Below are 123669 nucleotides of genomic sequence, written 5' to 3'. Positions count from 1 at the left end.
CCGGTAACCGTTTCCATTGGAATTGTATTCGGAATAGGTGGGCGCACCCACACTTTACCCCACCACCACCCATTAGTCTGTGAAGCCCAGTTGTGGTTGTTGTTGGGGGGCAGGGCTCTGTGGTGAAGCCCAGTTGTGGTTGTTGGTGCTGCTGGGGGCCAGGGGTCTGTGGTGAAGCCCAGTTGTGGTTGTTGTTGTTGCTGGGGCCAGGACTCTGTGGTGAAGCCCAGTTGTGGTTCACCTGGCCTGTTGCTCTGTGTGCGGGCGAGTCTGTTCTAACCGGGGGGGGGATCCCCCCATGCGGCTCGCGGAAATGCTCGATGCGGATTTGAACATCCCCGGGTCCTCCTCGTGCGGGCTGAGTGTTGGGCACAATTGTGACGGCAGAGGGCGGCAGCTCGCTACTGGGGCCCACAGTCGGGGCCCTCTGGGGGGCCCTCTGGGGCAACGCGAGACGAAGCTCCGCTGCTGTGGCGATGGCGTCACGGGCCCACACCGGACCTGCAACACCCACTCGCTCACGGGCCCACACCGGTGGCGATTATCTGAACCGGTCCTGGGTCTCCCCTGTCCAGATTCGGCCTCAATCGAGTGCCTGGTACGGTGTGTCAACATCGCCACGAGGGAGACAAAGGCGGCCGGGCGTGGTGCTGGCCGCCCACCCCCCTCGTGTGTGCCGTGCCGGCCTTCACAGGTGCTACTCGCTCGGAGCACTTTCCACACAATCATGTGAAGGCTATACGGGGTGTATTTGTCTTGTGTTCTCTGGACAAGGCGAAGAAGCATGGGAGTTGGGATTGCACGCGGGTCGTGATCCAGGCATCGCAGCCAATGGAGGATGACCGCGCGAGGCCGCGGCGGAGAAATTGCGCCCAAGCGCCTCGTGTCCGATGCTGGACACGAGGAGCCGCAGTGGCACCACGTGACACGAGACGTCCAAGTGGCACCACGTGACACCACGTGACACGAGACGTCCAAGTGGCACCACGTGACACGAGGAGCCGCAGTGACACCACGTGACAATGTCCGAGTGACACAAGTCAACCCGTATCCATGCTCCAGTGAGCGTTGGGTGACACGAATCTCCACCACCTGCATTGAGCCAGTGGTGGAAATTCCACATTGCTTTGGTGGGGGCAGTCGTTTGCATAGAGCAAAGCGGTGTTCATTTTAATGGCCCCTGAAAAAGGATGACTATTGAACTCGAAAATTTTCAACAGGCGAGTTGATTGCTTTGTAGCCGCTGTGCCTCCTGGCTGTGTTGAGTTTTATCTCAGTCTGTCATACTCGATGCAGCAAAGTTTCACTGAGGCTTAAGGTAACATTTTCAGGAGGTCCTACTTCGTAATTTTTGGCCCAATTCCATGAACCGTGTTCAATATTGTTACACGTGAGAGGCGACTTGAATACCAACATGACAAAGAACTTAAACCCGCGCGTGTTGGTGTGGCACCTTCATGTTGTGCTGGAGCAAGCAGGTGTGACCAACACACCACTCATTCGCCTTTGCACCTCATACTTATTTTATGCTGAGTCGACCTATCGGAGGATCACGACAGGTTCGGATGCTGCTTGCCACTGATATTGTGCATCTTGGACAGGAATCGAACCCCATGTCGCTAGTAATTGTAGCGCGTCGGTGTGGTGTACAGAACCACCAGTCCATATACAAGGGGAAACGAAATGTCCCGTAGAGCCTCTTAGACTGTTGAGGCAACTGCTGTTAGCGAGCACCCATTACGGTCTGCACGACCCATAAGAAAGGTGTGGCTAGCGCCACACGTGGCCACCGTTGATTCCCCAATGCTGATGTTTACATCCTGCACCAAGCGAAGTAGTCATTTAAGGCCGAGTCGACCTAGTTGAGGCCCAGGACCGGTTAAAACATCGCTGTGCACTGATGTGAGACATGACCGTGAATCAAAGGCAGGTCACTGGATGTGAAGTGCAGCACAAAGCACATTGACAAAGATCCCCGTATAGCCTGGGACTGTTGGGGCAAGTGCTGTTAGTGCACGCACACACAACACATTGACAAAGATCCCCGTATAGCCTGGGACTGTTGGGGCAAGTGATGTTAGTGCACAAAGCACACACAACACATTGACAAAGATCCCCGTATAGCCTGGGACTGTTGGGGCAAATGCTGTTAGCGAGCACCTATGAAGGCCGGTGCGGCGCACGAGGGGTTGGGTGGCCAACTCTACGTCGGCCGCCTTTGTCTCCAATGTTTACACATCGCACCAGATACCCATTTGAGGCTGAGTTGACCTAGGGGAGATCTAGGACTGGTTCAGATAATGGGCACCGGTGTTGGTCGCGAGTGGGAACTGAACTCGGGTGGCCGGGTGTCCAGCGCAGTGCGCTAACCGCTCGACCACCGCTCCCCACAGCACGCTTTGACACACGCACACTCCCCATATCGTATTTGTAAAATCTCAAGAATGTTCCTTTCCACTGGGGACAGTTACCGCTCGCAGCGTGGCCTCCACGCGAGGGCCACACAATCGTTGTGTATCGGCAACACGCGCGACAGAAATAGGAGCTGGTGGTGGGAGCCGCGGCTTGGACGGCCTCCGAGCGCGAGTGTACGAGTCCGTGAAGCGCGCCCTATATACACTTAGCCGCCGCGCCTTGATACATGATGCACGCCGCGCTCCACTTGTATCACCGTGTCATGGTGACAGCTCGGCGCTTAATTTCCCATTGAATATTTGCCGGGGTCGCTGGTCGCCTGGAGGAGGCGCGTGGCGATTGTCGCGATAGCTCCTGGACGTGGCGTGCCGGAGCGGAGACTCACAGCGGCGAAGTGGGGCGGTCGCGTGGCGGTGCTGTCGGGTGAGCTGGGTCAGCCACCGCTGGGAATCGTTACTGACTGCCATTGTTCGAGTTCCCGTGGGGAGCGGCTGAAGATGATGGCAAGGGCCAGACTCCCCGAAGGGTTACCGCGAGAAAACAGAAGTCATTAGAACAACTCCAGAGGGATTCTGAAGTGCAGCGTCTCGTTCAGTGATTCCCCCCGCCCCATCTCGCCACAAGCAATTCGATTGTCACAATTCAAGGTTTCGATTTCATTCAATTCTCAATTATATAGTTGCATCTCGTTGGTACCGCTTACATTTGTTTCAGCTCGCGTGCATTTTGCAGTATTTTGTTGGCTCACTAACGATAGCACAATGTTTATAAATCATAATACATTATCACAAGCTGGTGTATGTCATCATCCACCATGGTCAATCCACTGCTGGATGACCGTCTCCCCAAGCCTCCACGACCTCGCACGATTGCTCCTATGAGAAGCAGACGAAATGTCGGACTTGTTTTAATGGAATCAATGCATCGATGATGCATCGTTGCATAACTTGATGCAATCCCCAAACCAAAATGTGAACTTCCAAATCCGAGCCGCATCCCCTGCCAAAGTGCCACCTGGCCTGATCGGAATGTGCGATTGTTTCTTTATTTGCGAGCAACCACAGTTAGCACAGGCAGAGCCAATTTAGAAATGTGAGACGGTGCTGCTGCCGCCGCTACTGCCATGCAATGCTGGTGGCCTGGGGAATGTGGTGGATGGATGGTGGGTCACGTGTGGTCCTTGAGAACGCGCGCGTGTTCTCTTCGTGGCTTCTCGGACGTGGTTGCCGCCGTGGCTGCGTGTATTTTTGAATTTCGAGGAACTGGTGCTCGAGAAGCTGACATTGAGACCGGTGGCTTACGTTCATATACAAAAACAACTATCCTCCGTATAGCCCTTAACGGGCTGCTGGGGCAAGTGTTGTTAGCGAGCACCTCTGAAGGCCGGCACGGCACGCGAAGAGGTGAGTGGCCAGGACATCGCCCGGCTGCCTTTGCCTCCCCAGTGGCGGTGTTTACAAACTGCACCAGGTACTCATTTGAGGATGAGTCGACCTAGGGGAGGCCCAGGACCGATTCAGATAATCGTCACTGTGAGCGGGGAACGAACTCGTGTTGCCGGGTTTGTAGCACCGCGTGCTCACCGTTACACTCAATACTTCCATTTACGTAAGTTATGTATTTTAATTTTAAAAAAGTTAATTTCCATCTTTAGGGCATTTTCAATTATTCATGCCTTCGACACTGTCACGGTGAAGATTATTTTAAATGTATTTCCCTTTTTTCCATAATACAGTCCTTTATTGAACTACTGTATTTCAATAATATTCGCAAAGAATCCTACCTTTAATCAGGCAGAAACTCATTTAGATTCGCTGTCTCTTGCAAAGGAGTCGTGAGGTCATCAATTTGGGAACCATTGTTCATTTTTACTTGACTTAGTCCATTATCCCTCTAAGGGCACCGAAACGTGTACCTCGTGGAAAGTTCGGGGTGTTTGTCCTACAGAGTTTGGCAGCGCTACCAATGACACAAGTGCCACCCTAAGAGTGTTTGAGCAGGGCCGACACTTTGACCCTGTGCTCGAACAATTGAGCCGATAGTGATTTTAAAATGCGGGGCTTGTTTTAAGACTGTGGTTTTGGGGTTTTTTTTCTCCCTATGAATGATAAATAGTATTCTCTAACATCAATTTTACATCAAACCACATTTCTTGAATAATTCTGATAAATTACCAGGCAGCTGCACAACTCCAAGTGCGAACTGCATAAAACCTGTCCCCGAGGCAGCCACTGAATACTGTCCTCGGCTTTCGAGCATCCCACTGTTTTCTCGATGACCACGAAATCGGTCTTCCCGTCTGTCAGTGCACCCGTTACGGGAAGTGGTGTTTCATGGAATAACATCGAGTCGATATGTCCTGAAGGCCCAGGGACGCTGCTGCACCGCGGTAACTGTGGCATGACACAACTCGGTACAATGCTGAAACGTGTCGTTCTCTCTCTCGGCATTGTGAGATATCCTTCATTTTCCTCCTACCGTGATGTGCCCTGTTCATCTTTGTACCCCAGAGGTGCCAACCCGGCCAGTAGCAGACGCGAGTTACAGAGAGGCGCGATGGCATCGGCGACATTGGATTGTGGTCACGCTGACTTTGGTGTAACGGCTGTGGGCTGAGTCGTGAGCAGCAGTCGCTGGCTGCGGCGCAGGCGTCAAGTCGTCGCTACGCAGACGCCTTTGCTGCTTGCCGTGAAACGCAGACGAGCATTCATGGGCAGTGATGTTGTGATCCTAAATTGGTGAGCGAGTGCGGTTTGCTTGTGTTTAATTAAAAGTAAGTAGGCAAATAAATAATTAACGGAGCCTTGCTTATCTCGCAAGAGCCTCACAGAGTCTCAAGATTCTTCCAGAGGAAGATGGTGCCATTCCTCTGTCAGGAGTGTTTCGTTAGTGAGAAGAGATTGGGAAGACCTCAAGGAAACCCACGCTTACGACAGGATAAGACCCATAGTGAGGGGTTCACAACACCACTTGCCATACAGCCACCACCACCACCCCCATCCCATTGTCTATTTCCCAATCTGCCTATAGCCTTGCTCAATCAAGACGACACGTGTCGACTCTTCAACTTCACTTTGCTGTTTGTTGCTGGCCGCTTGACGATTGGGGCCTTGGGCCGTTGGTAGTTATTTCGTGTATTAGTTAGTTCGTGTATTAGTTAGTTAGTTTATTAGTTGGTTAGTTCATTGCGTTTTTTCGCCAGCTGGTCAAGGATTAGGCAAAACGTAGCCCACTTTTTATCCAGGCAATTGGAAAGCATAGACTAAGTGTTACTAAGCTAACATTAAAACTATTACATTATTTAAGAATCGAATTTAAGCAACAGTGTTTATCCAAAAAATATTCCCGTGGCCAATTTTCAGCCCAGAGCGATCCTCCACCAGACAGTGATACGATATCCGTGATGCTCATCAGTATTTTGTACCATCCATGCAGCGTCCCAGCAGATCCAGTCGGTGGCAGCCCGCATTATTGGTACATTGTGTCTGCATTCCAGTTATACAGTAACCACCTACGGAACACTGAGCACAAAGGAGGCCCTAAATATTAACAAGATCATTAGTGTGAGCCGACTCAGAGTGGAACCTTCAATTAAGCTGAAGTCACAACGAGTTAAAGAGTATCCCTCTCAAATGAAGATTGGAGAACACTTACCCTCCATTGGCTGCCCAGAGTCAGTGGTGGAAATTCCACATTGCTGTGCCAGAGGCCAGTTAATCCATAGGACAAAGTGGTACTAATTTTATTGAGCCGCAGGCCATGATGGGTTGTGAGAATAGGTTTTCCCCTTTTTCTGGCAACAAAACAGGTGTCGAGATGTTAAAACACCAAACTGAAACCTTTTACAAGGAATCATGTCTGCAGTAGCCACAATACTTGTGGTCAGAATGCAAACAAAAAACACTGATAATAAATGCATTGTCTTTGAAACGGATTAGTCCACACCAGAGACAGTTTTCTTTTGAGCTGAGTCCCTAACGGTGTTAGACCAGAGGACACCGTTTGAGACTAAGCTCAAAAGAAAGCTGTCTCTGGTGTGGACCAATCAGTTTCAAAGACAATGCATATATTATCAGTGTTTTTTGTTTGCATTCTGACCACAAGTATTGTGGCTACTGCAGACATGATTCCTTGTAAAAGGTTTCAGTTTGGTGTTTTAACATCTTAACAGCTGTTTTGTTGCCATAAAAAAGGGGAAAACCTCTTCTCATATTGTTGTACTGGCAAAAGAGGTCCCATGATGGACATGATGATGGCTTGTTGAGTAGATCTCCGACCAGGATTTCTACTGGCAACCTTCTCTGATCGTGGGTCAAGAGCTCTGACGTCAGCGCCACCCAGCCAGTAGAGTACAGATTTAGGATGGAGCTTTCGATTAAGCTAAAATATATTGCAGTCCGCTATAAGGGCGATTCCATAGTAATGGGATTACAATAGGAATGCAGCCATATGAGACACTAAATGTATTGCACCAACCTACTGTGCATAATCATTTCTCAAATATAAACAGTCCGATCGAAGGTTAGGTTTGATATCCAGTGCTGTCATTTTGTCTCCGTGGAATTGTCCAAACACATCCAGCAGATGGTGGTAGCTGGCCATGGCTTGAAAATAAGATGATGGGATCGACTTCACTAGGAGCTGGGTGTCGCACGCCACCACCACCCCCACCACGCCTAGCCCATGCCTCCCCCACGCTGCGTCCCTGCCTACTTGATCCTGATGTGGAAATTGGATGAACGCCACCCTTGCTATTCATAGCGCAGCATGATTGCGAAGACCGTTAAATGAGAGAAGTCTCAAAGAGTATGTGTATACATCATCATGAACACCATTCTCACCATCATCATTATCCGTGCAGAGGCAGTACAATGATCTCCAGCGTGCGAGAAAACAACAGTAAATGAATCCGATGGGCAAGCTGGTCCCTGCCACAGGAACATGGAATGTCCAACACTGGTTCAGGGTGAGCATTGGGAGGTTTCACTGTCCAGTGTTCCAAAGAGCATTTGAGCACTCGGTCTTTTATTTATATAATAATAATAATAATGTGTTAACGCGTACGAAAGGTGAGGTGACATCTTAGCTGAGAATGAGGCCGTAATTAACATCTGGGCTCACCTACATTGCCTGCAGTGTAGTTTAGCCTTCACGGTAATTACACACTGTTCCATGTGTGTTTCGTGTGCGTGCTCTCTGTATGTGTATGATTATATATGTGGGTGTGCTTATACATGTGTATGATTATATATGTGTGTGCTTATACATGTGTATGATTATATATGTGTGTGCTTATACATGTGTATGATTATATATGTGTGTGCTTATACATGTGTATGATTATATATGTGTGTGCTTATACATGTGTATGATTATATATGTGTGTGCTTATACATGTGTATGATTATACATGTGTGTGCTTATACATGTGTATGATTATATATGTGTGTGCTTATACATGTGTATGATTATATATGTGTGTGCTTATACATGTGTATGATTATATATGTGTGTGCTTATACATGTGTATGATTATACATGTGTGTGCTTATACATGTGCATGATTATACATGTGTGTGCTTATACATGTGTATGATTATACATGTGTGTGCTTATACATGTGTATGATTATATATGTGTGTGCTTATACATGTGTATGATTATACATGTGTGTGCTTATATATGTGTGTGCTTGTGTGTGAGTAGTGTGTAGAATGTATGTAGTATGCAGCGCTAGCCAACTGGCGTGGCTGTGGCGGCAGGGCCGCGTGGACGCATTCCGCCGCCTGTGCTGCCGCTGCTGTCGCTGCTGCTGCTGCGATGCGGAATGTGGTGCGAGGCTGCTCCGCGCGACACCCCCCGCCCCCCCCCCAGGCGCGACACCGCTCAGCCCTGGAGGCCACAGAGCACTCGCATGCAGACCGGGTCGCGTGTTCACTCGCCACGCTCAACGTACACCGGTTCTTGATTCCGCGCTGCGTTGTGCATCATGGGAATTTGATTTTCAGAAATCTGCCCTCTCGTTGATAACTCTCTCTCTCGTGGTGGCCCTTCCGCCAGCAGTGGCTTGAGCGAGCAATTGCAGGGCTGCGCCTTTACCGTTTACTGTGGATACCAAGTTTGGACACGGCAGCAATTATATTTATCCAGTGAGACATTTTGCCGCAGCAAGGAGATCCTACTCATCGTGATCGTCAGCAGCAGCAACAGCAGCCATAATCAATCCACTGCTGGATGGAGACCTTCCTAGGTTGCCACCGTCGCATGGGTCTGCGATGTAACCATCCAGCGCCTGCACGTGGAGCTGATGGCATCGCTCCGTCTGCTGGGTGGACGACCCTCCCCTGCGCGCGCGGCTCTCCTTGGCTGCCGCTGTCGTTCGCCTCTAGCGGCAGCCACCGCCGTCCCTTCTCGCCACCGTGGGCCGCTCCAACCCCCCTAGACTTTTCTAACAGCCAATATGCCGTCTGTGTGTGTTGTTTTGTGTCTAACCTGCTCTGTTCTCCGATGCCCTCGTAGTCATCATCACCATCACTGTGAAGTTTCCCACCATCGCGATCGCCTTCAATGTGCACGACCCATAACGCAGAGGGGAGTGCTGAGTTTGAGTCTGCAACTCGAGATGCATCGTTCCTCTCGGACCAGCTCGTTCCAGATCCTGCTCTGGAGATATGCATCTGGAAGGCTCACGTGGAGGAGCCATGCAGGGTGAGACGGGACCTGAAAACTGATTCTCGAACAAAGATGAAGAATAAATGCTTTTGAAATAAACATCGCTCTCAAAAGGCCGCGGCGTGCCTGATGGGGGTGTGTAAAAAAAACTCTTTATTTCTCAAGAATGGGATTCATTGACTTTCTGAAGTTGGTGGCGTTGACATTGCCAAGACTGAGCAACTTTCAGCTGCACCAAGACTATAAGACTTAGCAGATGAAATGAATGTATCAGTAGGATTGCGGATTTAAATTAATCACGCAAACCTCAAGAATCATGTTTACACACTCGCTCTTCCGCAATTGCGTAATAAACTAGGGAGGATCACTTGTTATGTTTTCATATTTTTTTCGGGGCGCGGTGGCGTTTTGCACGCACCTGGAATCCGGCCGAGAGCAGGAGGCGTTGAATCACGCGGCGAATCTCATAAACAAATGAGACACACACACACACCGCCACAGGGCACAACCATCCACCACCACCACGGGGGGTACACACCAACAGAGCGGACGGGCTGCTCGCCTCCCCCTAGCAAGGAGGAGGAGGCGTGCGTGTTCGCTGCACCATGCGTGGGGTTTCTCCGGGCAATCCAGTTTCCTCCCATAGCCAAAATAAAAAAAATGACTTTACCAAACATCCCGACCCAAGCAAGAGCATCCTGATCCCACCTTAATATTAACTGAGGCTGTCGTGTGCAATGTATTATTATTTTACTGTGATTTTCACAAGTTTGCTGTTGTATTGCTATCACATGCACAACAACACGTTCTTGCGGAGGGAGCTGGGAGGAACGTTGGGTTGCTCGGTCAATGGCCAGGGTCAACGGCGGCGTGGTGTATTCCGCAAATATGCCCGACTGTGAGGGCGGGCACAAGCCGGCGTGAGTAAGTTAAACGTAGAGTTTTATAAGGGCACCACGGGGTGACCAGCCCCTCCCCACCCAGCCCCACCCCCCCACCCAGCCCCACCCTCCCCACCCAGCCCCTCCCTGCACGACGGACACAATAATCCCATGTGGGCTGGTGTAACCAGGAGGTTCCTACCAGTATAAGGAAAATGTAAATGATCGTTTGGAATACTGTAGTAGCTACATCAGTGGGCAGAGACGCGTGATCGCTTGGCCAGCTGGTGCAAGAGGAGGTGACACGTGTGCTGAACCATACTTTACCATGCAGCTCAGTGCGGGTTAGTGGAGGGGGGGGGGCGAGTTTACACATCACTCGCCACTGGTGTTAGCCGTAGCTGGGAATACGCCGGGCTCGCTAACCACTGATGTGTCACTGCTGCCCTCCTATGTGCCGTGTATAGCGAGTTGGACAGCTTTCATGTATTGGGTAACTACAAAGAAAAATAGAGGAATGCATACGTGTGCATAATCGTGTTATGAACCTTTTACAAGCAGAATTATTTCGCGTAGTTTAATCTCGTGCATTGGCGGTGTTTTTTTCTGGAGCTATTACGGTGACACGCATAGACTCCGCGCTGATCGCCTCTGGTTGTGGGCGCGCCAGTGAGCGATCTTGGCTTGCGCAAGTGGCCTCCGCTACGTGTCTATACCGGTATTTCCTACTGCTATAACTTCGTTAATGTTTAACGTTGTAATCAGTACAGGAAGGTTTAACACGAAGGCTTTCGCGACCAATATCATCCATAATATAGGTTGTTTTGGATTAGATCGCGTAAATATATAAATGTGTTGTTAAACCCGGCACCACCCGACACAGCCAACTAGTAAGAGTTGTCACGTTAACAGAACGTGCCAATTTGTCACTAGTATACAACACTAGTGTATAGTGTAGTGTATAGTGTAGTATATAGTGTAGCAAACTAGTACAGCACTAACCGGTGTGTTGGAGAGCAATTCCACAACATTTACAATCTGAGTACGACGTTTCGCCACTGATTACAACTAGCATCATCAGGCGGACACCCTGATCGTGAAAGCGGACAGCTACATCTGGCTGTGTCGGGTGGTGCGGGGTTTAACAACACATTTATATTTACGCAATCTAACCCCCAAAAAAACCCCTCTATTATGGCAGTACAGGAAGGTCGAGGATGTGGATATTGGAAACGTTGAAGGACGAGGCTATGCGTGGAAATGAAGATGAGGGTAAAGAGAGGATGGAGAAGAAGGTGGCAGCCCTGATGCTGCTGCTGCTCAATCAGAGCACCAGCTGAGGAATCGGTATCAGTGAAACATCTCTGCACATTCCTACAAAGATTTCTTACGTGTTTGGTTACATGGTCTCCTAAAATCATTAACCAATATTGCGTGAGTTTTTTTCTTTTCACAAAAGGTCGTACATTTTTATGGGTTTCCAGAAATTGCACAAGCTGTTAGGAGTGATAAGAGAAAAACTTGATGAATGATGTAGACATCTCAGCGTGTGCTGATGGGTGCTGGCTGAAGAACGACGCGTTTAGCATCGTGCTTCGTGTTGCAATTGTCGTCTTTGAGACTCTTGATTGTCTGCGATACATCGCCGCTGGAGGAGCTGAGACAATAGCCGGATAGATTGCTCCGTGGTTGTCTATTTACCCAGACCAGTCTGATGGTGTGCGCAGACAATACAGGAACAAACCGGTCTCATGGAGTCTTTGAACAATAGGCTAACTCACTCGTCTATGATGCAGTGTTTAGACTAAATAATGACTTAATCTCTGATAGGATCTTTAGACAATAGACTGACTGATTATCTATCTCTGAGGGGGTATTTGTGCAGTGGACTGGCCGACTGGTCTCTGATAGGGTGCTATATTTAAGCGATGACTTCATAATGTATGATCCACTTTGGCTTTTCCAATCATCTCACAGATATGCGCAATACGTGCCACCATCAGCTTTACAAAACTAGGCCACTACGTGAGCAATTTAAACACTAATTACCTACTGTAATTGCCTTTAATCGACTTTCATGACTTCCTCCTGCGGGATTGAGATGGATTATGGAATTGCAAGACCACGAGGAATGATGATGACATAAGGAGGCCTTCATCCTGCAGTAGATATAATGTGGCCAACGATAGAGGCCCTCATTGCATTACAATGCGCACTTCGAATGGGAGTTTAATTACATTGCTCGTTACACTTAAAGGCTGCCACTGATGTCAGCCACGGCTGGGAATTCAACTCAGGCGGCCCGGTTTACAGTGCAGTGCGCTAACCACTGCGCCACCACTCTCACTCCACCGTGCCCACCAAATGTTCATGGTAGATGGTAGATTGGGTTCCCAAGTGGATGCTAATGGCCGTGGGCAAATATGGAGCGGCCACATCTGAAGTGCTCAAGCTTTGAGAAGATCCCGAGATTAAGTGAATTTGATGGTTTCAACGACGCTCTCAGGTTCTAACGTGTTTGGACTGAAGGTGCTCATCGCTCCTGGAACCTCAGAGCCAGAGTTGGAAATTCTACATCCTCACAGTAGGGCCCTGTCACAGACGAATACGCTCTCCGCGGTTTCCCCCCGGATTTTATTTCAACAGTGCCATCGGCATCCCCTCTTGGAAACGAAGAACTCCTCCAGAATTCTCACAAAGCAGTGTCTCATCGCCCCGTGATAGACATCACTTGGTGGAAGGTGACATCACGGAAATGTTTCTGAGATCCCTTCCATTCACCACGTATCTACATGAAGGGACGCTGCACTTTCCCATTCGCCCTGCTGCAGAGAAATATTTGTTCGTGACAAAGTGGCATTTAAATGCTCAGAAGCAGCTAATTTGGTTGACCAATTCAAGCAAAAAATGGAATTCCATACGACGCGTTTTTTTTTTTACAGTCAACGGTCTCCCCACCATCTTGGCCTGAGGTCTCCTTCCCCTTGGTCGCCAGCTCAGTAGATACAAAACTAAGGGAAGACAAGTCACATGATATCGCGACCAGGGCTCTGCGCAGAGCATGTGGCCCCGCGTATGCGCTGGTCCAAACCACGGCTCGATGTGGAAATTCTCCCCACGCGGGCGGCAGAGCGACAGGAGGTGGGGGGGGTGCCGAGGCTTCGCTTGAGACGAGCTCGAGGCGAGACGCGGATCGTCACGGCCGCCCCCTCTGCAGCCCCGTGCAGGCGATGGCGCAATGCCGAACGAGCCGACGAGACGACCGCCTCCGCTGTCACGCCGAGGAAGCGAAGACGACGAAGAGGCCTTGCCCCACCCCGCCAGGGCGGTGCTCGAGCACTGAGACTTGGACACGGTCTGGGAGGTCACAGGCCGGGTCACGCCGGGTCACGGAGCAGTGCAGCCTCACTGGCCTGTACGAGAACACACGAGCTGGGAAGTCAACAGGGTTCCACAAGTGCAGTTACATTCCTAGAGATGACTGATTTTTTTTATGCCGTATTGTGTAATGTACTGTACCTACATATATACTCCACACATGTAGGTACAGTATTTGTATGAAGACACACTCCCGTGCATGTACACATACACTCCAGCACATATGAGGCTCGTTAGGGATTAAACCAAATGGATATCTTCGCATGTTAAGTAAGCATCACTTTACATTTGTCTGTTTTTGTACAGTGGTAGGGGCTAAATGCATCTTAATTAAAGCGTGACGGTCCTGTGTAGTTCGTGCTTAGTCAACAGTGGACGTCCAAGAGGACAAACTGGCCCCGTTCATGAGAATGTGGAATTTCCACCAGTGGCTTGGAGTTTCCAACAGCAATACCAACCCCGGCATAGCACGTCTGAGGCGAGTGGGGGTGGGGGGGCACTCTGGGATACTGAGGGGGGGCCACTGGGGGATACTGAGGGGGGGCACTATGGGATACTGAGGGGGGGCCACTGGGGGATACTGAGGGGGGCACTGGGATACTCAGGGGGGGGGGGGCGGGTAGCTCTGTGAGACGCACAGTACTGGTGGTGGTTTCCAAGGGTAACAAGAAGGTGGCCCCGTTAGACGCTCAAGTCACGTGATGTGTCCCGTGTCCAAACGACAATCGGGACGAGGTCCCCGGTCAGAACGCGCGGCGCGGGGTTCGCGGTGCAGCGCGCTCCGCCTGCCCGCGGGCCGCGAGGGACGGCGGCTGCTCGTGTGTGTGTCGGCCTTCATCCAGCAGTGGGTAGACACTTGCTGGTGATGGTGATGATCTGTTATCGGATGGTATTGATGATTCTAAATCACTCTAACCAAACCCCTGGAGATAGCGACAATTGTTTTCATCGCTTTATTATTTCACATGACTGAATATATTTCAGGGGGCTTAAATCATTATCACCGAACGGTCCCCGGGTTGCTGCTCGACCGGAGAGGGCAGGTGCATTGTCCGTGGGGTGCCAGGCGCGTCACGAGACATCATCGCACGCCAAGCAGCAAACCGTGCTGTGGACGCCACCCCGAGACGAGGGACGCTCGTTTCGGCACTGACAATCTCACTAAACATTGCCCAGCATATTGAACCATCACTAAAACTGTCCTCGGGGAGTATAATAGCGGTGAGGGAGGCCTGTTTGTGTTGATATTATTATATACATTGTATGAAATAACATTGTCCGTGCACCGTGCCCGCAAGGTGATTGTACGAATTCATCGAGCGATTTTCATATTCCAGCCGTGGGATGGTTAAGTGGATGCAGCTGTGACATTTGTCCCGAACAATACACAAACTGTGGCCTGCCATTGACACATTAACCACCCACTCGCTCTCCATGAGTCATAGCCAAACAGGGCTCCACTGCATACTAAACTCTTGTGGGGAAAACATTACCCGGCTCTTGTGTGTGTGTATCGTTTTCATTGCGGTGCAAACGACAATTGGCATTCGGTCCACCTGGGAGGCAATGGTGGTTGATCACTTGACCCACAATAATAATGTTGCAAGTTAGATTCCTGGTCAAGGGTCATGTGATTGTGCAACTCTTTTGTCAATCCGCTGCTGGATGAGGGTCTCCCCACACCACGCGGGTCACGTAAGTTAATGTCCATACTTCACCACACTGGTCATTGCGGGTTGGTGATTTTGCTGCATTTCCGTCTGTTGACAACGTAACGCACCCCACAGCAGCCCCCTGCACCTGCTTTGTGCATAGTGCTCGCCCATCCAAGCACTCTCCAGGGTCAACCCGGCTTTGCTTCCGAGGAGTCAACGATGGCCATCTTATAGTCAGCCTGTCTCCCAGCATGGGAATGTGGGATTTACACCATTGGGATCAGGGAGAGAACTTGACTGAATCGGGAGACACTCTCCCAGCACGACAGTTGAAACAATGAACATATGTTTGAATTTTCCCACCTCTGTCCACCTATCCGTGTAATGGTTGCACCAAAGTTAGTCGATCGTTAGGTCGCTTGTGGAGGGATAAAGTGTGGGTACCCACATCCCTTCCGAGGTGGCCGGCCAGATACCCTCTAGAGGGGCGCGCTCTAGAGCCTCCTCTCGTGTGGAGGCCCTTGTGCCAGCAGTGGCGTGAGCGAGCAATTGCAGGGCCGCGCCTTTACTTTGGTTGATGTTTGGTTTGTAGTCAGATTTGGAGGAGGAGTTATCACAATGAAGTGGCTGAGCAGGGGTGAACACGCTTTACTGGAAACGGCCGGAATGCTTGAGTCACTGCAGGAAACCGCCACTGAGTGCCCTGGGAAAGGGCTGCACGTGACATGAAGCGATACGCTACTTGCGATTCCTGTCCAGGGCAGTGTCTAGTGCTCACTGATTTCATTGCAGCCTCTCTCAAATGCCAAATACCCGTGATGAGACAGGAACTCCCAATGTGACTTGGTCTCAGAACGGGAGGCTGCACTGGAATGTGAAGCAAGATGTCACAAACAATATGGCATTGTTGCGCTTGACTATGAATGCATGTGTGTGCAGAATATATATGTAGAAATATGTTGGGGGGGGGGGGTAAAATATTAACCGCACATTCACCGTGATTGGCATCAGTGTTTACGTTATCCAGCCAGCCAGGAGGCGACGTAATTAGACCGCTTGACTTAAACTCAGAGTTGCAAGTCAATTTCCAGTAGTGAATCGACTCGGCCAGTCATCTCTTATCAGTTGATAAAACGAGTACTACTCTTAGTTAGAGGTGGCCGGGTGGCTCAGAGGTCAGAGCCCTGAGCTGGTACTGCTGAAAGCGTGGGGTCAAATGCAGGTTTCAGTGGCCTGTGATTAAACTGGGGTTTGAGGTGTAGAGAGTTGATTGTTTCAATCTGGTCACCTAATGACTGTACAAACATCTATATGGCAGAGCAAGTGAAGAAGTGCTGCCTTTCTATTGTGTGGCCTCGAGGCCTCTTGAAGATGTATCTGTGGGGTCGCTCTGTAATGTGCATCGCTGTGGGCTGTCCGCTCGCGTGCAAGGTGGCGCCGCGCTGTGGGAGGTCTGAATATTTTCGTCGTCTCAGGACGCCGATTGCATCATAAATTTTAGTTTCAGGAATAAAAAATAAAATCGCGTGCACCACTTTGTGGGAAGTCAACAGTTCTCCTGTGGAGGAACTGGTTGAGACCACGAGAATCTGGAAGTGCCATCGCTGGCTCAGAGTCGCCGGTGCCGATGAGAGCCGCCCAGGGCCCAGGTTGAGCAGAGACGTGCGTTTGGCTTCAGCGTGACCTGAGAAATGTGAAATATTCATCATGAATCTTGCGTGATTATTGTTGTTATTGAGAGCCTCCATCGCCCATTGAGATGGTAATTGTATCAAAACTGGACTGGTTGCAGCTTGAGTGAAAAAGCGAGTTCAGTCCCAGTGACCCAATTTCACGCTCGATGAACGGGTGTAATTGCGTAATTTGGCACGGATACCAAACAATAAACCTTCCCACAAGCCATCATCCCTTAAGTGTGTGCTACCACAAAGTGAACAATCTCACTGCGCCCTTATTATCTCATGTGAGATTCCTTCCCGGTGATGTTCTCTGGGAAATTGTACAGCATTACAGCTCAATCTAGATTTGAGTAACCATTACAGCTATGTGTTTCCCATCAATGCACCAAGCCTCGTATGATTGTTTTTATTGCTGAGAAAGGATAATTGATATGTGATGTTTTAAATGGTTAGCTATTAAATATTGATACATATATATTTTTACACCAGTTCGATCCCATCTCCCAGTACAGTAGTGGGGAAAAAATGGGAATTTGTTTTTACATCCCCCATGGCCTCTGTCCACCAGCGATATACACGTGTTCGCCACAGTTAGTCGATCGGCAGACCACGTGTATTGGGGTAAAGTGTGGGTACTGCCTTCTCAGCGTGCTAACCACAATGCCACCCCTCCACCCCAATGGAATACCGTGTTGTAAATTTGCAAACAATTTAACATAGAGACAAAAGACTCATTAGCACACATTGTACTTGCTGATCCCAACTCGTGGTAAGTAACATCACAAAAACCAAGCGATTTGTCATGGATTTTACCTGTTATTTAGAAAGCATGTGGCGTCTTTTGTTTAAAGGATACATATTTAACCGGAGCGTATTAATTGAATCGTCCCTTCCTGGTGTGCCCTCTGTTTGTATCTAAGCTTTGCAGGGTGGTTACCGGTAAAGTCTGTCTCACGCTGGAATCCCTGTGTATGAATGTGATTTGCAAGCTGCCCGGTAACACCACCCCACAGCTTCGAGCGCTTGGCTCACAATCAGAAGGTTGCAAACTGAAACCTCATTCAGTCAGATGTCAACACAACCTACGCTCCCTCGGTGGTCAATAAAACGATTCCTGTTTTTGCTGGAAGTTACTGGTAATCATCCTTTATACAGTAATCACACTGTACGCAGGAATCTGTATGCAATAATCATATTTATACGAGTATTGTAGAGAATTATGGGGGAAAAGTATAAACAAGTTGAAATGTATTCTGTTGCTCTACGTCATTAAAGTGTGTTTAGTTCAATGGGCCATTGACATTCCAGACCCTGGACACCCACGTAAAAGCAATGTTCCATATTAAGGGATATTCCAGGTGAAATATCCCAACCAATAAGTACAAGTAAAATGTTATAAAGCAGCACTTGTTTGAATCAAGAAAACTGGTTTCAACCTTTTGGGTCTCCTCAGCAGAGTGAGGCTTGTCATGCGAATGCTGCTCGGTTATCAGAAGTGTTTGGCAAGAGCACTCGTTATGAATACGACGCCTAATGACCCAGGGAAGCCTCGCTGAGTCTCAAGACTCGTGATCAAGAGGACCCTGCCAAGCTCTTACAGTGGGCATCGATGTACAGTATATTCCAACTGAGTAGTTATAAACTAAAGTGTTGGGCCCCATTCAACCCCCAAAACAATCGCACTGTTCCACATAATAGACCATGTCGTGATTACCAGGTTAGCTTGATCTCGGGTATACAGTGATATTATCTCTCGGCTTTCTGGCATGGTCTACGTGCATTGGATGCTGTTGTCCTCAGTTTTCCGAGCTGGCCTAACCGTGTCTGCGGCTTAATTTATCCACAATCACTTTACATTGTTTGTAATTAACGTAATCACAAAAGGTTATTCACCAGTATGGTACATGCAAAATAATGGCAATCTGATTAAAATAAATAATGGAGTCAAGGGGTGTCCTCACTCAAAGCAGCAGTGGGGCGGTGCTGATTTCTCTGGACCCGAGACTGAGGTGGAATCTCCACATTCCCAGACGTGGGCCAGTCCATAAGGCGAGCAGCGTCCACCTCCTACAAAGTGGCACTCGACGTATTGACGCCAGAGGGATGATGGGCCGAGTCAGCCCCCCAAACAGGGCTCTGAACCCGCAGCATTCTTGTTGTGGGGTGGAACTGTTCCGCCAATCTGATTAGAGTGCTGCAGGAGCAGCAGCAATGCTCCGCTTCTGGTGCGGCCTCCACTCTGAGCGGTGCTCACCAGCACTCACTGGCTGCTGCAGACCGCGTGCTGGGTCCCCCAGGCAGCACTCGCTGCGACTCGACTTCACACCCACGGCTCGCTCAAAGTTCGCGGAATCTGATTCGGCAGCGACGAAATGTTTACATTGTGCGGCTCCGTGCGATGAACACGTTTCGCCACTTTGTTTGGAGGTGAGGTTGAACGCGTTCCACAAGAACACAATCGGGGCTTGTGCCCGGGTAAAGGAGAAGCTTTGGAAATGTCCCAAGCTTTCCTGGCAAACTCAGCAGCGAAAAGTGCCATTGGGCAAGACGGTCAACAGCTCTACAGATTAAATGACGGTTGCCACACTTTCAGATTCATGTCATACACCCCGTTAGCGTACACAAGTCCCCTTGAGATATTTATTTACAGTGTGTGCCTCTGATAACATTTTCGTGCTTAATTCTCGTTTTCTTCACAGGACAGAGCTTATTTGAATTCGCGTTGGGAGATTTGTAAACATTTAATGCGTTTACAGCATTTTCCAAGCAAATAAAGAGATGCTTGTCTTTCTTTTAGTTGGAATAAGATATAAACAGGATCAGTCAGTTAAACATAAATAAATCCCAATCATTTTGCATTTAATTGAATATGTGCATGGTATTGCCATGCGTGCAGTGCAGTGTGAATAACGCTGACGTAGCACTGTTCGCTCTCAGCATCTCTGGTGCAGCACAACGACTTTCCAATGTAATTGCTTAACTGTCGCAACTGTGGCAATGAAAATGTACTCCCATTCTTTAACGGAACCAGGATCAACGTTGCATTACTTCTAAAATGATGGTGCAATTGACCTTAGAGTATGACCAGACTCCAGCAATTGCTGTCATTTTGAGTGCACTCATGGGGTCAATGTGCCATTTGTAGCAGTTGAGTTAAATAATGTCATTTCAAATGTCCTTTGTGTAACCACATTGGAACATATTGAAATTCATGAGCGCGCTCTTTCTCAAGCACTCTGCCCAAGCGCAGGTCCACGGCTCAAGTTTCCTCCATCCCGTCCGACCTCACCTCACACTCTGTATGTGTGTACAGTATCTTAAACTTCTTTTGCACCGTACGTATTCAAGCGTGCTAAACGGAGGTGCGCGTTCACGTGCACTCCAAGCTAACGCGACTGGAGCAAGCTAAAGTTGTTGTCCCTTGTCTTCCTCATTCGTGTTTGTAATCTCATACTCAATAAATGGTGAATAACTTCTGTTTACATAGCGACAAGTTTACATAGGGACAGGTAATATGTTTTATTTTAATATCAACTTTGGTTGGTGACATTATCATGCAGGACTCGAGATTTGTAATGTTAGACCAGCGTGCAATGGCCTTGCCTTGCGAAATAAGTGGCATGGTCTTTAAAGCTGACTTCATCACAGCCTACATGCATTGGTAATGCCTTGCATAAATTGCAGCTGCGGGAATGAAACTGTCGAATCGACAAATAGGCAGAGTGGTGAGCGCTTTAGCGGAATGGGTTCTCAACTGGGCCTACGTGCATGGCCTTGAAGCAGTACGGAATCTTCAAAGAGACACCATGAACCAAAATAAATGGAATGAATGTACACGTATGGCCTTTTTGTCAATTGCTCCTGCAGCCTATAGACACCTGGAAATCATATGTGTCACCCATTCAAGCACCATAAAGGTGCATTGAAAAACGTTGATACTCCGACTGATGCTCCTGCTGTTGTGGAGTGACTCATGCAGCCAGCTATGGCTGCAAAGATTGGTAGTACATGTTGTTAACGTCGTTTATTGTGAAAATTCGGTCACAATTCCTATGACCACTGTTTCATTGCTTTTATGGCTTTATTTTGGTGATTTTCCAAAAGTTTTTTTGGTTTGGCCATGTTTGTTTGTTGTAGTACAGAGTTAGACTGATGGACTTAATCTAAGTTGTCTTGTGGTTGTTGTTGTTGTTTGACTTGCATCCCACTGGGATTTTTGCACACAATGTTGGTGTACGGTGTTTTTTCTGCAATATTTTGCTGTCTTTTCTTGGATTTTCTGTTTGCACATAGTCACTTTAAGATGTTTTCTTGTTCATGTTTTTGTTTTTTGTTTGTTGCGGTTGCACCCGATTCAAGAGCCGAATGGCTCACAGGGTTATACCTAATAAATGAACTTGAACCATCCAGGCTCAATGCTGCTTAGCTTTGGATTTCTGAAAATATTTGGCACGTTGAAAGTGATGTGGTGATTGGCGAAATGAATACCGGGCTATTAAAAATAACATTCGTATTTTTGTCACTAAAAATATAAATTGTGTTTGTTGCTATGGTTACAAAGTAGCGACTTCTTAAAGGTGGGCATGTAGCTACATCAAATTTAAAATTCGACCTTTGCTCAGGAAAATTGTGCTTGTATAATGAATATCTGATTGGGATTCAGTCACAGGGGAAACGATCTGAGCTTACAACCTGGATTTTGCCTTTCTGCCACGTGAACAACCAACATTATATGAAAATTAGGATTCTGAATGTCGATTAAATTAACTTTAATTTTCCCTTTCAAGCATGATGCTTTCTTTGTCTCTCTCTCTCTCTCCCTCGTACCCTTGCCATCTGGTTACACTCCCACTCCCATGTCACTGTTTGCCTTTGCGTTTTACGAAGACCGAAGACCGGTGAGAGGAGGGCGCCTTAAGCAACAGCACTCCCGAATAGAGTTGAAATGTTAAGTTAAGTCAAGACTGTGGAAACCGCAAATCTAAATAAATCTTTCTTCGTCCGCACAATATTTACGCAACTCCTACACTTTGAATGCCTCTTAACAGCCCTGTGCCATGGGACAGCTGCCCCATTACCACCCCTAAGTTTAGGTCTGATTTTGGTTTACAGTGGCATCCCATGATTCATTGATATATCCATCAAGACAATTTCCTTAGCTCGTGATACTGTTCATGCATCGCATTTTGCATGTTAGAATCAGTTATTTACGATTTATGGAAGTTGTATATAATTTAGATGAACAGTGCGAACAAACCTGCGTGCGTAAAGAGCGAGAATATGAGAAATAACACGAAACAATAGAAGAGGAGAAACAATTGATTATCTGATTGAGTCGCGACCCTGAATTGTGACAGTTAAGTTGCTGGGCGATGAATTGTTGCATGCCTGGGAGAGATACTCCAATATACTCCAACTTTATTCCAGAAACACTTCACCTTACGGGATATATGTGGCCATGATAAATACTCGGTCTTGCAGCAGATAGATAAAGATGATGGTGACCATGAAGACGATGATACATTGGCCATGTGTTTTTCCAATCTGACGGGTTGCCTCAATGTAAGGAACAACACGCGGCTGGGAGTGTACACAAACTCACATTTGTGCCATAAAGCTTGCAGTGACAACTACCAGCCTATCCTGAGGCCAAAGTCCCCGGTGCACCTTCTGCGTCGTCGGTAAGCTCCTGACTTCAGCGTGACTCTGCAGTGAGCGACCGCCTCTGCTGCCTCGCAGCTCTCAGAACTTTCAAAGCAGTGGATGAAGTTGACTGGCCATGCTCCCATCCCAGCACTGATGGCTTAGCTCCACAAAGGGGAAGAATGGCACACATATTAATTCACAGTTAATCCAGCCCTCTTGCACTGCGGATGGAGTGGTTGCCAGTTGACCAGTTGACTCAGCCCATTATTCCTTTGGGAAATCATCAGTAATGTCCCGGTTCGCCCCCCCCCCCCCCCACCATCAATAATAGTTATTTGTTTTGTTATTACTATCTCATTTGTAATGTTTCTCATTTTTCTGCCTTGTTTGTTCGATATATTGGAGCATAATATAAAGAGTACTGTCTATAATTTGCACTTAATTTGCATAAATCGTATATAATTATAATCAACTCTCACACGCACGCAAGCGTACATGTAATTGATGAATCAATGTTACATTACCCTATTGAGAGACTTATCACCACAATAGGAACGTGGAATGTCTATTCCCAGAGGTCACCAATGATGATGGGCACCACATTGAATCACATGTCAATACTGCCATGAGGGTCTCAATCATCAGCGTTAGCGTGTTTCGCAAAACGGTGGTAATTCCTCACAATGGTGACAGATTCACCGTCGAACCTTAATGAACTGGCCTAATTTAATGTTTAATATTGATTACAATATTTTAGCGGGATAATCCCTTGAAATGGGAGCCTCCGTTTTGTTCAGAAGGGTGCCCAGTGGCGTGCGCTGTGCCGCGTGGCACCGCTCTGAGTCTCCTGCTCTTCTGCAGAGGCTCCGAGTTCGCCGATTTACCCCATGCCTAAATAAATAGACAATTTAACTGGTAATTGGCCAAAACATCACAATGCTGACATTTTACCTAATTACTCAATTGGGATTACACACAGTAGAAACAGCCCCCCCCCCCATTCTCCTACTGGGAAATCTTGGCAGGACCCTCCTGACAGTGAGTCTTGAGACTCGGTGGGTAGACGAGAGTAATAACAAATAATACAAACATAGCAAACGCACAAACAAACACGAGTTGTGGCCGACTGCGGTGGGGAGGCATTGCCATCTGTTCGGGGCTTTAACCGGCACGCCAGGTGCTCTTCATAGAGGTAGCATCAGGGTGGCCATGGAAATATAAATAAGAACGATCCTTGTTCTTACATAACTACACACACCCAGGTCTCTCTTGCAAAAGTAAAACTAAATAACTCGTGTTTCATTTTTGTCACTCATTGCGTAGTGTTAGACATACGCTTGTACTGTACACGGCGACCCGTTTAAAGAAATGCCACTAAAATGACGGGGAGAAATAGAGAATTTTTTTTTCAAAGCTTCTACACACCTCCCACCAACATCAACACGTGTATTAAATGTGTCTCTTCTGTCAGCATTCGATCAGCCGCTCAGAAGGAATCGGTGGTGTATCTATAAATGGATCAGCCTGTACAGTACTCTACTGATATATTCTAGACTTCTCATTTACATTGTAATTACGTGTGCCAGAGGTGGGACAAAGTCATTGTTATGCAAGTCCAAGTCGAGTCGCAAGTCATCAAATTCATGACTCGAGTCTGACTCGAGTCCAAGTCACATGACTCGAGTCCACATCTCATAGGTGGGACAAAGTCATTGTTATGCAAGTCCAAGTCGAGTCGCAAGTCATCAAATTCATGACTCGAGTCTGACTCGAGTCCAAGTCACATGACTCGAGTCCACACCTCTGACGTGTGCCTTATGAGGACGCTGCATTGACAAAAAACGGCATTTGATCACCATTGTTACCTAGGTTTGTTCTCTGATGTGTTCCTATTCCTGTCCCAATGTAATTGGCATTACGCATCTCTGCACGCATCTCTCCACACTTTTCTTCGTCAGTTTCCATAATTTTATCCACATGTTATGGCAGGAAATATGCACGGATTGACAAAATTACTATATTAAGCAAATATATATGCTGCCTTTCATTATGAAATTCCATCCTGAAAAAGCACTCAAAATGCAAATCTGAGACATTAATTTGACTTAAGAAAGGTAAAAAGAGGGCTTATGCAGCAGACATTGATTGAATGGATGATGGCTGATGGAAGAAACTCGTGACGGACTACCCCTAACGGAATAGGATCGCAACCCAAGAGACAATCACTGTGGACATGGGGTGATGATTTTAGCTCATGTGCAGGAGAACGAGAGGTTGTGGCATCGTGGGACCATGCGGAGTGGCGATGACATGGGGAGACATTCATTCAGCAGCGGATAGAGCATGGCTGCTGATGATAATGCTGATCACCTAGATTTCAACCAGGTTGATATTAACACACGGACGCATTGGTCTGTCTCGCCAAAGTATATTGCCAAGAATTATATGCTGTTATGTCATCCCACAATTCTATCCAACTCCACCCAGGTCATTATGGCATTGGCCATTGGCATTGGCCATAATGACCTCTTGGCATCTTGCTCTTCCACAGTCCACGTTTACATTTTTTTACCGGTCGACAGATGCTCATTGATGTAACTCATGTGATATAGAAAATAATGCATTTGTTTAATGTGTTCAGATGTAGGGACTGGAGTTTTGGCAGCCCTGGCATCAAGATTGGTGCGTCGTCGTGCCAGGATAACATATCTCAGGGTTACATGACTCCGGTCACCCAACACCCACATCTGATGAGGCCAAGTCATGCAGTCAAGGCTTGTTTTGGGGTTATGACGTGCACCGTTCACAAGTGATCAAAGTTATAAAAAGCCCAAACTTTAAAGCACGCATGATGATGTACGGGGTTCAGCGCCCACCTTTGTGTGTTCCTGTGAAAATGAGCACGCATGTGTGTTTGTGACAGAAGTTGATGGTGTGTACATTTATGGTACATGCAAAATGGGCGTCGTTACTTATCAAGAGTGTTACTCAACACCTTGCAGATTCGCCTCTCTTAATCTCGTATTCATTGGCAAATTACATAACAAACCCATGAAATACACGTCTCATGTGTATGTAGGTATGGCAACTTTCTTTTCTTCTTTAATTGGACTCCTGACAACAAAAACGTACGAGGTAAGTAACTTAAGCAAAGCTGTACCCTGATGTCGTGTATTCTACGACCTTAAATACTATTGCGAGGAGATAGTGTATTTATTTGTAATGTTGTATGGTACATTGACATTTTATGGCATTTAATAAAAAAAAATGCAATTATTTATCATTACAAAGTGTGCAGGTCCAAGGTGCAATGAAATGGTTTATCTGAATGGCATCTCCCCTCGTTAAATAAGTACAGAGTGATTACATGTGACTTATACATTAAATTGTGTTGAACGTTAACAGAAAGTATACCATTCTATGGTGCAAAAAAAAACATTCTGATTTTACCAAACAGTTGCCAAAACAAGATAATGAATGACATTTCCAGTGTGTATAGTCTTACGTATAAAAGTACACTTTCTGCAATTAGCTGCTGGGGCCCCAGCTGCCGTGTGCTCATTTGTAAATTCAAAGTAGATATCGGGTTCGATCACTCCATCCCACATCTGCCACACCTGCTTAATAATTCCCACCGACGTGTGTCATTACAACAACAAAAAAACATGTAACTGGAGTCTCAGTTTGGCGAAGCACATACACATTGCTGGGCATGGTGGCGAAGTTTAAGTGTTCAAGGAGAGCTGGTTTCAGACCATAGTGTGGACATGAAAGAGGAGGCTTGTAGTCCATGGCCCAGAGCAGAAATTGCTACCACCTAAGGTATTAAAACTCGAGTAGTACCGATTTACTTGGCTCAAGAGTCAGGTTTATTTATAGCTCACCCATTTTGAAACGGTTCACACATGATTCCCTGTTATTGGTCACATGAAGAAATTGGAATCGCGAAATGTATGCCACCTCTGGTACCACCAAGTTTAATATCGGGTCAGCATTCTAGGTCAATTGTGACTCCCAGTCAAATACAACAAATTGTGAATCAACCCACCACTGAGGTCTCATCTCCCAATCTCACAACCAAATGACTGTCATAATAAAAACACATTACCGTATTTTCTAATTCCAAAGTACGAACTTAGATAACGAATCTCAATGCTCTCGCAAGAGTGAAGTTAACGCCGTCGATGCCACCACACCTCACCACTGCTGGCTCGCTCCTGCTAGCTCTTGCAGCTATTAAACAGTTATAAACTCTGAACTATTTTACATGTTACCAGCTAAGGCCCACTGAGCTATATAGGTCGTTTTCAGAAGCCACCTGGTCACAAATAATAGCTCAACGAAGTGACTTATCATGTGGACATTTATAGCAGCAAAATACTCTAAACGCATGTTGATTCAAAATTTGGAGGGAAAAACTGGAGGACCTGGAGAAAAATCCACACAACCACGGGGAGAACATGCTAACTGCAAAATACAGATGTCAGGGTCGGGATCGAATCCACGACCTCCTGTATACCAGGCGAGGTAGTTAACATTTCCCCCTGACCTCCATGGATTGCTCTTTCAGTATCTCAGCATCTGGCTGAAGGTAATTCCTTTGGTCACTGATTTCTGCGCGCCCATTACAATGCATTGGTAAGCTGTCCTCCATTGTAACCTTCTTTAGCCGGTTGCATCTTGTGCAATGATTTTTTCCACGTTCCATCCAACACTTCCAAGTCACTGACTCTATTCTGGCTTGAAATCCCCAGTATCCTCAGCATGCAAAATATTATGGGTATAATTGCTTTGTTAAATTCAGCCAACAACTTCTGCAACACACTCCCCATCTTTTAAAACTAAAGTAGATTTTTCCGTTTCCAAAATATTTACAGAGGTTTAAGAGCTCAATGGCTGCACAGTTTATGTAGTTAATGGGATATTACCTTCTTTAAAGATAGAATAAAAAAACACATCGAATCAATCGTGCAGCTCCGTTTATTGCCGTGACTCAGCGCAGGCCAAGCTCTGTGTCAGCGGCATGTTCAGTTGAGCAATTGCCATTCCAGTTGCTTAGCGGCTAACAAGTGACAGGTATTAGATCTGAGCCACAGCCAAGTGTGTGAATGTTTCCATTGAATTATGGCACAATTAAAGACCTCCAGGGGTGAGGAGTGTACATGTCATCAAACAAGGGCAACCTCAAAGAGTTGGCGTGAATTAAAACTATCACTGCTCTTGAGTCATCCACAAATCTGCACAGCAACCGGTTTTGCTGTATTACAAAACACGAAGTAACAATTGACGTCATTGTGAACAATATAGGTAACATACATAAGCTTATAAGCATAAATCGGTCACTCCACTTTTATTTTCACACACGCATAAGTCACAAGGCTTTCTGCTTTCTGGGATTGCTTCATTTCAGCAGCATTTGTTCAACACAAGCAACCTCTGGACCAGTTTTGACATACAGTGTCTCATGATCTCATCAGCGTTTATTTTCCAGTATGGCTGTGACCTTGCTAAGACGAATGCCCATGCTGTGCTGGGGAATACCCTCAGAGGTACAGCAGCTGTAAGGGAGTACAATACAACCAGTGCCAGATTATCTTAGTTGCAAAAGTAGCTACATATGCTACGGGCCCCGCACTTTCAAGGGCCCCACGCTAAATACTTTCAAGCTATCAATTCCGGTGCAGTGATTCTGCACTTGCTCTATTACTATAGTAATATACTGCCTTCAACTTTTATGAACGACTGGGTGTCTAAGGTTAGCGATTTGTCGTATTATCTGGCTGTATAGCAAACGACAAAATACAGTTACTCTACTAAGAAAGTAAAAAAAATTGAGTTTTAATGTTTACGTGTTTTTATTTTATTTACGGCCCCTTTATAACATCACATGCTACAGGCCCCGCAATAGCTTCATCCGGCACTAAATACAACGCAGCGTGATCGGAATATTCGCCTTGACCAGTGAACCGCCCACACCCCATGCAGTATTTGTGCATCTGTGTAACGTGTCATATTCTATATATATTCACATATCCGCTTTTTTTAATATATGCCTATACCTGAGTCCCCAGCGAGTTTGATATTTGACATTGTACTGGCCCCATGGTGGATAGTGTACGTGTTTGCTATAATAAAGATCTCCCTAATGGCCTTATGGGAAAGTGATGTTCGTCAGCATTTACTCCAACGTATGTAACCTGCGATTTCCCCAAAACAAATGCAGTGTCGTTTTTACGATTGCTCCTATAATATTTTAATGTTTCAACATTCTGGTAAATCCATCCCAATTAATCAAACTCAATATATAGGTGACATATCAGTCAATAAAAACATTCCATACATTGCTCCATATGAATGTTCAATCTCTACATTTTTATTGCGTTCTCCACCCGATTAATGTTTGCTCTTCTCAAATACAGCAATGTGAGCTTATGCTCTCAACAGCTGACTAAGTGCAGATGTCCATTGTTGTTACTTTATGTGCTTAACCTTGGGGAGAATAATGTAACTGTTTGGTCTAAGTTCTTCATTTACTGCTCACCAATGTTATCACTTAATCTGTAATCCTTTTAATACTTACACACATCACACAATAAGCAATGTCGTATCTACAGTTCCATTTTAAGAGTGGATTTAGACGGGTGTGGTTTGTGACATCATGAACCAGCCCAAACTATCATCACTAGGTTTTCAAGCAGAATATGATCATTATGATATATTCTTGCAAATGGCGATATGTTAAAGAGCTACATGCGAATGTCGAGGCCTGCTAGCCACGATGAGAGGGCTTCAGCAGAGTTCGTGGCGTTTTGCTGTTCATCCTCCGTTGAGGGGGCGCATACGTATAGTGGCGTACTATATGTCCCATAGTCTGGGTTGAAAGACGACAATCGCACTGTCTCTATGGGTCTCTACGTATATCTGTCTCTATGGGTTTACGATATGGTTAATAGTTTGGGTCACATGGTTGCAATCTCACCAGAGGCTTTCCTCTCATTTTCCATGAATCAAGGCGATGTGCGTATCGGTCTGTTGGCATTCTGATGCAGCTGGTGGCTCGGGCCACCGCGATATCTTCGAGGAGGAATGGCAAAGCCGGCTGGTGCGCCATGTTCACGCTTCGAATGCGTCTGTGGACACGTCCACGTTACGTAAGTTCACGGCCTCTTGTTGGCTGGCACTCAGAATCAGAGTATATTTATACTGGAGGAATCCGGTATAAGGGTGCAGTATTTCTGCATCCTATCGATGTTTTTTTTACAAACCTCTGAATATATAACAGGACTTATGTAAGCCAAACACTCTGGCGATTGCATGGAAACCCGATGAGCATTATCGGCACATAATTAGACAGCCAAGCGCCCTAGCTGCGGGCGGTCTCAGCCGTGCAAAGGCGACCCCTCTGAACTCTGGGCCACCTCGGGGAGGAGTCGGCTTGCTCACGTAGTTTGTTGTTTATATATATGGTGTAAGTTTACGTCTACCTAGGACCCCATAGCTTAACGGGGCATCTGGAAGCAGTCCACCAGCATCGGTTCAAGAAAGCCCGACTTGCGCTGATGAGAGGCTGACTGTAAAAATCAGGTAGCAGGAGGCCGTCTAACTTAAATGATGTGTAAAAACAATCGTTGTATTTTTGTATGTGGAGGGACAGACGTGTGGTGAAGGAGTCGTCGTGTCGCGTGTTCGTGTATGGGGTCGTTGGCGATGGCACGGGACAACTTCTGTCGCTGCCACCTCCCTACGCAAGATGGCTGCGCGCGCGACTTACTCGCAACTCTGAACCCGCGATTGGCCCAGACCTCGTCACGTGGGCAGAGTGGGCGGATCCCAGTGAGCGTGCCGCCGGTAAGGGACACCACCACCTACGGCTGGAGTGGGAAGTGCAGAAGTGCAGTGGCCGTGGTGCCAGTGGTGCAGTGGAAATGTCAGCGGTGCAGTGGCCGTGGTGCCAGTGGTGCAGTGGCGGTAGTGCCAGTGGTGTGACTGGCAGTGCCAGTTGTGCACAGTCACACACAGCTCGACTCTTCGCGCGTCCCGCGTCAATAACAACACAGCTGTGTGTGGCCTTAAAAGGGACATTATATAATAGGCGACGTTTTGGGCAATTTTCTTATTCATACGAGTTGGAGATTGCTCGTGTTTACCCCATACGGCATGAGGATAAATACATTTAAATCATGTTCCTTATGGAATGTATTCTATTGTATGTGCTATGACGAAGGGTTATTGCACAGAACGTCGCCTGTTAAATGCATTTTTTCTTAAAAGCCACATTATTATGAACAAATGTGTTGACTTTTTTTCTTGGCATATGAATAGTTTATCCATTATTGGCCATTGAATAACGCTCTCTTCAGTCATCATTGAACCAATCGATTTGGAGAAAGTGCTGTCTGACGAACGGTCATTGCCCAAAACGTCGCCTATCATTTTTCATGTTAAGGCTATTGTTATTAACGAATGTGTTGCATTTTCATTTAATAATAGATGTGTGTGTATACACAGAGTCTGGTTCCATATTTACTCCGGCCATTCGTCTTAGCAAATTGAATTCGAAATAAGTATAACCCGTAAAAACAAAGTTTTTCACTATAAATCCTTTATATGCGTGGTAGCCAACTTAATATAAAGGATTTAAAAATATATTCTGCTGTGGAGGATGTGGGGATCGATCCCGCGACCTTTGGCATGGGAAGCGAGGGCGCTACCAACTGCGCTTCTCTGCCACGGCCTGTGGAGGGGTTACGCTCTAGGCTCTTATACTGTGACGTTCAGCCAAAGCCATGAATGAGTTCTATTTGAATATATGTAAAATCATTTTTTTTGCCTAAAAAGTGTAAAATTTTGGGAACATTAATTGTCTCGCACAACGAGTATGTGTGGAAAATGTCAGCTCGATTGGATCACGGGAAGTGGGTTAAAAAACGACCGAAAGATTTGCACGGTCGTAAGCAAGCAAGCAAGCACGCAAGCAAGCACGCAAGCACGCAAGCAAGCACGCAAGCAAACAAGCAAGCACGCAAGCAAGCAAGCACGCAAGCAAGCAAGCACGCAAGCAAGCAAGCACGCAAGCAAGCACGCAAGCAAGCAAGCACGCAAGCAAGCAAGCACGCAAGCAAGCAAGCAAGCACGCAAGCAAGCAAGCAAGCACGCAAGCAAGCAAGCACGCAAGCAAGCAAGCACGCAAGCAAGCAAGCACGCAAGCAAGCAAGCACGCAAGCAAGCAAGCAAGCGAACTTAATATAAAGGATTAAAAAATATATTCGCCTGTGGAGGACGCTTGGATCGATCCCGCGACCTTTGGCATGGGAAGCAAGGGCGCTACCAACTGCGCTACTCCGCCACGGCCTGTGGAGGGGTTACGCTCTGGGCTCTTACATTCTGACGTTCAGCCAAAGCCATGAATGCGTTCTATTTGAATATATGTAAAATATTTTTTTTTTGCCTAAAAAGTGTAAAATTTTGGGAATTGTTTTCACGAACAATAATTGTCTGGCACAACGAGTCTGTGTGGAAAATGTCAGCTCGATTGGATCACGGGAAGTGGGTTAAAAAACGACCGAAAGATTTGCACGGTCCTAAGCAAGCAAGCAAGCACGCAAGCAAGCAAGCAAGCACGCGAACTTAATATAAAGGATTTAAAAAATGGGAGTGAATCTATCTTGGTCATGCACATTCCTTATAACGCCATCGTGATCGTAAGAATACATTTCAAAAGATCCGTTTAATGCGATTAATCGATGCACAGATACACTGGTTCCTCGCGGGCCCAGTTGAGCCAGCCTTGGGTGCTTCGTAAAGTGAGGGATTTGTGGTTTTACAGAACTGAAGGGTGGAGATTTAATTAACAAAATAAATGACTGTACAATATGCATCCCTTCACACGCCTGTTCCTCCACATGTAAAATGAAAGTATTTAGTACACCTCCCAAAAGTCACACAGCCTGATCTCTGGGAGTACACAATTTAAACAATTGAGAATAGGTTTTCCCCTTTATTCTGGCAACAAAACAGGTGTTAAGATGTTAAAACACCAAACTGAAACCTTTTGGCGTCCTCTGGTCTAACACCTTTTGAGACTCGGCTCGAAAGAAAGCCGTCTCTGGTGTGGACCAATCAGTTTCAAAGACAATGCATATATTATCAGAGTTTTTTGTTTGCATTCTGACCACAAGTATTGTGGTTAATGCATACATGATTCCTTGTAAAAGTTTGCAGTTTGGTGTTTTAACATCTTAACAGCTGTTTTGTCGCCAGAATAAAGGGGAAAAGCTATTCTCATATTTTGGTGACTCGCAAAGGAAGTGCCATGATTAAACAGAATTGGTTCAACACAAGTAAACTTGGCTGGCGAACTGCCATGCACATTGTCTACCGTATTCTTTGGGTCTTTCGGTAGTCACGTAGATCGTCATCAGGAGTGATGACTATCGATGACGATTGCTTGTGTTGTGATCGAAACGTCGTAGTTTTTTGTTTATTTTATGATTATTTTTTATAAATTTGACTCTACGTGACTTTACCGAAAGAGACCCAAAGAATATGAATTTCTGCAGTCACGAAAGCTTTAAGTCAAGATTTATATTGTTTACCAATTAATATTATTTATATTCTCCACAACGACACTCATGACTATTTTGAGATGTGCATTATAGACCTTTCGTTGAATTAGCACCCAATGTCTGAAACAGAGAGATCCTTGTCTATAAGTAACGCGGCATCTGGAAGGTGGTCACCAGCACAATTGGTTCGAGCAACCCGTACCGCTGGTCAGACACAGAATCTTTATTTGGACTGGAGGAATCCGATGAGCTATGAAACTCTTTTTAACAGATGTCCAGAAGACACTGACTATTGAATCCGGTAGAGCATCATCTTGTCTTGTTAAACCAATGCTACATACACATGTTTGCACTCCTAGAACACCGGTGTGGCTGTTGGGATGTGTACAACGTGCTTGTACTGTATTACTAATGCGTGCAGGATTATTCTGTGAAAAATAGCTTTATAGTGCAGCGGATTCCTCCACTATAAATTCTGATTCATTTGTATATTCACGCGATCGAACCCCCCAAAAAAGCATGCATTATAGATGACATTGGTCGCGAAAGCTACAAACTGATTTTCTGTCTGTGGATCGGATTATAAGGGGGCGTGGCCTTGCGGTGTGGGCGGGGTCTAGCGCGGCCACGTGACGCGCCCCTGGTTAAGATGGCGGAAGTGCAGGCGGGACGTGGAGGCAGCGCGGAGCCGCGGCGGCAGCAGCAGCAGCAGGAAGAGGAGCGGCAGCAGCCGCAGTCGCAGCAGTCGCTCTGAGCGGCGGCGGAGACGCGGGGATCCCTCGGCAAGACTGCGAGGAGACGCCAGTGCGGGAGGAGACGCCAGCAGGGGAGACTCGGCCTCCTTCTTCCCCGACCGAACACGATGAGCGCCCACGCCGCCGCCTCCCGCCGCCGCCGCTCCCGCTGCTGCTGCCCGGGCCCGCGACCTTCCCCCCCGTACGAGTGACGCGCGGCCCGCGGTGACTTGGCTCGGCTTCATTTTATATTTCACTTGAGACGTGGCTGCTGCGTTGTCCAGTCCGTGTCGCTGGCGTTTAGCTCCGGGGGCTGCTTGCCTCTGACACCCACAGCCACCACCACCACCCTCCGGGGTTGGCTGTCCGCAGGGTTGGAATCCGGCTGCGGGCGGGAGGGAAGGGCCGAGAGAAGAGTAGCGGGAAGGAGAGGAGCTGTGAGAAGAGCGAGCCGGGAGGAGTGGGGGTACCAGAGGGACGTGAAGAGCGGCAGAGGGAGGACAGGCGGACGGGTCCCCCCCCTCGGTCGACATGGACCTGAAGGCGAGCCAGACCCGGACGTACGACTCTGACGGCTTCGTGAAGCGCGCCGCTTGCCTGTGCTTCAGGAGCGAGGCTGAGGAGGAGGTACGTGTGTGTCCCGTGTGTGTCCCGTGTGTGTCCGTGTGTTTCTACTCTCCTCACCACCAACCACCACGATACCTCGAGTACTGCCAGCGAATAGTGCTACCGCATTACTACGAACAATAGGCGTGAACACACTCCTCGGGTAACATATCTTTTCAAGAAATGAACGAGTCAATACAGACGATACAAGACGGTGCTATACGCCGTACAAACGAGATGCTGCAATGCAGACGAAAGACTCCAGTCTCGGGGAGTACAAGCGAGGTAATCCGAACAAATTGACGAGGCAGTCGAGACGAGTGGTCACGAGGCTTGCAGTGCAGGTACGACGGTGCAGCTGCAGTCCACACACAGCAGTCCACGCGAGGCGTCTTGGTAGAGACGAGGGAGACACTAGAGACATTGGCGAGGTGCGCACGGGCGGGGGGGGCCGTGCAGACGACGAGGCAGCGGCTTCTTGGCGCTTGACAATGGCAGGCGACTCGCCGCCTTTTCCGTGCTGCTCTCTCTGCTCGTCAATACATCGCCTCGCTTGCTGCCTGCAGCCTCCAGACGTCTCGCGGCCTCGCTCCAATCCTCCCCCGTGCGAAATTGACGGTGGTCAACACTGGATGCCACTGGTCCATGCACGCCATGGGAATGTGGAATTGACACCGCTTGGTCAGCACCGTCAGCAAAGTTGAGCGCCGCCCCATACCGCATTTTGGGAACGGTATCTACTGAACTATCAATAAGCGGACGTTACAAATATTTTTACAGTAGGAAATTGTGTCTGTAAATATATAAATTGTTATAACCAATTTACCAGCAATGCATTCGTACTGTGCTACATTGGCAATATACAAATTCCCATAACGTATTCACCAATAGTGAATTGGTTTTCTGTCGGCCACATTAGAAATCTAAATACTGTATTTCAATTGGCGTAACGTATTCAACAAGATTAATCGTAGATTTGTTACGTTTCGTTTCTAGTAAAATAAATGATTCAGAAGGCCTCCATGGGTTCCCAATTTAGTACGAGGGGCAGCACCGCCTTCACACGACAACGGGACCTGCTGGTTACCATGGTAACTAATTGGTTAGCATAATTATTTTGACCGAGTATAACTTAAATTTAAATTTGCAGAGACGAGCTATCGCTGGCATATATTGCCACATTCTTTAGGCTTATCCAGATGTTACTTTACTCTTTAGAGATAATGTAGGACCAAAATGCTACAGAGCGATTCTTAGCATGTACAACGATGCTGTTTTAAGTGTCCATATGGTGGCGTAAATAATAATGCAGCAGATACAGTAAAGATACGTGCGAGTTGATAGGTTCGAATCCCAAACAAGGTCAAATCTCATTGTATTGCACGTTCCTTGCAATCCATGGTGATGGTGACGTGAATACCACAATGTGAGGCTGCACTTTTAACTGACGGGACACATGGCTGTGGTTCCCAGTGTGGGTATGGGGGCACTAGCTACAATAATAATTAGTTGCTGTTTTATATAGCGTCATTTAGGCTAATTGTATATCACAAGGCTGTACAGTAATTGTGTATTACTGTATTATATTTTAGCCTATCTTGTGATTTAGTTTATAATACATCGTATTTTAAGAGCTTAAGATGCACCTTTGTTTCGGCCCTTGACAAAATATCATGTACGTGCAGCATGTATATGTTTTACATCCTGCTGTTCTCAATGTTCTAATTTTCCACACTTTTGTGACCCTGAGAAACCCATCACCGTCCAACAAAGATGTGCACATTCAAGAAGAAACAATTTCCGTTTTGCATAATCCAAATTTAGCCGTGACATGGGCACACAGTGCCGCTGCTCACGGTGTCAAGCGAACTTGTGCATTCACACAACTCTCACGGCTTTAATGACCTCGTCGTGCACGTGGGTGGCTGACCCTGAACTCAGCCGTTAAGTCCTTCACCGAGAGGTCGCCAAGCATGCCACATCACCAGCTGAAGCTGTGGGCTGCCGACTCTTAAGATATTTGCTGTGTACTTCTTCGGCTTGGCGAGCCCATCAAAAGCCACAGACTGCCTATCAGGTGAGGCAAAGAAACTGCGTTAGAAGGCGGAAGACTTGCAACGTTCGTAACACTCCCTTTTACTCAACCCCCCCCCTTCTCCATAAACACAACAGTGCCGACAGTGAGACCCGCCAATGTGCATCGCCTGTCACCATTTGGAGCGCTGCGTCAGTGGCTGCTGTATGCTGTCTACCCACAGCTATCGCCCCACAGACATAGGCTGCGACTTCTAGTCCACATTGCATTGCTTTTGTGGTTATGAATCAAATGCTGCTCGCACTGGAGTGTATAGTAGTTGCATAATTCATGATGAAGTCACTCGTTCACACACTGTTTTCCAGCCTGTTTGATGGCACTTTAGGCTTTGGTGTGGGAAGGGTTGGGTGGAGGGTGGTTGGTCTAAAAAAAGTCCCTTTCGGCTTCCAAGACGTTAACGCGCTCTCTGCCTTCTGCTGGTTTGTTTCGAGCCTTTTATTCCGTGATGAAGCGAGTTCCACATTGTTGCTGGCAGTTTCATCACCGTCTGTAACTTACTGTTTCACCCGAGTCCTTGGCATGGCACTTGCACACGGCAGCTTTGTAAATATAATGGTGTGCATATTTGTTCCGAGAAGCTCGTTATGTGGAACACCTGACAGACAATTCTTTATTTAAGAGCCTTGTCAAAAATACCTACAGCTTTCAAGGCCTGGGCAGCAAAAATGCGGAGAATGTGATGCGATGCTGCCTGGTACAACACACAGGCTAAGTGTTTATAGAGAGGGTAAACAGCAAATATACATGTGAATAATAGAACATTCATATTGGCTAATGGAGTAAATGTAGGTCATTGTCTCTATGATTTAATGTTATTTGGCAGCGCTCTCTCCATTGGCGGCTCTGAGGCAGTGCTGGAAGTTGTACATTCCGGTGGGCAGTTACCAGTTTCCCCATAGGGGGTGACCTCTGTTGACTTCCCACGAAGTTGTGCTCGTTTTATTGAGCCCCCCCCCCCTTCAGCCACGACGGGCTGAGTTAACCCCCAATTCGCATTCGAGACCACCTGATTGTGAGTTGAACTTTCCAAGACAAAGTCACCCAGCCGGATTGCTGCAATAGCACCTTTAAGAGTTTTACTGCCACCTTTGTGAAAAATTACGATTAAAATAGTTGTGAACCGTAACATTATTGATAATGTATAATACATGGAAACAAAAATAAATCGCAAGCTTGGTGATCTCATATCCTCCTTCCCGTTTATATATTGAATCAAACAGGAAAGTGCAACCGTGAGTTTAACTGCACTGATTGTGTCAATGGGTTCAATGCTTCCTGAGGCATTGAACGTAAAAAATGATGTCACCTCTTTTTCACACGAGCACTTTTAACTTGTCATGCCGCTCTAGAGAAAGTGCTGCATGTGCTGTTACTTCCTACTGATTTTGGAAAAAAAATATGTATATAGACCAAGATCTCCCATATAGCCTTAATAGACCTTGGACAGTTACTGTTAGCGACCACCTATTAAGGACGACATGGTACACGAAGGAGTGGGTAGCCAACACCACGCTCGGCCGTCTTTGTCTTCCCGGTGGAGATTTTTACACACCACACTGGGTACTCATTTGAGGGTGAGTCGACCTAGGAAAGGCCTGTTCAGACCAGTTCAGTTAATCGTCACTGGTGTTGGTTGTGAGTGGGAATCGAACTTGGTTCGCCAGGTTCGTAGCACAGCATGCTAGCCGCTGCGTGACCGCTCCCCCCATATATGTATATGCACACGCACACATCAATCCGCTGCTGGATGAAGTCTTCCCCAAGCCAGAGCAGGTTGTGAGGGTGAATTGGCCGTATGTCAACATGCTGGTCAGTGTGGGTTGGTGAAGGTTGGGAACATTAATGTGGAAGCATAGAAGTCCAGTACAATAATGGATGTTCCTGCACTGTCCTCTACTGCACATCACGTAGCCCCCCTACAAGCTCAGTGTGACACAACCTGTTTGTGCACGTTAGTCGCCCATTCAAGCACCATCCATGCTCACACTTGCTTCGCTTTCTAGCTCTGACTTGGGACTCATTCCGGGTGATGTTGTCAAAGGCCCCCCGTTCAAGTAAACGTCGCGGTAGTGTAACGCGTTGCCGTAATTGGTATCGGCCTTCGAGCACTGTGGTAGCTGGAGTGCTCTGCTCAAAAGTTGAAAGGTCTGCGTTTCATATCCTCGGTCGTGGGTTGTCTCGGGCCCGCATTCCTCTGGGGTCAGTAAAATGTTTTCCACTGTAGGAAGTCGTCGGTGGTGGCTGTTCTGTGGAGTGACAGTTTGCTGGGTCAGAGTCGTGTGCGGAGATGAGCGCTGTACCACCGCATACATTTGAGAGTGGAAATCATTTAACGTGATGACCTTGTTGCGAATAGAGAGGTCAAAATGTTTGAAAAATCAGATGTCAAAAAACCTGTACTGACGTAATGGGTCACGAGAAAATGAGATTATTTTGGATAATGTTAAACAACGGTATTATCAACAGCAAACCCCTAGCATTTACATACACTGTAGAGGCTGTCACTTGCCTGGTATGTAGAAGCACTTCATGACAAAATAATGATGTTCAAGTAAAATTAATTGCTTGGTCAAGTGAGCAATTGACCATGTTAATCTCAACTGGCAGTCCTGTATCATTGGTGGAACGTTTGTGGTGTCCCATATCTTAATAGGATAAAACTAAATGTGGGACTCATTTGGGCTGAGTCAACCCCCAACCGGAATTTGAACGTTTAACCTTCCAGTTTAGTGCTTTAACACTATCATTCGCCATATGCGTTTCAAGTTAGGTGGTAATTGCGGTGTTTTTAACACAATGTTATGACTCTTTATTGTACCTTGTTCAACAACACCTTCCTCTTACCTTCTCTGTGTCTGTTATGAAGTGCCATAGCCTGAAGCACTGTTTTATTATTTCTCATTTGCAAGGCATTGCTTTCGTTTATAAGGGAGCATTTGTTAATGGCAACGATACCAATATATTTAGAGCCTTTTGGAAATTTGCTACTCCAACATAAGGCGTTCGCCACTGAAAACAATTTGACCGCCTCCCGTAACGAACACTGTTGGGTCAGCAGCCGCCAGCGCGTGCGATGTGCGCTTATACAAGAGTTGGCGCGTACCTCGCAATCCAGTCACAAACGACCTCTCAGCAGTTGTCTCTAAATTGCCGCTTTGCTAAAACACGAGCGCGCCGCTGGATATGCGCGGGCTTAATTATTGGCAGCAGTTTCTGATATTGGTGCCAGTCGCGTGGGGCCGTAGAGGTGACCAGGAATAAGTTTGCAGACCCCACGTTTTCATGACATGGTGCGTACATGCCGGACCCTGGTTCTCTGCCGGGCTGAGTTATTCCTGTCACTTGATATATCCAGGAAAGCCTGGCTGAGTATGATTATTCTTTTTCAGGAGGAACTTTCATTAGGGTGTTTGTTCCTTTCGTTTTAAGGAGGGTTTCGTGTGAGGAAGAACTTGAGTTTACCCAGCATAAAAGGCATATATGGTGTGTTTCATTAATGGACCCATGTGTTGCCTTATTTCCACCTTGAATCCCAATGTATTGCGAGAGTTTAAAAAATCTCTGAGAGCCATCAATCCTTGCCCCCAAAGCGCTACATTCAACACGTTGGCCACCACGGACGACGCAGCTTCGTTCATTTCTGTCCCGTTTCAGCCCACACTTCTCCCTGTCCACATGCCCACCCCTTAGATCAACCCAATGGGGCTCGTGTCCAAACCCAGGGGGGACACCTTCACAAGAATCTAGGTGAAAGTGGTGGTATGAAATGTGTTTTTTGGGGGAGTGAGCTCAGGTACCAGAGCAGGTGCACTCTACCTAAAGAGGTTATCTTGGGCTACAGCTCTGGGCCACTCGTGGAGAAGTGGACTCTGTTATAAAGCCGGGAAGGTAAAACTCTGGCTTGGAACCAGTTCGGTGTGAGTCCAGCACACTTAGAATGATCCGGTGAAATGAGGTGAGGGGGGAGAATGTTCTGCGGGAATGCAGCTGGTCGGGGTTGGGCAGCGGCTGGGGCCTGTCGGCCTGCGTCGCTGCGAAGCAGAAACAAGTTTGTTCTTGTGTCGCTGCCGTGTGATGCACGGCAGGGTTGGGGCGTTGTGGAGAAACTCCTTCTGCCCTAAAGGGAAGTCCTCTGCATTGCTACTGTGGGACACAGTAAAAAGATAATCATGCCACCAATGCAGTATGTGACGTGCTGACATTTTTGTTATTAAAGTTTTATTGATCAGCTATGAAGGCGTTCCAAGTCAAAGGTCAAAATCTTCTGGGTAAAAAAACACAGGCTCTGGGTAAAAAAACACAGGCATTTGGTGGCACTCGCCTCTTCGACCAATTGTGATTCTGAGTTGTCATGAGTCAGCATTACGATTCAACACCAGGATGATGAATATTTTTCTCTCTTATGGTCTCGTTTGTATTCTTTGGCTTTTTTCATCCGAGTCATTTTTACTTAACTTAAATACAACAGAATATTTTTCACGATTTCATATGTATATCGTGGGTGTAAGAATCGATTTTGACGTTTAGCTTTTTCCCAAATTGTATTAAGTTTGTGCATTCGCTGCCCATGTCATGATACAAAGTATACATTTAGATTTCTCTCAGAGCAGTGCAATCCTTCCTGAGAGCTACCTCGAGATATCTAAGTGACGTCTAGTTCACACAATAGGGGGCATCTTCCCTATACCCCCCCTCCACTGCATGGCACATGAGTCCTTTGTTAGTAATCAACTCCAGTCAATACATGCCCATTCATTGGCACAGGAAAGTGAGTACACTGCAACTACATTTTTAGCTAATTTCCGCACCATGTATTATTGTATAATTTTTTAATATTTTATACAGTGACCTCTCTCCCATATGGCAGCCCCTGTTGACTTCCCCACAGTGTTGCTGTTTATTTAGAGTCTGGGTGGATGAAGGGCCACGTTGACCCTGGCTGGAATCACAATCTAGCAAATGGTTGTTGTGAAGTGGCCCTGAGCATGGGCAAATCAAAGAAGCGCCTATTGGAGGTTTTACGAGCAGATATTACTTGTATTTGAAAAAGATCATTGATTGGTATTGTCTGTTGTGTATTGTGCACGTGTGTGTTTATGCTAGAACGACAAGATTAATGTGTGAGCTAATGCTGTAACGTCTGTGGGTGTCTACAAGTCAAATAAAAAAAAATACAGGGGTTGTTGGCAATGATACAAATGCACAAAGAAAATTGACATCTGACTTTAAGTCATTATTCTTTCTCTATCCTGAAAGTGGGCCCAATGACCACAATATATCCTGTTACATTGTTTGTTATAAGGTTTTGGTAATGATTAACACTAAATTTATTTAAAGACTTCTCTAGCAGCATGTGTTGGAAAGTGCAAGAGGTCGCTTGAAGGGATTTTTACAAGTAGTTAATTACAGGTAGTCCTCTACTTACGATGGAGATGCGTTACGACGACCCCATCGTAAGTCAAAATATCGTAAGTCGAAGATGGCCTAGCCTACCCAGGAGTCTTAAAGAATGGTCATATTTTAACGAAACAGAGCAATTTACAGTACCGTACTGTATAAACTATATACTGTATGTATTTATTAATTACAATGCTGTATTAGCCTACCTATATGAACTGCAATTTAATAGAAAGTTTTTTCGGGAAACAATCCTATCTGCTCTAAACTTTTAACATGCATTGAACGTATCGTATCGTGATAACCCTAAAATGAAATCGCTAAAGCTATGTATCATACATGCATTGAACATATCGTAACATATATTGTACTGACCATGATTCGTACGCTGATGCGAAATGTAAAATATTTAATAATTTTGTTATATCGCCATCGTAAGATCGAATATCGTAAGTCGGACCATCGTAACTCGGGGACTATCTGTATCTCCTACCAGTGGCTGTTCACTAACACAAGATCATGCAAGAGTTATAAATGGACATTTCATTGTTGTGAAAGCACAATTGGCCTACAATTAAGCGTGCAGACTCGTATGTATGGTGTAAGCTTTTGTTTTTTAATATGTGCACCTGTTTGTGCATTTGCACATTTCTCTCCCCACATTGGTTTCTGCAGTTGAATCCCATGAGCAATGGAGGCTCCCTTAATTGACTGACCTGCCAGTGTGATTTTATTTGTGCTTATAGATGTCTCGACTGGGTAGCTTGAGCAGTCATCACCGTCACCACTGGGACACTTCTGTGTTGACAGTTAAATTGCTTCCACCTTCCCTGGTAATTTCCGCAGGGGATTAAAGCAACACTGCCGCAAAGTGGATACTCAAGACCCTGTGACATCATTTCAAAGTGAAGGCCGTTGCGCACAGACAAAGCATCTCAAATTAACAATTCGCGTTCAGCTACATGAGAATTAATTAATGAAACTGCCTGTTATTACTGTCAGCCTTGTAATTCCTTGTAAAATTAGGTAGTTTTCTGTGAGCTCTTACCTACGAGGCTGATTCCGTTGTGCTTCAGAGAAGCTAACAGTCTCAGTGGTGTACAGTTGCAAGTGTCATTGCCGTTAGATCATTCGCCAGCCCTGTTAATCTTGGCTAAATTCCCACCACAGTCAATATAATTTCTGCCCAACCTCGCACTTAATGGCTTGATTTTGAAAGCCAGATCTTGGAATGTGGTAGTGGTGGTGATGGCACCCATGCCTGAAGTGTTAGTACTACTGGCCTACTTGGCTATTTCTCAATCTGCAATAAATAATCCCAAATATGGGTTGTAAAATGTTCACATCTATACGAAAGTGGAATGTGCCAGTATAAACAAATGATGTATTTTCATGTAAGCTTTCCTTGTGGTGCTCTGCTTAGTCCACTCTACTTATAATGAGAACAGAATGAGTAGTTAAAATGCAGGTCAGGGGTCAATTTACCGTAGTTCATTCAGGATGGATGATGACGTTAGCTGGGTAAATGTGCAGTGCCTGTCATATGGATATGCTGGCCTCTACCATAGGCATGTGGAATTTCAGCTGCTGAAATTAATGAGCACTGGCCAAATATTTGAGGAGGGACACAACTTTGATTTTTTCACTCTGAAGGAAGAAATCGAGTGCTTATCTTGTGGACAAACTGTCCTCTGCCATGGAAATGTGGAATTGACACCACTGACTCGATCATCATTAAAGACGAAGGTTGCCACGTGCTCACCTGAGCTGGGGACACCTTAATATCTCTACATTTGCACGTACAATGTTTTCTGCAGTGAGACATTTTTCAATGGTGGATTTTCAGAATGTTCCGTTGTGGCGGGTGTTTGTGAAGCATCCGTCACTTAATTGGAGTTGATTTATGGGACAGCTCGGTCTTGTACATTTTACATTTTCTTGCTGTACTTGCAGACTGAAATTGTAAATGTATGCGTTGCGTCATCACTCTCTTTTTAGTCTGTGGAAGCCTTAGAGGCCATGTGAAGTGGTGTTTGGAACGTTGCGTTAACTGGAGCAGTAAGTTAGTGTGTTTGTGATAAGGTAGTGTGTCACTATCTGAAGATTTGTCTCGATTTGGGATGATGATTTGATAAAAAAACAATATTTGTTAAACTAAACATTGTCATGAAATTATCACGTATTGTGGTTGCTGGGGTTGTGGTGATCGATTGCATACAGATAATGATCACAAATAAATCTGACCCACATGATTTAGTGCACCTATTTGTGGCACAGTGCTTAGCGCAGTGCACTGAACTGGGCAACCTCAGTCTCATCCACGGCCGACGTCAGTGGTGCGTGATATCGGAACCAATTTCAGGTTCCCCTTCTGCAAACTGCACTGACCAACGTGGTGAAGTATGGTCATACAACCCCATTACCAACATGGCTTGGGAGGTTTATATCCTGCAGTGGATTGACAAAAGCCTGGCAATTATCATGGGTGTAATAATATATTTGTAAATAAATTGATGCATCATTACATGCCTGATGCTGAACCCCTTGTAACCGACCCCCTTGGAAGGCTCCCATTTGAAGGGCTCCCTTGAGCAAAGATTGCTCACCAGGTGGTTGACATTGGCACTTGTTGACAGTGGTGGGGTTGATTTGCTCAAGAGGTTAAATATATGTGCAACGCTTGCACAATTTGAGTCTCCCTTGTATGTCTTGGTATCCTCTTGAAACCATAGCTTCTCTCCACCATCAACCGTCCAGTCAGACCCCTTCATAGAACCTCAACCTCTGTCTCCCCCACTCCATTTGATGACAAAGTTCACTATTAGACCTCCAGACTCCACATTGAACCTGCAGACCCAACATTGAATCTACAGACCCCATTGAACCTATAGCCCCTCGCCCATTGAACATGCAGACTCTACAATTCACCTATAAAACCCCCATTTAATCTATTTCCCCCCATTTTATCTTGCGTATGGCAATATGTTCTTGAGCTCGATGCTAATGTTGAGGTCTGCTAGCCACGACGAGAGGGCCTCGAGGAGAGAGTTAATTTATTTATGATATTCATCCTCCGTTGAAGGAGCACATCCTATGGTGGTTTTTACTCTATGGGCCATATTTTGTGTTGCACTACGCTTTGTTTTTTAATTTTCCATTTGTGTTTCCACATTGAACCTATGGCTCATCTGCCTCATTGGGATCCATTTCCATCTCCCCATTAAAGTGGTGCAAGTTATTCTTTATTCGCACAATATTGAGGTTGGTTCATTTGAAATGTCTTCCACCAGCACGGTTAATAACATTGATGCATCAATGGACTATAGTGAGCAAAGTTCTATCTGGCAAACCCGTCATGGGTTTAACAAAGTAAATCGGATTACTAGGACCACTCTGTTCACACTCGTGCTCTCAACTTAAGAAAATGGAAGAAAAATCGATCTTGCCAAATGCTGCCAAACTCGCTTACTTATACGAGCCATGCGTCTGAGTCAGCATGTATCATTTATGGCTCTGGGTTGAACATTTTAACCCTTTACCCATACATGTGTATTTAATGTGTTTCCTTCTGTATCTGGTGCTGTGTAAAAGCAGTCGCCTAATAAAACTGGCATATTGCTATTAATCCAAACTTCTGCTGTTAATAAATGGTAAATGGCATTTGTATTGAAATGCAATATGGCTTGGAAGATCTCCCGCTTGTTGAACGGTCAGCAGATGCTTTATCATATGTTGTAATGTAAACTATAATGTACAGTGCTGCCATTTTTCAATTCACTGCTGGATAAAGGCCCCTCCACGAAGTGTCCACGATGGAAGTTGTTTAACCAAACGTAACCGTGCTGGTGAAGGGGAGGCCCAGGAAAAAAAACCCCCGTTACTGACGTTGTGGGGAAACCTTTATCTAGCAATGGATCATGGCTATAGATGATATATTATCCATTACATGCCGCTTAAATTCCTCAGCAACTCGAAGCACCTTGCATCAGATCTCTTCTCAAGCATTCAGAGGGTACCATCAGCGGCAGCTCTCTCTGTGTGGCACGAGGAGACTCGGCTTCTGCCTGCAAGTGTCCATTAGCCTGCCAGTAGGGGGCGGTGATTGTGTAAATCGCACGGAGTAATGTAGCCTTACGAATTCGGAAAGTGTGGACCACAGTGCTTGCACCTAATGGTGTACTAATTTTAAATGACATTTAACGTCCGCTGTGAAGCAGATGGCACGTACTTAGGGTTGGTACACCCACAGCATTGACCATGGCGGCCTACTTGGTACAAACCGCAAATCCCCACAACAAGCAGCGGACGTGCTACTGCACCAGGGCCATAACCAATGATAAGGTCGCACGCACGACGTAACTGCACTGTAGAAGCACACGGCTGCACCGCACTATGTAAGCCCCGTTCGGCCACTCTCCCTCCACTCCGGGACGTTCACTCTGCACAAATAACACGCTTGCTCAAGTGGTGCACTCCGACAATTTTCTCGGCCCCAGCAGGAGGACGTTTTTTCATTTTCCCCTCCACGCCGAGCTGCGCGGTTGTGATTTTCTGGGGCTGCGGGGGGGGGCACTGTGTACGGACGCTGTTAGGTTGATTAACTTGCACGAGTGCTCGCATCAAGGAGGTACATGCTTAAACGCTGTGTCTGTGCCCGCCTAGTTTGCATCTCGTTTTTCCAGTGTTCGTGTTGCATTTAGCAGCCCTGCAGTGGGCATTGAAGAGTTGGTGTGTTATAAGTGCTTATAACTATATCACCCAGAATCCATTCCATCCTGGAAGCAGGGCTGAACCTGTATCGTTTTGGAGTGCGTGTGGCTTTCCATTTGAATACGGTAATTTGCAGGAAATTTTTCACCATTGGGATATTTGGCCAGTAGCAGTTACGTTGTGTTGTATTAGTCATCGGAGGCCACTGGAGAACCCGGAGGGAATCTGCCACTACAGTGCACCTTATCGCAGTGGAGCTGTGCAAGTGATTCACTCTTTGTATCTGCCGACTAAGCCCTGAGAGGTCAGCTGACCGAATTGCGATACTGTAGTCTCTGTTTGAATGTAGTTGTGATCATACTGAGACCCATCATGCACTGCTCTCGAACATGGTTTCATCTCGGCTAGAAAATTGTATTTGGGCTGCAATGTCAGCAGGTGGTGGCACTGGACTGCACGGGACATTACAGGGCCTTTAATGTGAATTAAAACATTTCTTGAACCTAATCCTGAGAGTCAAGCGCGACAAATCATCGCATCGCAGTGGTGAATTACATTGTTTCACTGGGAGTCTTGGTGCCAGACGACAACTGTTTATATTACGGAAAGTGGAATTTTCAATTTTAACGATCATGAAGACATGAGCTTAGTCAATCCCCCACTGGGATTTCAACTGGCAACCTTTAGATTGTGAGTCCAGTACCCTTTCTACAGTGCGACTTGCCGGATACGTTTCTACGCTGGTTGGTGTGAAAGCACCGTTGGGCAGTAATATTTATCAACTTGTAATTATTTTTACGTTCGCACACGCGGTACAATATCCCATTACAAGGAACCGCTTTAATGCGGAATATCGTATTGTTTATTGCCTTGAGCGCTTTTAAAATCCAGTCAGTTTCCCCAGCTTCATTTCCAAATGTTTCCTTTTCTTTTCCCCCCACTCGATAAGTCTCAATTATACTGTCAGCATCTCTGCACAGAGCTAAGTATTTTATCATTTTAGATCAACATCAAATTACACATCGTGTCTGGGAATGGCCCTAAATTTCTATAATTTGCATGAACATGATACCGTTAAAAAAACTGTCTGCTGCTGCAGTGCACCCTATCGCTGTGGAGCTGTGCAAGTGATTCACTATTTTTGTATCTGCCGACTAAGCCCTTCGAGGTGAGCCCGACTGAATTGCTGTACTGTAGTCTCTTTTTAATGCCATAATTTGTGATCGCACGGAGACCCATCGCGCACTACACTCGAACCCGGTGTAATCTCGGCTGGAAAATTGGATTTGGGCTGTGATGTCGGCAGCCGGTGGTGCAGGCCTGCACGAGGCATCAACGGGGTCTTTAAAGAAACTTCACGGCACACGGTGTACTTTTTTGTCATTTCCTGCAGAAAATATCATCCAGGAATCGAAGTGCAACCCTGCAAACTGTCTGAGCGATGGTAGTGCCGTACACGAAGCTATCGAGGGAGCCAAATGTAGCATTTAAAAGTGAAAGTGCCTCCCTGCTGCTCAAACAAGGTGGGGGTGAGCGGTGCTAATTTCCTTTTTAGGCACCGAGCCAGTGGCATTCAAAACGTCTGCGGCAAGAACAGTTAGACACCAACACTTGTTCATAGGCACAAAGATGATATATGGTCCATATCTCGGCCACTCGCACAACCACATGGGTTCAATTTACACACAGCGCATTCATGTATTATTTTAGTTAAGAGATCACCCGAACACATGCGACCAGATACACATTTAGAGGAAACGGCTGAAACGCATCGCCTAGGAAACTTACCGCACTGTTCTCAATGGAGACGTCTACACAGTTTTACTGAAGTTTGGGAAAAAAATAAACATTGGTCACGATGTAATTGTTGCCGTAGGTACACAGCCCTCAATCGCAGTCTCTTTGTCCCACACGTAGGTTCGGTTAGACTGCAGAACAGTTTTCACCGTAATAGTGAAACATTTTTACTGTTAAATGATTCCGTACTCAGTTGAGTGGTGCTCATCTCCATTTTACAGCCCTTACCCAGTGGTGGAAATTCCACATTCTTATGGTTGGGATGAGTTTTTATAAAATAGACAACCTCTATGGACTGGCGCACAAAGTGCTACTCACATTAACCCCGGTGGGATGAAGGGATTAGGTGACACCCCGCCTGATGGGTGTGCACGGCTGTGCCACCCATCCAGGTTTGGCATGGTATTGGCAGAGAGATGTAAATTATTGTTCACCGCACATGGAAGCGATGAGGACAGAGTCTCCGTGCATGCACGCGCAACTGTTGAAAACGCTGCATGTGTAAACAGAGCCCGAGGCCATACATAAATATATGTATGTATGCCGTGCACCACGGCTAACCAGAATACTTGTATTCTTGTTCCGTGTGGCCGCTTCTGTGCCTCCGAGCTCATGGCCAACCCAAGCGGCTCATTGAAAGTGTTTGTGAGAAGGTGCTCTTGCGTAAAAATGGTGCTCCATTTGTTTAAGAAAAGTCGAGCAGTGTCTTCACACTCAAACGCTCATTGGGACTGTGCTGATTTTCATTGATGACACCGAGTGTTGGAAATGCCACATTTCTATGGCGGAGGCATGTCTCGGTGTAATGTGGCTGCTGGTGTCTTCACTCAATTCACTACTCATTTCATGCCACTACGTTTGTTTTTTGCAGATTGGACAGAGGCTAAATTAAAGTAGTCCCTTCCCCCAGCTGCTCAAAGCCTCCCATTTAAAAAAAAAATGCTGATATAATTCTGGCAATTTACACGTAGGCTTTAATCATGCCGATTCGCAGGTGTGTGACGCCTGAAGCCATGCTGATTGATTTAGTTAATTAGGCTCTGCAGCTGTGCGGCCACCGCGGTCTAGATCTCTGCAAGGGTTGGAACCTAGCACAAGCAGCTTTCATCTCTCCGTTGTCCGTTATGTTACAAATTGGAAGCCAATTAAGGTTCAATATCTCTTCTAAGATAGGATCGAGTAACCACAGTTTTACAAGGAGAGTTTTCAGGACGATTGCCAAATTTGGTAAATTACCATTAATTTACTCAATTGGGCTTACACACCGCAATCTTCTCTGCTTTCGTACGGCTGATGTAGATGCAGAGCAACACCGATAATTTAATATTCAGGTGGTCAAGCCAGATCACCGCGTCAGCAGCAGCGGAGTGTATATTGCTGTGATGTCTTTTTCGTATTTGCAATGATGGCAATCATCACCCCCTCCTGAAAACGCTTGGCAGGAGCCTCCTGAAAAGAGTCGTGAGACTCTGTGAGGTTTTCCTATGTAAACAAGCGTATTCAAAAGATAAATATATATTTATATTTGATTTCTTTACCAGTAAATGTACAATCTTGTTGTATGGTGGCATTGTGCACTTGACTAACAATCTGCAGTTCAAACCCTGGTGTGGGGGGTGGTCTACTCTGGCCATCATCCCTCCTGGTTCAATAAAATGACTACCACCTCAGGGCTGCCAAGTGTGCTGAGCACTGCCCCATCTAATTGAAGATGTCACTAACTTGACTTTTTTTATATCTATAATGTGTTCAACCATTTCAGAAAAACATTTGTCTAATGAGTGAAATCAATGAACATGGCTTCAGGCTTTGTAAATCTATTTTGCGCTCAGCAACTGGGATAAAAAAAGATTTACGTTGTACTGATATTGTGCTGGAATCATAAAACAAGCTCAGACAACCACTATTGATCTACTGCAAAGTGGTACTCATTAACCCTGAAGGGATAATCGTCTGAGTCGACCCTTAACCAGGATTTGAACCCGCAGCTATCCAATTCTATTGTGAGTGAAGCACTCAACCCATAGCATCACTGGGCCGGTATCTAATCTAACAAAGGCACACGCAATAAAGTTTACTGTTCACCATACCTGTTGGCAATATTCATGAATTCCAGTTTTCTGTAACCTCTCGACGTATTGGGGGCATGATGTTCTTTAGCGTAATGTCGCTCTTGAGTGTTTGAAATGCTGCCTGCGAGATTAATATCGCTGGTAGGAAGATGTTGGTTTAACCCTCGTAAAAAATACACAATAGCATTTTTTCGTACAAAATTTAAGCATTTGATCAGTCCTTGCAGCATCATGCATGGCCCTGTTTCCACACGCCAGCCATCGGAAAGACAGCCGCATTGACGTATCGTTGGCACGGTGCTGAGTTCCGGGTTTCAAACCTGCGTCGCCTCCTCTCCTGTGCTTGCCGCACTGCAGGCCGCCGCGGTTCCTGCGCGCGAGTTGATCGGTGTTTTTTCAGAGTAGCTGCCCCATGCCAATCACGCGAGCGACATAATCGCGACATGGGAGCAGGGCCAGGCTGCTTTTGGACCGCACGCAATGCGGGCGACTGCGCTTGCCTGCCTTCCACTCGCAACGCTTTAGCGGCCGCCCCTCTTGCGCTGTCGCCCATTGGTTCGCGGTGTAGAATATCCAATGTGACAAGCAATACGTGTGCCATCCACAGAATTAAGCCTCCATACAAAGCACTTTTGAGATGTGGCAGTATAAAAAAACCCCATCAAAGTGTATCCATGTTGGATGAGGATTACGCAGTGTGTTGTCATGAGCCGGGGGTGAAAATTCTACATTCCTTTACCGGGGTCAGGCACTACATAGGACGACCACTGATAACGTAAAACAGTGGTACTCATTTTCTCAATTACAGATGAAGCTTCAGATTTTTGTTTACAAGATGTTAACTAATGACTACAGTTCACTGTCAATCCATGAAGGCTGTGTCGGTAAGCAGAATAAGAATTTTTATCCTTGGAGGAATCCGATGAGCCATGCAGCTCTTTTTCAAAGATGTACAGTTATCATGATGTCCAGTAATGGAGGTTGTTTGGTCATACCTTACCAAGATGGTAATTGTGTGTGGTGAAATAAAGTAATAAGTGCGTGAATTAATTAACTGGCGTATTAAAAGTAACAACTTAACAAGTAAGTTTCCCTTTTCCAAGATGTAAGCAGAAAGAGAATCCGAATCATGCCAACTGCTTCATAGACACTTCACCAGGTCGCAAGAGGGTGAGCCAGGGCCTGATCGATTCGTTACTCATTAATATGCACCCTGTCCCTTTGGTGTCTGACCAGACATTAGTTAGGTAATTGTAGTTAATATGTTTTGTAAGCGTAATGTAATGAATCTGGGCAGCCTGGTGGTCTGTACTCTCAACTTGAGCCAGTTTGCACAGTGTCCGTAATTCCATTCTTGGTGTTTTTGAAAGAATATTTACCAAAGCCGTTTACAGGAAACTAAGCAGTCAACACCAGTTTTGTAATACAAATTGCACACTTGAAAATTGTGTGAAAATAAAAATGTAATCACTTTTGTGGCTAGGTAGTGTTGTGGTTAGAATTTCTAATCATGTGCCCTAAGTTTGTGAATTGTAAGACCTGGTTGGTTAACTTGTCTGAACTGGCCTCGCCACACCTTAGATTTGCATGGTTGGCTACGTACGGTGCGAAATATGTTCAAATACTTACATTTCCCTGATTCCAAAACTGACCCAGTGCGATGAAGTATGATTAGATAACTACCTCTGAGTGACAGGGTTCACATGGTTTGGTGGGTGGCCTTCATCCAACATTAGATTGACAAAGTTTTTAATTATAATTATTATTCATCACTCCTTCAGGCTATATAAAATTATGTCACGTGGTGGGACATCGGTAGTGGGTGCTGTACAGATCAGCTGGCTACCACCGTAACTATGTGGAATTTCCAGCCCTGGCTCAAAGCTGTCAGCACAGATGACCACCACCCCATGATCATTAGAGGTAAGTAAGTGTCCTTTATAAATGAACGAATAATCGCAGTGTGCTCTCACCTGTTAAGTAAATGACATTGACTGATAATCCCCCTGCTCAGCACTCATTTACAGAAGGCAGAAACGTCAGTCCTCGGCATCCCTTGGAAGTGCATCATCACCCGGCCAGGGCCTTCATTATTATCAGACTTTTCACTGCAGAGAAATGACCCCCGAGATAAAGCGGGCTGCATTTGCATTACGTGCTTAATGGATTTAAGGGAAGTGTAGCTTTCTGATTTCCACTTGGGGACGTCCGCAGTGCTGTAGCATGGATCTCGATGCCGTTCCTCCCTGTAAGCGATGCTAATGCACCCAGCGGGTCCCGATTACCGCCCCGCTTTACCCGCTGGAGGGAGAAACGGAGGCAGCGTGGCAGCCGCGCTCCCAGGCTCCGTGCCGGATCGCATTTCTCGCCGGGCACACCTGATGTGCCAAATCCTGGTCCCCCACTTGCAGTTGGCTTGCTCACTTATTACTGGGGGGAGAGGGGGGTCCAAAAATTATTTGTCTTGATCCTGGTGGCGTGATGTTTGTATTCATTCCTTTATTTCACGGTACAATACAATGTGGATTCAATCTAAATGGCTTCCTTAGAAGTGGCATTGGGGCTTAGAGGTCTAAGCTCGTAGTCTGGGTTTTGTTTGAGCTGCCTGCTGGTCAAACGTTCTCGAGTGTAGTGAGGTTGATGGTCGCAGCCCAGTCATCGGTGACTGCACAACATGCATTTTCTATTTGGCTCTGTGCTAATTTTGGTTAGGCACTGATTGGCCAAATACTAACTCTGAACAATTTAAATATAAAATCTTGACTTAAAGCTTTCGTGACTGCAGGAATTCATATTCTTTGGGTCTTTCGGTAAAGTCACGTCGATAGGTTGAAAGAAAATAACAAAAAACTACGACGTTTCGATCGCAACACAAGCAATTTGTCATCAGGAGGAGAAAAAAAACGTCATAGTTTTTGTTATTTTCTTTCAACCTATCTACGTGACTTTACCGAAAGACCCAAAGAATATTAATTTAAATATCAGTTTTACCATTACAAACCTATACCCAATTTAAGAGGAGGATTAACCCAGAAGTGGTGGCAACAATTGAATACTACTAAAAGCTTGGTTAATAAGATCCACAAATTGTGCCCCACATGTCAATACAGATTCGAGGAATACTATCGTACTTATCAATTTGAAACACACGACCACCTTGGATTGATTTTTATAAATGATGAAGGTGTAAGGATCTTTGGGTATAGAAGAGTTTCTAAATTCATGGCATCTGCAGCTTGTCTATTCTATGAAAGCTCTATAACTTACTGATTGAGCTTCCACAAATAAAGACTTCCTTGACGTTTTAACGAGACATTAGACTAACAGCGTCAACTCAATCAAAAAGCTGTCTTCTTTCAGCAGTGACCTTTACAATGGGTGATGATTGCTTATGAAAATCTCTCTGGGAGTAATTGCCTGAGGATTTGGGTGGAAAAAATTGGCTGAATGTTTAACTGTCCACGACCTCATTCGTACCGTGTCCAACGTGCCGATTCGGGCACGATTATCTGGTGTGAAGCCGAATCCTTACTAAGGATTAATCTCACTTTGCAGGTCAATGGTCAGAAGGCTCTGAAAAAGGGCCAACGTTGCGTGTGCCATGGTTGCATTTTGCAGTTGGCCGAAGTTTTCTGCGTTTAATATTTCGCTCATGAGATCGCATGCGTAAGAGCTAATGAGTTTGAACATGACCTGTTGCAAAGGTCACTGCACTTTTTAAAATTGAAATGCCTCTGGCACTTGAGTGTATTGACTGTGGTGCAACAATCTGAAGCAATCTTGCACTAATAGTGATTTAGTAATCCGTTATTTTACCCGTGAAGGCCTCACCAGGTCTAAATCATCGTCTCAGTAGGGGACCGCTTGGCCTTTTTTGGAGTGAACATTTACAACCGCCCCACATGGCTCGGGTCTAATTTCGAATTGTCATGGAAACACAGCATGAATCTCCAGCAAAAGGACTAACGTATTTAAATATTAGCAAAAACTTTCAGTCCTCTCCTCTGCTTTGCTGTCTGCCTTTATCAACGTGCGCATGTCATTATGTTCGCCTCTAATGCGTCTGGTGGCATCAGCTGTTGAATTAACAGAAGCTATTGACAGTATCGAGCTGTGGCTAGGTGAAGAGATGCAAATGAGGATGAATAATGAAATGAATTCAGCCTGTGACCTTCCTGAAACCCTAATGGTTTGGTTGACAGTTGAATCTACTTGTATTTTTTATGGTCCGAAACATTTTAAACTCAAGTCTCCTCCCTGGTGTGGAAGTCTCCTATCTTTGGCCTCTTGCCTGGTTTGAAATACATTTATTGACTGTGTGCACTCCTTTGTGTGTTTGGCCCCAACAGACCATTATCACATGAGGATTTGTGTCAGCTTAACTTTGTAAAGGAGGACCCGCCCAAAGCAGCCATTGTAGCCAATGGGAAGCATGGTTGTCACTGCTACTACGACCGCAACACATGGCCCATTGGCTCAAGTTAGGCTTGCCGTGAGTGGTTGTTGTATCGTGTGAGTGAGACCGTATGCCAGGTTCAGAGACGGCTTTTTTCAGCAGTGATAATGCCACGCACACACTTCCTTCATTGTGCTCGTGTTGTGTCTTGTGTTTATCTTGTGTGTCGCGTGTGGAACGGAGCATGAGATTCTCTATGCACTGCCTGCTGGATCGATGCCCTTTACTTTACAATTCAAGTCAAAAGGCAGTCTCTCTGCTCAATCAAACAATGGGGAACTGCCTTCTTCCTGGTTGCCCGAATAGAGCATGCGGCTGATTTTCCATATTTCCTTGAAGAGGCCTCTCCTTCACAGAATGACCGCTGTTGACTAACTTGAAAGTGTTATGGTTTTTATCGACCCCAGAAAGATGATCGGCTGAATTGACACCTGACCTGGATTTGAACTTACAACCTTTCTATTGTGAGTCAAGCACTCTAACTACATGAAGCGTTATATTTAACAGGGTGAGAAGCCATTCAGATCCTGCATTGGTATGCAGTGTGGATGGTTTTCATTTTAATTAATCTTCTAAAAATGGTCACTCGACGATAAAATTAAAGCCTCATTAAATTTGGCAATCAGGTTGAGTGTTTAATTTCTGAAATGACCTTTTAATTCATGGCCCTTAATTAACCGAGTGAGTTAATTGAGATTTTTTGACCATAAAAATGGCTATTATTAGCTACAAGTAATTTTCTAATTATATATTTGGAATATGACGTTAGCACACAATGACCTACTGTTGTAAATTATGCCAAAAGTTATTTAATTGACACCTTAAGGCAGACAGCTGGTTGATACATCCTCACAGAACTTGCCAGGCCCCTGCAGGAATCAAACTGGCATCTCCCTGCAACATATTTCAGATTGCAACAATCCCTTCTGGCCACTACCAGCTGTCATAAGAATGTGACCCTGCATATTGGTCTGCGCGTGTACGCACATCGCCAATGCAGGTGATAAACGTGCTAGCCTAATCGGTATGAATTGCCCAATTAAAGTCCTCGCACTGTTTAGCTGTGATAGTGAAGCAGTGGCTTCCAGATTTATAATTGAACCCACCAACTTGAGCTTGACACGTGGCCGTGGCAAAGATCACCGGCTCCGGGTCGCCCCCCTTTCTCCCCTTCAATCTGTACTCATTAACATGGTGGAGTATGGCCAAACAACTGCCATGATGAACGTGGAATGGGAAGTCTTTATCAAAATAAAATCAACGAGTAGATGTTGTGCCCAATGCTGCTGCACACGTGTAAGCGTAATTCATATGAATCGTAGTGCTAGGTGGGTCGAAGCAAAGGCACACGTGATAACTCAATATAATTTCTCCACGTGTGGTTTTATATTAATTTGTTTGGCAACCAGAAGGGGTGTTCGTGAATGGATCATGGCCATGACATGAGGTGAGTGGTTTCACGAGCCACGCTTTGCTGATGAGACTCTGTGAAGTCGAAACCATTGTAATATTTTCATCCTGGAGGGCCCTTGTTAATTGGATTCAATGTTAAGTCACTCCTGCATTTAAATACATACCACCAATTATGTAATAGTTATTCGTAATGTAGCTATTGCACCCCTCCCCCACCCACAGTGATTCGATGAATTGTTATGATTATATTCGAGAATCGATTATTTAGAAAATGTTGGTGAATTTACGAGCCTATAATCATGGCCACATGGGTCATGTAAATGAACCCAGTACATGCCATTATAAGAATTACAAAATAATTATTCTTACGCACGGGATTCGATCTTTGAGGATCGATATTAATTGATAATAACTCGCTGTTATGCTCCTAAAATGTATGTCTCGTCAGGTGGCACTTTGGCAGGGCGTCTGACTCGGTCAGAATGTTGGAAGTTCAAATTCTAGTAAGGGGTTGACTTATGCAATCATTAATACAGGGTTAATGAAATGCTTACCACTTTTTTGTGAGAAGTCGTTCGTGGCTGTTCGAAGGATTCACTGGACACGGTCATAGAAATGTGGAATGTCTACCACTGGCTGAGGGCCGCCAATGAAGATAAGCATCACTTTTGCATCATAATTTATTCACGAACTTGCTCGTTACTAGTTTTGGCAGTGCTTGGCAATCAAGTCAATCGGTGACAAATGGAATCCCTTGTCTGCAAAGCCCCGTGTTCATGCCACAAAGCGCAATCTAGAACTGTGGTCATCCTCACGGGCTTTCAGATGTGCTTCTGCGGACATTTGGAATGCTCTTCCTTCCGATATATAGGAAGCCACTGGAACTATGACATTTTAATTCTAGATTAAAAACTCACTTCTTTAAAACTGCTTTTTGTTTATTTTTTTGTCTTTCACTGCACCTCCTATGAGCACGGTTGGCTACGGACGATGCGAAATAAGTTCTGCATACATACAGATAAAGCTCTGGATAAAGGGAGGTTACAGAGCTAATTCCCAAACCTGTAAGAACAGTTAGCAACTCGCTCCCCTCCCCTGTTGAGTCTTGTCCAAAGCAAGTGGCCAGTCTTGTTTTCCAGGTCACCTGGTGTCCGATGGCAAAGTGATGAACAGTGTGCAAAAAATTGCCAATGCCAACTTGGCGAGAATATTGTTTTGCTCGGTCATGGGTGACCGGCATTGAGTGCCGTCTTGCTCTCACCAAGTGGAAACTTTTTCCATCGGGGTAAAACAACACGAGTTCTTTTTTGGCCACTCCAGGACTCTAGCTAATGATCATGAAATGTATTGCCCATGCGCTGCTTAACCCTCCAACGGCTGGGTGGCAGGTGGTGGGACAGATCTCCCCGTAGGCTTTGCATCTCGTGGCGTCTGCTTAAGGTGCCTTGCTTCACTGAGCCTGCTGCCAAGATTGCTAACGATTTTCAGTATTTTTGGGCGTTAACTTACAGAAGGGTGTGTTTGGTATATTACACAATCTGGCTACATAAATATGACCGACATGAATCGTATCTTTGGGAAGAGAGCAGCCTTGTCACTGCCGCTGATGTTTTGTGTGACTAATTGGCTTCCACACCCTATCAGCAGCCAGTCTCTTTATTTAGAAATCAGGTCAAGTCCACGGAGGTCCAGAATCACTTTGGTGCGGACGACTTGGGTGTGAGTGGCGAACATAAAATAACGAGACGTAATATCCTAGATACTTGGGTTGCAACGTGTACCGTATCCCAGTACGTCACTACAAACATTATCGTGCAAAGGGACCGTAGCTATGGACATAATTGAAGTGTATTTGGATCATGAGAATGCTGAAATTAAGATGGGAAATTAAATTCCTAGTTTTAACGATGAATACTATGGAGGTTTGAATGACCAGACGGTGCTGTGGGCTGCGATCTTAACACTTGGGCAGAGGTTACAATTGCTCGGCATTACACTGGCTGCCGTTAAATGTACACCACTCTTTAGGAAGTCAAGTGGTTGTCCTATGGAGATACTGTCCCTTGCTTTAAGAATGTGGAATTTCCATCACTGGCTCAAGGCCTCTAACCGAGATTGCCATTCCGGTGAACATTTGAGCAGGAAGATCGATCGACCATTTACTTGATCCCACAATTATCAAATTCGTTTATTTGATAACATATAAATTATTTCTGTTCACAGAATGGGCGGTTCAATATGCTGTTCCTATTCCGGCCTGGTAGGAGCAGAGCGGTGTGTTCCGTTGGTGTGCAGTGCATCGGGCGCCGTATTGGCATCAATTAGCGGAATGGTTTTTATTGTGACAATACTTAAAGGGGTTTATTCAATGTCGGCTTTGCGCTGTGTTGGGGATGCAGTCGCCGTGTGGGGATACAGTCACGTTACACTCTTCGATGGTTTACCGCTGTGCTGCGCTGGCTGGGAAGTGTCGGCATGGATTCCTGCATAAAAGTCGTAGTGGGGCGACGAGAGCCGTATAACCATTAGGACATTGCTTTATGATTTAGATGAGTCACATTTTGGACAATATTTCAAGTTAAATTCAATCCCTTCAGCTGTGGAGGTCATTCAACAGCCCTTAAAACAGCTTGCAAAGCTGGAAACATGAGTCTATATACATGCGGAAGGGTGTTTTCAACAGCAAAGCATAAGAGAAATCTCCAGCAGGTTTTGCATGTCAAGATGATATCACCGTTCCAGTGCATATTCTTCACACAGGCTTTTGATGGCCACTGAATTGAGAACACTTTGTAGAGAGAAGCCCCACACTTATCTTGCCACTTGGCAAACTTGCTTGATGCACACTTGTGTATTGCACATGACTTACACACGCACATAAGTACATGTGCATTGGCATATGGCCACATCCTATTATAAATCAGTGTTTTTTTATTATTGATAGCGTTTATGAGAATTGCACGTTTACATTAGTGTAGTATTTAAAGTTCTTAAAAGTATACTGGGGATTCAGTTTGCCTAGTGCTCGGATGATTTCTGTTAACCCCAGGCTTTGGGTGGGGGGGGGCAGCCTCCTCTGCCTGCTGTCTGTCACCGTGAGCGTGTTGTGTTGCCCGTCTTGATCTCAGCGAGACTGTAAATCATTGTGAACTCCTCGCCATGTTCGTGCCGGCCGCATCTTCACGTGGTTTCAGAGGTTTGTTTACCACTGCGGCGTGGTGAGCTCTTTCAGCTATCGTTGAGAGACTTCTGCCCCTTCACTGTCGCTGAGCAGTGGCAACATGGAGTCGAGGTGCTCCCTCCTGGGAGAGGGCAGTTCCTGGGTGTGGACTTCTATGTCTGTTACCAGAGGGCAGCAGGTGCCTGTCGTGTTTGGAGCTGGCGACTTCTTTATGTTTTTTGTTTCAAAAAAGTAACGTGGGTAGTTTGAATTGTCTATAGCCGTCGTGTTATGAGTTAGCAGAGTCCAATGCACATGTCTAAAGGGTGTGATTTGTTCCTGTCATTGACGGCCATAAAAATGTCATTGGATATTTTGCGACGATGAGTGTTGATGATATTAAGTAATGGCGATCCTGAAATAGATGTGACCCATAGCATGCAGTATACACGACCAACATGTTATGCACACTTGTTAATTAGCTCAACTCCCCACATATATATACACACACACCTCAAGCTCCGTTAAGATATTTAGGGTTGCACCAATAAAAGGGATGGCCATGTTTTATTGGGCCGGGTGGGGTGCTGTTGGCATAGAATAGAATCACAATAAAGAGGCGGTTACAAGTAAAACGTCGAACTGGGGTTTGAGGGCCCACTATCTACCACTTGCAGGATCGATAGTGAGTACCAGTTTGTGGGAATTTAGCTGTGGTCGCTGTGGAGACGCCTCCAACACAACCATTTACAACCTTCCCACCACTGACTTCGGGCCGCCAATGCACACGAGTCCTGCCAAATGCTAATTTGAGCATGGGGACACTTGGACTCCGACTTTTGAAGCATCTGGCGTTCAGCCCAGAATGGTCCAGTTCTCAAGGTGCTAACCACTTTGTCCTAAACTGGTAATGTTGGTGGTGGCGCCACGGGAGGACATCTGTTTTGCTTTATTAACACATGCAGCATGTGAACTGTAAGGAACACAAGAAAGTATAGCTGTACACTTGTGGGCATTTCGCCAAAAAGCCCATGGCATGGATAGACAGTATTTTAGTAGAGTTGTATAATAAGATTTTTTTAAATTCCAACTAATTTATTTTGCTTAATAATAACAATGTTTTAAATTGATACAGCAAGCTTCACTTAGTATGAAGGCATTCTAAGGAGTGTTCTGCATTGTATATTTGGCCGTATCCTCTTTTGAGTGTGGATGATTAAAGCTCCTAGCAGCTGATTAAGTGCAAGAGGTGAATTAAAATCATAGCTCTTCATCTCTTCCTATTTTGGCAATACGTTTCCATTTCCTTGATTTATTTACCTTTTTCAACATTGATCTCATAAATATTTTCCCTGTATAAACCATCCACTTTCCAAATATCTTTGTTAATTAATTTTCTTCTTAAAGTTGATCTCTGCCAAGCCCCACGCGTGGCATGAACAAATATTGTAACGAAGAGGAGAGGGATGCCTTTCACAAGGTCAACATGGCACCAGGTGTGAAGCGGCACGTGGAGATGTGTGGAGATGCGCATGGCCTTCTATGATCACGTCTAAAATAGAGTCTCCTTTAACTTAAAGAGCACCGACGCTTTGCACGTCCTACTAAAACACCAGCCATGATAATAATAACAACATCATCATATTCATTCCCTTTGTCAATCCACTGCTGGATGAAGGCCTCAAGTGGTGTTGCTCATGTTGGCGTGGTAATACAGGTGGATGGTCCGCAGGGCAGTACACGATGCAGCGGATGCGTTCGAGATGCCTGCCGCTAGGCGTGTACATGGCAGGCGTGTACATGGCAGGCGTGTACATGGTTGGCGTGTACATGGCAGGCGTGTACATGGCAGGCGTGTACATGGTTGGCGTGTACATGGTTGGCGTGTACATGGCAGGCGTGTACATGGTTGGCGTGTACATGGTTGGCGTGTACATGGTTGGCGTGTACATGGTTGGCGTGTACATGGCAGGCGTGTACATGGCAGGCGTGTACATGGCAGGCGTGTACATGGCAGGCGTGTACATGGCAGGCGTGTACATGGCAGGCGTGTACATGGCAGGCGTGTACATGGCAGGCGTGTACATGGCAGGCGTGTACATGGCTGGCGTGTACATGGCAGGCGTGTACATGGTTGGCGTGTACATGGCAGGCGTGTACATGGCAGGCGTGTACATGGCAGGCGTGTACATGGCAGGCGTGTACATGGCAGGCGTGTACATGGTTGGCGTGTACATGGCAGGCGTGTACATGGCTGGCGTGTACATGGCAGGCGTGTACATGGTTGGCGTGTACATGGCAGGCGTGTACATGGCAGGCGTGTACATGGCTGGCGTGTACATGGCAGGCGTGTACATGGCAGGCGTGTACATGGCAGGCGTGTACATGGCAGGCGTGTACATGGCAGGCGTGTACATGGCAGGCGTGTACATGGCAGGCGTGTACATGGCTGGCGTGTACATGGCTGGCGTGTACATGGCTGGCGTGTACATGGCTGGCGTGTACATGGCTGGCGTGTACATGGCTGGCGTGTACATGGCTGGCGTGTACATGGCTGGCGTGTACATGGCTGGCGTGTACATGGCTGGCGTGTACATGGCTGGCGTGTACATGGCTGGCGTGTACATGGCTGGCGTGTACATGGCTGGCGTGTACATGGCTGGCGTGTACATGGCTGGCGTGTACATGGCTGGCGTGTACATGGCTGGCGTGTACATGGCTGGCGTGTACATGGCTGGCGTGTACATGGCTGGCGTGTACGGCGTTTGTTTGGCTGCGCGGTCCCTCGGACTGCCACGGCTGTTGCAGCCATGCCGACTGCATGTGTCCATTTTTGGCGAGAAAAATAAGAACAGAACGGACAATCGGCTGCCGAGGCGGAGGGAAGCGAGGTTTACTTTGCACTTGGCGCATGGAAAAAACGCACACCTGAAGTGCCGCGCCAAGCCGCGCGGCCCAAAAAGCAGTTCCTGCTCTTGCTCGTGCTTGTTTACACACGTGCGTGCGCGCTCCGTGTGGCGAGTGCTCGAGTGGCCCAGGAAAGGGGCGAGAGGAGCATTGGGCAGCACGGTGATGATATGACTCGGCGGGCTGTGTGTATTTATAGCCCGGGCCACAACGTGGAGCTCCTTCCAATCATGGGCCGGTGAATGCCGAGACGCGCGGCGTCTTCGTGGCAGCGGTGGTGGCGGCGGTGCGAGAGATTGCGTGACTCCGCGTGGTGTCGGTGGCCCCAATGTTTCGGCGGTCCGAGTGAAGATAACAAAATGAGGTCCCCTCAGTTGCAATCTCTCTCCTGCAGACAGCATTGCAAGGGCTACTTTAAAACAGTTATTGATCTCTGGTTACTGATGCATTGCTCGAGGTTTTAGAAGTAATGTAATCAAAATATGGTGTTTTAAAAGTAACAAACATGGGATGTTTTCTCTGCCCTCTGCAGCTCATAATGCCTGCAACAGCGTTTTATACGTGAGCCCGATTGTCGCCCATCCAAGCATTATCGAAGCTTGCCTGTCGAACCCTGTTCAATGGTAGTCCATTAATTTTTCTAATTTTGAATGATTTTATGAACATGCTAGGTACAAGGCTGACTGTCTCCATCTCTCTTGTCTAAGGTTGAATGTATAGCAAGTTAGAACTCTGCATCCAGGTTCGTTTATAGAGGAAATGACCTTCAGTTAATATGTGCTGGATCACCTGAATGCCTCCGTTGAATTTCCGGCGTTCACATTGGCTCACAACTGTGAGGTCTGTTCGTGTTTCTGCAATCAAATGCTGGGCTTTCTTGGAAATTGTACGTGTGATGGTCAGATCTGCTGAGGATTTAATTTAAATGTGCACCGTTGTTTTCGGTGTTTAGATTAAATCTCCAAGGTTCTGCAGTGAGATAATAGTGGTGTTTGCCTAATTTTGGCATCGTGCTTTTAGGGTCCTAAATCCCGAATTTACAACCAACATGCCGCATACTCTTCAGGGTCATTGCACAATGTCTGGTGCATTGTAAGTGTTTGTGGATGGCACTCGTCTGTCGCATCCCAGTACCGTTTGTTTTGTGGGCTACATCCTGCTGATATTGAAACCGGTCCAGGGTTTGCCTTGCTTCAACAAACGCGACTCGAAAGCATTTAGTGCGGAAGGTTCATTGGTCAATTGACTTGAATGTTATTGTTGTAGTGATGAAAGACACCTTGTCACACCTGGAATCCCACATCGGCAATGCGTGTGCAGTGTCAGATAACATTTATGTACTATCGATGCAACGTAGAATTACTCTTTGCCACTACTTTTCACTTTAATATGGTAAATAATGGTTTTATTGACCATATTGTTCATCAATCCTCTCGGAGATCAGGTGGTTCGAACGGTGTTTTAAGGAGCTTGGATACTGGAGCCTGGTGTCCCAGACAGCATGAGAATCTCTTTTTTCTGCAGATGACAATTGCTTGTGTTGTGATCAACGTCGTGATATTTTTTGTATTCACTTTATTTTTATTATTTTATTGTTATTATGTTTTCTATCTACGGGACTTGACCGGAAGAACCATAGAATAGCATGATAATCCTTGATGAGATTTTGAGTAATTTTTTTTTATTTTACTGTGATTCCTCTTAATAGTGTTTGCTTTTTGAACTTGTTTGTCCTTAAATATATATAATTGTTGATTGTTTTCGTGGTAAATTAAGAAGAGCCTAAGTCTGCTCTCTGGTTGCTTGGGTCAAAAGTGAGCTCCCTCATCTTGGCCCAATCCTTGCCAGCTGGCACAACTTGACAAATAAATGGATCAAACTTAAATCTTGACGGAATATCAATGCTGTTAAATAATTCAAAGATACAACCCGTTCGGCCATGACATGTACGTGAGTGAATAGATCACTGGGGTTATATTGTGGCCTCGTTTTCATTACTGTGTGCAAGGTTGTATTTGGTGGGGGTGGTAACGTACGTGGGTAACCCAGCGCTATGATAGCCATGCCGTTATCCGCTTAAGCCTCCCCAAGTCTCAACACTTTAATATCGGAGGCTCCTGCTTGTGATGTTTGGCAGATGCCTTGCTAAGTATTTTTCATTATTGAGGAATCCACCAACTCAGAAAAAAAAAGTCCACACAGATATGTCACCAGCCTACTGCTGCTTATATGACCATCCACCGGGACTTGATGGGATGAACATCATCTCGTGTTACCACAACAGCGGGGAACGACGTGCAAATGCATTATCTTCAGTAATGTTTTGTATTATTATTGTTTTGTTATTATAGTATTATTACGCAACTGACAAAACACTCGCGAGACGTACAGATTCCCCACGGCAGCCACCTCGTAAAGCGGAAGATCCTGGGAAATCCAGGACGGGTGGCAACTCAATCTATCCACAGGCAATGCCTGCGGCCTCCGTGTGGGCGTGTCCACACATCCACACATGGTGATCTCCGAGCGATCCACCAACTCCGCGGTTGTATTGGGGCTCTGTCGGTGTGACGACGAGGAGTTCCACGAATCGTCCGCGGGCGATGTGCGATCAGCGGCCACCTGTCCTGACTCCAGAAAACCACGACCGGTAGAAAATAGCCCTGGAAACTTGGCCTGAGCGCCGCGGCACGCCGGCTAAATGGGTTCACATTAGCCTCGTCTTAAACGGACGCATTCACGTGGATGCTTTCACCAGCTGTCCGGAGCTTTATTTATAATGCCATAGGCAAGCACATTATTTTTTCTGTGACTTTTTATATAAAAAATAAGTTTGCTAGCAATTAAGTAGTTTTGCCTTTTGTGAATGCTTAAAATGTTATGGTCGTACTTATTAAGAGTTTAGTACAAGAACAGTGGCGTGCCGGTACAGTGCCATCTCCCTTTTTCTTGGTGTCGGGTTTCTCTGGGCCCTCGCGTTTCTTTCCACATGCGAATGGTCGCGAGGGATGTTCCTCCTCTGTGTTACTGCAGGATCCTCCTGCAAGCGTGACGTGGAGTGAGGCTTTCCTTGGTGAATGGAGCATTATTTACAGCTACCTTTTGTAAAAATAAATCGCCGTATGATGAACGTGAGTGTACCGTACGTGCACTTAATATCCCGTACCCTAAGCGTTGATTGACCTTTTGTAGGGTTACATTTGTGGAGGGTTCCAGGAATGTTGTGGAAGGGATGGGATGAGCAACTGGAATGTTTGGAACTGAACAGAGCAGGTTGTGATGAGGAGCATGGAGGAGGGTAGGTTGCTGACACACGAGTGCCATCCAGAGCCCAAAAGTGAGATGGTTGTGGTGACGATGAGACCGTAAGATCGGTCAATTTAAGGGCGCGTTGAATGTGTTTTATAATTGGCAGCCCAAAAGTCAAATGGTGGGAGACGCAAAGAGCGGGGACCTTGGTGGTCAAGTGTCGGCAATGCCGCAGTATGCGGGACCTGACGGAAGGAAGAAAGCGAGGGTGAGGTGCGGCTGCATCGGCGACATTTGCCGTGATGCCGTGCAAGCGCACTGATCGTTCTCAAGCTGCGTGAAGCGTTGGGGCTCATGGTGGCTTTGGAGCGCGAATGAGCGTTTATGCAATCGGTGAGCATGCAATTACATCATTTGTCTGGACCTTTCCACGCTCTCAACATTCACATAAATCCTACTCGGTTATCCACGTGTGTGTGAACATCAACGTATACTATTCATGAGGTCTTGAATGCAGCAAAATGAGTAGCTGTTATCATCGCCAGCACCACTACTATTACCATTGTTAACGTTGGGTGCTTTATGTTGCAATGGTTACCTCATCACCCCCACCATGATGATTACTTTACAATTTGGCGAGCTGCAATTCTATTCAAGAATTAATTGTTTGTAATCCAATATTGCGATCAATGTAGCACATCTCGTGGCTGCAGGTGTCGCATGAGATCATTAATTATCATTTTTTTAACTTAACTTTCGTGACTGCATGAATTGATATTCTTGGTTCTTTCGGTAAAGTCACGTAAATAGAAAACATAGAAAAAAATGTAATAAAATTTTCACTAATAAAAAAATAATAATAATAAATTTAAAATAATAAAAGCAAAAAACCCACAATAAAAATAAAAAGTCTCAAATTAAATAAAAAACATTGAAAGTAATACAAGCAAAAAAAAAACTTACGACGTTTCGATCGCAATTTATTATGTTTATTTTTTATTTAGAATTTTTTTATTATTTTTTAGATTTTTTGTTTTCTATTTACGTGACCGAAAGAACCAAGAATATTAATTATCATGTAAGAATCTACTCGTACATGTACTCTATTCAGTGCATGTGTCGTGAGTCCAACTGAGTTGCAGATGTTATTCTTCAGAGGCAACACATTTATTCATAACACGTATATACAAAGACAGGCCAGATACAGCCTAGGGTGGTGACCACCCAGCTAACTACACTATACGTAGGAGTTACAGCTACGAAGGGTCGGACCCTCGCTCGGGTTCCCAGCCACATGTTGGTGCCTCTTCAGACGTAGGACGTGGAGCTTCCAGTTTGTAGACGTGGAGCTTGCAGCTTGTAGACGTGGAGCTTCCAGCTTGTAGACGTGGAGCTTCCAGCTTGTAGACGTGGAGCTTCCAGCTTGTAGACGTGGAGCTCCAGCTTGTAGACGTGGAGCTTCCAGCTTGTAGACGTGGAGCTTGCAGCTTGTAGACGTGGAGCTTCCAGCTTGTAGACGTGGAGCTTCCAGCTTGTAGACGTGGAGCTTCCAGCTTGTAGACGTGGAGCTTCCAGCTTGTAGACGTTGAGCTTCCAGCTTGTAGGACGTGGAGCTTCCAGCTCGTAGATGTGGAGCTTCCAGCTCGTAGACGTGGAGCTTGCAGCTCGTAGACGTGGAGCTTGCAGCTTGTAGACGTGGAGCTTCCAGCTTGTAGACGTTGAGCTTCCAGCTTGTAGGACGTGGAGCTTCCAGCTTGTAGATGTGGAGCTTCCAGCTTGTAGACGTGGAGCTTGCAGCTTGTAGACGTGGAGCTTGCAGCTCCCAGGGACCCACCTTATATCCTCCCGGGTCGGGGCCGGCTCTGCCCTCGGCCCCGCCCACCTTCGCGGGCGTTCTAAGCTCCCTCTTGATCCCTCTCGAGAGCTCTCCCCGGACACGTGATCACCCCCCCCCCCCCCACCTGGGGCCCTCTCTGTGGACACTCCGGATCACGTGTCTACGGGGTCAACCAGAGTGTCATGGCCTGGTGCAACCCTGTCCCTGGGCTGACACTCTCCCGCCCCCCCTCGTGGGAGCCCGCACTACACGCCACGCGTGGTGCCCGCGCTATCCCAGTGCTCACCAAGCCCCGCTAGGGCTGGTACTACACCCGCCTACGGGGTGTACGCGATGACTGTGCATCGCACGCCGTGCTCTGCTAGAGCCGGCCTCGCACAGCAACACACGGTGCTGTCCGCGACGTAGGAACATCGCATGCCATGGCCCTCCCGGGCCGGCACCATACAGTGACATCCCCAATGTCACTACACATGTATTGTGAGCGTAGATGCACATTTGAATCGATGATTCGATCCTCTTATCAAATGCCAAGTCACGTTTTTGTTACATCGTGCTTCTTGCACGACCAAAATATTGACAGCAGTCGATTTGGCCCATCATCCTTTCCTGGAGTAAATAAAACATTGTGAGTCGGCAGTGGTCGACCTGTGGAGATTTGGTCCTTGTTAGGGTAATGAGAAATTTCCATCCTTGGCTTCGGCCAGCTAGTGAAGATCAGCATCTCCCCATGCTCACTTGAGTGTGAAACACCCCGGTGTTTAATCCGAAATGAAGCAAAGCTTGAAGGGAAAGGAAATATTATCATGCTATCGGTGCGGCGTTTATTCAATGATCATTTCTGTTATAAAGTGCAACTGAAAATTTTCGGTAAATATTTATCTTTGCCACAATCTGATTGCTGGAGGATGTGCTCGCTCCTACAAAATGTAATTGACCCTGAACTGCTGTTGGTGTGCAGAGTAAAGCGGTGTTTATTATGATGCCAGTGAAACGTGAGCCTCAAACAACATGTATATGAGACTTTGATTATAAATGTCAGTGTAGGGGATTGATGTACGAGTGGAAGTGGCTGGGGGTCCCCCTGGGGTGTGTGTGTGAGCACAGATCCAACAGCAGTGGGAAAAAAACATTCAAATCCTGAGCTCCCTCTTGTAATTTAAGACAGGTTTGGATTGCCCTATGTAACCATTCCCCTCCCACCCCTATGATTTGATGAATTTTCACAATCCAAAGAATTCTTCTTCAACTTTTTGTCATTTTGCTTGCATAATTTTTTGATGTTTTTCTGTCCCATAATTGTAAATTATGAAGTGCTAGACGAGTGACATAGATGCTTGAGCCATTTTGCGTTAAAAGGGTGTGGTGGCAACAGGACCGTAATCTACGCTGATGAAGTTCTTTAATAACGACTTCTTCACACGCGCGGCAGGCCGGCCGACCCAGCGCCCTGTCACGCTCCCACCTACCGCAAGGGCAGTTCATCTCACCCACAATAACAATTGGATCGGCCACTTTTAAGTCAAGACTGTATGTGGCAGCAGTAGTCTTCTTACCCCACTGCCAGTCGCTCGCATTCCTTTGGAATGAGTGAATCTTGGTGCGTGATAATCCTTGGCATGTCTGCACATTCACAACACACGTGCACAAACGGCTCTTTCCCATTTGTTTTGGAGTTGCCCCGCGTGGTGTGTGGCGTGATGAGCGACGTCTCGCTTCACGCACTGGGAGCTTCTTTAGGAACTGCTGCGGTAGAGCTATGCAGCGCATCCACGAAACCGAAAGCAGCGATTGAGCCACAGGGAAGGATTTACATGACAACATTTTACTTCGTTTTGGGATTTTTTCTGGGCGATTTTGTGACCAATGCTTGACTTACAATTGTAAAGTTAGTGGTGTTTTGCACAATCTGTTATTCCTCGGTCAATAAACCAAGTGCTGCTTTGTTGAATATCGACATTGGTTTTCCCCCAAGCCGATTTTCTGCTCTTGAATTGGAGTCGTCAGTAGAGACGAGCGTCGCCCCAAAGCTTTTTCGAGCACCGAAGTGCTCCCACCCAGTTTGCATTTAAGCGTCTAATTTAAACCTTGTCTAAGTGCAGGATAAGCCGCCGAGTGCCCAACCGGCACACACCTCATTCGTGGCAGATATTTTATACCAGTGAAGCCCTCGTGTGATGTCAGTCACACCTATGGCCCCTTTACCCTGTGGTAAAAGAACATCTGCCTCTCTCCACTGCTGGCAGCTTCATGCACGCAAGCCTTTTGCTGTGAAGGACCTTTTAGAGAATATAAACCTTGCGTGACCCTTGCGTAATCACATTGCCCAACAGCTTGTGAGCAGCGGAGATCATATACCTGCCTTTAATGGCCTGAGAGTGGAATAAATGCCTAAGCCAAGACACGAGCAAGCCCAATGGAGCGTCAGGGCAAGTGATGTTGGCGAGTGCCTATTGAGGCCTGGATGACACAAAGACAGAGTGGTGTGGCCGGCATCACACCCAGCCAATGCTGATGTTTGCACACCACATCCTGTAATAATTTAAGGCTGAGTAAGGGGATGGCTAGTGCAGTGGTGTATGTATGTTGAACTTCTTTCGCATCGTTGTACGTAGCCAACCGTACAAATCCTAGGTGCGCACATGCACGTAGGCAAAGCTTTTCGACTTTATGATGTGGTAATGTATATATACAACGTTTATACTGGCGTCCAGGTCTTATGTATGGAACCAATATGAAGGATGTCTGTGTGTGTGTACGCCATATGATTGCGTGTGTGAGCGTGCGTGCCCCACGTACTTTTAGCTGGGTCAGGGTCAGTCGACCCAACAGTCAAACTCTAGGCAGCCTTGCTGATAACCTAGGCCCACGCCTACCACACTGCGCACACGTGCAGAGCGCCGCTGAGTGGGCGGTCGAGGTCAGGGTCGTTTTGACATCAAGGAGAATTTGACATCATTCAAAATGCCCTCTCTAGCTTTAACGCTCGCATTGCTGATATTGGTTCGCTCCTGGCTCACAGGAGAGTAAATGTAAGATTCCAGCGCTCGACTTCCGTGAACTTTGTGCCTTGTTTTGCTGATGTGAGAAACCTGCAATGTGCAAGAGGCTTGGTGAACGCGGCAAGCGTGGCACATCCAGGATTGTCACTGTGCGGCTGGGACCTCATCCTGTGATTACGGTCTCATTCTCCATTACTGTTGTTAATGCACAATGCCACTTCCTGCCCCATGTTCTTTCATTTTGTCCATATGCTTGCATGCGATTCCCTGCATGCATGCTCATTAAGCAATCTCTTAAATCACAATTATTTTCCGCTGCTCAAATTATCATCGAGGCAGCGCTTATCCCCAGTTTAAAGCTCTAAACCAGTGGAGCAAGGTCCACATTGCTGTGGCGGTGCTGAGTTTATTCTAGGGCAGGACCAGTTAAGATTTAACTTGCCACTGATGTGAGCCATAGCCAGACTCCTCTACTAAAGAGATTGTCACAATGTTATCTGCTCTGGTAGGAGCTTTGTTCTGCTGTACACACAAATGCAATGAAATCGGACGCCTCGCCTTGCTCGCCATGGATTCGCATCGCTCTGTAGCGTGCAAAGGTGTGTGAGCATAGGCAGCTCTACACACGTTGACGGGAACACGTCTGTCAGTGTTCGTCTCTCCCAGGGAGCGGTGGCGCAGCGGTTAGTGCTCAGCACTACAAACCCAGTGACCAGAGTACGAGGCCCGCTTACGACCAATGATAGCGATTATTTGAATCGGTCCTGGACCTCCCTTGGGTCGACTCGGCCTCAAATGAGTATCTTGTGCGGTGTGTAAACATTGATACTGGGGAATCAAAGGTGGCCGGGCGTGGTGCTGGCCACCCACCCCTTTGTGTACCCTGCCGGCCCTCCATAGGTGCTACTTGCCAACAGCACTTGCCCCAACGGTCTGTTAAAGCTATGAGGGATTTCGATTTAAAGCTTTCGTGACTGCAGGGATGAGGGATCTTTGTGTCTTTGTCTCTCCCACCAGGTTCTGCTCGTGAGCACGAAGCGGTTTCCGGACCGGTGGATCGTGCCGGGTGGGGGGCTGGAGCCAGAGGAGGAGCCGGGCAGTGCGGCGGTGCGGGAAGTTCTGGAAGAGGTGAATGGCGAGTGCCTTGACCATGTTGCTGTGTTGTTGCGTTCTGCTCGGGGTACGTGTGGGACGTCACTTAGTGTTTTCTTCGCAAGCCAAATGGACGGTTCTGTGCTCCTGTTGTAGATATCTCCTTGCAATTGTAATATCCCACTTGGCCATTGACAACCATTGACTTATACACATTAATTTAATTATTTGCTTTTCTTGTGTGCCTGGTGCTCTAACTGTGTGAAAGTCACACATGAAAGCATTCGCAAAATAAATACCTTTGACGATGTTTGTCCACCTTGTCACCAGGAGGAGCAAGGGACTTTAGTTGATATTTTCCCTGCCTCTGGAACGCTATTTCAAGTCGCATCAGGAATGCTGGCACAATCAAATATTTTATTTCAAATTTAAAAGCGTATTTGTTAGATTTAGCCAATTTTAGGTTGTTTTGATTGGCCAAACCCTTTTTTGAGTATTTAATTGTAAAGCAACATGAGACGCTGCTCAGCGGGAAGAATGCGGTACAGATGCAAATTGTGTCGTATTCTAACTTAATCTTTATCACCAGCCATAGTCTATCCACTGCTGGATGTACAGTGTCCCAGTACCTTCACAGTTCATCACGGCTATGTGATGGTTAATCCCTCAGCTCTGTACATGATGTACGCTAAGCCCTGTGTGTGCTACTTGGAAAATCTAGTTGTTTTTTATGTTTGGCTTTTGTCTCGAGTGTCACGCACTCAGTGTAGACTCATTATCCTCAGTGCTAAAACGTGCAAATTATGGACGTGTGTTTTTCTATTTCTCCACCAGTTATCACCTAAATGTGACGTTGGATTTAGGGCAAGAGGCAAAGAAAAATACACTTTCTGTGCCTATGATCAGTAGAATATCACAGTGTCTCCGTTACATCGTTACCTTGGTGACACTGGCATGATCAAGGCACCAGTGTCACTTTCTCCAATGAGCTTTGGGTGGTACGCGTTTCTAAATAGGCTCGGAGCCAGTGGTGGGAATTCCATATCCATATGGGGGTAGATTAGTTCATAGAACTGCCACCGTTGACTCCTGCCCACTTATTGTCTACCAAGTTCTGATTATGTTCACCGACCCAGATTATTACTTCAATTGGTAGCTTCATCTCAAGGTAAAGGTGCAGTCCAGCCTCCACTGGAGGGAGCTCTAGAAAACCTCTCCAGATGGTGTCTGGCCTACTCTTGCTGGCCAGACGTCTGGCAAAGTTGGGAAGTACCCACACGTTATCCACCTACTTGTGACCTGCCCACCAACTGGCTGATGCGTCCATTTATACTGCTGAGTGGAAAGAGGAGTGGAGATTTAATAAACTTTCCCCATTGACCCTGCATCTATGAAGTATATGATGATGCTGGTGGGGTCAAGTTGTCCTTGGCTGGGATTTGAGCTCACAATTGGAATTTGTAATATTTGGCCAGCCGAGCTAAAGTATATGCCAGACAATGGCACCTCTGGTTGTGTCCACTGTACATTAATTGGGTGGAGTAGTCCCTTTTGCCATGTGTGTGTGCTTTGCTTGATTGGATGTGAAAGCTGTGTTAGATGAGCACGCATAAGCAAAGCACCGAGTGCATGTTGTGTACATGTGGCCCACACGTGCAGTGGTATCTTGTCACTGGTAACGAGGATCGCCGCTTGTAAACAAGCGGTTGCCTCGCCCTGTAAGGGAGCTGTGTACTGTGCAGGCAGCATTTAAACTTGGCGGCAGTCTTGCGTCCTGTTAATTATTCCCCCGAGACTAATTAAAGGTGTCTTATTTTGGTTCTCTGATCCCAGGACATGTTCTCAGAATCCTAAGAAGCCTAAGTCGAACCTGTATGTGGGGTAAGCGTAGGGGTGGGGTCTTTGCGCATGGATCGGCTGTAATTCTCTATTACATATCTTGGGAAGACGCCTTTAAATTAAATGATGCTAAGGTCATTACGGTTATGGTAATTGTAGTGAAGCCAGCTGAGATGCCCCGCCGTTAGCCTCTTGGACGCACTCCACAGCAATGCCTAGAGACTAGAGAAGGGAGACATGTAGGAAAGGAGATGAAAGGAATTGTGAAGTCCATGATCCACTTGTATTTCAGTTCAATTCCACGTTGTTCATCTATCTGGGGATGCCCATTGATGTTCAAGATTTTATTTGATGTCTTTGATAGGGAAAGCCATTAATATTTAGCTGTTTATTTACATTGTTCACATTTGTGATTCTGACTTTTTACAGAAACAAATGGTGCTGCAGGGTCTTTACTGTCAATCTTACAGTGGATGGTAGTTCCATGTGAATATTACTGGTTCAGCTGGATTTTAAATGTTGACTGTGCAGAGTTTGCTTACAAGTTGGTAAACGGTGGAGGGTATACGGTGTACGTCCTGCTAGGCTACACTGGGTTCTGGGGTCAACAGTTACGTCAAAATACCCGTACTGTGCCCAGTCATCATCATCATCCATCATTTGTTTGTCTTTATTTAACCAATGCCACGGAATGTCAAATGTTCACCCTTGACTCAGGGGCCACCCATAGGGAGGGGTACTACCCCAACGCCCATTTTTATGTGTTATATTTCGGTGGGAAGGATCATGAGTGTAAAGTTTACTCAGGCCATTATGAAGATGAGTACTGGATTGTTGGAAGTCAACGTTGAATTTCCACCACTGGCTTGGGACCGACCATGGAACACGGTACTGCCTTGTTTTACAATGCAGACACTTTGACGTGACTTTTGAAACTATTCACGAGTCGTAGGAGCAATGCTTAATTGGAAATGTGATATACCATAATGCAATTCGTTGTACGTACAGTATCAGTATCGGGTCCGAAATGAAGACTCTCTTAAGAAGGAGAGAGTGGTAGCCGTCTTGGACAAGTTGAGAGTGAGTTGTCGAGTCAGCCAGGATGCGTTGTAAGAAGAGAGACAAACCGCATCGGAATACCGGTGATGGAATATGAAAGCGCCAGGGCGACGATGGACAGGCAGGCCTGGAGGTGGTGCCAGGTGGTGAGCCAAGACGTGAAGGACTGCAGTGGAGGTGGCCCAGCATGAGAATGAGTGGAGAAAGAGGAATAGCAGACGGCAGACCCCACGTGAGTGGGAAATCTGCCAGGAATAATGCAGTATCCAATGAAAAGCAAAGATACTCTGGCAATCAAATTAACATTCCTGTAAATCGTAAAATATAGTTTCGACCAAACATCCCCAGGTACGATTTTGTTTCTCACAAGGGACGTCATTGTGCGTTGAACGTGGAGACTTTCTGAGTGGCAGCTCCGGTGGCCACCCGCCGCTTATTGAACGGGTACAGGTTGGGACACGCAGACGCTCGGCCCCTAAACGGTACGAGACCCCCATCTGAGAAGTCGCACTGCATCTGAGATGTCAAACTGCAGCCGATGCACGGCAGTGTCTAATGGCGCCTGACCATCGCTGTGGCGACACCGGCACACGCCGTCAGTTGCGCGAGGCGAAGCGAGTAATCAAGGACTCATCCGGGAGTCGGGCGCCAGTTCAGCCCGTCCAGCCGTGTCCTCTGCGAGTCCAAGCGTTCGTTTATATTGAAAAGCGCTGAATGTTTTTCAGGAGAACAGGACATGGCATGCGTCAGAACGTACAGTGCTGTTTCTAATTGAACAGGGCCCGTTTGCATGAAGTGTTGCTCATATCCTATAAGCGATCCAAATAGGAAAGTATATTCTAAATGAACGCCGTGTACTATGTGAGTGAATGGCACTCAAAGATGGCATTCCACGTACAATAACAGTCGTTATACTTTAGCTAAATATAATCAGGCTATCTCCCCCTAGGTATTGCTGTCCTTACGTTGCCACTTATTCAAATAACAAATGTTTGTAAATATTGCGAGGGCAAATGACACATTTGTGTCCTTCCAACAAATGTATTCTCCTCGCATACAGGAAATACATTTTATGTTCTTCATATTTTATGAATAAAGTGAATAGTTTTAGTAAGGAATAAGCTACTCGTGACGGATACCATCCAAATTAGAGGTATAATAATAATACTTATTTATTCACACACAATTATGTATGTTGAACTTCGCATATCAATTCAACAATACAAGATAAAAATGTATTGAACGTGGTGAGGATAGCGATGCAATGCTTTTGGGAAGGGGGGGGGTAGTACAGTATTATATAATCAAGTGCTAATGTCATTGGGTGTAGCCCCATGTAGTTGGGTGTTTCTGTAAAAATAGCAGATCGCAGGGCACGGTGCTGGTCGTGGCTATGAGAGAGCTACAATTTATACAAATAAACACTTGTAATTTTAATTAGAATAAGTTGAGTTCTCTCATCTCAAGTATCTCCAATCCTTGTTTTGCTCTAGGCTGTACACAAGTTAGTCACATGATTCACACTGTTGTGAACAGCAAGTGGGCTTGGGCAGGGCGCGTCCTGCCTTGAAGGGCAATGGACAACGATCAAGAATGGTGACGGAGATGGATCGCGCCCCCCGCGAGGACGTGCGCTGAGGAGACGGAGCAGTGAAATCTATTTGCGTGCCGGTGCTCGGCGGATCGTTACATCGCAGGACCATGAGATGACTGTGGCTTGGAGGCATTCTTGTCTCCAGCAGAGGATAGACTATGGCTGCTGATGACGATGAAGAGGTTGAATTGCATATAATCTGGCTTCCTAATGGGAGACTGGTGATGTGAGGTCACGTGTTAGAGTGCACGCCTCTCCCTTGGTCACGTGTGAGAGTGCACGCCTTGCCCTTGGTCACGTGTAAGAGTGCACTTGTGCTCTTGCGAAACAGCAGGCCGGAGCGCGCAGCTTTGACCTTCAGCATCGTGGACCTTGCCACGGAGAGCGTCTTCTCAAACGTCGACGTTGAGTTAGCGACGCAGGAAGCAGTAAACGTTATCGCTGCTGAGCGCTGCGCGACTATATATAGAGCCCCTTGCGAACTGGCCACCCTGCAGGCAAAGCGCATTGGGCAGTGGGCAATGTTCATTGTGTTGAACTGTACATTGACAACGTTCCCAAAGTCATAACCGTAAGAGCGAAACAGCTCCGGAGATTTCCACGATTGTGCCGTCGAGTGCCGCGACTTGATTTAGGGCTCTGACCGCGCTTCGTTCTGCACGCCGATCTAAGCGAGGGAGAACGTGAGCGGCTCTGTTCAGTTCTTGAAAAAACGCCCAGCGCTCGGACCGAAACGTCAAGAGGACGTGCCAGGGAAGCCCACGAGCAGTTCAGATATCACTCGCCACTGTTCTTAGCCATGGCCAGGAATCGAACTCGGGTGGCCGAGTACATAACGGTCGACAGCTTACATGGACAGAGAGAAAGGGACCTCACTGTACACTTTCCTAGCTGGAGAACATGGTATTGCTTTTGCTTCAGGCAGGAGTCCACTTGCCCATGACTTTTCTGTAGTGTGTGTGTGTACGTTTGTGAGCACGTGTGCGTCATCTTACTACGATACAACATTTATAGACGGCACTATCACAACACTATTTATACAATGGTGCCAGAGCTTTATTTGTTCAGAGATACTCACACATGGAGTGAGGTGGTGGGGGGAGGGCACAGGATGTTTAATGAGATTTTGTGCGTGTTTGCTGAGCGGGGCAGTGCCAGCCTTGTGCTGTGTCACTGCAGTTGAGGCTTAACCACACGCATCGGTTCCAGTCTTCCTGTCACTTGGCCCTATGCAGCCCATGATAATGAATTTCTGGAACAAATATCAAGTTCAGGTGCATGCAGAGTATGCTCGGAATTCCATCCCAGGATATGGAGTTGGTGACATGGTGGTTTAAAACACAATGGAGCAGGTGAGTATTGCAGCTGTAATTTGGAGGTCGTGATGGGTGCTTTAAACTCTACCCCAGCAACCACAGATTTTTTTCCTCGTCAAATTTCGCTCAGCGAGAGAACCTTCATCTACTGGCCAGTGGTTGATACTAACAACGGGGTGATAGCCAAGAGCGGGAACGTGCTAGAGGGGACGTCTAGCATGTCTAGGACCTAGACCGATCGTTTCTTCATAAAGCCCGGAGGCATGGCGACACTGATGGATGAAGACCTCATCCAGTGGATAGATCGTGGCTACTGTACAAATGATATGCTTATGTGGGAAAATGGAGTAAAAAAACTGGATAACTGAAACAAAAAACAGAACCATTAAAAACAGGACTGTAAGCATGTGAAAGAACAGAATCTATCCGTAGATCAAATTGTGACCGTAAATTATAATAATTCATCAAATATCTTGGCTGTTACATGTCCTTTTGGACAGCCTGGAACACGGCGCGTAGTTACGTAGCAACAGACACCTTAGGTTGGGTTCCATCAGCTTGTATAAGGCAAGCAGTGGCACGGAGCCATCCTCAGGGTATGGGGAGTTGGGGCGACTGCCCTTGGCCCCTCGCTTTGGGGGGCCCCGCGCTTCGACGTCACAGCATCAAATGTAATACTCCCGGTTTAGTTTTCAGGTGTTGTGGTGGGGGGGGGGCCCACATTAGGGTTTGTTTCTCGGTCCTGCAGCCCGCTATGGATGGGCCTGGAGTGACATTTGTCTTTGTGTTCCAGTTGCCATTCTATAGCACCTGATAAAGCCAGACAGCCCCAGGGCGACATAAACAGCTGATTTAGTGGCCGTGTAGTAAGCCAATAATCTTACTTGTGTAGTGAAGTTTAATAAAATGTCAATGTTTAATTCTTCTTTCCTGGAGTGCTGTCCATGACCACCGCACAGAATGTTCCGCTTAAAACTTCGTCTGTGCATTTGAAGTTGTCATCGTCACTTTGAAAGCGTGCCGCCTCGTAACGAATGCACGGGAACCAGTGTTAATCGTTGTTCATCGTGCTTCTCTGTCATTTTCAGGCTGGTGTAAGAGGAACTCTGGGAAGGTTGCTGGGAATATTTGAGGTATGCAGCAGCGCATGTTCATATCCTAATATAGCCAAGTCGTGTCATGATTCAACAATGCCCTCCCCATGTGCACCTTGAGGCATCGTCTCTCATGGGCCGTGCAGTGAAGTCTCTGTTGTGAAGCTCACGCTTCATGCATAGAGTAATGTGTGGCGTAAGAATCTATCATTTTCAATTCTATAAATAGATGATTGTCAATTTGTGTTTGTACTCGGTGGTTTTGCTAGACACCTGTAGACATTAGAGGAGCCACATTCACCCGTGGTGTTTGACATCAGAAATGTCAAAGCTGTATTCTTTAAATCGGATTGCAACCCTGAACCGTGACAGTGGACTTGCTGGGAAGGGTGAATCGCTTGCACAAGCCTGCATTGCTAGGAGAGCCGAAACAATAAAGGCCAAGGTCTCCCTGCTCAAACAATGCAAGAGTGGCAGAGCTGATTTGTGATGGTGGCCTTTAGCCAGTGGTGAACATTCCACATGCCTATGGTGGGGGACGTGATCTCCATGAGACGACCATGGTTGACGTCCTATCAAAAGCGCAAACTCAGGTTGATGACTATGGAGAGACGATTGGCTGAGTGAACCCCCCCCCACCCCCCTCAGTGTAAATGACTTGTGAGGGTCTCGTCATGAGTGGAGCGATCTATGTGCAGCCCTATCCTGGTACTTAGACCGTACTACGGGTAGAGCGTGTCCCCCGGCGTAGGCATGTTTAACTTCTTGCTCTGGGGGTAGTCGGGAGTGGGGGGGTTGACCAATGGAGACGAGTGCTGCCCAAAGCTCGCCTGAAGTGAGGGCGAGTCATTGACTCTTGACACTTGCAAACTGGTTTTGGCAAAAAAAACACAATTCTCCAGGGGTTAGGCGTGCGGCAGTGGTCGTGACAGGGTCGTGTTCTCTATGCTTCGCCAACGCGCTCCTCCCCGCAGAACGTGGACAGCAGGCATCGGACCTACGTATTCGTGCTCACCGTCACGGAGGTGCTGGATCAGTGGGAGGACTCTGAAAACTTAGGTGAGCAGCGCCCCCCCGCCCCCCCCCCTCCACGGCGTGCCGCCGAGTCCCCTCCCAGCGCTTCCGCCCGTGCCGGATCGCCAACGCCTTCCGCCCGTGCCGGATCGCGTGCGTTTCACCAGCACCAGCCGATTGTTCCGCCGCAGGCTCCGAGCCGCTCACTCGAAGGCTGTGTGCGTGTGCAGTGCTCCTTGACCCTTAGGCCGAGGTTGACCCTCAACCCACATAAACCCTTAACACATTCGGAGGGTTAAACCCTTTACAGGCCGAGGCTTTACCCTTAACTCAGATTAAACTTTTAACTTTGAGAGTGATAAACCTTCAGGATGACTTACCATTAAGTTGAACTAAACTTAAACCCATTATCCATATAAACTCCTAAACGGGTTAAGTTCATGTGTGTCTTGGCTGGGTCATAGGAGCCAGAATTCAAGCCTTAAATGTCCACATGCACCCTGTCTCCATACCCAGTTACTGCCATGCTGGGTTATAGGCTCTGGTACGCCATTTGCTGTGCAAATGCCTTTAAGAGCAGAAGGCTTTTATTACTTTGGAGCAAGTGATTAGGTTTCTGTAATTCCCATCTGAAGAAAAAGAGACCTCTCGTGGTTCTCACCACAATCAGAATGTCCGTGTTTGCAGAATAATTTAAATTGTGGCAACACACACCACACACACACCACACACGAGCACGCTCTCACTCGTGCTCAAAGCATAATACTAACCACGTGACCATGTAACATCCATATTGTAATATTGAACAAGAGGGTGAGTGCAGCGCCAAGAGGGCGGTGTGTCTAGCCCGCCAGTGACGCGCGTTCTGGTTCAGGGTGGTTTCGATGGAACGTTGTGGCGAGTGTCCGTGCGCCGCCGTAGATGCCTCCAAAGGTGCGGTTCTGCAGGATGCGGCCGGCTGATGGAGCTGAGCTGTGTCAAGCTCTTACTTTGCCAGGTCTTCCAAGCCCTCGCTTGGTTTGATATAAGATTAATTGGTTGCTATGTTTTATACTCGGCCAGTGTTGTTCAGTCGCGAGGGCTGACTGCCAGGGCAGTCGCGTACTCTTTCACCGCTGTAACGCACTTTCCTACTGAGTGAGGCCCCTTGGGATGCATGTGGCTACGGGGAGTGATCAAGGGCTGTGTTTTTATTTGTTGACCAGTTGTACTTGCAATTTAATGGTTACAAATCTTGGTTTAGGTTTTACTCAGCCCATTACCCCTATGGGGTCAACATAATGATAACTACATTGTAAAAAGTCAGGAGTGCTTTTCCAATTTATAATATTGACCCCTGCCATAGCATTTTGGAGCATCTGGCACGGACTCATGACTACCAATAGCAATGAACACTACCCCTTGCACATTTGAACAGGGATGCACTTTGACTTACCTCTGTGCGTAACCTAATAAGGTTCCTTCACATACATATTGGTATTATGGTGTTAAATCAACACAGCCGTTTATATTACATCTGCCAAACATAGTTCGACAGCTGTTTTCCCAAGGTACAAATTTGTATTCCGTTTTAGTGCATGCGGTACTTAAGATTTTCCCCATGCTTGTGGGGCAGTAATTTCTTGTTTGTGGGCATTTATTTGCCAGTCGTTGCGTCCTTCCTATCCCTGCAAGAGCTCATTAAAGGTTTTGAGTATCCGTAATGGAACACGTCAAACGTAATGGCCATCAGGAGGGCTGGAAACGATCGTGTCTTTGCAAATGTGCGTTAATTACCATTATTGACAGCCATGGACCAGCACCTTGGTCGTCTCCTATGTCTCTGGGTTCATCTCTTGCTAATGCTCATCTTCCCCTGCTTGCACAGGCACTTACACGGCGGCTTAAACATACTTGCCATGCTCTCGCACACACGTGGGAGGATGCCACACACGTGGGTTCACTTGGCCCACTTGCTGCACTGCCATCTCTTGGCCACCGCAGCTCAGCGAGTTCGGCAGTTTCACAAATGCACATGCGATCCACCAACCCTTGCATCCGAAGCGTGTGCCACCACGCCGAGCTGTTGGTACAGCCAGCAGAAGTTGAGGAAGCCCTAAGCCTGTGCTGTAATGGGTCCTCTGAATGTCTGGCTTGAGCGCTGTGGCACACTGAGCGTAATGGATAATTTGAGCTTGAGTTTTGCCGTGTAGCTTAGGGACCAGGTTGTATGTGGAAGTGACATAATCGCATAATCCAAATAGTTGGCCGTTTCCATCACACCGGGGCTTGGGGTGGGCGGTGGATTGCTCGGCACGCGCTGTGTGGCGGCCCACTTGGCTCGGTGCGTCCGTTACGTGTGCAACGATTCGTCGATTAAAATGCATTTTTATTATCCCCCTCCTCCCTGCCAAACCCGCATTGAGTTCATGAAATTCCACAATCCGGGGGTGTGATTTCATTGGTGAATATATTCCGTTTTGTTTTTAACGTCTATATTGTTTCTCATTTGTATATCTTGTTCGCTCCATTAGCTAAAAAAGTAACACGAGCAAATCACCTGCGTGTGTTCTCACGCTTGGTTCTACGCATGCCCTGAGCATGATAATCAATTTCCTTACCGCAACTGCTGATGATGTTGAGACCCTCACCCAACAACTCTCTCCTCTACAGCCTCCCCAAATTCTTCCTTTCCAAGATCCAGATGCGGCTGCCAGACTTCACACCTGTAAACGAGACCATCTCACCGTCATACTCTAGTCCCCCCCCTCCACTGGCTCCCAATCCAGATAAAATGTTAAGATGGCACTCGCCGTATTCGAGAACATCCGTGGACTCGCCCCTGTCAGCCTCCTGTCAAAGCCTACCGTCAACCTTCGCTTGGTAGGAGGTCACTCATTCTCCTCTACTGCCCTCATAATCTGGAACAATCTTCCTCTGGCCATCCATACTGTTTATTCCCTGCCCTTTTCGAGGCTTCGTCTTTTAGGTACACACCCACAATGTCGGGTACAATTTGGATGTATGCATCGTCTCAAGACGCTGTTCTGGAATGGTGGGCGTGTTTATTTTATAGAGAGAAGCTGCCACACTTTACCAGAGGAAATTGTGAAGGTCTTTGAGGCTATTTTAAAACTTAACTTTTTTATTTGACCAATGAAGGCCCACTGAGCTCTAGCTATATTTCAGAAGCGACCTGGTTCCCATAATAGATAGTCAACGAAGTGGTTTAGCATGTCTACATTTATAGCAGCAAAATACTCTAAACGCATGATTCTAAATGTGGAGGAAGAATACCAGAGGACCCGGATAAAAATCCACGCGACCTCGGGGAGAGAGACACGCAAACTCCAAATATATAAACGTCAGGGCCAGGATCGAATGCAGGATCTCCTGTATACCAGGTGAGGTAGTTAACATCTTTCCACTGGCGCTTGAACAAGGGCAGGGAGTGAACAGGTAAAAGCTATTTGTGTTGTGGGTTTGAGACTTCCCTTAACTTAATTCGTTGTTATTCAAATTCAAATGTCGCATGCTTTGCTAATGTTTCTCTGAGCCTACCGGAGCGTTAGGGGAAGTCGCACACTTGGTAGTTGTGGTAAATTTGGCCATGTCTCAAGTTGCCTTTGATAGGAGCCGGTGCACGACAGCTGTCCGAGTGCCTGTGCCGAGCGTGTCACCGATCCTAGTGTGTCACTGACGCATCACCGCTCAAGTAGGCATGCTGCTCCTGCTGCTGTCATTGTGATATTTGTGTGCGTGTGATTTACGATATTCTTATTTAAGTGCTGAAGTTACCTCCTGTTCCTGTTTTGTACCCTGAATCACCCATCTAATCACAGCTATGTTTACTATATTTGAGACAGCTGGGTATCCCATGAAGGCTGGATGGTACGTGACTTGTTGGAGTACTGAGCCATCACTGCCACTGCAATCCATTATGCGATTATATCTGTGCCAGGAATTTTATTTGTCCGTTGTTTCCTGAAGTAGGTGAAGCGGTGCACCGAGGACCAAATTAGTAAATATTTTGTCTATTGAACCATTAATTTGTCTGCACAGCTGAAGGTGGTAGTGCACTCTCGAGGTTTTGTGAGCCTGGCCCTTGAACTATATTGGGATCGTGCCTTTGATGTAGGTTCTTAATTAGGAAGATGCTTCGTATCACTTTGCCAAAAGCACATTAAAGAAATGAAACCAGTCTAATGTGAGGATTAGTTTAAAGTCTTCTCTTTATGCGCTAATGGCTTAGACTATTGATTCCAAGTAATGGCATTGGTCAAGTTAATTGCCTCTGATCAATTGTTGAATGTCTGGTTCTTGAAACTCGGTAACTGCCTTATGGTTAAAAATCAAAGTGACTCATTCCTTGAGCAAGCAGAGCCATGTTTTTGTCCCCTGCTAATGCTGGGCTCGTGGTGTAAATTCCACATTCCTTAGGTGGGATCCAGTCTCTCTACAGGGCAACTATAATTGACTTCCCACAGAGTGGTACTGATTTATTTTGTTGTATCTGGAAAGAAGATGATGGGCTGAGTCGGCGCCCAACTGCGATTTGAACTCGTAACTGTCCAGTGTTGAAGCAGTGGCGATGGCTTTGTGGGGGTGGGAGGGAGTTCTTCATCCAGCAGTGGATAGATGATGGCTGATTCTCCCAGATGGCTTTATGTAGAGTACAGTGTGGAGGTCTTTTCAGCGATCGAGAAAGGTGAACGACTCGGAGCCACGTTTCTTCTGCCGACCTTGCCCGGCAAGTCGAGCAGTGTTCTCCAGAAAATAATGGCACCTCTAATTAGAATTCCTTCAATTACGCACGTGTGCGTGCAGCTGCATTAAACAGGGCAATGTGCGTGTGTGCGTGTGTTTACTTTCGCTGTGCTGCATGCTGCAAGGGGGAACACGGTACACCACATACAGTTGGGGTTTATATAGCTTCCAAATGTAGCGGCGTTTTAAGATGACGCTGTGCAGAAAGTAGGACGCAGACTCCTGTCCAGCTCTGCGCTCTTAAGGGCGTTCGCCCACGCCGAGCTACCCAACCTCTTGAGGCCAATCCCTTTATCTTCTGGTACAAAGTTGAGCATCAAAGCCACTCTTCAACCCGCGTGCAAAGGCATTTCCCTGGGTAATTGTCCCGGGCGAGCGGCGCGAGGAGCCCGCTCGAATCTGCACGCTCGTGGGGCGCCGGGGCGCTCGGCAGTGACTGCTGCCGGCTCCGTGCGTGCTTCACGGTGGGCAGTTTGGGTTATAAACCCCGACGTGTCTCGGCCGTGTCGTCTGTCCGCCCGGCGCTATTGCGCATCGCTCGCGCCGCGTGCCACCCACGGTCGCAGTGATACCGGGTGCCAGAGCAAACGGAGTCCCGGGTCACCGGGTTTACGTGAAGCGGGAGGAGGAATGAAGCTTCGAAGGAAAATGCGTTCGCGTAAATCGCAACGCACGACACCACTAGTGACCGTTGAAGAGAAACAAAGTTGTTTCTCTTATAAATACGCTATGTGTGATGGATACGGCTGTAAAAATAACACGTAAATCAAAACATAGGATGACACCCAGTAGTGGCTGTTAAAAGTCAAACAAGTCTTTCTTCAACAGCCACTCCTTTTGTTGTAGCAGTAGTAGCAGTTGTGGCTGTGATGTATGCATTACTTTTGCAATCGTTTCCGTCACGTGGAGTGTATTTAACCCGAATTAACTGCAGGGTGTCCATAAACGTATCGTCTATTAGAAATAAGTCTCGACAGTAGTTTTGAATTGCAGAAAAGAGTGGACGACAAAACACTGGCAAACATGAATTGTCTTAAGCAGCACATAACAGAAGCATCAGCGAGAGAGAGAACTCGCATGGAGACATTGGAAAACAGCTGGGACTCTCAAATCCCACGCGAGTGGATTGGGAACCCAGTCACGAGGACTCTCACAATCCCGCCGTGTGGAGCATTGGGTCGTTTATCCTTGGGAGATCGGTTTAGATGAGTCCTGCTTGGTGGGAAGTCTCTTGTTGGATTATCCCATGGGAGAGACTTGCCCCTGCTACCCCCAATGCACATTTGAGCAGGTGGACAATTTGACTTTGAATAGATAAAAAAGTGATAGGTGTTGGCATTAAATCTAATCGGTTGTGCTGCTGTTAATATAGGACATTAGTTATTAGCTGAATGGTCAAATAATAAAATAACGTGTTGAAGCCATTAATGCCACTATTGTCAATTTTTTTGTCCCAATGCCCGCTGCATTAGAGGTTCATTTTCACAAAAATTAGCTCGGCACGAGCCATTGGCGCCTCCTAGGGGCTAATGACTGAGTGGCAGTTTCACGGATGATTGACAGCCAAGTTGGATGGCTGGACTTTGTTTAATTAATAAAGATGCGACGATCTCCGCCGCAGTGCTGCTGTGGCTCTGGAGGCGTCCACCCACGACGCGGCAGCCAGGGCCCGGAGCCGGGACGGCGCCCGGCCAAGAGCCCAAATTGCAATTAATTTGTTAATTTGGCTCTCTGTGATTGTATCACAAATGTCTGCAACTCCCCCCCCCCCCCCATCGTATTGAACTCACACCCAGCAAGGCTTTCTTGGTACAATGGCTAAAAGGGACATTTGGATTAAAACCAAGGGACAAAGTGGCTCCTTGATAGAATGAGTGTGGGGATTGCTCATCTCTGCCATGTCCCTCAAGCTGGTTGTGGAAATTCCACATTCCCATAGCGGGGACCAAATAATGGGGAAATACAACCAAGCTCAACTAAATTCTGTCTTATTCTCCCCGTATTTGTTATGTTTGTTTACTCAGGAAAGCCTCACCGAGTCTCAAGGCTGTTTCAGGAGGGTCATGCCAAGTTCTCAATTGAGTGAAACAACAAGCCATTTAAGTGGAGTAAAATGTTTTATTGGGTTCTTTGTATTTCCTTCCGAGAGAAATGGACAACTTTTAAGCCAAACATGTTCTGGAGGAATCCATGAATAATTCACAACTGGTCCCAGGGCTGTTTCTGGGTCTGACTGCGCCCGATGACCTCGTAACGATCTCCCATCCCCAGCCTGCGGGTGTGCGCCACCCACACCCCGACCCCGCGCTCCACGAGTACCTTGACAAGGCCACCCCCTCCGTGTTGCGCGTGCAGGCCGGCGGCGAGAGTGGTTCAGCATCGAGGAGGCCATCAAGGTGCTGGAGCGCTACAAGCCGGTGCAGGCGGCTTACCTCAAGGGCCTGCACCAGAGCCGCCGCAACCCCAGCAACGGCAACGCCCCCCGCCTGACGGGCGTCCCCGACGGCACGGGCCCCAACTCGGCGCCGGCGCTCTCCCCGCCCACCAACGGAACTCCCACCAACGTTAGATGAACGTTCGCGCGTGCCGCCCCCCCTTCCCCGAGGGGAAAGGCCGGCGTGTAACCGCGGCGGGTGGGAGGGACGAGCGGGGCCGGTCGTTGTGCCGGCGTGCGGGACCTGGGTCGGCGGCGGCGGCGGCGTCGTCGTTGGGCGTTGCGATCGCCACGCGAGGCGGCTCCGTGCCCCTCGCCCCCCCCCCCTCCCCTGCCTGCCCTCCCTCCCTCAGCTGGGTTTGTACAGTTTTTAATGAGACGCACGCAAGGAGACGTTGGTAATAAACGTGGGCTGGGGGGCGCTCCCTGTCCCTTAGCGCCCCCCCACTCTCCCCCCCCCCCTTAAAAGTGCGATGCACGCCGACTTGCACGCGAGATCCCCGGTGAAGTGGTGCCCTGAGTAAATGATCCGGCCTCGATATTTCACAACAGCTGTCCGCTCCGTACAGACCGCAGCAGCACTTAGGAGTTCACTGGTGAGCCCCACAGACTTGCACCACTGACTGCAACGAATCTCTATTACTGCATGCAATTGTATCCGGGTTCTATATTCGACTGGCAAGACTTTTCAAGAAAGCATTATCATTTGTTTAATTGTTATTTTAATATATTAAAGTTGCTATGCAAAAGAAACGTATTATCAGATAAATGTAATGAAATTCACTGTTCTGTTGCAGAGTGTTAATTCTGTACATTGCAGCATTAGAGAATTGAAGCATTCGCTTTTTTTTCAAATCGACCCTCAAGGTTTGTTTAGTGTTTTCACGTTAATTTAGTCGTTACTCACCAAAGTGCAAAGGAGATGGGGCTGTACGACCTGGCCATTGTTTCTGCAGAATAATCTTTGGTGATACATGCGGTCAAGATGGATAAGCTTGGTGCGCTGTGCTGTCCATCTGTGGTGATGCCCCCATGTGGTGCCCTTCGTTGGCCATCGCTCAGTTTCTCCCGAGTCAAATGATCAATGGGGTCGTGCTCATCACTGCTGGCAACCCTGGGCCAGTGGTGGAAATTCCACATTCTTAATTTTGTGGGCACCCACTCTCGCCTTATGTGGGTCGCCACATTGAGATCTCATCCAGAGCTCCACATTTCTGTTATCAACCAGTAGGGATAATGACCAGTATTTGAACTCTCACCTTCACAATTAGATGTGACCACCGTTTCACTGTATCAATGGTCCAGATTTGTTTTTATGAAACACTATGCAACCACCTTCTGTGGAAGTAACACAGATACTTGCAAGCTCATAAAAAAGGACAGACAAAATTACACCCAATTTGAAATGTGAACTCTAAGTTTGACCAGAATCCTTGACCAATGAATAAAACAAGGGTAGATTAAAATTCTTGACTCGCCTGAGAGAAAAGACGAACCCTCGACTCCAAACAGAGTGAGGGCTACAAGTTACCGGTGGAGTTGCGGGCTCGCAGCCACCACCCTCGTAGCGAGTCAGTGCTGGCTCCCGAGTCTCAAAGCCTTGGTGCAGAGGCGGGCGGTAAGACGCTGGCATTAGAGAGGGACCGTTTAAGTGGCACAAACTCAATCCTGCTTCGGCACTCTACCATGAGACGTGAGCTCAAGAGTCCGTGAAACATCATGGACGGTGCGATAATATTAGTTTGACTCATTGTCGGGGAGGAAATCAAATGTCTGTTTTGCTTGCAGGAAGTAACATGTCTTCGGATCTCAGGATCTAGAGCCGAGTAGAAAAACTTTAACATTTAACAGACAATTGGCAGCAGTGGAAGGCGCAGTGGAAGTTGGCTCGATACATGTTTTTTTATTTAGCGGTATCTGGAAGACGTTGCAAGTTAAAATGTGGCAGAAACATTGTGTGCATCAGGTCTGCGTAAAACAGACTAGTCACTCGCTCTGGCCCATCACTGTAATTTAAAACGGCACGGTGCCACTACTACAGAGATGTCATTTACACAGCAAAAGACTGAACGTCATTTTACAGGCTGGCAACACAAGTGTTTACAGGCTCATGTGAAGGTTGACCTGACGTTTAAAACGAAGGTGTTTCAATGAAAGAAAGGGGAGAGAAATTTTAAAGAGAAACATGTTCATGTTTATATGTTTAAAGTCCGTGGATGGCTTTTTTTGTACGTAGACTCAAACCGCAATAGGCTGCGGTGTTCCACAGGTGTTAATTGGCACGCGGCCACAGAATTTGTGAGTATTAACATAGGATGGAGACACATTCTAGACGTTTGGTTGGCTAGCTCATCCGTGTCATGCCTTCACGTTCATTCATTTGTGCGTTCATTCGTTTGTTATCCATGTCACCCAAAGCGTCGCGTCCGTGCTTGAGTTTATCCTGTACATAATTATATATATATTTACCCACGAGTCCCGTTGTCGTTGGCTGTTGGGAGCCACGCGAGTTGCGACGTTGGTAATGTTTTAACGGTAAAGGTACAGCTCATGCAATCCCTGGTGTAAAGTTCTTTGTAAATGCATAGATTTTTTGCAAAGACGAATGTGTTGTGAATGCGTCGCAGCTTAGGTTGGCAAGGGCTTGAATTATCGGACTTGGGTCTGCACAGGGCCAATGTCACCACATCACTGAGTGTGTGGGGGTTGGGATTAGGGCTAAAATAATCATGAAACCTATTTGAATGAGCAGCAACCAGATGGAGTCGATCCGCTTTTCACCGTCTGTGCCACGTGCCTGCGGCCCAGTGGCCCTCGCCTTCATTTCCAGCTCCTAGCGAGCAGAGTAAACTCCACATCCCCATTTACTGAAGCTGGTTTATCCATAGGATGATCGCTGTTAACTTCTCACAAAATAGTTCGTTTTATCAACCATATTAGGGTTAAACTGGCTGTCGACCCCCATAACGGGGATGTAAATGCGCAGCGTTTCGATTGCGAATCCAGTGAGCAATGGGGGTGGCCGAGTAAGTTATTAACGGTGTGCTGTTGAATGGCAACGTTTTTGGTCAAATTGAATGCCGCTGAAGCGGCTTCTGATGTGCAGTGGGGGTAGTAGCACCGCCAGTGTGTATGATACTAGTTGTATAAGTGAGCTACTATGAATATATTAATCGGGCATTATATCGAAATTTAAACGTGTAAAATAAATTAGGCCCATGAAACTGCACATTTACACATCGACTGTTCAACTTAATGCGTCTTTAGTCACTACATTTGCCTTTTAAATTGTCATTTGAAATTGCGCAAATGTAAAAACACGGATTTAATTTAACTGTAAAAAATAGAAACGGGAATTGTTGACAGAATGGCTTTTTATGGCACCTTTTAAGGTGAAACATTACCAAGTTGTTTGAAACGAAGTGGGAATTGTCGACTTGTGGCGTGTCTGGGGGTGGATTTCCCGTTGGACTCGTGGTGGCGCCCTGCTGTGGGCACCGCGGAGACCCCGCGGTGACGGACCCCGAACACGACGACTCCCTCGCTCGCTCTCAACTCCCTCCCTCGACTCCCTCGCTCGCTCTCAACTCCCTCGACTCCCTCGCTCACAGCAAACAGGGCGCCTCTGAATATTTCGCGCGTCCTAAGTCCATGGGCCACAGCGCAGATCGGTACCATCTGAGGGTAGAACTACTTTAGTCGTACCAATGTGACAAAAGGGGCGAATAAGAGTGACTTACTCCGCGCCGGCTGATCGTGGCTGCTACGCTCCCCGTCTGTCCGTGGTTCCTACCGCGGCCTTCTCTCCCTACGAGAGCGAACGAATATTTTACGGCGTGCGACAAGCTACAATTATTATTTGAGAACCCACTAATTTCAAACGGTTACTGCATAGTTAACTTTTATTTGCCACATACATGAATTGGAACCACTAAAGTTAGGCCGCATCTGGCAGTACAGGTGAAATGTCTGGCCGAGGCTCATGGACTTTCTGGGCCGCGCCGTCTTAACCAAGATTTCTCACGAGACTTGTTTCACAGAGTGAGTTGACGCGCGCGGGCATGCGGACTCCGCACGTACACCTCTGTGTGAAGATCGACGCGCGGCGACAGCAGGAAATTGCCAAAATTTTGCAGCAGTTTGTGTTCGGCGGCTGTTTCTTGTGTACAATACAAAGCAGATGTACAAAGTGGCTCGTGTTTCGTTTGTTATGGTTTGTATGAACTTTTTTTTATGCCCGTTCGATAATTGTTTCCAAGTCACGGCGACTTTCACAGTCTGTCCACGAGGTGGCCTCGTGTCGTCACAAAACCCAGCACTCTGCCTCGAGTCGACAGCAGAGGGCTCTTGGCAACCCGTGTGGCGCCTTCTAGGGGATTCGGTCTGATGTGGTGAGGTATATACCTTCAAGTATAACCGTTGTATAATCCTGGGTGGCATCTGTATCCTACTTCAAATATCCTGAATTGATTTGTGCATTTGTGGACAGGCATATGTATGGACAAGTGGAAATTTGCAGAAATGTGGCCATTTTTCCACCAAAGTAGATTTTTTAAGACACGAATGGAACTCCATTTGTGTTGGGATTTGTTTCAACAGCCAGTGAACACAGACCGGAGATTGGACCAGCAAGCGCACGTGTCCACTCACCTGCCTGACTGTGTGCTTTATCGATGGTGTATCGTGCCATGTCAGCATCCGCAGTCGTGGTCAATTTCCCGCTGGATGAAGGCCTCTCCAGGGCACTGCCATTTCACACGGTCCCGTGATGCTGCTCCTGCTGCAATCCAACCCAGTCTCAACGGAGCCGATATCACTCCGTGTCTGCTTCATCACCAGTTTCATCCATTCGCCATCACCCCTTCCAGCAGCAGTGTTCTGTCGAAGGCCCCCACCACCCTCCTTTAAAGTGAATGGGATTACTCGACATTGTGTTACCTGGCCAATTTGTTCCTCCTGAAATTCATACTTGCATGATGTAAGTTCCATTTTCTTTGTCAGTGTCAATAGTTTCCAGAAATCGTTTTAATTAAGTTTCTTTAATTTAGAGTTACTGGAACTGGTCTGTCGAGACGCACTCAAATTTCTCAAATCGGTAACGCGATCGCCACGTGACCTTGCAGAGCAAACGACACTTAAGCCACAGTGAAATTTATTTACTGCATTTTGTTAAAAACACCAATAAAGGTACATTCAGGGAAACATTAAACCGCAAACAAGATTGCGTAACTGGATTTCAATTTACGTGAAGTCAACCATAGTCTTGTAACCAGGACACTGCGATCCGACCTTCGCTCCGTTGTTGGCAGCCTTCGCTTAAACCTCAATGTCTCCACCAGTTAACCCGTGAATCTCCAGTTAACCCGCGAGCCTCCACCAGTTAACCCGTGAGTCTCCACCAGTTAACCCGTGAGCCTCCACCAGTTAACCCGTGAGCCTCCATCAGTTAACTCGTGAGTCTCCACCAGTTAACCCGTGAGCCTCCACCAGTTAACCCGTGAGCCTCCACCAGTTAACTCGCGAGTCTCCACCAGGGCAATGGGTGGACTTGCACCAGACAAGCACAGGCTTCCTGTAACATGGCAGCATAGGCAGGACAACCTTTCCCTCAGTAAAAGCTTGTCTTCGTTTACATTTATAGAGCCCCTTCGCTCAAGGTTAACACCCGGTGACAGAACAGAATGTTGTAGAGGGTGGGTGGGTGCTACAAGGGTTGAGGAGTGAGTGACCATGATAGAGGGCACTTAGGGGTCAAAGGGCTACGGGGGAGGGACGAGGAAGAGAATGGGCGATTGATAAGAGGTGAACTCTACGGTAACCGGTTAAATACATTTACATTTGATCAAAGTGGTCTTCATAAAAGTTGAAAAAATGACATTATTAAACTGCAGGCTTACGTTATTTTAGCTATGCTTCATGAAGGCTGGTTGGCCAGAAAGTTGAGATTCCTCTTTCAGTGACAGTATTAAGCAAAAAAAGCCTCAATTGGTTCACAGAAAATGTATACAATTATTTGAAAGAATAAGTTCACTAATGCAGAAACGTGATAATTAATTTTTCGTGCCCTATTTCACAATGTGAACACAGGAGTTAGAATGTATGTGATATTTATTTGTAGCTTCCAGATACAAATCGTTTAAATATTACAGATATGCTCTGGGATATTCAACAATGAGAGGAGAGCACTGGATTATCGCTCCAGAGTGGGCCGCTGGTCACCGTGGCATGAGACGTCTAAACCAGTGGTTCTTCTACCCTTGGCTGCAGCCTTGCACCCCTTGGGGGTCTCAATCGTCAGACCATGTGCCAAGTTAATACATTCACAGGGTTTGATGAAACAAAGTAGTTGTACTTACGAGCCCGTTCTTAATTTGTGTTTCTGTCCACGTTTCGCACCCCCAGAAAGGGCATCTCGCACCCCAGGCCAAGAACCACTGCTCTCAACCAAGTGCAGCACAACACGACTCCTGCTATAAATGAATACAATCTTAATGATAGAAAAATACATCTTCACACCGGTTACTTAAATACGAGTTCTAATATACCAAATTGTGTTTTTGCAAATGGTGTATAAATGTACAGTGATATTCTTTGGGTCTTTCGGCAAAGTCACGTAGATAGTTTGAACTTATAAGTTGGAACCTATCGACGTGACTTTACCGAAAGACCCAAAGAATATGAATTCCTGCAGTCACGAAAGCTTTGTCAGATTTACAGTATGATAGGTACAGTGTTTTATATCAACCAGTTAACACTGACGTGTTCAGCCACATGTTCCCCAGAGTTCGCTGCTTCTTTAATAACTGTAAATCGGTGAAGCTACAGTGTTTAGTCAATGTTAACTTTGTGAGACATCTCCTAACATTATATGAATTGCCATCTATAATCCTCATTGCGGTTAGTCACTGTTATGATCTTTACGATTATTTACAGCATCACCAATTCACATGACTCATCTCTTTTCCAAATGGATGAACAATGCCTTGCCCTTGTCATCTGCATGACTGTCATCAAGATGATTTCATTACAACAACCTTTGCGTCACAGATGTAACCGCACGAACAATAACCCATTATCGCTCAAATCAAGAGTAATTTTAAACCTTAATCCCTTTCATTCCGTTGGCCGTGTGCCTGCCCTCGCCTGCTATTAAGGCAAAGGACACCGCACGGAAAGAGAGAGAGAGAGACATTAAACGCCGGTGCCTGCGAACTGGGTGTCTTGTCAACGAGCCGTCACCACACCGTGAATTCCTTCACAACCGATACCGACATTTCCGTGAGGTCCGAGCTGCGTCGACACTTCAACGAGCAAAGGAAGCGATCACCTCCACTGATGGTCTTAAACCAGTTTTTTGAAATTCCACACTCCTATGACGAGGACGATCGCCGTCGACCCCCCTCCCACAAGGGGACGGAGGGCCCAGCCGATCCCCGACCGGGACTTGAACTCGCAGACTGCGAGGTCAGCGCTGCCACCCGGCAACTTTTGCTCAAACGCGTTCGCGCGAACGTTCAGATCACTGCTACGTTCAGACCAAGCGTGGGCACGGCGACCTAACGGCAGCAACAAGTCGTCTTGTATGAACACTTGTGCAACATTTTAGCGATATTCAACATTTACGCAGCACGGTTAGCAGTGCAGATACTTACGAAAAAACATTCCCGTGGATTGTTTAAAGGGGGCTCGACACGAGGCTTGGAAAGAAGCTGCCCGTGAATTGATCGCTCGATGTAACATTTATCCAGCGGTAAGAGAGCTTTGGGGTCATTGTTCCACCAATCATGACTGTGTCATCACTGGCGGTCTGTGCGAGGCAGAGCCCTGCAAATCTGCGGTCAAAACGAAGCGTCTCCACACCCACACGCAGGGCACTCGCATCAGACTCAACATTGTCAGCCTCAGAGCAGCATTCCTCCCCGGTTGAGAACAAAAATCATCGATTGTCTACAATGCATCGAAATAAACGGTCAGATCTTAGACAGCTGGGCATTGGTAATACCATCGCCGCTGGGTTGATTAAACGTAATCCTTGGCAGTGTGAAGCAACTGTAGTCCAAGTGAAATTCCCTTCATATCCAGGATTTAAAAGGTTTTCAGAAATGCTTTAAATAGCATCGCACACGCATAAATGTCCGGCGTCTTAAATAAGGCCGTTTTGTCTTTAATACAGAATCGTTCTCACCGCAGGGCGAGCGATATTTTTGATTTTACAGCGACGTCTCTCGTTCCCAGTGTCTCGCATTCAAGTCCGCACCCGACTGATCCATCAGGACCCATCCTGCCGCCAGACCTCTTCACCGCATGCATTGGCAGCATCTTGGACACACAAACTTGAGATCTTCTTTGGGTCAATAACATTCAAATCCGTACACTTGGTATGGCATTCAAAGTTAGCTGGTCTTGCGGATCCATGGCCAATTTAGTTTTTTTTTGTAGCAGCCCACGTCGCCACTTGCATTTGAGATGTTTCTTCTCTGCAGTTCACAACGTCGGTATTCTCGCAAGGGGTCGTCAGATGTTTCCGATGCACATGAATGACCGGCACATTGCACTTGTCAGCAATGCGCCGGCCACTGTAATAGCTTTCCTGCTCCATGATGCCCACTTTGCAATGGTTTTTACGAGTAACTCTATACAGTACGTGTATCATCATACAGTATGCGTACATTGTACAGCGTGTCCACTAAACTATCATTCTTTATTAAAGAATTGAGCCAGGTGGCTCAGATTTAGAGCCAGGTGGCTCAGCGTTAGAGCGAGTGGCTCGCAACCAGAGTTCAGACCCTGGTTGGGAGTCGACTCAGCCCATCGTCCCGACGACACGACGACCACTTTGTGGAGAAGTCAAACGTGGTTGACCTAGAGATACACGCCCCAGCCATAGGAATGTGGAATTTCCACCACTGCCTCTGGGCTGTAAACTGGAGGGGAGCATCAACTCATTTGAGCAGCAAGTCACCGTGACCCGACTTTAAATCAGGGAACATTTGACCGTCGGCAGTGTGTTTACCAAGAGGCTGAGTGACCTTCGGCGGCGCGTGACAGCAGAGAAGCGTTGCGGCAAGCGCCTGGGCCGCCCTCCCACGTGGATGTGAGGCCAACGCCACGAGGAGGACGAGCGGGACGAGATTGGTACGGTGAACATCCTCACGCGACCACGCGTGCGTGTGGCTCGTTTGGCTGAGCAAGGTAACAACTGCCGTCAATAAAGATTTATGAACAGATGATACCTCTATGGACACACTGTATATACTCTGTGTATATATGAAGCCGATGTAAAACCCATTTTTCCTTGCTAAAATGTCAATTTTTTGCACTTCAACAATCGGCGCTTTCCCTTGACAGCCGTGGAGTGTGCACAGTGAACAGAGAGTTGTGCACATTAATTGAAGTCCTTGACATACAACACATTCCACAAAAGTGGAAACTGTACAGTGTATAATGACATGCTGACAAAACACGGATTTTGTAACATTCACAACAGTCACACCATTCAAACAAGCTGTGGGCGGCACTCACAACCATTAATGGTCCTGCGCCGGTGATAGGAATTCCACATTCCCATGTCCGTGCAGAGTCACTCCAAAGCACAACGAGCATTCACGTCCCGCAATTTGGTTCTAATTTTAATGACCCCAAAGGACGACGGGATGAAAGTCATTTTACACATTTGGATTTGAACTTCCATGTTTCCAACTGAGCGTCACATAGAATGTGACCTGGCCGGCTCTGTATATGTATTACAATAAATGAACACGAATCGCCACCGTTCTCAATCCCACCAATGGATATCACCCACCGCTCAGCCAGGGCCGAGTGAGATTCCGGGCCGTGGCTGACATCCACGGCTCACGCGGTGGATTCCACATTCCTATGGCCAGTGCAATCCATCTCGTCGAGCAGTACTCGTTATCGACCGTGGATGGATCGTAGGCAGGCCAGCCTAAATGTTTCCAACCGGCGAAGATGCTCCACTAGGGGGGTCCACGTTTCGCAAGCGTAGAGAAGGGAGGGAATGACTGTGGCCGAGAAGACCTGAAGCTTCGTGCGGAGCGACAGACCAGGTAGCTTCCACACAGCGTTACGCAACCGATGAAAAGATATTGCCGCTCGACTGATTCGGAGTGAGACCTCTGCTGTTAAACTGGAGCCGGTCATAAGCACACTGCCCAGTTATGGGAAACTCTACATTCTCTCTCACACGCAGACACAAACACACATACACACATACACACACATACACACACACACATACACACAACCCACACACATACACACACACGCATATATACATTCAGTGTAGAGGACACTCGCAGTGTGTATGCGCGTAACATCGGCTCTGTTCACCGTGCCATGTCCGAGTCCACTCCCGCCGGGTTCCGGCACGGGAAGCTCCGCTCGTCAGGGTTCTCCCCTTCTCGGTGCCGCCCCGAGGCCCGAGGTCGTCACAGTTGTCGTCCTCGTCGTGGACGCTGGCGCCCCCCCCCGCCCCCCGCGGGCGTCATGCCGTGCCCTGCTCCGTCTCCATGGTGACGATGCGCGTGCGGCGCAAGTTGTCGCGCACGCGGATGAACTCGGGGATGGTCGCTCCGCCGGAACCGCCACCCGGCTGCTCCCCCCCCGGGCCGGGGAACTCGAGGTCGCGGTCTAGCTGCGGCACGGCACGGCACCACGCGCAGCCGTGGGACAAACGAGACGAAGCCCTCCGTTGACCACGCACCACGCTCCGCACCACACTCTACACTCCGCACCACGCACCACGCTCCGCACCGTGCTCCGCGTTCACAGACGGCTCACGCGGTGGATTCCACATTCCTATGGCCAGTGCAATCCATCTCGCTGAGCGGTACTCGCTATCGACCGTGGAGGGATGGATGGCCGAGTCAATCCCGCCCACCCCCTCGCCCCGACCGGGATGTGGACTGTGGAGTACTCCTGGTGGCTCAAGGATGTGGACTGTGGAGTACTCCTGGTGGCTCGAGGATGTGAGCTGTGGAGTACTCCTGGTGGCTCGAGGATGTGGACTGTGGAGTACTCCTGGTGGCTCGAGGATGTGAGCTGTGGAGTACTCCTGGTGGCTCGAGGATGTGAGCTGTGGAGTACTCCTGGTGGCTCGAGGATGTGAGCTGTGGAGTACTCCTGGTGGCTCGAGGATGTGAGCTGTGGAGTACTCCTGGTGGCTCGACGATGTGGACTGTGGAGTACTCCTGGTGGCTCGAGGATGTGGACTGTGGAGTACTCCTAGTGGCTCGAGGATGTGGACTGTGGAGTACTCCTGGTGGCTCGAGGATGTGAGCTGTGGAGTACTCCTGGTGGCTCGAGGATGTGGACTGTGGAGTACTCCTGGTGGCTCGAGGATGTGAACTGTGGAGTACTCCTGGTGGCTCGAGGATGTAGACTGTGGAGTACTCCTGGTGGCTCGAGGATGTGAGCTGTGTAGTATTCCTGGTGGCTCGAGGATGTGAGCTGTGGAGTACTCCTGGTGGCTCAAGGATGTGAGCTGTGGAGTACTCCTGGTGGCTCGAGGATGTGAGCTGTGGAGTACTCCTAGTGGCTCGAGGATTTGGACTGTGGAGTACTCCTGGTGGCTCGAGGATGTGGACTGTGGAGTACTCCTGGTGGCTCGAGGATGTGGACTGTGGAGTACTCCTGGTGGCTCAAGGATGTGAACTGTGGAGTACTCCTGGTGGCTCGAGGATGTGAGCTGTGGAGTACTCCTGGTGGCTCAAGGATGTGAGCTGTGGAGTACTCCTGGTGGCTCGAGGATGTGAGCTGTGGAGTACTCCTAGTGGCTCGAGGATGTGGACTGTGGAGTACTCCTGGTGGCTCGAGGATGTGGACTGTGGAGTACTCCTGGTGGCTCGAGGATGTGGACTGTGGAGTACTCCTGGTGGCTCAAGGATGTGAACTGTGGAGTACTCCTGGTGGCTCGAGGATGTGAACTGTGGAGTACTCCTGGTGGCTCGAGGATGTGAACTGTGGAGTACTCCTGGTGGCTCAAGGATGTGAACTGTGGAGTACTCCTGGTGGCTCGAGGATGTGAGCTGTGGAGTACTCCTGGTGGCTCGAGGATGTGAGCTGTGGAGTACTCCTGGTGGCTCGAGGATGTGAGCTGTGGAGTACTCCTGGTGGCTCGAGGATGTGAGCTGTGGAGTACTGGTGGCTCGAGGATGTGAGCTGTGGAGTACTCCTGGTGGCTCAAGGATGTGAGCTGTGGAGTACTCCTGGTGGCTCGAGGATGTGAGCTGTGGAGTACTCCTGGTGGCTCGAGGATGTGAGCTGTGGAGTACTCCTGGTGGCTCAAGGATGTGAGCTGTGGAGTACTCCTGGTGGCTCGAGGCTGGGGCAGCACGGACGTGGTTTGCGCTCCCCCAGCATCGAGCCGGAGCACTAATGAGGCGGAGCCCCGCAAAGGGGCCGCGTCCCAAGTGCTCGATCTGCGCCCATCTCAATCGTGCAAGAAGCACATTGCAGCCCGCTGCTGGACGGAGCACTCGGGGGTGGGGGGGGGGACAAGCCGTGCTGGTCGTGGAGGACGTTTGGCCACATTCCACTCGACTGGGGTCGGTGCGGGTTGGTGGTGGACATCGCCCGCCACCGATGTCAGCCGTCGGTGGGAATGGAACTACGATCACTGCGTTCATGGCGCAGTGTGTTAACCCCTGCTCCACCACTCCTCGCTCCTTGTACGCCATTTTACTTTGGTAAATCTTTGACCGGGGTACAGCTACGATCTACAATATACAGATTCCCTAGCACGTAGCACGTCAATGATTGACGGGCATGGACCCGGCACGAGCGTTCGAGTGTGGCGGTGAGAGTGGGGAGAGCGGGAGCTGGGGGGGAACGAGGAGAGGGGGAGGAGAGGGGAGAGTGGGAGGATCGGGGGAGCTGGGAAAGGGGGGTGAGTGGGGGGAGCGGGGGGAGCTGGGGGAGTACGAGGAGTAAGCGGGGAGAGCTGGGGGAGTGGGGGGAGCGGGAGCTGGGGGGAGCGGGGAGGAGCGGGGGGAGTGGGGGGAGCTGGGTAACTGGGAGAGTGGGGTGAGTGGGGGGAGTGGGGGGAGCGGGAGCTGGGGGGAGCGGGGAGGAGCGGGGGGAGTGGGGGGAGCTGGGTAGCTGGGAGAGTGGGGTGAGTGGGGGGAGTGGGGGGAGCGGGAGCTGGGGGGAGCGGGGAGGAGCGGGGGGAGTGGGGGGAGCTGGGTAGCTGGGAGAGTGGGGTGAGTGGGGGGAGTGGGGGGGAGCGGGAGCTGGGGGGAGCGGGGAGGAGTGGGGAGAGTGGGGGGAGCTGGGCACCTGCTCGAGGCGCTGGAAGCGCTTGAGCAGCTCCTGCTGCAGGGCGGCGTTGGGCTCCGGCTCCTCGTCATGGTGGAGGTGGTGCCGCTGGCGCCCCACGCGCTGCTCCCACTTGCGCTGGTCGAGCACACGCAGCAGCTCAGGCTTGGGCTGCAGACCCTGGCCCCTACACGGACACGCAGTCGCACACAGAGACACACGCACATAGTCACGCGGGGACACACGGACACACACACGGACACACGCACGGGGACACGCACGGACACAGTCGGAAACAAAGTCACACGGAGGTGCTCACCGCTTATTCTTCATGAGCAGCTCCCGGTGCATGTCCTGGTGCCGACGAGACTCCTTCACGGGGTTAATCAGCTTCTTAGGCTTGATGAGGCCCGGGGTTTCGTCCCCGTAGTCCGGCTCGGACAGCATCGCGTCCACCTCCATCGGATCCGCGTCGCCTCGCTCCTCCGCTTCCCCTTCCTGGCGCTCGCCGCTCCCCAGGGTCACTCCCGGCACGTCCGCCCAGCCCGGGGGCCGCTGGTCGGGAGGTTCGCGATCTCCTAGCTCCCCGCTCACTCGTCCGGCTTGGCACGAGTTCCCGCGAGCGTCGGGTTCTACGCGACCACGGTGCACAAAGACGGTCGCCGCTTTCAGGTGCTTCTCTGCGACCGTCTGGAACGCTCTTCCTTCCAATACGAGGAAGCCACTGGAGCTTTGCACTTGTAAATCACCATCTAGATTGAAAACTCATTTATGTAGAACTGCTTTTAGTGTTTCGCTTGTTTTCTTTCCCCCGCACTTCCGATTAGCACGGTTGGCTACGTGCGACGTGAAAGAAGTTCAACAAAGAAATGCGAGAAGCTGGACACCCGAGAGAGATTGCACCGTCTCCACAAACGGGAGGCAGAAGCCACCCCTGGCTGGGCTCATGCCCACACTCGCTCGGCACAGGCCTCGCCCGTTCCGTGTGGCTGTGCGATGACAACCGACTGCGGTGGGTCTCTAATTACACTGGGTGTGGGTGGTTTAAGACTGAAGTGTAAACTTGGCAACAGCTTTAAACTGCCTTGCAGACAAGTTCATAATTTTTTAAATATATTTTTTAGGTCTTCTTTCCCAGTTTATTCTCGGTGGGCTATTGGCGTCAACATCACGAGACGGAGACCCAAACTGTAGACCTCTCACAGCGGTGGGTACCCCACGTGTCTTGCAGCGGCTGTGCAAGAGATTGTTCACGCAACCTCTTCTGGAAAACCCTTCAAGTCGCCGTTTTATCTCTGAACAGTACGGGGCACACTTTCACTCACACTTTGCTATGAGATTGGTGTGTTTTCTCATTACACTTAAACAATAATATTACATTTTTTTAAGAGATGCAATTGAGAAAATGAAAAACAAATTTTTGTGTAATGCCAATGATTTATCCAGGATTGTTTTGTAAAGTCATTGGTGACTGGGCTGAGACCAGCAGCTTACTGCACTGGAAACCGGATGTAATGATGGGCATCTGCCTGGATTCAAACCCAGGATTCCAATAGTTCTGGCTCACGGCTGTGACGACCTCTAAGCTATCCAGCCACCTCCAAGCTCGTGACTTTGACCTTGATTTCCAAGTACAAAGTGAGTCACACTTTTCTGTAAATAAAAATGTTCCTATGTGACACTCGCTCCTGCCGTGTAAATGTGGAATTTCCATCGCTGGCTCAGAGCAACCAACAGAGATGAGTGCCACCCCATTGCTCTGGGAGGCTTGGTATTTTGTTAAAGTAGTGTAACAAAAGGCAATGTGTTGCGAGTCGATGTTTGTCTCGAGCTCCACGCAACGTTGACGCCAGCTGTGTGCGTAGGGTTTGATACGAAGCCACGGGTCACGCATTCATCCCGGCCGAAAGTGCAAGCGCGCGATTGTTTCACAACGTCTGCCAGTATAAATAAATAGTCTTACTCTGATAAAGAGAGAAACACATTCACGCGAAGTCCTCCGCTGTGCCGTCATGCCATAGGGAAGGCTTCTAAACCGAACCATCACACCACATCGGCCTCCACACGCGTGCCACAACACCACCACGTGCCACAACACCACCACGTGCCATCAACTCGCTCTGTGTTTGCGAAATGTAGACCCCGGGGACATAACATCAAACTGAAAATGTACATTAATGCATTTTCTTCCTTAGTCAATTATATTTCTTACGTTTTATTGTAATAACTGTAATCTAGGGTAATTCCAAAGTATAATTATATACTTTAATGTTTGGATGTGCGTAAATAAAATCCAGCACTTTGGGGGTGGGATCGGTAGATTATCCACAGTTCATTGACTCACAAGATGTGGCCTCTAGCAGACGGGACACAAAGTCGGCTACTGACCTATGAGGACCGATGCTGACACATAGCTGGGCATACCCACGACTTTGGTATCTGCGGGTACCACCAGGCACTGTGGTTTGCCTCCCAACACTGCACACACAAAAAAATGGGATTGGCCAAATATCCTAATACAGGATCATCCTACTGAAAGCTGATACGGTTGTTGTTTTTCTGGATAAGCACTGCTACCAAGTCAAGTACATACACACACACAAACGTGTGACATGGCGAGCGAACGTCGACATCCTGCGTGAGCGTGCAGTCGAAGCGCGCTGCTGGACACAGAGCGACATTGTTCGACGACGCCAGCGTCAAGTGGAAGTCGCTCCGGTTGTCTCGACGACCGCGGTATTCCGAGACCGAGAGAGAGAGAGAAAGACAGAGAGAGAGAGATGTCTGTCTTGTAGACGTGCACCAGAACAGAGAGCCCCATCGTCGTCGCCGCTGGCAGCGAGCGAGCTTCCTTTCTTCCCCCACCCCAGACAAAAAAAACGGTAAAGACAACAGCGGTTACCGGTTTGCAGCACACGTGGCAGTGCTTCGCAATAACCAGAACAACAACAACAACACAACTCAATATGGCCTTCTAAGGAAACATCTGTACTGGGTGACGTTTCGGGCAATGCTCCTTCTTAATGGCACAATAACCGTAACAGCTCGCGCACGTTTCCCACCGAGGCACGAGAGCAAACGCCCCACGCGGCGACTCCTCAGCCCGCAGTGCGCGCGTCACGCGCCTCCCTCCAGACACGGTCACCGCTTCCTGGCTCTCGGAACCGGTAAATCGTGGAGTGTGAAAACGGTTACCGGTTTGCCGGTTACCTTCTACCAACCCTCGTATCACCACCCACGTGAGCGACTTCACGTTGAGAGAGAGTGGCTGTATCACCGTGTCCACAGCTGCAGACCAGCTGATGCGAGCTACCGTGTGTGTGTGTATTACTGTATTCTTTGGGTCTTTCGGTAAAGTCACGGAGATAGGTTCAAAATAATAAATAAACAAAAACTTCGACATTTCGATCGCAACACAAGCGATCGTCATCAGGAGGAAAAAGCGGGAAAGCTACTTTTAAAGGTTTAAAATGTGTTTAGCCCAAGTGTCAGAACGAAGTGGGCGGGGCTAGTGAGCGGAGGTGGTTATGTTAATGTGAGACATTAACATGTTCATGTGAGACATTAACATGTTCATGTGAGACATTAACATGTTCATGTAGAATCGGAGAGCAGTCGCCACGGCTGAAGAGTTGGTTAAAGATCTTACGAGTCCTGGAGAACTTAACAATTTTTTGGTACGCCCAATGCAGGGGGCGACACGGCAAGACATGGAATTGCTTGTCCCATCTTTAGTAAAAATAAAACTAACATCGGAAAGTGACAAGATGGAAACCTCACAGCCAGTTATGACTCAAACTGGTTGATGACGTGCTTCCAATGATTGCTGAGTTTGTCCCCATCCTCTCGGTATATGTGGATGGCTTCATGAACGAATGTTTGTTGATAGCCAGTGGGCTTACAAAGCACCTTCGTCTTTGAGAAATCAATTTCGTGTGAGCCAGCTGTATGAAAACAATGATCAGCCACGGCCGAGGTATTGGTCCTACCGTGTTTCAGATCCGCCTTGTGTTCACGAGCACGGTTCGAGACATGCCGCTTAGTTTCCCCAATGTAGCTACTGCCACAGACACAGCTTAGTTTGTAGACGCCGCGGTATTGCATGTCAGGGATTATATCCTTCACAGATGGGATCAGATCACGAATTGTATGTACTGTGTTAAATCGAGCCTGGGTCTTGTGTTTGCTCGTGATTTTGGACATTCTCAGCGCGCCGCGCTAACCACTGAGAACTCCAGTGACAATCACCGTCGGGTCTTGCAGTGCAGCACTTTCTATTCCCCCCCCCCCACCGGTGAACGTGAAACCGACACCGCAGCTTAAATGAAGGCAATGGCCCTGAGGCTGATGTCGAGGAGGAAGTGACGATAAGATAATTATGACAATTCGTTAAATCGCTGAAAGTGCAAGCGGCTGGTAAAAGGCAGACACGGACACGTCCATGGGCGTGGGGGCTGATGCTCAATTGGAGCGATACCGACTCATCCGGTAGCTCGTGTTGTTGCAGTGTTGGACAAACACACGGCATCCATAAACTATATCGCCTGCTGCTGCTTTACAAGCTGTCATAAAGTGTCTGTTTAGCTTACACACGGGGAGCGGTGGTGCAGTGGTTAGCGCACGGCGGCTACGAACCCGGCGACCCCAGTTCGATTCCCACTCACACCGAACATCGGTGACGAGTGTGTCGACTGGTTCCGGATTACCCCAAGTCAACTCGGCCTTAAATGAGTGCCTGGTGCGGTGTGCAAGAGTCATCGCTGGGGAGACAAAGGCGGCCGGGCGTGGTGCTGGCCACCCACCCCCTCGTGTGCCACAGTGCCGGCCTTCATAGGGGCTCGCTTGAAGAACTTGCCCCAAAAGTGCATGCAGGCTCTATGTATACGAACATGTGTATGTGTGGTGTGTGTGAGTGGTGTGAGATGTGTGAGTGGTGTGAGATGTGAGTGGTGCGAGTGTGGTGTGTGTGCGTGGTGTGTGCGTGGTGTGTGCGTGCGAGGGGTGTGTGTGCGAGTGGTGTGTGTGCGAGTGGTGTGTGTATGTGGTGTGTGCGTGTGGTATGTGCGAGGTGTGTGCGAGGTGTGTGCGTGGTGTATGTGTGTATGTGGTGTGTGTGCGTGGTGTGTGTATGTGGTGCGTGTGTGGTGTGTGTGTGTGGTGTGTGTGGTGTGTGTGCGTGGTGTGTGTAGTGTGTGTGGTGTGTGTGCGTGGTGTGTGTGGTGGGTGCAACCTCGTGCTCACACGAGCATCAGCAACCGAATGCCAGTTTTCTGACAGAATACGTTACCTATTAGGCATGGAGTGGGCATGCACGGAGTCTACCGATACGTGGATACTCAACACAATACGTCAAGAACGCCTGCCAGACCAATTAATATAGTTAACACTCACTTGAGCAGAAACACGAAGCACACACACACGCGCACGTACAAAGATCCCTCCGCATAGCCTTAGCAGACAAGGGACACGAAGGGGTGGGTGGCCAACACCACGCCCGGCCGCCTTTGTGTCCCCAGTGGAGGTGTTTACACATCGCACCAGGTACTCGTTTAAGGCTGAGTAGACCTAGGGGAGGCCCAGATCCAGGTGGCCAGGTTTGTAACTCAGCACGCTCTCAATAACACACACAGAGAGGTGCTTAGCTGCTAAAGCTCTTCACAAACTGGGCTCGTGAATAGTTAAATGCCCCCTGCTCCGGTCAGAGGATATCCGTGCCCACTTTGCTATCATTACAAGGCCAGTTTCGTGTCACGTGTGGGATGGGTTTGACGCTGGTGATGAATGGTTACGTGTTGTGTGTGAGAGAGAGAGACACACACGCAAGACCATTAGACATTGCGCACCTCCATTCAGCACGGCTGGCTACGTACGGTGCGAAAGAAGTTCAACATCTAAAGCAGTCAAAGATCCAGGGATAATGATTTTGTGTAATCACTGCAAGTGCTGGATTACACAACAGGGCAATTGCTGCCAATCATTCCACTGGCATCACAAACGCACTTGCATGGCTGTCACAGTGTGCATGCCTGATGAGTTACGCGCTTACAAGATTCACGGACACGCAGCGCGCTCGACACGCAGCGCGCTCAACACAAGGAGGTCACTGTCGCTACGCAAGATACCGCGGGGATTGTTGAGAATTTACATCCCGTATTAAAACAATAGTATGACGTATGACAAAGGCACACACACAATAACACAAAGACAAAGCTTCCCCGTATTGCCTTAACATAGTTTTGTGGCAAGTGCCTATTACACACACACACAACATCTGCAGTTGACACAAAACAGTAACATAGTAATGCATTCGCTTACAAATTTAATTCTTAACTGCAATTCATGACTCAACGATACATCACGTAAATGTGCACGAAATGACGGTGGTGATGGTGGTGTTAATGAAATACCGGCACGGCGAGGACTCGGAACACGCGTGCGCAGCACCCCCCCCCCCCTCTGTGTGCAGCCCCCACACCCCCCCTCTGTGTGCAGCTTCTAACCCCCCTCTCTCTCTCTGTGTGCAGCCTCCACCCCTGTCTGTCTCTCTCTCTGCGCTCTCCCCACCTACGCCTCTCGCTCTCACGGAGCAGCGCTGGGAGGCCCCCTGCCCCGCCCCGCCCGCCCTGCCCTCGGGCTGCCCGCCCCGCCCTTCTGCCCTCACCGCCCTCGGGCTGCCCGAGGGCTCGAGGAGCTGCCCCCCCCCCCCGAGGCGTCGTCTCCGCCTTGACGCGAGTTGGGGGGTGGGGGCCACTCGCCCGCACAGACACCGACTCGCCCCGCTCCGCGATGGGTGTCCGTCCCCGTGTGCTCAGATCATTATCTGAACCGGTCCTGGTCCTCCACTAGGTCGACTCAGCCTTCAACACTTGGTGCGGTGTCGTAAACATCGCCACTCGGGAGACAAAGGCGGCCGGGCGTGGTCCTGGCCACCCAGCCCCTCGTGTGCCGTGTCGGCCTTCACAGGTGCTCCTCGCTAACAGCACTTGCCCCGACAGTCCGTCAAAGGCTGCACGGGGGATCTTTGTCAGTGGTTGTTCCTGCGCGGACATCGCCTGCCCACGCGTCCCCCACCGATGATGCACAGACGAGGGGGGGGCGAGGGGGGGGGAGGAGGGGGTGGGAGGAGGAGGAGGGGGAAGGAGGAGGGGGAAGGAGGGGGAGGGAAGGAGGGGGGGTCTCTTCCTCGTCAGGGCAGGCGCGAGCGTTCCCCAGGCAGCCTCCCCTCCCTCCCCACTCACCACGCCGCTGCGCGCTCTCGCCGGGGGCTGCCCCCACCCCGCCCCTCTCCCCCCCACCCCGCCCCTCTCCCCCCCACCCCGCCCCTCTCCCCCCCACCCCGCCCCTCTCCCCCCCACCCCGCCCCTCTCCCCCCCACCCCGCCCCTCTCCCCCCCACCCCGCCCCTCTCCCCCCCACCCCGCCCCTCTCCCCCCCACCCCGCCCCTCTCCCCCCCACCCCGCCCCTCTCCCCCCCACCCCGCCCCTCTCCCCCCCACCCCGCCCCTCTCCCCCCCCCCACCCCGCCCCTCTCCCCCCCACCCCGCCCCTCTCCCCCCCACCCCGCCCCCTCTCCCCCCCACCCCGCCCCTCTCCCCCCCACCCCGCCCCTCTCCCCCCCACCCCGCCCCTCTCCCCCCCACCCCGCCCCTCTCCCCCCCCACCCCGCCCCTCTCCCCCCCACCCCGCCCCTCTCCCCCCCACCCCGCCCCTCTCCCCCCCACCCCGCCCCTCTCCCCCCCACCCCGCCCCTCTCCCCCCCCGCCCCTCTCCCCCCCACCCCGCCCCTCTCCCCCCGCCCCTCTCCCCCCACCCCGCCCCTCTCCCCCCACCCCGCCCCTCTCCCCCCAACAACATCCTGTGCCCCCCCCTCCTGAGGTCGCCAGCACCCCTCCCCCTCCCTCGGGGTTCCCGTTGCTAGGCGACACGAAACAAACAGAGAGTGTCCACACTCTCGTGTCAATATCGTGCACAGATTTTTATATTAAGCACACAAACATGTCTCTACACGGAGTACACACAGCACACACACACAGTACACACACACACAGTACACACACAGCACACACACACACAGCACATACAGCACACACACACAGCACACACACACACAGCACTACACAGCGCGCACACGCTATGCACACATAAGGGACGTCAATAAATGACGTCACGCGATTTTGGACGATTTTTGACCACCCCCCCTCGTCACACGGCGTCACAAAAAGTCAGACCCCCCCCTCAAATGTGACGTCACAAAGCTCTGCCCCCCCCAAAACCAGGACGAACGCGGTGACCAAGAGCAGAATCCATTCCTCTTGGGAACAAACTACATCAACAAGTTGCATCACTCAGCCACTCCGTGCCGAGTGATGTATCACTCGGCACGGAGTGGCTGAGTGATGTATCACTCGGCACGGAGTGGCTGAGTGATAGCTACTTTTGCTTCTAGGATAATCCGGCACTGCGTAGACCAAACATGGTCTTGTCTTTAGTATGGTGTTGTCATGCATAATTGTATCGTCCACCAGTCCACGTACTAGACGATGACAGCCAAATGCAGTGAATGTCATTATGTCGGGGCAGCTGTGGCGCGGTGTGATTAGTGCGATGCGATATAAATAAAGACGGTCGCCTGAGTCCGATTCCCGGTCACGGCTAACATCAGCGGCGAGTGCCATCTCGACTGGTTCCGGGTGCCCCCCTTCATCACCTCGCACTGAACAGCATGGTGAAGTATGGCCAAACAACCTCCATGAACGACACGGTGAGGGAAGGCCTTCACCCAAAAGTGGATTGACCAACATCTGTAAATGATTATTATTTCTGTAATGGACAACGACTGTGACTACAATTGTAATCTTAATTCTCACAATTGCTGCAAATGTTCGTTGGGTCCTCATACAGCAGTGCACGCTGCCGAGAGAGGACCGCGTCCATGGCAACCTTAGTTCGTCTGCTGCACCGTGCAGAGTGCGGATGCTGAAGATCGATGGACACCAGAGTGCAAGATGAGCTGTGAAGGGGGCTGCGTGGATCGACGCCGACGTCGTCACGAGTCCAGGCAGAGACTGCCCGGCCACGCAGAGACTGCCCGGCCACGCAAACGCCGCCGATCGCCCCCAACGCACCCTGGCCAAGGGGTTGTGTCGGCGCAAACTGGCAGAGCGATGTGGCAGTCAAACACAATAATGATGACTGCGACTCGTGAAGAAGGGGTCATGAGCATCACTCACCCTCCTCCTCCTGCAGGGTCGCGAGGGAGGCTGAGACGTCACACGGCTGATGTTCACTGCGGAGCTCTGCCTAAGAGAGGACACAAAAGCACGGTTGACTACGTACGGTGCGAAAGAAGTTCACCATGATACACATACAGTGCACGTACCGCCCGTGTATAGAGAGCCCTTTGCCAGTCCACTGCTGGATGAGGGCCTCCCCATGCTGTGTGGATCGTGCCGGGGGGGGGGGGGGGAGAGTTCACCATACTTCACCACGCTGGTCTGCGCGGGTTGATGAAGGAGGGGAGCATAGCTATGGAGGTAGCCTCCAAAGACGTGACATGCACCAGCAGGTTCTAACCCGCTTAGCTTCTGAGATGGGGCGCATCGCGGGGGTGATCGTGGCGGTGCGGTCAGCGCACTGGACGATGAACCACCCAGCGGCCTCAGTTCGGTCGCCAGCCACGGCTAACATCACTGTCCAGTGACGTATGAACCCCTTGACCATCCCGCACGGACTAGCGCGGTGAAGTATGGTAACACAACCCCCTTGACTGACGCGGCGTGGGGAGACCTTTATCCAGAAATGGGTTGACAAAGGACTGTAAATATGTATTATTATTGTTGATAGACCATGGGTTCACATCCTGGATGACATCATTATGATCATCATCCATACAGTCGTCGTCGTCAGTACTTCTGGATAGCTAAGATGCACCTGTCGTGTGGAAAACCTGATCCCTGCCATAGGACTGTGGACTTTCCAACGCTGGTACAGACAGGACCGTATGATGGAGGTTGAGTAATTCCCAATATTTCAGATATTAAACCACATTGATGTTGGACTCTGATGTGTAAACGGAATACAAATTCAACGGCCTGCCTTCATGTATTTATAAGACCCAAAATGGGGACTGCGTTTAGGAGTGGGGGGGGGGTGTTTGTAATCGTTTGAGAGAGAGAGGACAAAGCGAGGCAGCAGTCGCGAGCATCGGGATGAAGTTTCCCGTCGCCCGGGCACGAGGCAGCGCAGAACAGCGACACGAGGATGACCAAACGATGCCCCCGTCTCCAGAGTTGACTATCGGGACAAGCAGAGGGCGCTTCGGACAAGAAAGGCTTCCTTTGTGCCTCGGCACACAGCCGTGGCCTCACATCCCGGGCGATGTGACCCCTGGAACACTGCGCCCGTTGGCCGCACGAGTGGTGAAGTATGGGGCTCGTCTGGCGTGCCGGCGTCCTCCCCAGATGAAATGTGGAATTTGGTGGCACTCCTCTCTTCGGCGGCTCTGAGTCGGCCCGTAAAGAAGTATTCCCATGAACACGTATTCCCATGAACAAGTATTCCCATGAACACGTATTCACATTAACACGTATTCAAATGAACAGGTATTCCTATAAATAAACATTCCCATGAAGTATCTTACGTTACCGCGGCGTGCATGGCTCAATCTGTGTAACCGACCTCGGTTCCTGAAAAAGCATGCGGCACGTGGAGTGAAACGTCGGACATTATGCCGACCAACACGTGGTAAAAAGCAAAAGACACACCCAAGAGTTACAATTTTAAAATTAAATTCATTTTATCCTCTTCGTGAAGAGTGGAAGCTGAAGAATTCCAATCCACGAAACACGAGGCTTCTAATTACTCAGTATAACCTGTTTATCAATAAATATTTAATGTTCACTGTGTCTCGCCTCTGAAAACAGTGAACATTTATATTCTGCAATCGCCTCTATTACATAACATTCATGACTTAGACTGCATGTATGTTGAACTTATTTTGCACCGTACGTAGCCAACCGTGGATATGAGGCTAATGCGATTCACTCCGTGGGCAACTTGGGTTTGGACGAACGTGAAAAGCAAAGTACAGCGAGTAATTTTCAAAATGACTTTCGCAGATGGTCTAAAAGTATTGCTTAAAAGTTGAATGGTAAATTTGAAATAAGTCAGAGGTAATGTATAGATAGAAGTGAGCTTAATGAAATTCCTTTCAAAATGTCTTTTTCACAACATTTATACAAATGTTGCTAATAGATTAGATTTTTTCACTTATTTTTATTTAGTGCCTGAAAATAAAATGAGGCCAAAACTCAACATGGGTCAGCTGCTTCTTTAATATTAACCTGATAATTGCTTCAATGTGCCGCATATTTGAAGCATTAAATTCACGCTTTACAACAAATTATTAATATCGCCCACGCATTCGTGACAGGATGTCACCGGGTCTCCCAATACCACGTAGGAGAAGTAACGAGAATCTTACCGGAATATAAATGTTGGTATAAGTTGAGCAACTCGGCGTATCATCCCTCGATGGAATTGTTCGATTTGAAGGCCACTCCTGCCGTCCGATGTTCTGAAGTTCGTGTTGTTAATTTGCGTGTTACTGTTGTTTTAGTAAAGTCGCTTTCCGATTATAATTCTAAGTGAATAGATTCCACCACATGTAGCTTCATCATCATCAGCAGCAGCAGCCATGATCAATCCCCTGCTGGATGAAGGCCTCGCAAAGCGGCCACCAACTCAAGGTTCTGTGATCGGAGTAGCGATCCACGTAGCAGCTGCTCATCTCAAAGCCCCTGGTCTTCTCGGTATAACTATACAGGACGTACTCACGTGTAGATGATTTCGTCTTAAACTTTGTTTCACCGTTGTGTTTGACCATATGTACAGGACATAAGTATGTATCGCCTTCAAGAGTTGGATACATATTTTGGAAGAACATGCAGATTTAGTCATGTCAATTTTCATTTTTCTTTAAATCAAACAAGGGGATATCATATTCTTTGGTCTTTCGGTAAAGTCACGTAAATAGATTCCAAGAAAATAACAAAAAAATAACAAAAAACTACGACGTTTCGATCGCAACACAAGCAAGATGGGTGTAGCCCAAGGGTCATAAGCGAAGCGAGCGGGGCTAGTGATGGTAAAGTGAGACATTTGCATGTCAATGTCAGATCGCAGAGCCACCGCCACATGGAAGAAAACGAGCAATGGTGGGTGTGTTAATGAGACATTTAACCTGTTAATGTAAAGACATTTAACCTGTTAATGTAAAGACACTTAACCTAGTAGTAGTAGGTTTTTACCCTTTAAACTGGTACAAAACTGACACCTTTATACAAGGCATCATGTTTGCAATAACCACAACACAAGTAGTCAAAATGCAAACAAAAAGAAACAACTCTGATGATGATAATGATGTGCACTGTCCTTGAAGTTGATTGGTCCACACCCGAGACAGCTTTCTTTAGAGCCTAGTCTCCATTGGTGTTGGACCAGATGACACCAAAAGGCGTTTAACCTGTTAATGTAAATACATTTAACCTGTTAATGTAACACCAGAGAGTTGACAATAACTACTAACATCGGAAGGTAGGATGGAAACATCACAGCCAGTTATGACTTAAACTGGTTAATAACGTCCTTCCAATGATTGCTCAGTCTGTAGCCATCTTCTCGGTTGAGATCGCGTAACCCAAAAAACCTGTATTATGGATATTGGTCGCGAAAGCCTCCGTATTAAACTGCTCTGAGCTGTTTCCTCTCAATTCGTGTTGTCTAAGACCACGGTTCTCTCCTGCTAGTTGGAGTTGAAGGGGGCCGTGGTCTCGACTCTTTCAAGCACGAGCAGAGCGCGCACATTGTTATGTGCAGCAAGTCGAGGAATGCGTTAACCATTAACCAAATATCATCCGCACACAAACTCGCTGATTTATTACATATTTGTTTGTTTCACCATCCGATCCATCAAGCGCAGCAAATACGTCTATTCGCAAAACATTTAATCAAAGTCTGACTTATCAAAAAAATTAGTGAACAAAAAGAAAATCCCTCTCTTAACATTAAATGGTGATCTTCGGCTCAAGCATTCGATAACAAGCTGGTGCCGTGGCTATGGGCGCTTGACGGGCATCTGGAAGGTCGTGAGCCGTTGGGGTTCAACTTAGCGCATCATTCCTCCGGAGCTTGAGAAAATACGTACCGCTCTGTCGGAAGTCAACTAAGGTTGTCTCACAAACAAACTGGCCCTTGCCATGGGAATGCAGCATATCCACCACTGGATCAGGGCCATGAACCAAGGCGAAGTGCTGCCACATTCCCCGTGGGGAAAGGGAGACGCGATGGCTCCGAGTCGATGTGCACAGGGACTCGACTCGGGTCACGGGAGTCGTGACACCCGAATGAAGGACACAGTTCGTGCCGCTCAACAAGAGCGCTTCCGAGCCAACGAGAACAGCGATGTACTTACTGCGAGCAGTGGCTCGGTGTATATTATTACAATGTTTATCATACATAGCATTCACCTAAACACATCATGTATACATACATACATGCATATTAAAATGCAATTGCTGGTCAGGTGAATTGTTTATTCCGTTCTCCAGGAATACATATCACGTGTTTTTTTTAGTCTTGCAAACCCTTTAAGAACCCAAAGGGCTCTGTTCTATACGTCAAAGAATATAAGAACAAACAAGCAAACAACCATACATGCATTCGTACACACACGAGCGTATAAAACCATACTTCACACCAAATATCATGAACACAAAGTGTTTACCCAGGAGGGCCTCACTGGGTCTGCAGACTGCCACTTGACGATTGCCGAATTACCGGGAGCGAGAACCCGGCCCGCGTGCGACGAGGGGACACTAAACACCGCCCTCTGGCCACCGCGCACCCTCGCACCTACGACACCTGGCAAGCCCCGGCGGCCACCCATCCAAGTAATAACCAGGCTCACGTCCAGAATCTGTTCAGAATCAGGTGCATTCAGGGTGATTTGGTCGAATGCTTAAAGACGCACATACACCCCATGAGCAGTTGATGAATCATGGCCAATGATGATGATGATGAGGGTAACCATTAAAATAACATATTTTAATAATGTTCCATACACACCTGCGATTAGCACGGTTGGCTACGTACGGTGCGAAAGAAGTTCAGCATTCATACATACAAGATATACAACGTGCATGTACGTAGGTACATGCAAACGAATGATGGGCTTATCTCAGTCTTACCTGTGTTGTTGAAGTCGCATGAATCAAAGTCAAATAAATACTTGAACCACACTGACCACGTCTACAACGCTACGTCTTCGTGTGTCGCGTGTGGGCGCAATGAGAGTGGAACCCCTCCATAGCGACAGGCTCACACGCTGCCGGCGCCTGCGAGAGCTCTGGAGAAACGCTGCCGTTTGTTTTTATCTTTCCAGACTCTTTTAATTTCTGGGATGTGAAACGTGAGCCAGCGCTTTTTGCCAGACGCCACAATGGACACAATATCTGTCCGGGTCAGCGGGAGCCAAGTCTGTGCCAGCGCGGATCATATTCACGAGCGCGGCATGCATTATTCAGCGCTCTGTTAGCTATCCATGTTTCAGCACCATTTATGACTTTTATTGCATCGGTGAGACAAACTTTAGCTCGGCAAGGCCACTCAATGTAAACAAATCTGGAGACCGCTGGCCTGCTTGTTCGCTCCCCCCGTGCCGCCAATCCGAGGGCAAGCGGCAGACAACATGTTTCGGGACCACGGTGCTGGAAACGCGCACAATCTCCCACTTGGAGGAATCTCTCGTTTTGTCGAGTTCGAGTTTCTTAGATCCCAGACTGACGGCGGCGGCGGCGGCGGCTGCGGGGTCAGGGCACTTGGGCTCGCAGCGAGGACTGCTGCGCATTCAACTTGGAGATGGGGTCGACTCACCCCGCCATCCCTCAGGGGCTGATCAAATAAGAGCCACTTTGTGTGAAATCATCAACAGTCGTCATCCTTTTGAGAGGTTCGCCGCTGCCGTACAAGAGTGGAATTTACACCGCTGGGTTCAGCCACCAATGCAGAAGACAGCTGTGCCTAGGCCCATCAATGGGAGGGATGCGGGACACGGGGCAAACACAATTGTTGGTCTCCCGACGCCTTCAAACTAAACCGGGAGTATGACATCTGACACCACCGTGACGTCGAAGCGTGGGTGTCTGTCTGTCTGCTTGTTCAGCACCCACGTCCTGGCAGGGACACCGACTGCGCACGCGAAGACAAACACGGAGCCCCCCCCCCAGCGCCTGCGGTGCCGCGCAGGCAGACGGCGGACAAACAGATCGCCAAACAAGCCCTGAAGCACACACACACACACAGCGAGAGGGTGACCCATTGAGACACAGACTTGGCGCGTGTAAGATGATTGCTAATTGCGCCGCCTGTGTCCGCCTCTGCGTCACGGTGGGGGGGGGGGCAGCAGCACTCATAACGGACGCTGTGTGCAGCTAAATTTCACACCGGCATCAAATGTCCACTCGGCCCCCTTCAATAATGCAGCCATTAATAGAGGCGCAGGGTTCTTGTTTTGCCTCTTCCATTGCTCTGGCATCCGCGTGTGCAGGCCCATGATGGATAGCCGCCTTTTGTCGCGGCCATCAAAGTTTAACGCAGCCATTTAACATCTCGCAAGGTGACACGGCGCAATATTAAAGCAATGCGACCCAGGGAAGGGGGCATCACGGTCAGCGCTGTTGATGCCACCAACACCCTGGCCGTCACTTCCTTCCTGCTGCCCGATCTCACAACTGTTGTGGACAGTCGACACCTGACCCGCAACGCCTCTCACGATGTCCCACCACGTGACTGGAGGTGTCCCACCAGCTTGGCCACCCGCCTGTGGGTGCGGCTGCAATGTCCCCGTCTCAGTCGCCCTGCCCGTTGGGAACGCCGCCTCCTGGTTCCGTCTTAAACTCAGCTCTCGTCTCTTCCTGACTTCCAAGTCGTGTACCCGATGTGTTCATGCCATGCCTGGCTTCGTATTAAGTCCCTTACACTATTAAAGTCTCATTCAAGTACGGCCATTCATTTAACGAACCTTAGTTTGGGTGCGCTGTGGCTTGCGAAACGCAATATTTAGTTATTTTTATTACTTCTCTCTCGCAGAGCGTTGCGAGATGCAATTTTGGAGGAATGATGCGATACACAAATTAATTATCATCTTCCAAACACACGTGGATTCTCAGAACAGCAGTAAGTTGTTGTGTTTTTTCTAGTTGCTCGCTCCGGCTCCGACTCTGACATTACTGCCGCCTTAAACCGCCGTCTGCTGACGCTAATGCATACGCCTGCTCTGTAAAGTGGTTTATGTTGCCCTAACACGTCCCTTGACCTACTCACAGACATGTGCGCCATGCACATTATGGCTTTTAAGAAGCAGCCAATTGAGAACATAGACAGAGGATGCGATAAACAACACAGAGGGGGGGGGGGGAAGAAGTTGTCTATATATCACCAGAAATATTATTTTAAAATTAAAAACAACAATTGTGTTTTCTTTTCCTTCATCAGAGGGAAAGTAAGATCTCAACATTTGAGCTGAATGGCTTTCTTAGAAAAAAATGTTGAGGTTTACAGAGGTAGTGTTGGTGGGCGAGGGTCAGACAACCATTCACTGTGCGTGCAATGAGTAATCAACGTTTGAACATTTTTGAATGCATTCCAGGATTTATCATGCAGAGTGTCTGACTAAAATGTGAACGCGTCTGTCTTCTCATTGTGTGAACAGACATTCGGAGGGCTAAGGCAGCTGGTCCAACGTAACTGTTTAAGAAGACTGGAATGGGAACAGGCCTTAAACAAGGTCACGCAAGAGTTATTTAATCCTGTACTCCTGCATGTTTGAGTGGGGCTGTGTGTGGATTTTGCTGTTGTTTATTAGTGCCAAATCTGTAGAGACGCATACACGCATGGACCCCCCCAAGTGTGACCACACGGCACGGCTCGTCATCACACACACACGTGCATATATACAGGGAATCCACAGCCAGTCATGGGAACTCCCAGCCTATAGGCAATTGGCCACATGTTTCATTCCGGCCCAGGTGCCGTCTGCATCCAGTATGACAGATGGACGTGGAGCCGAGCAACCAATCACCCCACGCCGCTGCTGGTCAGCGGCTTCCACTCGCAAGCCCCTCTCGAGGCGACGTGGCCGAGTTCTTACACGCGGCCAGACGTCTTGAAAGAGGTGAGAATATCCACTATTCACCCCACTACACACACACAACCTGCCGATAAACTCACTGGTGTAGCGTCTACCTGCTGGGTAGACAGAGACGGGGGTGGGGGGGGGGGGTAAAAGACCCCCCCCCCCGAGTTTCTCTTTGTTTCAACCGCCACGCCGGGAGATAGGAGTGGCGACATTGCATCGCCTGCACAGGTGGAGACATGGTGAGGGAGCGTGTTTCGAGTTGTGCATGAGATGGCTCTGTAAATTATGCTGATTTGTGTCGAATCGATGGGGGCTTATCTGCCTCTTCTGTGCGGACAGATTTATGTCCAAAAAGGCAAAGCTGGCGCCAGAGATTTGTGCTGTAAAATCTCTCGAGGGGAGCCGCAGCGACTCACAGCGACTCCGTCGACGAGCGTCCGGATGCCGTCCCATGGCGACGGCTGTGGCTGCAGCACTGTTGGTTGTCATTGAAGCCCTCCTCCTCTGTGTGGCTTCACTGCCGGGCTCTGTGCACCTGCAGGGACGTTGCTCGTCCATCCAGCCCGCAGAAACGATTGGGCGAATCCCCGACGGACCCACGTTTGCTGTTCTCGTGGCGTTTCTGTTCACACGTTTGTCGAAGTGTCTTTGATTCTTCGCCGGCTGACAGCCCGCTGAGGCGATGGGATTTGTTTGGGTTATACCATTGTACGTCAGACTGGGACCCACGGTCTTAAACACTGGGCCCCTTGACTGCAACAGCTGCTAGTTCACCAGCATTGATTCAAGCGGGCGCGACTCTGCTGATGAGACACTGTGTGTCGAAACCGATCCTGGTCCAGAGTTGTCTGCTTGGAACTGAAGCGATGCTGTTGCAATTATACACTCCCAAAAGGCCGCTGATGTGTGTGTGTGTGCAAGATATACAGTACGGTGCAGTATCATTCTTGTGTAGAGAAGTTTATATTCTCAATAATATTACCTCAGGCACATCTTTCTGGAGGCGATTAACATTTTTCTAGATTCAATCAAATGAGGAATATTATGAAGTGGTTATCGTAATTATGAAGTGGTTATCATAATTATGAAGTGGTTATCATAATTATAAAGTGGTTATCGTAATTATGAAGTGGTTATCATAATTATGAAGTGGTTATCATAATTATAAAGTGGTTATCGTAATTATGAAGTGGTTATCATAATTATGAAGTGGTTATAATTGAAGCTTATGGCGGGACCCCGGGTCCCGCCAAAAGGTTCATATGGAAAAACGACCAGACCCCGCCATGAGAATGTGGAATTTCCTCTGTTGTACCAGGGCCAGCAACGAAGACGAGCACTGCCCCATGCTTAGTTGAGCACAGTAACGCTTTGCAATATTCATATTTGGAATGCTGTTTTTTATGCATTAATTTAAGCTGTGCACCCTATTGCTGTACAGCGACTGCCATAACAAGCATGCGTTGCAACATTTGAACTTACAAAGCGTGTTTTTGTTGAATTAATGTTTTTGGAAGCTTTGTAATGAATCGACAAAGAATGTGACCAACTTTTGTTTTAATGGTGATCAGACCCAGGGATCCGTGACCCCACTCACTCAGTGACGCCTCGTCACACAGAGGCCTTCCCCAGAACGTGGAAGGCCCCTCACCCTGTTCTTGGTTCTTTCAGTAAAGCCACGTAGATAGAAACATAATAATACAAATAATAAAGTGAATAAAAAAATAAAATAATGTAGACTTGCTTGGTTCTTAATCGGAGTGAGTGTACTGGCAGTCTATAATGTAGACTGTAGCCTGGTTACTAAGTATGGTGAGTGTACTGGCAGTCTATAATGTAGACTGTAGCAATGGTTATTAAACTGAGTGAGCGATATGGCAGTCTATAAGGTAGACTTATTCTGGCTCTTTCGGTAATAAAAATAAAATATATTTTTTTAAGAAAGACAAAAACCCACGACGTTTCGACCGTAACGACCGCAGCACAAGCTTGGCGAGCGCGATGTTGGTGTTGTAGTTCTGCTGCCCTCTCGTGGACACACGCGGCCGTGAACAACCCGCCCGGCGACCCTCACGCGACGATTCGGCGACAACCTCGTGCCGGACGGAGAGTCACCGCACGAGGCCGGGAGGGAGTTGATCAGTGATAACCGGTAACCGTTTCTAGAATAGTTTACAGGTTCCGACGCTCGGGAACCGTTCACCGTTTCCATTTGGTTTTTGAGGAGTAAAATGACAGCACCGATTTAAGAAATGTAACAGAATCAAGATTGGAACAGAATAAAGATTGGAACAGAATTGTTTCAAATGCCGTGCGGGGTCATGGGTTCTCACACCCCTGGGTGATTTGCAAGTTTAGCGAGCGAGACATTGACACCACGGGAGATCGTTGGTCGACATTTGTCGAAGTGCGGCAAACCGGTAACCAGTTTGTAACCGGTTTTTGTATACTTACCATTTGCATAATTATCGCATACATCAAGCTACGCAACAGAACATCGAGTCAGACTAAGACACCTGTAGGATTCTTAGGCTTCGGTGTTAATGGTTAAGGTTCGAAACCATACAAAGGCACCTTTGAATAATAATAATTCCTGAGGCTAGGCCAGACTAAGCCATCTGTAGAATTATTAGGCATCTGTTAATTCCTGAGGCTCAGAGTCGGTGTGAATGTTATCGGGTGGACCGAGGGGCTGATGTCCTCTGCATTTAACCATCATCACCAACTGAACCATCATCACCAACTGAACCATCATCACCGACTGAATCATCATCACCACTGAACCATCATCACCAACTGAACCATCATCACCAACTGAACCATCAGCAGCCGACTCAAAGCTCTCAGATGCCGACGAGTCGTGTTCAGGAGAATGCGGGGAGGCCTTTGGGTCTCAGCGGTGGCACAGTTCGGAGGGGCCAGGCCAGTGACCGACTACTGCACAAAACACCGTCAACTTATATTTGGATTTTATTCTACGAATCCCGAGTCTTAAACCTTGATGTGTGACTTTAGATGAGATGGAAGCCCTCACTCACATGCACAGCCTCTAAGCAAATTCACTCCCGTGCTGCGTTTGAGTGAGATGAGCAGAGTTTAGGAAAATGTTGGCGGACATGAAGAGTGAACCACAATAAAAGACATACTCAGCTGCGGTACACAGTCCTAGCAGTGTGTGTGTGTGGTAAGACAGCCCTTACAAAGTATGTCTGGCCTGTGACATCACTGCTGGATTCTTCTCCATAGTGGCAGGTGGCTCCTCAGCTGACGGAGGAAGCTCAGGGACACTGCTGCACATCTACCTCTGCATGCCGAGCAAAACTAACGACGCTGGACTATAATCTGGCATATTTGAAATCAATATTATGGAAATTGTATTTGTATACATTAAGTTACCTTGTTCTCATCTTCCTCGGCGATGATTGGCATTTTGGAGATTTCCTTCCGCAGAGGTTTCCTGGGGGCTATCCGAGGCCCTGCGGCTCCACCGTGGTGGAACGCGGAGATCTGCAGGGTGAGAAGGTCGGCAGTGAAGCCGCCCCTCCTCCTCGCAGACGCCTCTCTCCCCTTACGCTCCTGGCCCTTCTTGCCGTGGTAGGCGCCCATCGCTGCGGGCGCCCCACCGCGACTCTGCCTCCGGGGCGTGCCGGCGTGGGCGGCCCAGCATCGACGCCTCTCCCCGCTGCGCCGTGGGATCAGCCGGCGGCACTCGGCTCGCTTGGAGACGGACGGAGCCAGCGGGGGCCGCGCACCGAGAGCGGGGAAGCAGCGCGCCAGCCTCCAGTCAACTCTTCAAGACTCGCTTGAAGGAGCATTTTCGGCAAGCAGCATGAAGACGCGGTCCACATACGAATGTACCAGATGACAAGTCCACGCTGGATCAGCTGCTTCTGTACATTTCTCTCGGCGGAGGTCAAATAATAATAATAATAACACCGAGTTGCACTGACAAACTTCACTGGAAAGAAAACGATTCGAGAGAAGGCGGCGCTGGAACCGGCATGCGAGTCGAGGCCCTCCTCCTCCTGCTGCTGCTGTTCCTGCTCCTCCTGCTGCTGCTGCTCCTGCTGCTCCTGCTGCTCCTGCTGCTGCTGCTCCTGCTGCTGCTCCTGCTGCTCCTGCTGCTCCTGCTGCTCCTGCTGCTGCTGCTCCTGCTGCTGCTCCTGCTGCTGCTGCTCCTCCTGCTGCTCCTGCTGCTCCTGCTGCTCCTGCTGCTGCTGCTCCTGCTGCTCCTGCTGCTCCTGCTGCTGCTGCTCCTCCTCCTGCTGCTGTCGCTGCCGCCGCAGGCCGCCAGGCCACACTCACGACGAGGCCACCGGCAGCTCCGGGCGGCGAGGCCCTTGAAGGCGACAGCCACGGCCGTCGAGAGGCGCAGGCAGCCCGAGCGACACTTCGAGGCGTCCGACGACCAGGGGATTCGGGTTAATTAGACTAATTAGGTAGCGACACGAACGCTGGGGGGGTATGCGACGCTTCCCCGAGATGATCCGCGCGGTTGTGCCACGGTACATTTTTAATGCGATGCGATGGAGCTGATGTGGTGGGGGAGGGGGGTGAGGGTGTCCTTATCTGCTGGGATGGATTTCACGTCGCCCGGCTTGGTGAAGGAATTGATGAGACGGGGAAGCAAGAAGAAGAATAAGAATGGCAGCGGAGAAAACTGAAGATGGTGGCCAGATGTATGTCGCAAGATTTGTGAAGAGTGCAATGTGACCATAGCTTCGAGGCCGTGGAGCGATGCACAGGGACAACACTCAAGTGATATGGTCGCAATGTCCTTCATTTAGCAGCTGCAAGCCCGTTGAGAAAGAAAGTCTCTGCTTCAAGGGAGAACGGGGACAAAACGCAAATAATTCGGAATAAAAATGGGAAATAGATGCACGATTTGAAGGTATAAATATTGTTGTAAACAGAAGAGGAAATACATAACCAGCTGCACCGTTTAATATGGTTGAGAGGAAACTCGACTTGTCATCTCCAACAGGTTACATTTTGCAGTGTCCGCGGGTGTAGTTCCCACCATGGCAACGTGGAATTTCTACCACTGGCACCTTCACATTCGACTTGACCAGATGTCCCATAAACTGGGGGAAAAGTGCGTGAGCGCATAAAACAATTGCGCAACGCACGATCCCGTGTTGAATGTGCACGCTGCACAGACATGTGCCGGTAACTACCAAAACATGAAATATCTTCCCATTTTAATTAGTATGGGCTGGTTTTCATGTCTAGTCACTGGAAAGCCAATTATATTCTTTAAATAACCTGGTGATTGTGAATCGTTATTAGAACCTTGTCATTTATTTATTTTGAAAATGAATTTAAAGCACAATGTGAGGCGGCCACAGAAACCCCAGAAACACTTTGAGAGTGAGAGACAGAGACGGGGGGAGGGGGGCAGAGAGACAGGAGAGAGATCATCGGAGAGCGAGAACACGAGACCGCGGGACGGGGAAACACGATACTAGTACTGTCCCTTTGATTCAGCAGCTCTGTGGAGGCTGTGAATGATACGTAATGGCTGTCATTTGTAGCAACGTTGTCAGATTAATGTGGCCAATGTTCCCCAAATTCGAGTTAAGTGTTAGAGAGAAGAGCTGCACACGCTGGGGAACACGGACAGCGATCCGCTGTTTGTCCACGAAGTTGTCGGGGAAAGCCCCGTCACTGAGCGCCTATGAAGGTCAGCACCACCAGCACCACCAGCACCACCAGCACCACCACCAGCACTACCACCAGCACCAGCACCACCACCAGCACCACCACCAGCACTACCACCAGCACCACCACCAGCACCACCAGCACTACCACCAGCACCACCAGCAGCACCACCAGCACCACCACCAGCACTACCAGCAGCACCACCAGCAGCACCACCAGCACCACCACCAGCACCACCAGCAACACCAGCACTACCACCAGCACCACCAGCACCACCAGCACTACCACCAGCACCACCAGCACTACCACCAGCACCACCACCAGCACCACCACCAGCACCACCACCAGCACCACCAGCACCACCACCAGCACTACCAGCAGCACCACCACCAGCACCACCAGCACCACCACCAGCACCACCAGCACCACCAGCACTACCACCAGCACCACCAGCACCACCAGCACTACCACCAGCACCACCAGCACTACCACCAGCACCACCAGCAGCACTACCACCAGCACCACCAGCAGCACCACCAGCACCACCACCAGCACTACCAGCAGCACCACCAGCACCACCAGCACTACCACCAGCACCACCAGCACTACCACCAGCACTACCACCAGCACCACCAGCACTACCACCAGCACCACCACTACCACCAGCACTACCACCAGCACCACCAGCACCACCAGCACGACCAGCACCACCACCAGCACTACCACCAGCACCACCAGCACTACCACCAGCACCACCAGCACCACCACCACGGTCAGCGCGGTCAGCACCACCAGCACCACCACCAGCACTACCACCAGCACCACCACCACGGTCAGCGCGGTCACCAACCCAAGGGTTAACGTCACCACCGGTACACAATTTCCACACTCATTTAAGGCCGAGTTTACCTATGGTAGGTCCCGGACAAGTTCAGATGCGACCTGCCACTCATGTTGCACACGCACAAATCGGCAACCTACTTGCTGTACTGGCACCCATTGTCCACCTCTTTCTTGCCAGGTGGC

At 48.2% G+C, this 123669-nt stretch overlaps 2 protein-coding genes across 3 annotated transcripts; one reads left to right on the top strand and one right to left on the bottom strand.

Annotated features, from left to right (window-relative positions):
• The first annotated feature begins 33513 nt into the window (after window positions 1-33513).
• Window positions 33514-90713, top strand: LOC144943782 (diphosphoinositol polyphosphate phosphohydrolase 1-like). The gene is made up of 5 exons (XM_078871612.1): window positions 33514-34252; window positions 71344-71454; window positions 78315-78359; window positions 79295-79379; window positions 86436-90713. The coding sequence occupies exons 1-5, from the start codon at window positions 34157-34159 to the stop codon at window positions 86651-86653; spliced, it is 555 nt and encodes a 184-aa protein (XP_078727738.1). The 5' UTR covers window positions 33514-34156; the 3' UTR covers window positions 86654-90713.
• Window positions 90714-91655: 942 nt separating this feature from the next.
• On the bottom strand, window positions 91656-100363 carry LOC144943780 (protein FAM107B-like). Of its 2 annotated transcripts, none has more exons than XM_078871610.1 (3): window positions 100109-100363; window positions 99811-99976; window positions 91656-97164 (listed from the first exon to the last, which is right to left on the bottom strand). In XM_078871610.1, the coding sequence occupies exons 1-3, from the start codon at window positions 100249-100251 to the stop codon at window positions 96919-96921; spliced, it is 555 nt and encodes a 184-aa protein (XP_078727736.1). In that variant the 5' UTR covers window positions 100252-100363; the 3' UTR covers window positions 91656-96918. The 2 variants fall into 2 exon arrangements, with proteins under 2 accessions (XP_078727736.1, XP_078727737.1); XM_078871611.1 differs by having other exon boundaries at window positions 96930-97168.
• Window positions 100364-123669: the final 23306 nt, after the last annotated feature.

Source organism: Lampetra fluviatilis, chromosome 32 (assembly GCF_964198595.1).
Source record: "Lampetra fluviatilis chromosome 32, kcLamFluv1.1, whole genome shotgun sequence".
In the NCBI taxonomy this organism is placed as follows: Eukaryota; Metazoa; Chordata; class Hyperoartia; order Petromyzontiformes; family Petromyzontidae; genus Lampetra; species Lampetra fluviatilis.
The sequence above is the reverse complement of the archived record's forward strand: the minus strand, read 5'-3'. Positions and strand labels throughout refer to the sequence as shown.

What these genes read in the sequence shown, in the direction of transcription:
- LOC144943782 (XM_078871612.1), top strand. Translation starts at nt 34,157, where the DNA reads ATGGACCTGAAGGCGAGCCAGACCCGGACGTACGACTCTGACGGCTTC. An exon ending in TGCGGGAAGTTCTGGAAGAG is followed by an intron (nt 71,455 to 78,314) that starts GTGAATGGCGAG and finishes TGTCATTTTCAG; the next exon opens with GCTGGTGTAAGAGGAACTCT. An exon ending in GGAGGACTCTGAAAACTTAG is followed by an intron (nt 79,380 to 86,435) that starts GTGAGCAGCGCC and finishes TTGCGCGTGCAG; the next exon opens with GCCGGCGGCGAGAGTGGTTC.
- LOC144943780 (XM_078871610.1), bottom strand. Translation starts at nt 100,251, where the DNA reads ATGGAGGTGGACGCGATGCTGTCCGAGCCGGACTACGGGGACGAAACC. An exon ending in CTGCTCATGAAGAATAAGCG is followed by an intron (nt 99,977 to 100,108) that starts GTGAGCACCTCC and finishes GTGTCCGTGTAG; the next exon opens with GGGCCAGGGTCTGCAGCCCA. An exon ending in GCTTCCAGCGCCTCGAGCAG is followed by an intron (nt 97,165 to 99,810) that starts GTGCCCAGCTCC and finishes TGCCGCAGCTAG; the next exon opens with ACCGCGACCTCGAGTTCCCC.